General features: G+C 54.7%; 7 protein-coding genes, 1 long non-coding RNA gene and 1 pseudogene across 31 annotated transcripts; 3 read left to right on the plus strand and 6 right to left on the minus strand.

Moving 5' to 3' along the window:
* Positions 1 to 2320: 2320 nt before the first annotated feature.
* MED20 (mediator complex subunit 20) lies at positions 2321 to 7367 on the minus strand. The gene is made up of 4 exons (XM_066983071.1): positions 7283 to 7367; positions 6693 to 6847; positions 4786 to 5039; positions 2321 to 2989 (listed from the first exon to the last, which is right to left on the minus strand). The coding sequence occupies exons 1-4, from the start codon at positions 7294 to 7296 to the stop codon at positions 2774 to 2776; spliced, it is 639 nt and encodes a 212-aa protein (XP_066839172.1). The 5' UTR covers positions 7297 to 7367; the 3' UTR covers positions 2321 to 2773.
* Positions 7354 to 10981, plus strand: BYSL (bystin like). The gene is made up of 7 exons (XM_048070814.2): positions 7354 to 7776; positions 7861 to 8023; positions 8274 to 8412; positions 8978 to 9111; positions 9351 to 9511; positions 10011 to 10113; positions 10356 to 10981. The coding sequence occupies exons 1-7, from the start codon at positions 7497 to 7499 to the stop codon at positions 10702 to 10704; spliced, it is 1329 nt and encodes a 442-aa protein (XP_047926771.1). The 5' UTR covers positions 7354 to 7496; the 3' UTR covers positions 10705 to 10981.
* Positions 10982 to 12608: 1627 nt separating this feature from the next.
* Positions 12609 to 56651, minus strand: CCND3 (cyclin D3). 4 transcript variants are annotated; one of them, XM_048070818.2, is made up of 6 exons: positions 56065 to 56467; positions 44299 to 44647; positions 24946 to 25161; positions 17896 to 18055; positions 17174 to 17316; positions 12609 to 14573 (listed from the first exon to the last, which is right to left on the minus strand). In XM_048070818.2, exons 3-6 carry the CDS (start codon positions 25114 to 25116, stop codon positions 14412 to 14414), a joined length of 636 nt encoding a protein of 211 aa, XP_047926775.1. In that variant the 5' UTR covers positions 25117 to 25161; positions 44299 to 44647; positions 56065 to 56467; the 3' UTR covers positions 12609 to 14411. The 4 variants fall into 4 exon arrangements, with proteins under 4 accessions (XP_047926775.1, XP_066839167.1, XP_047926774.2 ...); XM_066983066.1 differs by lacking the exons at positions 44299 to 44647; positions 56065 to 56467 and adding an exon at positions 56628 to 56651; XM_048070817.2 differs by lacking the exon at positions 44299 to 44647.
* On the plus strand, positions 56600 to 96716 carry TAF8 (TATA-box binding protein associated factor 8). 15 transcript variants are annotated; one of them, XM_066983052.1, is made up of 15 exons: positions 56600 to 56667; positions 57994 to 58150; positions 58858 to 58956; positions 59262 to 59324; positions 59761 to 59885; positions 60183 to 60330; positions 60939 to 61081; positions 61555 to 65045; positions 78606 to 78717; positions 84643 to 84819; positions 85648 to 86177; positions 87989 to 92210; positions 93768 to 93826; positions 95028 to 95178; positions 96355 to 96716. In XM_066983052.1, exons 1-8 carry the CDS (start codon positions 56635 to 56637, stop codon positions 61696 to 61698), a joined length of 912 nt encoding a protein of 303 aa, XP_066839153.1. In that variant the 5' UTR covers positions 56600 to 56634; the 3' UTR covers positions 61699 to 65045; positions 78606 to 78717; positions 84643 to 84819; positions 85648 to 86177; positions 87989 to 92210; positions 93768 to 93826; positions 95028 to 95178; positions 96355 to 96716. The 15 variants fall into 15 exon arrangements, with proteins under 15 accessions (XP_066839153.1, XP_066839159.1, XP_066839158.1 ...); XM_066983058.1 differs by having other exon boundaries at positions 95028 to 95124; XM_066983057.1 differs by having other exon boundaries at positions 87989 to 92049.
* Positions 65073 to 68053, minus strand: CIMAP3 (ciliary microtubule associated protein 3). 7 transcript variants are annotated; one of them, XM_066983067.1, is made up of 8 exons: positions 67699 to 68045; positions 67510 to 67621; positions 67225 to 67367; positions 66792 to 66890; positions 66407 to 66532; positions 66092 to 66225; positions 65696 to 65822; positions 65073 to 65261 (listed from the first exon to the last, which is right to left on the minus strand). In XM_066983067.1, exons 1-8 carry the CDS (start codon positions 67717 to 67719, stop codon positions 65193 to 65195), a joined length of 831 nt encoding a protein of 276 aa, XP_066839168.1. In that variant the 5' UTR covers positions 67720 to 68045; the 3' UTR covers positions 65073 to 65192. The 7 variants fall into 7 exon arrangements, with proteins under 7 accessions (XP_066839168.1, XP_013052070.3, XP_013052073.3 ...); XM_013196616.3 differs by having other exon boundaries at positions 67225 to 67294; positions 67413 to 67621; XM_013196617.3 differs by having other exon boundaries at positions 65184 to 65305; positions 67225 to 67294; positions 67413 to 67621; positions 67699 to 68053.
* On the minus strand, positions 68186 to 72318 carry LOC106045865 (acidic mammalian chitinase-like). Its single transcript, XM_048071113.2, has 11 exons — positions 72206 to 72318; positions 71501 to 71530; positions 70451 to 70652; positions 70261 to 70317; positions 69996 to 70161; positions 69769 to 69893; positions 69558 to 69681; positions 69262 to 69447; positions 68994 to 69113; positions 68754 to 68895; positions 68186 to 68537 (listed from the first exon to the last, which is right to left on the minus strand). Exons 1-11 carry the CDS (start codon positions 72228 to 72230, stop codon positions 68272 to 68274), a joined length of 1443 nt encoding a protein of 480 aa, XP_047927070.2. The 5' UTR covers positions 72231 to 72318; the 3' UTR covers positions 68186 to 68271.
* Positions 74799 to 79428, minus strand: LOC136786940 (acidic mammalian chitinase-like; annotated as a pseudogene).
* Positions 96717 to 97047: 331 nt separating the features above from the next.
* Positions 97048 to 102848, minus strand: LOC125183606 (uncharacterized). The gene is made up of 2 exons (XR_007165894.2): positions 101696 to 102848; positions 97048 to 101036 (listed from the first exon to the last, which is right to left on the minus strand). It is a non-coding gene; the product is annotated as an uncharacterized lncRNA (long non-coding RNA).
* Positions 102849 to 103213: 365 nt separating this feature from the next.
* On the plus strand, positions 103214 to 107821 carry BTG2 (BTG anti-proliferation factor 2). The gene is made up of 2 exons (XM_048071182.2): positions 103214 to 103574; positions 104647 to 107821. The coding sequence occupies exons 1-2, from the start codon at positions 103412 to 103414 to the stop codon at positions 104985 to 104987; spliced, it is 504 nt and encodes a 167-aa protein (XP_047927139.1). The 5' UTR covers positions 103214 to 103411; the 3' UTR covers positions 104988 to 107821.
* The last annotated feature ends 3014 nt before the right edge of the window (positions 107822 to 110835 follow it).

Here is a 110835-nt window from a genome sequence, read left to right on the forward strand (position 1 = left end):
AGGATCCCCAGCGCAGCTCTGCGACTTGGGCTCTGTCTCTACCACTGGAGTGTCAGTGACCCCGGTAACATCACTTAGCTTTCCCCCTCCTGGCAAAGCAGAGGCTGTGTGGATGCAAGGGTGAGACCCACATCCCCAGGATCCCCGATCCCCTCCAGGTCAGGCTTCAATTGACGAAAAGCAACAGCACTGGCCGTGATTTTGAGAGGTGCAGAAGCAGAAAAAAAGGATCCACGAGGCTACGGGAACAGAGCTTGGCAGCCTCTCCCCCTAGATTTTACATTCACTGAGAAAACACTGGGGAGCAGCAGGAAAACAACCTTCCAGACCATGCCTTGACAGGCAAAATTAGGGTGGTTTTCAATTACACGGGCTCAATCCATTAATGTAACACAATTGAAAGCCCCCTGAAGACTTGTTAAGATGCAGACTAGCGTGTTCGAAGCCACGTTAACCTGCCATATTGATGCCGGGGGGGTGGGGTGGGGGGGCAGAACGAGGAGGATTACTGCGGCTAATAAGATTGGGGGGGGGGGGGGAAAAAACACACTTATTTTGTCCGTCGAGAAAGTAAAAAGCCCCAGAGTAAAAGCAGCCCCTCGTGTGGGGCAGCTGATCCCCTTGTTTACAGAATGCAGCTACAGCAACGGGCGTTTTTGCTAAGACATAAAGGGCTAAATCCTCGCCGTCCTCACACGCGTGGAAACCTGCTGACGTCAATGGCTGTAATGGTGTAATTGAAGGCAGAATGTAGCTCAAGGGGTCCCGTTTTATTACTCCAGGAACAGTACAATGTATTAATAAGAACAGAAGTCCCCGGAGATTCCAGCACACGTTTTATATTTTTAAGACCATCTTTTGGGAATTAGGAAAGCATTAGCAACGTTCAGTGTGACTAATCTGGTCATTAAAAGGATTTTTTTTTTTTAACCTTAAGATTTAAAAAGGGACACAGGGCTTAAAGAACTATCTGTAAAAAAAAAAATACCGTTTTGTTTTCCCAGCCACACTTAGCTACATGGAACGACAGCAGGTCAGGTTCTCTAACCATCCCTCGAAAATTAATAGTCCCGCTGAAGTCAGCGCACAAGTTATGAACCTGAGCGAACACTCAGAGCATTCAGCACGATGGAATTTCTCGGGTGCTTACGGTGCTTTCTGCCATTTATTACGGCTTATCAACCAGATCTTTCTGAACCCAGGGCTGATTAAATTTATTAAACGCCTACAGCACTCTAAGAGTTAATTAGGTTTACAGGTACAAGTGATAATCAAAAAGAAGCCATTTCTAAATAATTAGTTCTCCACCAGCCAGCAAATCAAGTAACAAAACAGCTTCTTTATTGCCTACTGCTTCTGAGGGAAAAGATCTATTTAGGAGAAATCTGTTTCCGTTTTACTTGCTCTTCAGGCCCACATATTGGCAAGAAACCAAAAAATGTTTTTTTGAGAGAAAGATGCCCGCTGCTTCTTCACCAGGAACCCCCTGCCCCCCTTCCTAACACAATCCTTGCACCTTCCCTACACCCTTCTCTTCCTATCCGGGACGTGGGCTGCAGCGTTGGAACCCTGCTAAGCACAGCCTCCCCAGGAACCACGAAGGAAGTTCAGCACAAAGGTTGGTTGCTGAACGAGGGTGTTTCTGCTGATTCTGAGACCGAGCAGGGGGCGGAGCAGGGGGGAGAGGGGAAAAAATCACCGCTACAAGCCAGACAGATGCTGAATATGTAAAACCGGGGGGACAGATAGCTCAAAAGGGATCTAATTTCTCCGGTTTTCCTGCTGTAAAAATAAATCACCACTGAAAAATATTCAAGTGATACCGTGTAGTTAAGCCTCACAATAAATTTTTGGCTCTTATTCCCCAAATCCTTCCTTACTCCAGTAAATCTGCTGAAGTCACCAGGATTTCTCAAGTGAGAAATGGCGTGCAGGGATGGGACATTTATTACAGACCTTTCAAACAATGAGATAAAGCAGTTGGTATTCTTTCTCAGCGCATGAGAGGGTTCCTGCCAGACTTATTTATTTATTTAGCACCGGGCTTCATTGGTAGCATCTGAGAGGTGGAAGATTTTAATACTCCCATCAGATATAAAAGATGAAGGCAAGCTAAGAACACACCCGTAATAGGAAGGCAAGAATTCCTGTAGATTTTGCCACAGGGAAATTAGTTTGCTTCAGGGGTATAAAGCTCTTGAACCAAATCAAAGATAAAACTCTGCTAAAGAATAGTCTCCACGCAACGGAAATTTTCAAAAGCTGTAAATAAACAATACAAACCAGCACAACGCTTGCTGGGCAGAAAGACTCCATCTCCTCACAAAAATACAGCTTTTTATTTCGATGAAAAAACCATGACACTTTCATGTGGATATCTTAAGAAAATAGTAATAAAAAAAACCCACCCTCTCTCATGTAGCTGTTTGCATTCAAGGAAATTCTGCCCTCGCATGCGTTTGGCTGGAATTCCTCCTTTCCCTCCCTCTGCGGACAATCTGTAATCCCCTGCATGAAACACGGTACCGAGATCCATCGCAGCCATAGGCCTGAGAACAAACACTCCCCCCCCCCCAAAAAAAAAACTACAAAGGACAACAAAAATATGCACAGCATTCAAAACCTTTGCTGTGAAACGGGGCGAAGAGATTTAGAAGGAAAAAAAAAAAAACCTTGGGTCGGCTCCAGTGCTGCTTTTTGGAGGGCCTCCTGATCCACATGGCAGGCAGAAAAGAGGACGCGGTCGCTCCGCACAGAGCTCCAGGGAGCCCTTTCATCTGATTCCTGCTACAGGCACCTGCTGCTGCTTGCGGATCTTGTTGAACAGCTCCATGTACTGAACCATTGTGTCCGCCGGGCTGTAGATGCTGTCGTGCTTGGTGCCGAACACGGACGGGACGCCAGGAGCGTGGTTCCCCATGAAGCTCTGCATGAACTCCATCAGCAGGTTCCAGCAGTCGTTGGCTATCACGCAGGGGCAGTACTCCACCTGCCGACACAAACCGCAGCCCTGAAGCGCACAGCAGGGGCAAAAACCGCACAGGAGACAACGCGCGTTCCTCTCTGCCTCGCTGTAGTGAGTTTTAAGTTGGAGACCTGTTTAGTCAAGGGTTTGAAGTCAGGGACCAGCTTCTCAGTGCTGTGGCTGCAGAGGGATACGCGCCACTTTTTTCTTCTCTGAGGACATTTAGCAAAGCAAATCAGGATGGACAAACATAAACGGACAGGATATGCCAGGAACATGCAAGCAATCCCTTCAAAAGGGAAGAGAAGGAAAGGAAAAATACACCCTGCAAGTTCATTGCTCTTACTAAATCCCCAGTGGTGGAAGCCTTGGGACGTTGGTTCGAATGTTACATTACCTTTACCCCACCCAAAAGCAAACTTCCTTCCCACGAGCTGGTAAGCCGACAGCTTGTTTGGCTGTGACATCTCTCAGGTGTGCACTGACGAAGCGCTGGGATTGAAGGGCTTGCAGCCCCAGACCAGGAGCACGTCCTAATGCAAACCCTGAACAGAAACTGCTAAACCAAAACAGAAGCAACCAGGCCACCTGGCAAATCTGGTCCTGAACTCAAGTTTCGGGTAGAACAAGCTTCTGTTTAACCCCGGGTCAACGGCAGTGCTGATGCCACTACAACATCTGTGTTTATTCCAGCGGAGAAGAAACGAGCCATTTCTCAATCCCCATCCCTGCTGGCTAGGAACACCTGCCTGGGTAGATGCGGTGTGATTATTAATTATGTAGCAGATAATAGCACTTGTGTGTTTAGAAAAACATAAGCTCAGATTCTGAAAGACCTTTAAACATCTAATTCTCAGCTATCTCAAAGACCGTCAGGCACCAATGTATGTAGATGTCTGGACTCTGACCTCCGCTGCTTTGCCCTTCCCCTGGCAGCACAGCCCAGCTCCTTGCCATAACCTGAGGTGTTTTAAAGCCCACCTGAGGCTTGTCCGCAGCTTGTGAGCCTTTCACTCACACTTACACTCGGCCAAACACCTCCCCAGATGCCTTCCTAGATCCTCCCACGACCTGAAGCATCTCCCTTTAGATTTCCAGGCTCGCTGCAGCCCAGCTCCCGCCCCGTGCAACGCCCGCCAGCCGCTGGCACGCTGCTCTGATGCTCTCGAGCCTCATCAGCAGTCACAGCGCTGCACAGAGGGAGCGGAAGCCGTTTGATGAGAGGCTTTGAGCCCACGGAGCGCCCCGCGGCGCAGCAATCCGGGTCAGCACCCCCCACGGGGCAGGACTGACGCCTGCAACGCAGAGCTCGCCGCTGAGGAGGGAGCAGCCTTACACCGCGGGAGCGGAACCGAGGGCAGGAGGGCACTGCTCTGCCCCAGGGCTGCTCGGCCCAGCCGCTGTCCGCTTGGGATTGGGAAAGGAAGCCAAACCCAAATCTGCATTAAATCAGCAGCTGAAGAGGCTGCTTTCCCCGCCTCAGCGTGTTTATTAACCTGAAGTGCTCTACCGGCGTTGCGCGTCGGGTCTTTAAGCAGCTTTTTAGTTTGATGGCATCCCTTCAGGGTTTTGTTTATTGACACTTCAGTGACAGGCTTTTCCGTAGGCACAGCTGAGCCCTAAAGTACCTGCCTGAATTAGACCTTGTTGTGGAAAGGAGATAAATGCTCTGCCTGCCACACACGTGAACGCACCTAGTACAAACCAGGAGCACAACTGAGGCACGCAAGCGGCGGGGACCCAGGATTTCCAGTCAAGCCTCCAGCGTGAGATTTCCCTACCCGTAGCTGTATTTCGTACCCTTCAGAGAGGATTCTTACCTCCACAGATATCCCGCGGGCGCTGGGACCCATGGTAACCGTGCCCACCTTCACCAAGAAGTCACAGTACTGGTAGCGGGTGCCCCGGCTCTCTATCTTGTTCGCCTTAGCATTCTGGAAGAAGCCTTTCAGCTTCACCATCAGGGTGTCGAAGTAGGCATCTGCTATGAGGCAGGGACCGTTTTCAAAGAGGGCGAAGCAGCTGAGGGGGTACTCGGAGTTGTGCATCACGTACATCAGCTTGCCTGTCTGCCCTGAAATAAGAGCAACGGTGTTTGGGCTGTAAAACCAACAGTCCTGTGCTTGTACGGGATTTAAAGAAAGAAAGAGCTGGCTTTGTCCTCCTTGCCGCCTTAATTCCACGATCTTTCTGCTACTCACACACACTTTACTTTATCCTGCAGCTCAGTGAACAGGGTGTCTTTGCTTTGTATGAATATAAAGGGGAAAAAAATCTTACACAGACGCCCCTCAGCCAAGGGGATCGCAGCACAACTCAAAGACCAGCGGGTGACTTGGCAGACCCCCAGCAGAGGGGGGTTCAGCAAAGAGCACCCCCTGACCCCGAGCAGAGAGCCGGGCACCCAAAACTCAGCCCCGCAGTAACCGAGGGCTGGGCTTTGCCTCTTCTTCTCCTCACCAGCCGGCCCTGCGGAGCTAACGGGGGAAGCACGTGCCTGGCACCCTCTGGAACGTGGATAAAAGGGACACGCCTGGCTCGTGCCGCGCTTTAAAAGTGGGAACTGATTCTCGTTTATCTGCCTGGGTTAAAAAACCCTTTCCAGACATGGCTGCGCAAGCTCCAGCTGCAGGGGAAGCGGCAAAAAGCTGCTCTCGTGGCTGCAAATGGATCCGCGTGCAGGCGCGCTGCCGAGAGGCTGCCAGGGCTCAGTGCTGACCTCTGCAGCCGCAGAGCCACCAGGGCGACGCTCACGGAGCGTTTTTAAAACCTGGGTGAAAACCCGAGTGCGCAGGAGGGACAAAGGGGGCACGACAGTCCCGAGGCGAGCAGGCCAAGCCGCTCCTCAGAGCTGCGCTTTTAAGCCCTGCTATGTCAAGAGGGAGCCTGGGGTCTTCTGAGCACGGCCCTGGAAACAAGCGGGTCACGTCCCGCCTCACGTCCCCCCAGAGCTGCTGCCCGCTGCCCTGGGAGCTCTGCCCGACGTCCTGCGGCTCGCAGGCCTGCTGCCACCCCCTGCCCTCCACCGCTCGCCCTCGGGAGGAGGGCACAGCAGCGGCCAGATGCTGCCGGCGCCCTCACCCTCCACAGTGCAAGAGGCGGCCTGCAAAACTACGCAGACGGAAGCAGCATCTTAAGGAGCTTCGGGGAAAAAAAAACACGCTGACAGCAACGATACCCGGCTGAGGTGCAAATACTCGAGCAGGGAGCCTGAGGACCGGGCTCGCCGCACAACGCAGCCGCCCCCGGGAATGGAGGCAACCGCGGGGCGTGCACGTGAAGGGAACACAGTGCCATGGGGCAGCGCCTGGCGCGCAGCTCCGGCCACCGGCACTGCCTGCAGGGATGTCCCACCTCCCAGGGGAGGCTGTCTGCGAGGACAGCACAGAACCGCAGCACGCGTTTTCCCCGGGAGAGAAAATACCTTGCGGGCGGCGAGCGAGCCAGCTGCTCGTTCCCCGCGAGAGCTCAGCGCAACGAATAAAACAACCGTGGCCGGCAGAAAAAGCCGCCGCCGCGTCCAGAACCTGCAGCAGAGCTCCGGACACAGCCACGATTTTCAAGCAGCGCAGCGGGTGCGAGCTTCAAGGGAAGACCGCGGAGCGCTGCGGGGAGAAGCCAAGCCCCCGGGGGCTGCTGCTGGGTGCCAGCAAACGCCCCCTTCCCTTTTGGGGTGACCCAGCTGGGGGCTCCCCGTCCCTCCCGGCGTCCCCCCCCCGCCGTGCACCTTGGTTGCCCATGGTGGAGGCAGCGGTGTGGTAGGTCTCGCAGTCGACGCAGAACGTGCCTTGCTTCTCGGCCCCCAGCAGCTCCAGCTTCCGCGTCAGCATCTCCACCGTCTGCTGCACGCTCTTGCCCTCAGCCACGGGCACCTGCGTCACGCTGGGTGCGTGGGGGGGGGATAAAAAGGTTTAGAGACCCCCCCCCGCAGCGCCTGGGTGGTGGGGGCACGGGTGGGCTAAGGGGGAGGGACGCGGGTGGGCGCAAGGAGGGGACACGCGTGGGTGCAGGAGGGGTCAAGCATGGGGTCGGGGGGGACGCAGGTGGGCTCAAGGGGGGTCATGCATGGGCTCGAGGGGGTGACACGGGTGGGTTCAAGGGGGTGCCACGGGTGGGCTCCCGGGGGGGGACACACACACGGGGGCTCCCCAAGGCTGTGCTGGCCACGCAGCGCGCCTCCAGCACCCCCCAGCTCAGGAGCACCCCCCCGCACCCCCTCCACGACACCCCCCCGACACCTCCCCCGCGTGACAGCCCCGTGGGGACGGGAAGGAGCACGGGGGGCGGCTGGGGACCCCCCCGGGCCCCCCCCCTCACCAGGTGACCCCCATCCCTGCCGGCCCTCCCGGCGCAGGAGGAAGCGGCGGCGGCGGAAGGGGCCGGGCGCGGCGGAAGGGGCCGGGCGCGGAGCCGCTTGGAGAGGGCGGGGGGGGGACCTCGCGTGGGGCCGCCTCGCGTGGAGCACACGGGGCTGGTGGGCCCAGCACCGACCTCAGCAGCAGCACCGGAGCCCCCCGGAGCCTCCCCCGCCATGCCCAAGGTGCGGCGGGCCCGGGGCTCCGCGGCCGGAGCCGATCGCGCGTTGCCGCTGCCCGAGCAGCTCCTGCGGGACGCGGCCCCCCGGGCACGGGCACGGCGCGGCCGGGCCGGGGAGGAGGAGGAGGAGGATGAAGAGCAGGGCTGCCAAGGCTACGTGGACGCCCGGCTCTCCCGGCGCATCCTGCAGCAGGCGAGGAGGCAGCAGGAGGAGCTGGAGGCCGAGCACGGCCCCGGAGCGCCCGCAGCCCCCCGGCACAGGAGCAGGGCGCTGGGTGAGACCCCCCCCCCCCTCCCCGGTACCCCCCCGGGATCCGAGCTCGGGGATCTGGGCTCAGGCAAGGGTTTGGTCCCCGCAGGTCCGGCGCTGAGCGGCTCTGGGTCCGAGGAGGAGGAAGAGGAGGAGGAGGATGAAGAGTGGCCCTCGCTGCAGCAGGCGGCGGCGCGGAGCGGGGAGGTGGTGGTGAACCCCGAGGATGAGAAGGCCATCGAGATGTTCATGAACAAGAACCCGCCGCTGAGGTGGGACGGGGTTGGAGGGGCCAAAGGGGACGGGGACGGAGGGGCCAAAGGGGACGGAGGGGCCAAAGGGGACGGAGGGGCCAAGGGGACGGAGGGGCCAAGGGGACGGAGGGGCCAAGGGGACGGGGATGGAGGATCCTAGGGGCTGGGGATGGCGGGGATGGAGATGGAGGAGTTGAGGGGGTCCAGGCAGTGCCCACCGTTCCCCAGCGCCCTGCCCCCTGCCCATTCCCCTCTGCTCTCGCCCCAGGCGCACGCTGGCCGACATCATCATGGAGAAGATCACGGAGAAGCAGACGGAGGTGGAGACGGCGCTCTCGGAGATATCGGGCTGCCCCATGCCCCAGCTCGACCCTCGTGTCCTGGAAGTTTACAAGGGCGTCAGAGAGGTAAAGGCCAAACAGCTCTGCCCCGTGGCTGCCGCCCCTGCTGGCCCGCAGGGAGCCTGTCCCCATCCTCGCCCTGCACAGACAGCACCGGGTCTGTGCCACGCCAGCAGGCAGCAGTCGCTGCAGGCCCCCCCCATTCCCCCGTATCTGCTGGCAGCAGGCAGAGCGATGGGGATGGCCAAGGCGAGAGGCTCAGGGGGGTAAATCAGCAAAAGTTTTCCTGACTGCACCAATTCCCCATGCTGTGAAACACCTGCGGGGGCTCATGGAGCTGCACACGGGTGGGATTCATGTGGCACAGAGCGCTCCCCTGCAGGCACTTTTCCAAAGAAACTTACTGCAGTTTGTATAGTGTCAGCCACCGAAGGGCCCACAGAGCTTGGGGTGAATTCCCTGAGCACGATGCATTGAGCGGGGACCCGGGACAGTCCTTTCTTAGTGGAGATGTGAAGGGAAGGGGCGGCTTTCTTATGGTCATAAGACAAATCCCACCAAGTCCCATAGCCCTGCTGTCAGTGCCTCTATGTTGCTGCCAGGCCTGCATCCATTTTTTTCTTTTTTTAAGGTGCTGTCCAAATACAGGAGTGGGAAACTCCCCAAGGCATTTAAAATCATTCCTGCCTTGTCCAACTGGGAGCAGATCCTCTACATTACAGATCCAGAGACATGGACGGCGGCTGCCATGTACCAAGCCACCAGGTAAGATCATCTCTGGGAACTGCCGACCTTGTTTTGTTGCTTTGTAAGTGGAACAAGACATACAAAATACCAACCTGCGTCCTGCTCTTGCTTCCCTCCTCCTGTGGAGTGGAGGGAGTCGCAGGGGATCCCAGTGCCCTGGCTCAGATGTCCTGTAAGAGTTCCCTGCAGTCACCTGCTCCCAGGACCTGGTTCCAGAGCCTCAGCTCACCCCTCACTTTGTGCTTTGATTTTCCCAGGATATTTTCATCCAACCTGAAAGAGAGGATGGCCCAGAGGTTCTACAACCTGGTGCTGTTGCCACGGGTCAGGGATGACATTGCCGAGTATAAGCGCCTCAACTTTCACCTCTACATGGCTTTGAAGAAGGCTCTGTTTAAGCCGGGAGCCTGGTTCAAAGGTAGGGACTCCCTGCAGGGCTGCGCTTCGTATGCGGGAGCCTTTTGCTGTCTGCAGCAGCTGGGAAGCTCAGCAGGGCCACGTGTTGCACACCGCTGCCTTTGCAGATTGCTCCTGTCATGGCCATGGGGGCTCAGGGAGGAGAAGGAGGGTGGAGAAGACATCAGAGAGATGCCCTGGTGGGCAAGGCAGCTTCCAAACACCCCCAGGGGGGTGTTAGCACTGTAAGGCTACGCAGGTGCCAGATATATGGGATCTTTCGGAGGTTGATGGAGGCTGTGAGCTGTCTCACACCTGACCTCTGCCTTCTCCAACAACCTGTGGGTGTTCGGAGCTGGATGCATGGCAGAGAGATGCTGCAGCCCCTGTAATAGCTGGTGGAGGAGCTGTTATTCTGTAGGGTCAGGTGTGTCCTGAGACAGAAGGGGCTGAGCCTTGTGTCCTGCAGCTCCCCTTGCTGTGGTTGAGGCCGGCAGTGCCTCACTCTTCCCCCTCCGCAGGCATCCTCATTCCCCTGTGCGAGTCGGGGACCTGCACGCTGCGGGAGGCCATCATCATCGGCAGCATCCTCACCAAGTGCTCCATCCCCGTCCTCCACTCCAGGTAACGCAGCGGGGGGCAGCGGGGCCGGGTTCCTGGGAGGGGGAACAGTTCTGCTTCGGAGACACTGGTGCAGTGCCACAGATCCATCCCTCAGCATCTCAGCGTTGGGGAGCTTTCCTCAGCTTTGTCCAGGGTTGAGATCCAAGGCCGTCTGCGGCGCCGGGTCTGCCCCTTTAGTGTCTGGGTGCCCGGTGGCTCGTGCTGGGGCTGCCCTCATCGGGGCGCTCCCTCTGACCCCGCAGCGCGGCCATGCTGAAGATCGCCGAGATGCAGTACAGCGGTGCCAACAGCATCTTCCTCCGGCTGCTCATTGACAAGAAGTACGCGCTGCCCTTCCGCGTGGTGGATGCCCTCGTCTTCCACTTCCTGGCCTTCCGCACCGACCAGCGCGTCCTGCCCGTGCTGTGGCACCAGTGCTTCCTGGCCTTCGCCCAGCGCTACAAGGAGGACCTGTCCTCGGAGCAGAAGGAGGCGTTGCTCGAGCTGCTCAAGTTCCACAGCCACCCGCAGATCTCGCCGGAGATCCGCAGGGAGCTGGTGAACTCCAAGACGCGGGACGTGGAGGGGCAGCCGCCCGCAGCCATGGAGTGAGCAGGAAAAAGCAGGGAAAAGCCGCAGCCTGACCTGCTCCTGGGGTGGGCTGGATGCAGCTGGAGCCCGCTGGGAGCGAAGCCTCCAGGAGGCGTGCAGGACCCTCCTTCCCCGAGATCCTGCTGCTCCACAGGGAGCAGGCTGTGCCCACGCAGCCAGGCTGCTCCCTACGCCGCTCGCCACGGGGCAGGGCAGCCCCGTGCCACCAGCACTGGGGACAGCAGTTGGGTTTCCCCTCTTCCTGCATTGGAAAATAAAGCCGAAGCCAGGTCCTTCAGTCCCAGGGTGGTTCTGCCCCGCAGTCGCACCTCTTGGCTCCATCCTCCTGCCCTGTCCCCTCTCTGCCTTGCCTTGTCCCCAGCAGGTGGCAGAGCAAAGCCACCAGCCCCAGGCTCCTTGTAGAGCTGCGGATCTAAGCCTGCGCTGCAGGTGCTGTCCTGCGTGAAGGGAGAGCGGGGCTGCTGAGCAGTCCCTGCACTATTGGATAAAGGTTGGGGTGTGAGCGTCTCCCTGCTGCAGGGGGAAGGGTGGGGGGCGCAGGGCTGAGCCCCCCCCCCCCCCCGATGGTTTCCAGAGCCCCAAACTGCTCTAAGGAAAAAGAAGTGCTTGATTGTTTCCTGAGCTTGGCTGTCACCAGGCAGAGGCAGGGGGCAGCACCCGACCTGGGCCACCCCAGGGACCCTGTGCAGGGCCAGAGCAGCCCAGCAGAGCCAGGAGCAGAGGGGAAAAGCCTCCAGTAAGAGCCCCTGGCCTCGCAGGGCTGCCAGCAGGCGGGGGCACGGGGCAGCCTTTGATTACCCCATTCCTGCGTCGCTCCCTTAGGCGATCCTGTGGCCCGGGCCCCCTTCGTGCCTGGTACCATCAGCACCCCCCATCCTTCCCCCAGCCCCTTCTCCAGTGAGGTCCCCAACACTTCCTGGCTGCCCCGATGGGTTTGCCTCAACTCAGCAGGGTGGGAGCAGCCCCAGCACCCCGGGGCTGCTGTCCTCGGCCAGCCAGCGAGGCCGCACACGGCAGATTGCCCACGCACACCTATCCCCTACCGATGGCAAGCCCACCGGGAGCTTTTCCTCCCGTGTCCCACGAGGCGCTGCCCCTCCCTGGGCATCATTGAGGTGCTGCAGGGCTTGTACCTCACATATATCCACCAGCCTTGCCCCTGAAAGCAGCACCGAGTCTGGCACAGCCCAGGGGGAAAAGCCCCTGTGGCAGCGTGCTGCTGTGCCGAGCTCAGCCCCCTGCCACCTTCGCTTCGCCCAGAGCTGGCACTGGCCCCGGTGACACAGCGGTGGCAGCAGCAGAAGCCACACGAAGAAGAGCGGCACGCAACGCCCGGGCCGGCTGCACACCGCAGCACGTTTTCCTTGGCTTCCTGATTATTATCGCCTTTAAAGAAGCCAGAAGCTGATGAGTGAGGGCGATACCCGGGCTCACACCACGCGCCCCGCGTGCTCCCTGCAGCGCAGCCCGAGCTGCTGCAGCACCGACCTGCAGGAAGGAGGCTTCGAAGGCGCCGGGGGCGTGAAGTCGCTGCCTCCCCTCCAGCAGCTGCAAGGCTGCTGAGCACGGGCATGGTGCCCGCAGGAAGGCTCGGTGCAGCGCTCTCCCACAGCACCTCGTCCACGTTCATCCAGCCCCGAGCCACCCCGGGGTGCTGCTCCCCATCCTGTGGCTGTGCAAAGCGGGGGGCAGGCGCCGTGGCATCGCCCCAGGCTCGCTCACCTCCATCTCCCTGCAGGGTTGGCGCCGACGGTGCCCTACCTGCACGTTCCTATGTCATCCTGCTCAGGAAACGCAGGGCTGGAGGCCTTCAGGAGCAGCCCCTCGGCTGGGGGATCCCCCCCGAGCCCAACTTGGGGCAGAGGCAGAGCTCGTTAGCGAAGGGAAAACCCTCGACACGGTCATTCTCGTTTCAAATACTTTATTGTAACATCATAGGATCCTCTGATTTTCCCAGCAGCGGGACTCTTGCGTGTGAACACCAAACCAGTTTACTCTTAAATTAAAAACTCATTTATATATAAAAAAAATTTCTTCTTGTACAGACAGGCCCTGCACGCCCCCCGCCCGTCCTGCTAGCAGGAGTCAGTGGCAGATGGCTCCTCTCAACAACTCGGGCTGGGGGAAGAACAGCAGCCCCATCTTTTTCCACCTGATAAGACTTTTTGTTTCTAGCGGCACCATAAACGGAAGATTTCCACATCCTTCCCCACATCCCCCCCAGGAGGACAACAGCCACAGATCCACGTGGCCGGCGGTCACCAAGCAGCAGCGTTCTGCCTCCCATCCCTGCAGAGTCTCTCTGGCTTCTCCTAGTTAATACAATTCTACAATGTAATAGTTCTCTTAGAAAAGCAGCATTATTTTTTTTTTAAAAAACACTTTTTTTATATAAAAACTAACAGACAGGATCAACAACAACAATGAAACAAAAATGCAATCACTTCTCAAATCAAGTGCGCAGCGAATATTCCACCCTGTGAGGATACAACGCGGACCCCCGTGAATAGATTTATTGGAAACAGCCCCCTCCCGAACATCACCCGAGATCCCTGCCTTGGAGGAGTGAAGATGCATTTCAGACTATAGCAGCACATTCATATGGGTTTCTTAAAATCTAGTCTGATGTCTGAGCTTCCTAAAAACCACCCAGCTTCCAAAGTGAGAGAGTCTCCCAGTGCTCAGGGAGCTAAGGAAGGGGACAAAGGGATAAAGGCACTTTAGGAAGGAGAGGAGACCAGCACCCAGGCCCCACAGCAAGGGACAGCAGGTCTTATTCCCTCCCCTTTTTTGAGCAGTTAACAATAAATTAAGCAGCCTCGGTGGGGCAGCAGAAAGCCAAGGTGATTTGCGAAGGTCTGCGTTTGGGCAGCGCCGTCCCCGCTCCGCACGTTGCGCCCAAACCTCGCCCAAGAGGTCGCTCCCCGGGGACGAGGACTTCTGCTGTCCACGCGGAAAAGGAGCACTTCCCCAAAGCAAGCCAAAAACCCGCAAATCCCAAATCTAATGGCGACAAGAATCAAGCCACACACACATCTCCAAGCAGAAGCAGCCACGCCAGCCCCCCAGGAGCCACAACTAACCCAGCACGAAGTGATCAGGACCCAGGGATCCACGAGCACCCTTCTCTCCTCCTGGATGCTTGCTCCTCGCCAGCCCAGCGGGCCGGCAGTGCCCCGGCCTGGGGAAGGAGGTGGGGGGCTACCAACGTTTTGGTCACGTAGGCCCAGGTACGAGGCTGGCTGTGCATGATCGATGGCCCACGCGGGGCTGGAAGTCATCATGGTCAACGTACCCGAGGAGAGAGCAGACATCGGCACCCGGGCTACGAGGAACACGAGCTGGGGAACGTTTTACAACTTCGTTTTGGATCCCGCTCCCCTCCCCGGCTACTCCTGCGCCCCACCGCCACGAGGAGGGTCGCTTCACCCCTGCCTCCTGCAGAAGCCAGCGAGCAGAGTCCAAGCAGCGGTGAGCCCCGCCAGCCCCAATGGCCATCGTCGGAGCCCCCAAACGCCTTCCTCCTGCCCCCCTCCGGCGCTTGAGGAGGGGAGATGGGTGAGCGCGGAGCCCTCGCTGTGCAGCCAGCAAGCGGAGCAAATCCTCGGCGTGCTCTGGGTGGGGAGGAGGGATGCAGCGACAGTTGGGTGTCCGGGGCCAGGTCCTGTTGTCACGGGGCTGGGCGGCTCTTGGGAAGGGGAGGCTGGTCACAGGTTGATGTCCGTGACGTCTGTGGGCGTGCTGGTGGGCTGGCTGGCCGGGTAGGCGGCAGTCTTGGCGGTGCTGTATTCCTGCTGGCTTTGGGACGCTTGCTTCAGGCTCTCGGCTAAAGCTGCCTCGATCTGCTCCTGACAGGCTTTCAGGCAGTCCTGTGGGAGAGGGAACGGGAAAAGAGGCCTCAGTTCTCTGCTGTTCACAGGTGAGGGCCCTTAGGATAGCTCTGAGCAGCTGCTGGACCATCTCCCTGCCCCCTGGAGCATCTAAGCACACAGAAGCAGCCTTTTTCCTCCAGGCATCCCCAGCTTGGCTACGCTTCATGCCCTGCCCAGGAGAAGCCCCGCACTCTGTTGCCTTCTCCCTACTCGACCACGTTCCCGTGGAGGAGACGCCGCTGCCCATCGGGGCCCTGCATAGCTCCAGCAGCAGGGCGCACAGCATGCAGCGCGCGATTTCGGCATCGCGGCACTCAGCTGCCACCGGTAACTGGAGGGGTAGAGCCCAACACCACTGGGCTGGCCGGGACCTACCCCACGACTGAATTCCCAGGTCCAAACACAGGCAAGGGTGCGCACGGAGACCTCAGAGACCCTCCTGCCTCCCCCAGGCCCTACACGCGAGGTCTCTCGGAGCTCACCGTGCATCTCCGCGGCCGCCCACCCGCCGGGAGCCTCCTGACACGGGGGGGGAGCAGCCCCACGCAGCCAGACCTGACAGCACCACACACCGCCGATGCTATGTTACAGGAGCGATGCTGCGGCCACGCGGCTTCTCCCTGGGCTCTCACCCTCCTGCTCCTCCCTCGGGAGCCTGCCTGACTCACCCGAGCCTCCCCAGGGAGCCCGGTGCCGGGGACACGCCAGCCCCACGAACAGGAAGGCGCAGGGGACTGCGAGCAGCGGTGTATCGCTTACAGTAAGGGTAAACCCCTTTCTTCTCCCCCAGGAGCTGCGACCAGATGAGGAAACTCCTCTCCCTCGAGAGGAGAGCGCTGTGACACCCCCAGGCACCCCTCGGCCCAGCTCCCACCCCGCGGCTCGGCCGTCACCGCAGGGCACGAGGTGACATTTCGCACCTCCAGGCCGGAGCCGAGCTGCCCGCCGCGGGGCCGCGCACGCTCGCTGGATATTGTCACACATCGAAATCTCTTACCAGGAATCCACCGCCGGTTCTTAGAAACTGACAGAGGATGTGGCGAGCAAAAATAGCAACGCCCACCTCCCCTTCCCCACGCTGCTTCCAGTAAGCGCGGCCTCCGGCCCGCCCGCAGCCCGGCTCGCTGCTGGGCCGGCCCCGCTCCCGCTGCGTGGGGCAGGGGGGATCCGGGGGGATCCGAGGCTCCTGAGGGGCTTCACGGGAGCTGCCACCACCTTACGGCCTCTCGGCAGGTAGGGACGGAGGCTGAGGAGCATCTCAGGAGCCGCAGCTGGGCTCTCCGTAGGTAATCGTGGCAGAGATGCCAAATTTGTGCGGCTCAGCTGCGTGCAGCCAGGCTCCTTCACCTGCGAGCGAAGCCCAGGACGCGGCTCGGCCCGACCCCGTAGGGCAGCCGAGGTGTGGGGCTGCTCCAGCTCAGGGACACGTTGGGAAGCCAGCGGGGCCCCATCCTGCTCTGCAAGGGCACAGTAGCTCCAAATCACAACCGAAGCTCCGTCAAGCCAGCGGGGAAACCGAGTCACAGCCCGGGGACGCTGCGAGGCCGGGCTCGGGGAGAAACATCAGCACCGCAGCGAGACGCGGGAGCCCGGGAGCTTCCCCGGGGAGCCCGGCGGTGCTGCAGCCGCGTCCCAGCAGCCGGGCAGGGGCTGCCCGTGCAGCACCCAGCACCTGGCTGGAGGGTAGCAGAGCTGTCCCCGGCCCTTTCGGCTCCCCTCCCTCTGCGGTGCTCTCCCTGCCTCCCACCTGTTCCCTCCAGCAGCCCTGACCCAGGGCAGGTTTCAGCTCCTGCCCCATTCACCGCAGCAGCTTGAGAGCAGCTGGCTGCACTGATTGAGTCTTCAAAAAAGGCTCCCGCAAACAAAAAAAAATTAAAAAAACAAAACAAAACCACACCAATAAAGCAAGACGTCCTCCTGCCCCATCCCCTGTGCCCACACAAAGCCTGGCTGCAGCCTCCCGCCCTCTCCCAAGCCGCGGCGCTGCCGGCGGGGGACTGAAACCAACCCGGCCCGGCTGCCAGCACCGGCGCTCGGGCAGAAGAAAAGGATCAAAAGGGGCCCTGGCAGAATAAAGGCTCCCGACTGCTTCGCTGCAGCAGGAGCAGGACACAGGGAGCCCGACGGGTCCTCCTTCCCCATTCAAAGGGCAGCAGAGGGGCAGGCGGGTGCCCCCCCGGCACCCGCATCCCAAAAGGCTCCGTGCCCCCAGCCCCCTTCCCACCCCGGGCTGGGCACCTGCAACCAGACACCGTGGAGGTGAGCAGATGCCGAGCCCGGCTTCTCCCCCTGCCCCATCCCACCCCGTCAACCCGATCCTGCCGACACCTGTCTGCGCGGGGAACAGACGCTGCCCTTTGTGCCGCTCATCAAAGGCTCCCCAGCTCGCCCTGCTCCGCACAGATGGCGCTTGGGGGCCAGGAGCCGACCACAACCACGGCCCTGACCAAGGGCACGGCGTTTGGAGCTGCTCCCTAATCCCTAGGTGCTCTTCAAGCCACGGTCAGCATCGCTACGGCCAGCTTATTTCCCCCCCCCAGGAGCCAGCTGCAGAAAGAGGAAGGGTTTCCACCGGCAGACCCCCGGCGAACACTCACCACCTCCGTGCCGGTGATGCTGGCCAGCAGCTCAGTGACGGCCTCGCCGCTGAAGTCGTTCACAGAGAGCGTCAGGCCGTGCATGGCCGCGCCGATGCTGCCCGTCGCGATCATGGAGGGCGGGTACATGACGAAAGTGTAGTCTGGAGCCAGGAGAGGGACAAAACAGCAGCTGTTAGCAAGGGTGTGTGCGAGCTGTAAGTTGTTGGGACGGTGATTTCCCTGGAAAACCAGCGAGGGCCAGGCAGAGGGGTGTCACCAGCTTAGCGGGGAGAAATAGGATCGGAGCAACGGAAAACAGATGGAGCATCGTAGCTGCAGCTTCCTTAAGCTACTTCTCTGGGTCTGTCTCACCAAAAGAAGTCCTGAAGGTGACATTGCTCTAAGGACTTTGAGCAAGGCTGACGAGGGCTCATACTGAACCCCGCCTTCACTCTGGGCACACTCCAAGGCGCCGCCTCCTGCAGCACAGCAAGAAGCAGTTTCGCTCTTCCCTGGCATCTCCCAGGCACCCACTAACAGCCCCCAGGACCTTTATCATCCTCCTTTGTCATGGACAGAAAACAAGTCTCTGAGCAGCAAAGTGCTCCGATTCGAGTGCAGGTGGGCATCCAGCGCCCCAGGGCACCCAGGGAGCCTGACTAAGCCCAGGCTGCCCCCCGGGACCACTGCCCACCCCCCCAGCACCCTAGCAGATGGCTCCAGCGGGAGCAGGCACCCACCTGTGGCACACAGGGCAATAAAGGTCTGCGCGTGTTTCTTCACCAGCTCCATCTTGTCCTTAGGAAGCGGGAGGTGGTGGAGGATGTGAGCCAGGAAATCGTTCGCTATCACCGAGACCAGGTCCCACTTTAGCTTCTCCAGGACTAAAACCTCCCAGTCCTGCACAAAGACAGAGAGCACATTGCTCAGTGGGGTTTTGAGAAACACCCACCTGAACCACGGGCAGATAAGCCCGGAGCTCGGGGAAGGGCAGTTAAACAGCACAATCCATCGGACAGGGAAGAGAAGAGGGAACAGCCCCGCTCTGCCACCATGGCACAATTCCAGCCCTGAGCTGTTGCAAAGCCTGGAGCAAAGATCAGAAGAGGAAGCGATAAGTCTGCTTTCTTCTTCCCCAGGTGCAGTCGGACCGGCCTTCTGCTCTGCAGGCACTCCTCCGGGCGCTCCTTTGCTCTGCAAGGCTGCCGCAGCAGCACATACAATAAAAAGAGCAAGGGGCAGGAGGCACACCGCTCCCTTCTTCCTGCTCCTGAAAGGAGAGCACGCGTCCAGCTCCCGGGAGCAGCCCAGCTCGGGGCTAGCAGAGGCACTGCTCCCCGCTACCCCAAAGGGAACGCAGCAGCTCACCCCTCTGCGCGCCCCGAGCTGTTCGGTGCACCAATCCCCCTCTGGATGGTGAAGGGCAGAAGGCAGGAGGGGCCCTGCAGCCAGTCCCCCGCACGCAGCTGGGAGCAAGGGAACGTGGGGGAGACACAACTGAGCTTTCAGAGCTGCATCCGGACAGCCTAAGCCCCTTTAGGTCATCAGTGGTGAGATTTTGAGTCCCTAAAGAGCTCAGGGGCCGTGACCAGGTGCTGGCCCCACACACGCCAGGCACACAGTCCACAGGCTGGGCGCTAGCACGTTGGCACAGCCTCCCCATCTGCATCCTGCCATGCTCTGAGCATCCCCGGCACCTTCCCAGGAGGAGGAGGCACAGAACAGCCATGCTGACACCCCCCCTTCCTAGGGACACGCAGCCAGTGGCACACCAGTGCTTCCCAGTTAGAAGCCAGGTGGCTGCTGACTTCTCCACCCCACGTCGCGCTGCGCTGCCTACACCTCCAGCAGGTTTCTGTGAGGACTTCCCCTCGTCTCCACGCAGTCTGCAAGCTGGGGAACAGGCAGCGGGGGGGCTCAGTGCCCCCATGGGCTTCGGCTGGAGCCCAGGCTGCTCCCTGCACCCGCTCAGGCTCCTGCAGCTCAGAAGCAGCAGCAGCATCTTCCCAGGATCATTTCCCTTCCCACCCATGCAGGAATGTCTCCGGCAGCCCACACCCAGCCACCTCGAGCCTCTCTGACGGTCCCAACTCCCCCACGAGACGTGATGGAAGCCTCTGGATCCCATGCACGTGGCCTCCCACTTCTCTCTGCCCTCATCCTCCGGGTCAGCAGCAGATCTGGGTCTGGCAAAAGGCTGCGGGTATGCCAGAAGTAGCACAGGAGATGCTCCCGTGTCCCCCCTCCCCGCTCACAGGGGGAACTGCAGCCCTGCAAGCGTGCAGGGGAAGGAAACGCTGCAGGACCCGAGCCTGCCTCGGCTCTGGGTTTGGAAGGACAGAGCTGAGCCGGGATTTGGATCAGGTGTCTCCATTTCAGGGCCGAGCCCCACCCGGCACAGCATCTATTCTTTTCCAAGCGCTCTAAGATTACAAGGTCAGCGCTGCCCACAGGACCGCCAGAACAGATGGATTTGAAGAAGTGAGATTCTTTTTCATAAAGGCCGATCTCCGTTTTCTTTTTTTTTTTTAAAACCCACTCTTCCCCTTACACAACAATACCAGTTTTGAGTTGCTCAAATGAGCAGCGTTGCTCAACCTGCTCCGAGTCCCCCGCTAGCCCAAACGTGCTATTTGCTGCTTCGCAGCCCGTGCTTTTCCAACCAGAAAGCGGTGCCTGGCTGGAACACACTCACTGGTCTCCCATATGGATGGCCAGCCTGCCAGGCTTTCTGTGTGTTTAAGCCAAATCCACAGCATAAAAGCAAGTAGGAACCTAGCGATGAGCTCCAGAGCCTCAGGACCGCAGCACAAGTCTTTTAGGGTGCCTGGTTCAACGAGGGGATGGCGGTAGAGGGGGAGAGACCAGGCTTAATGGAAGAAGAAAAGAAAGGAGAGTGCTGGTCACTGGTAAAACCGCAGCCACACAGCAAGGGGACACAAGAAAAGAGCCGTGGGAGATGGAGCGTTGCATTGTCCCTGCTGTCACTCAGCTGGAAGCCACCAAGGGCCAGCAGCCTCGCTAGGAAAGCCAACTGCTTGCCTGAGCATCAGCCCAGCCTCCCGGGGAGCCAGGACACCAGTGGCACCTCCGGGGGATCCTGCCACGAGGGTGAGAGCCGAGCAGCTCCATCCTGACCTCTGCACAAGGTGGGAGCACGGCCCTTGTGCAGACCCAGGGCTGAGGTCACAAAAAGGAGCCGGAGATCGCGGCTCACGGAGCCAGCCCCGAATGGCTCGCTGCACGAGGGGAGCCCAGCATCTCCCAGGCCCTTGCTCCTTCTGTCTCTTCCCAGAGCCGCAAGCCAGCTCCCGGCAGGGGCACGTGGCATTCACGCCGGCGTGGCAGAAAGCCCGGCCCTGCTGGGACACATTTTCTCTCCAGGAGACGATTCAGGGCGCAGATCAGCGGCGAGAGCTCACCTGGGGCACCACGCTGGCTCCTGCCACACCGGGGCTGGTCCAGCACACCAGCCCGGCCATCCGCAGCGCACAAAAGCAGCTCTTTTCCAGCTAATAAAAAGGTTTTCCAGCTTCTTGAAAACCTCGTTGGTACAAGGGGCCTGATCCTGAGGCTCAGCTGGCACTCGAGATGCCGGCTGAAGGCGACAGGCACCAAGGATTGTCACCGGCTCACAGGATTTAGGTAGGGGAAGCCGCCCTCCAGCCAAAACCCCCTGCTCCTCGCTTCTCTCCCGCTAACCCCTGGGATTTCCCACTCTCGGAGCAGCACGGCAGAATCTCTGAATCACTTTATCTGTGGAAGAAGCAAAACAAAAGGCTGCAAGAGATAGGCAAGCAGCTTTGCGACAGCAGCGCCGCTCCGCACAGCAAACATCCTTTTCCTGGCATTTTCTTTTGCACCTAATTGAATCAGTCTCTGCCTGGCTAATGAAAGAGAGGAAGAAAGTGGAAAATGTTCCTTTGTTTCTCCGGTCCAACCTCCCCGTGGAAGGGCTGCAGGCTGCCAACGCTGCCCACCGAGCATCCCATCGCCGGGACTGCACCCGGCGCCTTCCTGCAAGAGCTCCCCAGGCTCGGCCAGCGCCTGCAGGGCTGGAAACTGCCCGGCAGCTGGGCTCTGCCCCTGCAGGCTTACACCCTTCGTCTCTCCTGGCTGCATCCCACAAAAGAAAAAAAAGAAAAGAGAAGGAAGGAAAGCAGCCAGCATTGCCCATCACCTCCCCTGCTCTGACAAGATTTCGCAGTCCTGTTGCGGTGACACAGCCTCAAGCCCCTGGCTGCTGCCACTGCACCCTCGCGGAGCGGGACCTGAGAGACAAGCAGAGAGTTTTCCTCATTTGCAGCTCTGCAAACTCAGGCTGGGATGTGCCAGCCGCGCCACCTCCCCTCCCTGTTATGCAGTGAGAGCCACCCTGCAAACCAAGCTCTACCCTCACCACCACCCACACGCGGCGTGCCTGCGAGGAGTCTGCGTAAACACTGCTGGCAAGGCTGCGCAGGGAGCAGAGCCCAGCTCCTTCTCTGCTGCAGCCCTGCCTGCAGGAGAAAGGAAGTAGATTTTGTCACTCGAGTCGATAAGGTGCCATTTCTCATTATCACTGACTCGATGAGCCACCAGCAGAGCGGGAGCAGGCTGCGCTCTGATGTGCTCGCGAGCTGACTCAAAAGGAGGGTGGAAAGAGCTGTCGCTGTTGGCCACCCACCCTCCCCAACAGCTACAGAAATGAGAAGCCACGAAAAGTCCAGCTGCGAATAGGAAACGTGGGGCAAACGTTTGTTTCCATCCCCGGAGCACACCTCAAGGCTGGATGCCGAGGGTAAAGGCGCCGACTTCAGGTGCAGGAGCCGTCACATCCACTCCACCCGTGCGACAAGCAGGAGGCGGACCACAAGCCTGCGCCCTGGAAGGTCGATGCTTAGCACGAGTGAGCAACCCTTCCTGCTCAGCTGCGACCCCTTTCTCCTGTTTTCACTCATCATCTGTTGTCGCTGCTGCTTCCCTCACTGTCTGCCCGGTGGCTTGGCCCTGCCTGAGGTCTTTGCTAGGAAATACCTGGAATTTGAAGAATTGACCTCAGATCAGAGATCGCAGAGGCAAGCCAACGCAGTAGGGGCAAACCAGGCAGATGCCCCCAAGCCAAGGATGAAGGTGACCCACAGCTGCTCTCCCTGACCCTCAAGCAGCTGAGCACTCGCTTGCACAGGCCAGAAAAGTCTTTAAGAAAGAAAAAAAAAGACAAGCAAGGTAGGTTAGATAACGCCCTCGACGGAAATCCAACTTCCTCCAAATGGACAAGTCCCTTGTTGCATCATTTCCTTCTCCCTAGAATAACTTCATCAAGATTTTGTTTCAGATGTGTCCTTTCTAAACCGCTGAGCTGGTGCCAAGCATCCCTGCAAGAGAAGGAAGCAAACCTAGTGGGAAAGTGAGCCAGCTTCCTCCGAGGGCCCTGGGAGGACGGGGTGGAAGCCGAAATGGCACGGCTCCACGAGAGGAGGCCAGGATGCGCCATTGTCCAAGCCCTGATGAAGAAGCTCCCCTTCCCCTCCCCACCCTCTTCCACCCGAAAGATTGTGAAAGAGAGGCGACATCGCCACGATTAGCACACAGGAGGAAAAGAGCAGCTCGCCCTGGTTTTGTAATCAGGGCATTAACTCTTGTCAGGTCTCGGGGCGAAGCCAAGCCTCTCAGGGAGCTGCAGCCCTTGCCTCCGCTCCATCTTACAGAGAGCAAAGGGAAACCGGAGCTGGATCTGCTCCAGACAAAGCTAAGCATCTACCAAAAGCAAGCCTGGTGAAGCCACTTTTGTCCATCTTAATTGCATATTGAGCCTGGAGCACCCCGGTGAAAGATCCAGGCTGGGTGTTCAGCTGTGCCCCACGCTGCGCTGAGTGTCCCGGTAGTCTAGCGGGGGAAAGTACAGAAGAAGAGCTGCAGTACGGAGCCCTGCACGATCAGAAGGGAGCAGCAGGCAGCAGACAGCGTTTTACTCCTCCATCTCCGCCCCAGCGCTGGCTGGAGGAGGGAAGATGAATTTTGTGGCACTGCTTAGCCACAGCTTCCTGCTGACAAACCTCTGGGGGAAGGAGAAAAGGCTCCGAGGGAGGAGGCATCGGCACTGCAGCAGAGCGAAGGAAAACCTCCAGGCTGGTGCTTCTTTCTGCGTGTCAACACGTCCTCTGCCCACCACCCACCTGTTCTCTGGAGGGAGCCTGCTACAAACAAAGCTTAAATTTGACTGAAACAAGCAAACCTTCACCAAAAAGAAATCAAAGAGGAAGACACGTCTGGGATCCGTGGCCGAGGCGCACAAGGTGCCTACCCACGTCCAGCTCCTTGTGGCCCACGATCCATGCTGCAGGAACGGCTAAAATCTCTGCGATGATGTCCCTTAACCTGCAGGGCTGGTGGCAGCAGGACCGCCCTCAAGGTCTGCATCAGAGAGGAAGACAGAGGTGAAGCACGGGAGTAAGTCATTACCCCAGGGACACGAGCAACCCTCCTGTTACACGCGGGTATTAGCTTCACGTGAGGAACCCAGCGCTGGGAATATACACACAGGGAATGCACTGATCAGTGAGAAGCTGCTCCCGAGGATGAAATGTCACTGACAGCTGGACAAAACCTTTGCTCACAGGTTTTGGGGCAGCCCCAGCAGCAAGGTGCTACGGCGCGACCACAGCCCAGCATCCAGAGAAGCAACGACCACCTGCATCTCCTCTGCGTTTCCATCCCTCACCATTATTCACGGTAACGATCCACGTGCTTTTTCCACCAGGGCTATGTATGGCAACAGCCACCCACAAAAACCGACAGGGAGAGGCATGGAGGTGAGGGGATTTTCCCCAACCTTCACCGGCGCTTGGAAAAACCGCGTTCAGAGCCGAGCTCCCGTTACCAGAACTGCCTTCCAACTCACACCTGAAAGTTTTGTGGGCTCGCTCCCCACCCTGGGGACACGCTCAGATCATCTCACCCACCCCCAGCCCAGAAAAAACAGACATTTAATAAGGCGATGACTAACCCCGAGAAATTCTCATAGGCAAACCGTCTCCAGGGATGTTTGTCACTCGAGCCGAGGTGGCCGTTTCCTCCCGAGAGCTCAGAACTGACAGCACAGGAGGCCCCCGACAAAAGGGGTTCTCCGGCGTCCTTCCCCCGCTGGCAACGCTGAGCTCAGAGGTTTGGATCTTTGCTTTGAACAGCTTTTATCAGACAAAAAGAGCCTACGCAGCTGCCACCCAAGTGTCTGATGGGACAGGCAGAGCAGCCGTGCTTTAACTCGCAGCAAGCTCCCAGCATTTCCATCACCCCTTCACCTGGCAGCATCGTCAGCCTGGAAGGCACAACCCAGCTCCTAGATCACAGGAGCTCCCACCCGTTTTGCTGGAAGCTCCCCACTTAATGCTTCCCCTCCTCCTGCTCTGCGCTGTGCAGAGGCCTTTGTTCCCCAGAGTCGCCACTCGAGAGCGAAGCAGCCCAAGGAGCAAGCTCAGCGTGGCGGCTCCGCGCTGGCAGAGAGTGCTTCAGGCTCAGGGGACGTCCTCTGGAACGCGGAGGTGACAGCGGAGGTGACAATCCTGCCCCGCACAGCAGGGAGCGAGGCTCTGCCACGATGGAAAGGGCTCCACCAACAGACCCAAATCCACCGTGGCAAGGGGGTGAGGAGGTTGGCTGGGGAACATGGAGGAAGGTGGAGAAACAGGGGAAAAAAAAACAACAGGAGGAGGAGACCCAGGGGCAGGTATGGTGCCAAGCAGCAGCGTGCAGGAGATAAGGGCTGGGGAGGGGCTGGAGGGCTCTTTGAGATAGGGGCGAGTGATTACCAGGAGCTGCTGAGGCGTGATGGAGTTGTCTGTGTAAATGCAGAGTTTCTCCACCGTAAGGGGCATGGTTTCTCGCAGCTTGGAAGCCAGCAGCATGCAGACCGCCCCCAGGAGCTGCAAGTGATTTTTCCGCACGGGGACTGAGGACAGGTAGCGATCCACGTAGTTCATGGCCAAGGGGAAGACCTCTTCTTCGCATTTCTGCTCCTCGCACACCTGACAAAACCCAATCAAAAAAAAAAAAAAAAAAAAAGGAAGTTTTAATCAGCACCGGACTCTCCAGATCCTGCCTGCACCGCAGCTTCAAAGCGTCTGGTCGTGGTGGTGCTGCACGTTTATCTGCAGGGCTCTGACAGCTCCACAGGGCTAAGGAGTAAGTTAGCTACAGGTGTCAAGCCTACAGCTGCAGCGAGGTTACACTAGCAACAAATGCTGCACGGCTCCATTCACCTTCCTGTGGAAAGCAGAAGAGCTTAAGCGTAGTTAGAAAGAGCCCACAGAGACTTTAAGACCCCAAATCCTTTACTTGCAACCCCTCCACCCCCTGCCTTTTTCACTGCTCTCGGGGATGCCCGCAGCCAGCTGCCCATTTTCTGCTCTGGGAGGACTCGGGACCTCAGGGAAAATCAGCAATTCCAGCAGCCTCCAGCTGGAGACCTACCGGTGCAGGAGCCACAGCCACCCCTGGCAATTCCACCCTCAGCGGCCCAGGGGCAGGGGAAGGCTCGATGGCAGAGCCGTGCCCGGCTCCAGGAGTCTTCCTCCCTCCCCCCCCCCCAGCCACACTCGCGCCACGGCCACGAGCAGAATCCCAGAGCTCCGGATTTCAGCCCTCCGCTCTAATCTTGCGACCAACATCACAACGCTGAAAGAAGGAAGTCGGCGTGACCAACGCAGCCAGAAAAATATCGAGGTTTCTCCTCCAGCAGCAGCCAGCACCACCGTTCTCCCCCAGCAGCGGTGCCCCCCCTGCACGGGCTGCCGCCGCCGGGACGCAGCCGTGCCTGTGCCCGTGCCCGTGCCCAGCCATGACGACTGCTGAGCGTCACCCACTTTTTGACCATCCTCACAGCTCCACAGCAACAGGCTCCAGAGCAGCATTTATCTAACGAGCCTCCTCAGACAGAGCCTTGCAGCAACAGAACAATGCGAACAGGAAAAAGAAAAAAAAAAAAAAACTTTTTAAAAGCAAAGCGCTCTCTCGTTTCTTTTGACAGAAGCAGGCAGCTTCTTGCAAGGGCGGCTGCGGTGGCGAGCGGGCAGGCTGGATCCCAGCGTCACTTGTCTCTTGCTGAATGCTTTTTCTTTCTCTGCTGAGACCTTTTGCTCCGACCATCCCATAACGAGGCCCGTGAGGTCTCCCCACTGAGCTGCATCCCGCAGAGAGCCTCGTTCATTTTAATTTAGGGAAGTAAACGGTAGCAATATTATTTTCTCCCTTTAGCGAGGCATTCTCAGCCCTGTGCAGGGCGTGCAAGCCTCTTGCGGCTGCACAGGGGAGGATCTGGGGCCAGGATTTTGGGAAGCAAGGAATGAATGGGGGCCCGAGAGCAGCGTGGCAGGATACTACCGGGGGGAAAATGGGCACAGGCTGGGGGTTCGGGGGGGCTGCTCCCCCTGCATGGGGCCATCACTTCTCCCAGCTCAACCACCCCTCGCCCATGCTCTGCCCCGCCGCAGACCGCCGTGCCCACCCGCCTCCCCCTCCCTCCCTACGGGCACAGCCTCCTCCATGCCGGGGACCGGAGCTGCGGCTCGCACGGACCCCGGAGCCTTCCCCGTGCCCCGGGGCTGCTCCCGCAGCCAGCAGGAGGGAGCCGGGCGGGTGCACGGAGCGCGGCCGCTGCCTTCCCCCTTTGCCGCCAGCTCCCTCCCGGGGCGCGCACGCTTTGCAAGCACGGACGGCGGGCAAAAAAAAAACTTGGGCGTCCGGGCAAGGAGCTGGAGACGGAGGAGAGGAGGATGAGGAGGAGGAAGAGGATTTGAGGCCGTACCTCCAGCATCCAAAACGCCAGCATTTTCCGCATGTACGGCTTGATCTCCTGCTGCACGCACTGGAAGTAGGAGACGCGGGGGCTGTAGCGCTCCTCCTGGCTCAGCAGGTTCTGCAGCACCCGCCGGTCCCCCAGCAGCTGCGGGTCCCGCCCGGCGCGGGGGGCTCGGGGCACGGCTTCCACGCACAGCAGCTCCATGGGCGCTGGGCGGGCAGCGCCGGCTCCGCTGCGGCGGCCGCGGGACGCGGGGAGCGGGCGGCGCGCCGGGAGGCGGGGCCTCGGCGCGCCGGGAGGAGCGGCCCGGGGGCCCTCAGCCAATCGGAGGCGCCGCTGCCGCCGCGGCGCGCCGAAACCCGGCGGTGGACACGCCCCTCCCGGGGGCGTGGCTTGAGGCGCGCCGGCGGGCTGGCAGCACGTGGGGCGGCCGCGGGAGCCGCTGCCATGTTGGGGGGAGGCCGGCGGCGGTCGCGCCCGGCCCCGGGGAGCGGTCGGGGGGCCGGGGGCCGGGGGGGGGGGTGTAGGGGCCGGTGCCTCGTGGGGCTGCAGGGGCCACGCCGAGCTGCCCCCGCGGCCGGGCGGGCTGCAGAGGAGCAGTCCCGGAGCCCCCCGGGAATGCCCGTCAACCCCATCTTCGCAATTCCTGACAGTGCATTTTCAGCATTTAGTCCTAGCCCTTCTTTTTCCCTCCCTTTTCGATTTTTTCCCTTTTTTTTTTTCCCTTTTCGTTTTTTCCCTTTTGTTTATTCCCTCCCTTTTTGTTTATTCCCTCCCTTTTTGTTTATTCCCTCCCTTTTTGTTTATTCCCTCCTTTTTTTTTTTTTCTTTCCCTCCCTTTTTGTTTTTTCCCTCCATTTTTGTGGCCGGAGCCCTTCAAAGCTACAAAAATAATCAGCTGTGTACATACTCGGGGCCAGCCCGCGCTGAGCATGCTGTCTTCCAGAAGTTATCCTCATGTTACCACTGGTGCAGCTCCATAGCAGATAGCAACCCCAGTGTCTGCGGAGATAAGGGCTTGCCAGGCTTTGCTGGTGTTTTGTTTTGTTTTCAGAACAATTAACAATGGTTTGGAAATACCTTTGCAAATTGTACCCCGAGCAACTAGTTTAGGAATTTTCAGGGAAACGAAAGCCTTCCAAGCAAGTTTGCACCGTGCCTCCTGCAGCGTAGGGTTTGCTCTGCAGCGGTAGCTCGGTCTGCTTGCAGTTGACCCAGCAATAATTGCTTTGTGGCATGGGAAGCTGAAGGCAATGGGATACAGTTTTGGCCACATCGCTCCCTAATGTTTGTCACTGTCTACAAAAACTGAGATGTCTCGACTTCGCTGCTGCCAATGCAAAGTGCCAGGAAACTGCCTATAAAATGTACAACAGATTCTGTAGCTGGAATACCAAGGGAACAGATTGCCTTTGAGCTTGAAAATTAAAAGCTTCTCACTGAGTTGAGAGAATTCAGCTCAGGAGGTCCATTTCTATGAAAGTTTCCCATACTGGCTGTGAAGGGAGCGCGCCCGAAGGGGATGGCCTGCCCGTACAACCCTTTTCGCAACCCTTTTCACGACCGGGATGGTGCTGCAATGTGGCATTGCTGCCGCAGTTGCAGCCAAATGATTAATTACAAACCCGAATGTTAGAGGTGGGAAGCGCATTCCAGAGCACCAATGTCTCTCACTCTGCTAGACCGCTTCGTTCCCTGCCATTGCTGACTGCCTGTCGTTCTGAAACGAAGCCCCTCGGTGGTACGCTCCTGCAATGCTCCTCTGCACAGGGCTGTGTAATTCAATTTTACAGGGCAGCACTGCTGGGCTGAAGGCGTTCTGGCTGTACTGAGGAACGACAGATGGAAGAGGAGGGAAATAAGCCGAAATTCAACCCACAGCAGTAATTTATATCTGCGATCCTGGGAAGATAGCTGCTTGTGCTCAGGAGGGAACAGAGCAATGGAATTCATAGAAATCAAGGATTTTGGGGATGCGGTGTCATATAAAGAGAACTCAGCTGGAACACCTCTGACCAGTTCAGCTGGAGTTATTCCTTAGCATATACGCTTGTATGTATTTTTAGGATAAGGAGCAAAGAACTAAAGGACTTAGCAGCAGAGTGATTTGCCACAATAGCTACTCCCCCCAGCGAGTCATTTCTGTGTGCCATTTTGACACATTTAGTACTTTTTTGTATTTTCAGTCATCTAAAAAGAGTCTCTTAATGAAGAACAAACATACGAAGTTAATAAGTGTAAGTAAAACAAGACGCAAGTCTTTGTTCTCTCTGCTCAGGATTATTTTTTTTCTAACGTTGAAAATGAAAAACATCTTTTTGATCGGAGGTTTAGAGGTTCCCAATGCTCCCCATGACAGTGAACACAAAGGTCACATACATAACACACGCAGTACATTTCACACGCTGGAATCCCACTTCTGCACTTGGACAGATGGCTTTCATTTTCCGCAAGGTATCCGATACATTGCAAACTCTTAATGATGCTATCGGCATTGATTTGTTGCGACGCATGCCCGCAGAATACCACATAGCACGGCGATATGGAACTGGAGAAAAGAAAGGAAGAGCGGAGAGGCTTAGATCGATCCCATCCCTGCCTTAAAATGAGAACGAGGAATTTTTGTAGGTGAGATGAGATTCCCAAATCCCTCTCCCAGCTAAATTTCTTTTACCTTACGAATAAATCTTCTAGCGGTGTGGGCAAGAAATATTTGAAGAATCTATGGGAGAGATTTCTGTGGACCAGTCAGCTGGTTTTAATCCGGGACGACCCCCCTGCTCCACTCCCCCCCTCTTGCATTGTGAGCAGCATCCCCCACTTGTGCAGGGGAAGAGAAGGGCCCCACGTCCCACATTTTTAGTAAAAATAGACAGCCGCTATTTTCTTTAGTCAGGCAAAGGGAAACCACAGCATTGGGTTCTTGGTCCTTCTGGTTTCTGGGCTGTGCCTTTTGAAATTGAAAGTTTCGGGCCCTTTCCCAGACTTTATGGTCTTTCTCCTGGTTCCCAGCGTCTGCGGGGCGGTTCTGACGCAGCCCCTAAGGCTGGAGCCGGGCTCGGTGGCAACCGTGGGCCATCGGACACGGAGGGGGAAAATGAAGCCCGTTGCATAAGCAAGTGTTCCTTCCAGATGATGACTTGGCAAAACTGATGCCTCTGCGAGCCACATTATCAGGCTAGAAAGGCAAATTACAGGCTGCGGGCGTCCTAAAAAGCCTATTGTGTGGGTGTGCGGAGGGAAAAGAGAAAATTCCAGGAAAACCAAATTTTGGTCACTGTTGTCCATAGATAGTCAGCTTCCTGGCTTTGGCAAGAGAGCACAGCAATATTAAAAAAGGAAATTCCTTCAGAGTAAAAATTAAAAAACTGATGGCCTCCAGACTTCCAGGATCTCGAACCAGCAATGTTATTCTTTGCTGAATCATAAAGGAGGCTCATTTTTTTGGTATGCTGCTGATGAATGAAGAAGGCTGACCAGCAGCTGGGGCTTTTAAAGGAGCGATGCAGATGGAAGTCTGATTCCGATGGGCAGCTGGTGCCACACGTGGCCTCAGATCAAGGCGAAAGCAATTTTTCGGGATGGACATTCAAAAGGGTGTTTCTGAAAGCTCTTCTCTGCAGAAAACTTTCAGCTACCTGACTTTGCATCAGCAGCGGGCCCGGCCCCACGGGCTGTCAATGAACACGATCCCTTTCTTTTCCCCACTGCTTTCTGCCTTGCATTTCCCAGCTGCCTCCTTCCGATTTTGAGCTACCAAGAGCCGTGCCATCTTCGTCCTTGGGCATACTGCAACCACAGTGTCATCGGTGACATCAAAATGAAACTGCTTAGCATACACGAAGGGCTTGAAAACCAAATCCAATGAGCAAATAAGTATATCATTTGCTATAGGAAATCCCCCGAATAAAATGAAAAACAGGTACCATTTTGTACGTGTAAGAGGAAGAGCGAAGGCAGCGCTTCACCCTTTCTGGTTAGAGGATTTCAAAGCACTTCAAACACCCTGATCTGTTATATTTCCCACCCAGTTTTCCCTAAAGCAGCGAGATATCGTAAGCATTCCCAGGAAAGAGCGAGGGCTCTGGCACACAAGGGCCAGCAAATCGCCCCGTGACGGTTCGGTGTCACAGTCCCTGCTGCTTCAGCAGGAGCCAGCCCAGTCTGCGGCCCATCGTTTGCGCTTGATAGCTGCTGATAAAATGGATCGGGACCAGCGGGTCAGGCTGCGGGGCGCTCAGCTCCACCTGCTGACACGGCAGCGGGGTCAGAGCGCGGCAGGGACGCGGCACCTCGGCTCCTGCCCTGGTACACACGGAGGGGAGCCCGCAGGCGCAGGGACGGAGGCATCTTCCCAGCTCATTCAGCCGTTCCCCGGCTCAGGGGGCAGGGGAGCGGAGGATTTCCTGGTCTCGGTCCCGTGCTCAAACACAAGACAACTGGTTCCCCCCGTAGCTGGCTCTCTCTCCTTTCTCGTATCTTATTCATTCTTAACTTCAGAGAAATGCTTTCACTGAATCGAAGGGAAGCGTGCCTGAGTACAAGTTTAACATTGCAGGATTTGGCCCGCGGGACGTGTTTCCTAATATCTTTCCCATTACTGGCAACCACAGCATTCCCTTTCCTCTGACTTGGTCAGGCTTTTGAGTACAGCTAATTAGCTCAGAGTGATATCATCTGAACACTGAACCTCGGCAGCGCTTAGATACATCATCAGTTATGATATACACGAGCCTTCTGAAGAAAGCCCCATGCTTCTAAGGTCAAAATACAACTTTCTGTCAACTTAAATCCCCTTTTTAGAGTGGCCTTTGCTACAACTTGGACCAAATCTCTATTTAAACAGAAATAAAACCGCGATTGTGGGTACTGGTTGGGTTTATGCCATATCCATCACTTCTATACCCGCGCCTGCCTGTTGCTGGGGTATGTCTCAGTTTAATAACGTTATTTTCTTAAACAAGATCATTAAAGGTGAAAACAGTTGGATCTGAACCCTTTTTGCTTAAGTGGCTTCCAGAACAGGACAAAAAGGGACTGGAAGGAGTCGCAAACAGATGAAGAGACGTGTTTATACCCAAGCACTCAGCAAGCGTTCACTACATCTTTTGGCAACTCATTTAGGAGAGCATTTCCAGAAGAGGCTTCGGAGCATCTCCATTTCTGAGCAGCTGGGCTAGATTTGACTCCAGGGGAACCGGGCCAGTTTGCCCCAGCTAACTATTTAGGCCAGCAGAGCTTTAAATGCCGTTTCACCTGACTTTTTATGAAAAGCATCAGAATAAGTTGGTCTTCATCTGTCACTGCAGCAGCTGTTTTCTGCCTTAGTTCCCTTTTCCTAACGAAATCTAAAATTAAGTCACATTTTCATTGACTCAAACTCGTACCCTAGTAAGCCATCCCCAGGTGAATGTTTAGTTTTGCTCCCAAATCAGGCATTTCAGAAACCAGCCAAACTCAGCTGGTAAAGATAGAAAGAAAGAGCGCAGAAAAAAATGCAAAGCTGAAACCAATCAATTTCAGAAAGCAAGCTGGGCTTGGAAAGCCCCCAGTTGTGATATATTTAGTTCATTTCAGGGGATTATCTGTGGTAGCCAATTATGCAAATTGTTAAAAAATACTACCCTGAAATTTTACACATAAAAAAGATCTTTTTTACAACACCCTTCCTTTGTCCATCCTTCCTGCCCTTTCCTGCCCTGCCCTGATCTTGTTGTCTACGTCTCGCGTGCCCCATTCGGCAGATTTGGGTTTTGGGCGTTTGGGTTTTTCTAAGAATTTTTGGTTGCATGATATTTTTCATTTGATGTGGCGAGCCCGGTGCCTAGCGCCTCTTTGCCAACGCAAACTGCCAGGCAGAGGCAGAGGCAGCTCAAAGCTTCTTAGCAGCGCGGGCAGAAGGGGAATTTGCCACGGCAAAGAGAGAGGGGGGCTGTGCTGGAGAAAGGGTCGGTCCTGGCTGGAGGGATGAGGAGCGGGGACTGGTCCAGCTGGAGCAGAGCAGGGAGAAGGGAAAAGTCCTCGAAAGCTGAGCTCGGTGCTGCTGCAGGGAGCTGGGGCTGCTGTGCGATGGGGCTGCTTGTAGTGCCTTGAGCCTGTGTCCCGGCCGTTCCCTGCGTGGCAGCACCCAGCGGAGTTTTGCAGGACCCCAGCACAGCAAAAGAGGCAGCAGAGGCACAGCAGCAGGGCTGCAGGCAGCCGGATCTCATGGGGCAAGGCAGTACAATTAAATGGAGCAGCGGTCTGGCAGTCAGGAGGGCTGGATTTTAACCTTGGCTTGGCTGGGTGGAAAATGAGGACAGAGACAGGGCAGGTCATGGGTCAGGACATGAGTCAGGAGGGTGTGCCCTGTTCCCTGTTAGAGGAGCAGAGAGGATCCCACGCAGGGAAGGTGGGCTCACAGGGAAGGTGGGCTCACAAGGGCTCCCCCACCGCTGGTGCTGCACTGGAGACGTGGATGTGCCCGCGTTGGGGCAGGGATGTTGTCAGATCAGCAGGGTCCGAGCTAGAGCTGGTTCCTGGGAGGGAGGACAATGCCGTGTGTATGTGCCCGTGAGTGTTTTTGGGGAAGAAAGAAAAGGATCGATACCCCCCCGACTTCCCCCACTCGGGATGCAGCTGCCTTGCTGCTCCCTTCCAGCATGGGCCGAGCGTGTGCTACGGGAGCTCTGAGCTGGAGGCAGACCTTGCAGCCGAGAAGCCTTCACCACGAGCCTGCTGGGCACACTGGGCTCAGCCTTGGTGTAACTGAAAGGAAACGTCTTGCACCAACACTGCCTCAGCCCGAAATGCCTCCAGAGCCAGCGGGCGCCGAGCTGAGCCGCCCTCCCGCCCAGCACAGCAGCTGCATCTGTGCGTGGCAGCCCCCTGCCCCGAAAAAAGCCCCAAAGCCCCCCAGCTTTGCTGCCAACCTGCCTCACCACACTGAGCCAGCGTGTGCAAAGGGTTCGTGTGCTCCCCACCCCGGCAGGAAGGAACACGCTCATCCTGCCAGGTCCAATTTAACCAAAGGAGGAAAATTTTGAGGACTCACGAGCCACAGTGATTAATTTCAGGCAAAGGCAAATGTCCCATCCCCGTGTTAATAAATGGAAATAAACCACAATCCACGCAGCAGCACGAGGCATCGTTCAGAAGACAACCTGCAGCCTCGCAGACAAGTCTCCCTCTCTGGGTGTCACGCCGTGCTCCCACAACACCCGTCCCAGGAGGCACAGACGTCACCGTGCTTCGTGTGACAGCCAGGTACCTCCGCACGTCGCAACAGATCGAAAACTGAGATGCTGATACCCATAGTAACAGGCGGGTGCATTTCTCCCAGCGCTTCTGGTAGCCGTACATTATCTACGTATGCTCCTGCACTCACAGCATCAATAATTACTGACATTAACAACGTGCTAATGAGACGCGCTCTGTGAGTGCGCGCACATCACTGAGCAAGCCGCATTCCCGCTGTACTCAGGCAGATCCCTGGTGGAGGGATTCCAGCAGTAGCCCGACACATCAACTGTTTCTTCCAACGCTAACCTGCTGCTTTGCGTTTGCTCTGAGCCTTGCAGCACAGCACTCGCAGCTCCTGCCTGCGCTCCCTGCCCTCTCCTAGCAGGGAAAAAGATACTTTTGCCTCCTGAGCCACCTAGGCTGAAATCCGTAGTGGTTTCTATGGCTGTGCTGAGCTGGAAAAATTGGTACGGTGTCCTATTCAGCTAGTCCTACAGCCGCCCAGCTAGCCTAAAATAAGTCAGCAGCTTGCAGCCATGCCCTCACAGTCCGTGTGAGCAGAAACAGAGGCACCTTCGGGTCAGTCCAAGAGCCCAGGCAGAAGGGAATCGGATGTACCGCAGCGCAGCACCAGCACCAGGCTCCTACCGGGATCCTGTCTGCAGCAATTAAAAGATGAACTTCCTTCCCACTGCGAACTGACAAACAAATCGGTTCCTGCAATCAGGCATGAGCGCTTCTGAGGTTATTTCTGTAGCTCTTCGCCGTTATTTAGAAGGCGAGCTGGCAGAGCATGGCCCCAAAACAAGCGCTAACGCCTGGCCGGCGAGCTGCCCGCTGCTGGGGCCAGAGCTGCCCCAGGAGTGGAGGAGCTGAAGGCAGGCTGGGCACGCTCCGGCACGGGGATCGGTCCCTGGTACCTCACTGAAGAACCCACGATTGCCGCCAGTATTTTGAAACTGCACAACAGCAGCGGCTGGGGAAGGGGGGATGAAGATGAGGGGATGCTTAGACCTCCAGAGGAATGCGGGAGCGTCCCCACCTACCGACGAGGAAATCGGGGCATGGGGAGCTGCAAGGCTTTGCCGTTCCCAGCAGACACACACCAGACCCAGACGGGCAGCCTGCGATCCCCGCGGCCCAGCCCAGTGCTCCCTCGGCCCAAGCCAGGGCTTGGAGCTCTCCCCACCGCAATCAGCTCGGTCGAAGACACACCACCGGCCCCGCGTCCTGCTCAGACACGTTCCTGCGTGCTCGGTGTTGGTGACAGCCCTCTTCCCCCGGGCGCTGATCCGCATGGCACTCGTTTGCACATATTTTCCACTGCTCTGTGACGTAGGGCTGCAAACTCCTCTCTGGGTGATTTCCCATAGCCCAGCAAACAAGGGGACCTTGCAGCTGCTCTTGGCTCCTCTTCACCTTTTGGCGGGCGAGACTCCCTGCCCCAGGGCTGCCGTGCCAGGCCCGATCCAGGCTCAGAGCAACGATAAGTGCAGAACCGCTGCCCAGCCCCATCCTCGGAGCCACCCCCCGGTTATCTGCACAGCTCGGGACAGGCAGCAAGGAGTGCGGGGCTTGCCAGGCCTACCAGGGACTGTCAGTACCATAAAAACGTCTCCTTCTTCCTCGCGTACTTGAGCCAAAGCCCGCTGGAAGCAGCAGAAAGATGCTGGCCCAGCAGCTTTAGAGCAGCTGGAGGTGCTGCTTTGGAGCCGGGAGGTGTCGCAGAGCCAGGTAAGTGGCTGTCACGGGGCTGCAGGGGTGATGGAGCAGTGCCAGGGGACGTCACCCCTCCAGGAAGCAATGCTCCGCCTGCTAGAAACCTGGGAGAGAGTCAGAGGAGCATGCGGCCTGGACAAACACACGAGGAACGCGGGGACAAGGACACGCGGGTCGTCACAGCCCGGCGGGTGCAGCGGCGTGCGAGCTTTGCTGTTCCCTGACCTGGAACGGCCCTGCCTTTGTTCTGCGAGCGTGACTTCGGAACGGCGATCTCTGGAGTCTCTCATCCGGCTCCTCCTCGTGCGTTTTGGAGCAGCCTGCTCCCCTGGCCAACCTGAACTTGTTAGCGTGACACTAGAGAGAAGAAAAGGAGAGACACCCCTCTGCCACCCGGCACGGCAGGGCAGGCAGGAGGGAACCGAGCGGGTCGAGAGCGGCGAGCAGCAAGCGGAAGAAGCACACGGAGAGGCGGGCGAAGCGAGGCAGATGAACGGCATCGCTCCGCTTGTCTGCAGAGGCTCAGCTGGCAAGGGGACAGGAGGAAAGGGCCCCACCGGACCCAGCCAAGGAGCTTTCGTTTCCCAGGCTGAGTTCCGAGTGGCACGCGTGATGGAAAGCAGTGACTCGCTTCTCCTCCCACCTGAGCTCCAGGGGTTTCTTGCATTCAGAAAAGGCAGACGTCAAACTGGCACGAGATTGGGACTCCTCAGCAGAGACAGAAGCTGGGACGATGCATGCACGCTAGGAGAGCCAGGAAGGGAAAGAAAAGGGAGGACGAGGAGAGAAAAATAAAAGCTAGATCAAGGGCTGAGTTTTCAAAGGCACTCAGCAGCCAGCAAGTCTTTTTGTTCTCAAAGGCAGTGGTGGAAGAACAGGGTCTGGATTATCCTTGGAGACAGCTGAGCTTTATTAGAAACCTGCCCCCTCCCATCCCACATCTGAGCTGAAGATTTCACAGAGACGAGAGCCGTTTGATTTAAAGGTGTGATCCCGTGGTCATCGCTGCAGCGAGCAGCGCCGGCTGTCTGAGCAGATGCTTTGAGAGAATCGCTGCCGCCCTTAAAAGCAGCCATCTGGGGATGCGTGCCAGGCCCGGAGTGCTCTGAAATGACTTGGCCAACACTTTCTGCAGGATCCAGCCTCTCGGTTACGTGCTGTGGTGGTCCAGTGATGTGCTGTGGTGGTCCAGTGACGTGCTGTGGTGGTCCTGCCCTGTTTGGCAGCTGACAGTCCTCGTAGCGCAGAACGGAAGGAGAAAGACACCGGGGGTGGCCGAGCCAGCCTCCCACCAGTGGTCTGAAAGCTCAGGAGAAAGTCAGGCAGGGCGCATCAGCCGATCCCTGGGTGGTGACTGAGGAGTTCAGCTCCCGTCCTGACCCCAGCGAGGCTGGGGAGCGCAGTCGGTCTGCAGCCGCCTCTGAGAGTTACCAAAAGAGCCCAGGTCAGCTGGGAACTGGACAAACTCTTAATTGCTACAGGGGAGGGAAGAACAGGAGGCCCTGGAGGAATAAAAGCAGTTGGAAGTGGTGGGAGATGACAGTTAGAGAGACCTCACTGCTACTTAGATCTCTTGCGTACCCTGTAATTCAAGGGCCTTGGCCAAGGGAACTGGAGTGGCTCCAGGTCCTTTGAGTCCCTTGGAGAAAACAGCTCCAAAAAAGAGAGGATTCACCTCCCTGCCTGATGCTGGGAGCAGCCGGGGTTGCTCCCTGGGGCACGAGAGAAGGGAAAGCAAGACCTTCCTCCAGCACCCGCTTAGGAAGGGCGTTTCATCGGCTCTGCCTGTGCCCGGCAAACACCCAAGCAGCAGGGAGGCCCCGGGAGCCCCCCCAGCCCCTGCTGCCACCTCTGCCACCGAGGCCGAAGGCTCCCCCCAGAATCCGTTGGCTCGCCTGGCGCTGCTGAAGGGCCCCAGAGCATCGCCTGCTATTTCGGACGGAGCCCCTTTCCTGTGGTCACGCTCCAGGGCAGAAGGGCCGCGCGCACGCCTGCAGTTACCGCCCGGCTCCAGACGCAGCTGTGGGGTCACCCCGGGGGAATCGGTGGATCCCCGGCCGCGCAGGCAGGGCCGGTGGGCAGCTCCCTCGTGCCCACGCCAGGATCGGGCGCTGTGTTAGCGCAGAAAGAATAGCTGAATACGGAAGGGCTTAAATTTGGAACAAAAACTGCGACCGGCTCCGGCGGAGCCAGGAGCAGATTCTACTCGGGGAAAAAAAAAAAAAAAACCACCCTTTTTGCTGGCAACTGTAGTGAAAGAAATGAGATCTGGGGCTTCTCAGTGAACTGCTGGGTATGGGAGTGCTTGAAAGGTTTCCTAGAGACAACAGTGCAGCGCATGGAAATGCTTTCCATCTGCACCAGCACTCCCACCTCGTTCCTCTCAGTGCCCCAACCTAAGCGTGACCTTTTGGGGTTTGACAGCGAACAACCAGTCCTGGCTCCTGCCACTTCCTTCTGAGCCTACAATGCCAACTCCTGGCGATTCCTGAGCAAGATCACAAGCAAGAAAGGGCTCGGATACTCTTTGGATATCAAGACTGTCTTGTATTACAAAAAGAATGACAGGAGATGCTAAGCCACATGCTTCAGAGTCAACACCAGTAACAGTTCTAGCAAATTATCCCTACTCTTTTTACAGGGGATCTTCTGTCTTGCTCTGAGTCTCGGAGAGACGGGACTGCTAAATGAGCCTCAGCTCTCAGCAGCACAGCAATTTCTATTTTCTAGTATCTCAATTTTCCCAGAGAGAACAGGGAACATTATCCCTCTCACCGAGTCAATACGATATACAATGAAAAAGTAATAAATGCTCACGGTAAAGAGAAAAAGTACGTATTGGAAAGAGCCTGGAAGCGTCAGGGCTCTGGGGTTGTTTTCCCAGCTCTTTCCTGCCTTGCTCGTTAGCGTGGACAGACCATTTAGTCGCTTCATGCCTCAGTTTCCCTTCGGCCAAACGAGACAACGCAGGTCCAGCACTCCCCGCTGGATTCGGAGGAGCTGCTGCCAGCTGCTCCAAAGCACACGTGTCAAAGCGGAGCTCGGGCAAATGCATTTATTCTGTGCTTACCTGGCACTAAGCCTACTCCATTCATATTTAGGTGATTAATCATTAATGATGTTCATTCATTAACGGCGCTAAAGGCCTTCAGGATGGAAAAAAATAGAAAATTCCCAGGCTAAAGATGCTACAAGGCTACGTCTTCAAAGCAGCTCCATAAACATTTAAGCAAAGGGTTTAATTCTCCCTGAAAATGACATCGTGCAATGGGATGACTTGTATCAGACTCTTGGAAAGGGACCTAGTAATTAACTTGGTGTAAATTAATCAGCTTCAGTCAGGATTTAGAGACTTTAATTGCCAAGTGCTAGCTTTTGTAGTGACAACTCCCAGAAAGCACTTTGAAGTGGCCTGCCTGCTTGAAGTGCTGCAAGCGCGCGGATTCGGGAACCAGCAGCTATTATTTGCCTTACAATGGTACAAAAGCCCCCCGCCCCCAGATCCCAGCCTTCTGCGCCCAGCGCGCTCGAGGGGACACCGAGGAGGTGCCAATCCAGCGAGATAAGGCAGAGAAAGGAGCCCCATGAGAAACTGGCTGCCGAGGGGCAGCGAGGACAATTCGGGCTCTGGTTTCCTGGGTGAAGCCCCGAAGCCCAGGCTGCTGCCCAAAGGAGCTGAGCTCCCCTTCCTGCTGCCAGTCTGCGTCCCATCCTCGAGCCCAGCCGTCCGCTCTGCTCCCACGGGAGATTTCCGACAGACCAGGGACAGGATCCGGCCTCCTGCAAAGCGCCCTCGCCGTCGGTGCCCCCCTAAGGGAGCGGGAGAGCGCGGATGGGAAAGCCGCGCAGGGACGGACTTCATCGGCTTCGTCTCGGAGCCAGGAGGGCTTCCCCCTTCCCTCCACCCGGAGAAAATCTTTACTCATTTCAAAATCTCTGCTCATTTCACCGTGCAAAGAATATTACGGTGGCCGAATCATTTAACTCGACTGAAATTAGCATACAGGTAAAACCTTGTGAATGTAAAAGCACCTCGTGTCGGTGTGACCAGATTTAAGGGCTTCTGCTGCTCTAAGGATGCCGGCAGATAAAGGTCCCACAGCTCGGGAACTATTTATGTTGAAGCAGGGACCAGGGCTGCACCTTCTGAGCCCCAGCAGCAGGCAGATACGTGTAAGTGACAGCAGCGATAAAGGAAATGCTCGTTACTGCGCGAAACGCAGAAACCAAGACTACTGCGATTAATTAAAAAAGGAAATCAGAGCTGGGTCACTGGAGCCTAAACATAGAAGAAGGGGGGGGGGGAAAACAAGCTGAGGAAAAAATAACAATATTCTCAAGGCCCCAGGAAGATAAGTATCATGGGCTACACCCCAGCTGGCCCCAGTCACCCCGGTACGGGGCTACTGAAAGCGCAACTCCTCGCGGCAGGGTGGGGCCGCGAGCATCGGCACCGGGGATGCGTCCCGCCGCAGCTGGAAACGGCTCTGAGAGGCCTCAGCAAAACAAGAGGCTTCAGAGGATGTTGTTCTGCAGAGAGGCTAGGAAGGTGTTTGATTTCCTACCTGAGAATAAACATACTGGCATTTATTCTGTGCTTTCTGCCTGGTTATTCCCTTTTCTCCTTGCTCACCTCGTGCTGTCCTTCGTGGGGTGGAAGAGGCAGGCTTTGGCTGCGATGGCAGAAAGGGGAATTTTTCCTGAGGCTGCTGGACATAAACACACCCTGTGGTCCTGTCTGTCTGTCCAGGCCCCGCCGCTGCAGCCCAGGCTTACCGCACTGGGTCTCCCTGCACTGCGGCACGGACCGGAGCTGGGCAGGAAACATTTTTCCCATCCCACAAAAATCTTCCTGTCCTGCAGCAGGATGAACCCGAGCCCTCGCCGAGCTTCTGGTCTTGTTTTCTAAAGAAACAGGCCGTATGCAATCCTGCTGTGCGTGTCTGTCCTTCCTTTCCCATAAATTCTTAATCCTTTCGGCCAATTTCAGCCGCGTCGGACAGACGTGGCCCAGTAACGGCACCAACGCTGCTACGTTCCCACAAGCTCCACACAAGCAGGCAGCTCGGGAGAAACGAGCCCCAAAACACGCTTCTGCTAAGAAAAAGCACTCCTTAGCAGGCACCAAAAAAAGCTTCGGTCCTGTTGGAAGCCAGCTCTTAGACACCAGGAGCTTCAGTTCTGCTGGAAACCGGCAGAGCCTGGCTTTGCTGCTCAGGGCAATAGGGTCTGGAGGGCTCTTAGGCACCGTGGCGTGACCTAGGACACGGAGCACAAAGCCCAGATCCAGGACTTGCTTCCTCCAGGCCACAGTTCTCGACCTGTGCCCAAGGCGGGTGGCCTCTCACCACCTCTTTGCAGACAGGACTTCATTTTTCTCCCTTCGCAGCCACCTCGCAGGTTTTTACCAGACCTTTGCAGATGGCATCTCAGGGCCTCAATCCCTAATCACGCATCCCAGCTTTTGCATTATCTGGGCCCTGGAGGCACATCCCTGCCAGAAAGGTCAGAGATAAGCAAAAGGTCCCTTTGTGCTCCCTCTCTGGGTTTCCTGGAAGCTAGCTGCCCTCAAAAGAACAAAAAACAACTGCACATTAGCCCCTGGCACTCTGCTAATGCCCAGGTGAGAGGGAGAGGTTGCCCTAAGGTGTTAGCAGGTTGAAATTCCTACCCACGGAGAAGGCTGAGGGCAGCAGGGCGGCAGAAGAGCTGGCTGCGCTCTCAGAGGTAGCTCTGCAATCAAAATTGCAGGCCAAGGAGGCGATCAGCCTGCACAGGGAAGTTATACACGGGCACAAGGGAATGCACTCGTGGCCTGGGAGAGGTAGAGATGCATTGCGCTGGTGCACGTAAACTGCTGCAGGCTGGCAGGAAAGTCTATGAAGAAAAAGAGTATTTAGAGAGGGAGCTGAGAGCCACACAAAGCCCCAGGCTTACCTCCGGACTCCAGGCTGAGGCTGGGGATGGGGAAGAGGGACAAGCTCTGCCCAAGGAGGGACTCCAAGCACCCAGCTAGTGCCTACGCTAAGGCACGGAGAAAAACCCATCACACTTTATCAGCCCTGAGCTTAGGAGGGGCAGTTATTGAGGACACAGCACCGGAGGGAGTCTGTGAACCGGTTACTGAGCTGGGTGAAAACAGCCTGCCTTTAATCAGCCACAAATTCGAAGGTACCTTGATGACGGCGCGTGGAGAAGTAAGATCATACGTCCTGAATCACATTTCCCCGGGCCCATGCGCTTTACAGTGTACTTAACTTCATTTCCATCACAGCTGCTGCAGCTGAGGCCGATAATGACAGCCCTGGAAAATCCCATCACTGCCGTTTAACACCGAGGATTGGTTAATACCTGAAAAGTGCTTCGACAACGCACGTTTGTCCAGCCGGCAGTACAAGTACTGTGCTGCTTCTGGGCGAAAAACACAGAAGGAACACATATTTAGCTGCGAAGTGGAACAAAACGAAGGTGTCCCTGCCAGCCGGACTGCCTGAGCTCTTCGTCCCTCACCCAGAGGGGAGGTGAGGAGCGGGACCGGCCAAGAGCAGCTGCATCGGTTTGAGTTCAGCACTCCAGGACGGGGCACACACACACACACACACACCCCTTCCCTGCACGGCCCTCAGCAAACAGACCCCACGCACAATGCCCCAGCTTCCCCTTCAGAGGTGGGCTGAGGCTGATGGAAAGAGACTTTCACAGAATTCAGCACTTTCATAACTGATGCGTTTTCTTGTTTTGTTGGGTTTTTTCTTAATTATTGATTGGGCATATAAATTCCGGCCGCCCAAGGCTATGGCACAGAAAGTCGAAGGTGTGTGTCATTGATTTATGAGGCCTCCATTCAGTCCAGCTTGCCTCCCCCTGTAGTTCCCATGGGAAAAGTTGCTCTTCACTTCCCATCCAAAATCTCCTGTACGGTATGGCTGGGAGCTCTTAGACAACCTCCTCTTTTCGCCCTTGCTACAATTTTCTCAGCGGCATGAGCTGAACACGCCGCTTCGCCCTTCTGCTGTGCCGAATTTGGTGATGAAGGAAAGGTGCCAGGTTAGCAGGGAACACAGGCACTGCTTTTGCTTGAGGTGCTGAGCAGGTTAAAAATCTCGCTTATCCAAAATAATGCACAACGAAGAGGAGGAAATCTGCGCTTTTTTTCAGCATCTGAAAAACACTGGTGGAAAACATCCCACCTGCGGAGCACCCCTGCTGCTGTAGATACGTGACTTACACCACCTACAGAAACCAAGATATCCAGTCCCCTTCTGCCCCCAGGAAAAGGGCTGGTGCCAAAGCCAGGACTCAGAAGAGCCCATTCAAGCCCCGAAGCCTGTGTAAATTGCCAAACCTCTGCCTCAATCTTTTTGCTTTAAAATGGGCACGCTACCTTTCCCTTTGGCTCCCTACATTCCCCCAGTAAACGCGTTCTGCCTTACATCTGCACGTAGAGTCCTTTGGAGAACCACACTGGTGGGGCCTACGGCTGTTGCACCAAATAAGTCACTCGTAATAAACTCCAATATTAATATTCACACGGTTTTGTTTCCACAGGGTAAAGTTGTGGTTTTTTTTTTTTTTTTTTCTCCAGAGACTCCTCAGCCTCCTGCCAGGGCAGCTCCCTTCAGCTCCAGCCACGCTCTCCTCTGCCTCACCATCCCTCACTACCGGGTTGTTATGCAGCGATGCCAAGTGTCTGCATGAGCTGTTTCAGGACAGAGATTATGATGCATCTGAAAGGGGAGAGACACATTCATCTAAGTGTCAGCTATTACTGTGAACAATCAACCAGAGACACCAGAAACTAACTGCATGCCCTGGAAACTCCTGCTTGGGTCAGGAGATTTACTCCGCTCCAGATACGAACGCCATGTCCACGGACGCTGGGGATCTTCCATTTTCAAGCGTCTACTGCATGAGATTGCAGTTGGTCCTAATTAGCTAATAAACGGTAGACCAGGGACTCTGCATTTGTACTTGGGAACCTGGCAGGGCTCTGGGCTTTGGAGACGCTGCCAAATAAAGCCCAGACTCCCGTCTTTGCAGTTATAACCATCAAACCCTGGATGATTCCTTCACTGACGTGAGCAAGCTCAGTCCCCGCATGCCCCAGAGCAGAAAGGTCAGCCCGTGACTAACGCCGGCAGAGCTGCAGGGCACCGCTCTGCGTGCCAGCAGCAGAGATGGCGAGATAAAAAAAGGCTTGGACAAGGCTGACGCTTGCCATCGGTTTTATACCCTTGAGACCCCACCGATTTCAACGGGCTCCCACGTGCAGACCCGAGCCCATTCAGCCCCACAATATGCAAACTCATTTTTTTTACCACCATTTAGCTGACAAATACGTTAAAAGCATGCCTAAGTGTTTATTTACTTCCTGCACGGCGTAAGTTGGGGAGAAAATAGATGCTCAGCAACGATCTCTGCTCACCTGCAGAGGTTGATGGTTGGATGCACAGCTGAAAGCTGCCCCGGTGCCCTGAGGGCCGGCCACTTTCCAGTCCCCGTCTCCTGCCGCTTCTTGCACCTGCAGATCTGCCTCGGCCAAGCCCCCGCAGGCCCAGCGAGGTGCTCAGGGAAGATGAGTCTGGGTGCGCACGTGGACGCTTCGTTGAGCTCAACCTGCAAACCACCGCTTTGGAGGCGCTAAGCTAAAATAGCGCTTTGACAGCAGAGATGGTGCTGGCAGTCCTCAGCCATCAAAGGAGCTTGCTGCGCTGGGGCCCACTCCGTGTCCTGCCTTTAACCCTTCAGCTGTGCAGGCTGACAGTTTCAAAGAGCTGTAACAGTTGCATCGCAGTTAAAAAAAAAAAAAAAACAAAAACAGATGCAAGTGAGGCAGAAAACAAATGTGGCACAGGAGCTTTGAAGACAGACAGTAGCATCTACACTACACAAAGTATCTCAGCAGTTGTTTCCCTGACAGTGCTGTCACAACCCTGAGCACCCCAGACCTTTCCAGTTGTGCTGCTGCCTTTACTGGTCCCACACACCAGTACGGGTGCTGGCAGCACCAAGACACTGGGCAGAACTGGGACTCCCCTCTGCTGAGCTCCACGCTCTGACGGTGTTCGAGATTTGGGGCATCATAAACCCCCAAGTCATTATTTAATTTAATCATAAATTAGGGTTGCATCCTTCCCTGCACTGATCAAGCCACGTAACGCAGAGCAAGCGACCTACATATGCCCGTACCCTACCAGGAGAGGTGACCCAAGCAGCCGCCGCTGGCTGGCTCTCAGCAAGACGACAGAAAAATGCTGAGATGGTTTTTGGCTAAAGATGAGAAGTGTCGTGCCCCCCAGCTGAAGAATTTGGGGAAATCTCTGCAAAATCTGAGACTTTTTGGGGTATTTCCAATGGAGAGGCTGACCCAGGCTCTGGTTGTTAATGAAATTAAATACATCAGGCAAAAAGAGACGACCTCCCATCTTTATTTATTTCTTTCTTTTCTGGCTCCGGATAGAAATTTAAACAGGGCTGGTTTGAAAGGTACTTTCCATGGGCCTGGAGTCCATCTGTGCTCGCCCAGGCCCAGCTCCTGCGTACAACACGCGCGTATAGAAACCGAGCCCTCCCAAAGACAGCAAATCCCCAAAAACTTCAGCTTAGGACAGGCTCTTTTCAAGTGGAAAGTCCTTGCAAGAAAAAGCCCCAGCTGCATATGCAAAGGGCCACCGAGAAGCAGGTTTGTGCAAATGACTCCCGGGTTAGAGCAAGCGGATTTGGGTACATCTGCATGAGGCGGGGGACCTGCTCTGCCTTCCTCGTGCTGCCAAAACGCCCCTCAGGGACAACCCTGCGGTGGCTGCGAAGAGGGGCGCAGGATGGAGCCCCGGGCACCTCGCCTCCCGTGGGGGCGGTGGGCTACAAGCCCACAAAGCTGAAGGGCCTCAGCTGATTTGGGAGTTTCTGGGGCACCGGGGAGGTCTCAGCACTTGGGCTTCCATCCGCGGCAGGCAGAGGCGCACGCGGCTTTTGCTGCTTCGTGCGGGGAGCTTCCACGCAAGAGCCACGGCCGGACGAGGCCGGCACGTAGGCGAGATGAGCCCGGCGAGGAGCACGTCCCACGTGCAGCACGGCTGCCTGGGCTCCGCTGGAGGGAACCCACGGGGGGCACCCACCGAGCTGCGGGGCTGCTCCCTCCCCTCCGTCCCCCCGTAGCACCCCGGCTGCCCCCACCAAACGCGAGGGCATGGGGCAGGAGGACGCGAGCCAGCACCCCTGCACCAGCCTTCCTGCGCCGGCTCTGACTTCTGCTCTCGGATAGGAAGTTGATCAAAACCTCACCGGGTTGCAGAAAGAAAAATCAGATTTCAAAACCCCTGCCAGAAGGCCTCCGAAGCCTAGCGGCGGTCCTGGCGTTAACCCTTTGCAGAGGGCAGGCCCCTTCCCGGCTGCACCTGGAGCTGACGCCAGATACCCCGGCTGCGCCTCGCCAGCTCTTTGGGGGCTCTCTTTTTTTTTTTTTCCCCCCTCCCGAGCTGTTGCTCACACTCTCTCGTAACGTTGCTTTTATCTGGGGATCTATCGCATGTGAAATCTCCTTTCATCGATAACCAGGTTGGGGGGTGGAGCGGAGGGAAGAAAGGGGGGGGGTTAGGGAAAAACTGCTGTCTCAGTTAACGTGCAAACCCGCTGCCAGAGAGGAGTGGGGCAGGGGGGAGAAGAAACCCAGCGCCAGGTTGGACGGCAAAGCCTCCATCTTCGCCAAACCCTCGGCTCCCAGCTCCTCGGTGATCTCACAGCCTTCCCCAGCTCTGGGCTCCGGCTCCAAAATCCCAGTTCCAAGGGATTTCTCGTACAAGAGCCGAGCTTTACCTCTGCTGGGCCTTGTGTTTTCCACCCAGGAGGCCAGTTCCCACCTGCCAGCCACTTCCAGAGCTGGTAAAAGCAACGCCGTTCAGCAGGGGAACCCACTGCTCCGTGCTCAGGATGCCACTAACACCCAGAGCATCCCAGAGATCCTCGTGCGTGCTCAGCGGATCAGCACTGCCATGGCTCCCTGTAGACTGTACAAAGGAGATTTGGCCTAGGCTTGGGTTTGAGAAGTCAGTTCTTCCTGCTGGGTACGGAACACGACACTGGAAGAAGGTTTTCAGCTGTTTTTCCCCCCCCATCTCCTGCCCTGGCATTGAAAGATGGGCTTGCCCTGACCCCGGGGGTACAGCAAAGCAGCCTGAGTGCAGCAGCTGGGACACGACAGGTCCACGGGGTGCCCTTCCCTATGCCCTGCTTCAGCGAGTGAAGGCAATCCCTAATGGACACTTAGGGAACAACCTGCTCCCAGGGAGAAGGGATTTCTCGTTTCCCAGGAATCGTCAGATTTGCCTCAGCTCTGCACACGCATCGCACCGCTGCAGAAGCTGCTCTGGAAGCCGGCTGCTGCGCGCTGAATCCTCCCAAGCCCTCCTGACCCTGGCCCCTTTGCAACGTCCCTGTCCTGCTTCCACCCTGCCCCTGCTGGAACTTGCCAAAAACCTTTGCAAAAGGTCCCGAGCACCTTCCCCCAGGACCCAGGCCCTTCACTTTCCCCCGCACACTCTCCACGGGCTGTGCGTTTCCCGACCCTCCCACATGCGCAGCACGACCCAGCCCGGGGCAAGCAGGTGCTGGGTGCTTCTCATCCCTCTTCCCCTCTCCTTTCTCTCGGCGCCCTGTATCAGCCTACGATTACATCAAGCCTGTTTAACCGCCGCAGCCAGATGCGGGGACCCCATTCATTTGTTAGAGAAGAAAAAAGAAAGAAGAAGAAAAAAATGGCATGTGGTGACAGCTGTCTGCACGTGAAACAAGGCCTACAGCCCTCCGTGTGCTCTGAAGCCACAGGACCTTTGCTTGAGGTGTGGGAACTCGATTGACTATGCCCTCAAAGACTCAGTCTTCGGTATTTACCCCAAAATAGACCCTGCTGTAGGTGAGGCTGAGGAAGTGCATGCTCCGAGACCGTGCGGAGGGGGTGCAGGTCTCAGCCCTCCTTGCCCAAGGAGCCCCTCCCAGCTCAGCCCCAGCGTTCCCCAGCTCCAGGGGCCAACGCAACTCTTGCTACCCTCAGCCTCACGGACGCCCGTCCCTCCAGCTGAACCAGGCAGTACCACAGCCCCTGAAAACGTGTTCCACGTCTACCCCCGGAGCAGTGCTCCTTGCTCCTTGTCACCCTGAGCTCCAGCAAGTGCCCTCCCCACCACACATCTGTAGGTGACCTACTGCCAGTTGTTGTCCGGGATCACCAGTTTCTAACCACATTTTTTCCACTATTTTTCCCCCCTCTTTGTCCTAGGATATGGAAATTCAAAGCCCTCCGGGATTCCCCAGCCCACTGTCACTAAGCCAGGAGCCCTGAGGGGACCAGAGGGTCCTGAGGGATGTGCACGGCCACAGGTCAGCGAGCAGAGCCCAGCCAGAAACGCTGCCAGGGCAAGCTGACGGGGGTTACGGAGGGAGCTTCATGCTCGGAGAGGAAGAGACGGAGACGGGAGGGAGGAAGGGAGGGAGGAGGAAGGAAGGGAGATGATGTCCGTCCCCGTGCCCAGAGCAGGGAGGTGAGCAGACAGGAGGAGCCGCGGGGCCTATCGTTGCCTCCCAGCTGGTGCCGATCCCCAGAGGCAGGCTGGGGGTCGCAGCCCGTTGAGAGCAGGGCCGTCCTCGGTGCGAGGCTTTATCAGCGGCTGTTTCTTCTTTCTTTCTGTCTTGCTCCAAGCTCTCGATTTCCAAAAAGGGTGGGAGACGTCCCGGAATCAGCAACACATCCTGAACAGCTGCTGCCACCCTCTATCTCTGCCTCACCCCTTGTCTCTGCCGCTTCTGGAGCCCCAGAGGAACAAGCTGCCGTGCCCGGCTAACAGAGGGGCTGAGGGTGGCGTTACACCGTGAGCCCAGAGGGCTGCAGATGTCTGCTGGGGGGCAGTCTGGGGTTCCCAGCAGGTCTGGCTGCTTCAGGACTTCAGGGGATTAACGGCCTTTGGAGCAGGCTCTTGGGGAAAGAGTTAACTGGAAAAAAAAGGAAGTTTCCCCAGCTTAAGCTTACTCCAGGACGCGATCTGGAGCCTTTTACATCTCAAGGAGATGGAGCAGGCAGCGTGCAGGTGGCCTGGCCCCAGCTCCCGGTGGGGCAAGGGCATTCTGCCATGGCCCCAGGGACAGGACGATGCAGGCAGACGCTGGCCGAGGCCGGACGGGTCCCTCCCCACACCCATTTGCACAGGGACGCTCAGCACACGATTCTGCTACGGGAAAAGAAGCTCCTTGAAGGGCATGTATGATTTTGAGAGCCACTACCTCACTCAAGTTTTGTTCTTGGGAGAACCTCGTATCAGCTTTGTGCCTGATAATGACAATTCTAATTTCATCTGAAATGGGGACGGGGAGCTGGACTTGATCTGACAAGGACGAGTCCAAACCCAAGCTCTAAACTCAGCTTGAGCCTGCTGAGAAGGTCCGACACGTACACAGCAGCTCCCCCATTTCACCCGTTGCTACTGCTTCTGTATTGCCAGGACCCCACTGGGAAAAAAAAGAGCAACTCTCATCAGACTCCAAGCTCAAATTTACCGATAGAGACGTTTCCTTCAAGTGCTTTGCTAAGGACTGCCAGTATTCTTAAAACAAGACGTAACAGGCATTTAAGGTGACAGAAATCCCTCTCAGCCCCATGGACGTCACCCACTCTAACAGTACGCAGCTGCCCAGCTTTGCGACTCTTCCAGCCAAATCACTGATGGTTCTTCAGCTATTTTTCCCTCCATTTTAAAGAAACACAGAAAGGGAAGTGCCTTGCTGTATAAAGCGAGACCAACAGCACAGCCAGAGCAGTGCTGAGTCCCTGCACCAAGCAGCACACAGAACACCCATCACTGGGGGAGGCAACTCCAAAAAGCAGCAACGCCTCAGTCCAACGCAGGACAGTTTCAGCAGCCTCCACGCCCGAGACCTCGTTGAGGCACGTGGGCTCTCGAGAACCCATCCGAACAGCTTCTCTGTCCTGCTGCAGAAACGCAGGCTTCAAAGGACGGACCCCGAGCCCAGCACGGACAAATTCACGCAACCACAGGAGAATTTTCCAAACTTTCGCCTTCTTCCTGCTCCGAAGCAGCCAGCTCAGCCCACGACCCGCTGCAGGAATTACTCATGCTGGCCCTGCACGCTCCCTGCCCGAGGAGGGGCACGGGCAGCTTCGCCCCGCGCCGCTGGAGGAGACACCCAGAGCCCGACGGGGAGAGCAGGGGCATCCCAGCACCCCGGCTGGATCCCTGCGCCCCTGCGGGGTTGGGGGGGGAGAGCAGGATTCCTTCCCCCACCCCTGCCCTGAAAGGGCAACACCCACCGTGTGGTTTCCTGACCCGACAGAGATATTTGTCAAAGGCAGCAGTAATAAACCCGGCTGCGGTAAGCGGCCTCTTCGGAGCCGAGCTGCAGGGTAAGGCTGTCACCCCGCGGGGCCGGCAGCAGCACCTCGCTCGCTGCAAGAAAAAAAAATAATCAAAAGGCACACGAGATGCAGCTCTGGCTCACAGCAGAGATGGCTTCCTCTGGCAGGCTGTTAGCCACAGAGGGAAGCATGCAAAGAAAACACGCAGGAGACGTTGTCCTGGCCTAGCTTCAGCGCTGACATCTGCTCTGCCAGAGTCGGTGCCCACCCTGCCACACAGCCCTTACTCAGGCAGTCCAAAAGCCCGCTCCTCGGGGAAGATGTGGCGAGCCAGGCAGGTACTCGAGGTGGGGAGCAGGCTCAAGCCCCAAGGCGAGTAGTGGCTCTATCAGACATGCCCCATCCACTGCTGGGGATTCACTGCTGGGGGTTTGCTGATTTACAGCATTCCCCATGGCTCCGCGTTCGCTGCAGCCAGCACCCGGCACGTCCAAGGCAGCTGCAGGCAGCTCGCCCAGAGCGAGGACGGGGAGGCAGAACCACCACGGGCAGCCAGTGCCGGGCACACAACTTATCCCCCCCGAGCAGGACCAGCTGCGTCGGCTGTAAGAATCCGGGCTGGAGAACGTCCCCCAGAGCTGGCTCCGTTCCTCCGCCCGTTCTCAGCACACCCTGAGGTCTGCCGTTCCTCGGAAGCCAGCTCAGCCCATCTCCTCGTCACCTCTGGACCCTAAAGCTTCAGGCAGGCAGGAGGAATAAAACGGAGAGCATCCCCTGAGTCAGCGACGAGGCAGGACAAGCTGACCGGAGATCTGCAACAGTTCTTGGCAGCAGAAGCTCCGGACAGCCCGGAGGTGTGGGCTTACATGCTTGGTGGATTAGACGTGGCACTGACTCAAACACAGCTATGTGCTGCTAGAAAGGGAAGGAACAGTTTTTACATCAGCTGAGTAGTGTTGAAAGAGAAGGCCCAGCAAAAAGCAGCCACCCCAGGCCCACTTTAACCAGTAACGCCGCTCCGACATTCCAGTTTGGCCAAACAGAGCTCCTGGGACCTCCTCGCTGGGGCAGACCCATCCTTCCGGAGCGCAACACGGAGAAAGAGACCCCGGACACTTGGCCTCTGCCGTCCTGACGGAAAGGGTGGGGTGGCAGGGGAGGAGAGCCAGGGACCCCACAGGGCCGCCATACAGCACAACCCCTGCAGGGACACCAGCACCTCGCCTGCTTAGGAGCTGGCTGTGAAAAAACAAACAACAAAAACCTCATCTCTATGTCTAGCTCAGCAGCCTGCAGCCGAGCTGCAGCACTATCTCCTAGGCAGAGTCGGTCTTGATGCGGAGCCTCAAAGTGTTTGGGAGCGCACTGCACCCTGGAGAAGCCCGATTGCCTTCTCCTGCAGGGAGACAATCCTATTTCCTGCATTAACTCCGCTGACCTGCGCTTCCAGCACCTGGATCGCGTTACGAGTCTGTGAGATCAAAGAGCCCTCCGCCACCAGACACCTTCTCCCCTGGTGGCTATTTATAGGTTTGACGAACCTAAGAAACCCCGTGGCTGGAACACCTAACTCACGGTGAGACGTCTTGTTGCGTTCCGGAAACTCTTCTCCCCCTTCTGTGCAAGCAGCAGCTTTTTGCAAGGTAAATTCCAGGTGTGGCCCTGCAGAGGGCTCGTCCCGTCCCCACGCCTCCCCCACCAGACGAAGCTGGCAGGAAACCTGCAAGGGTATCGCTCCAAGCTGCTTTAATTAACACCCGAGTGCACTGCCAACACCAACGCCACCGCTGTTTTAGAGAGGAGGGTAATAACACCACCGAGCAGATAACGTTTGTCAGAGGAGTAAATAATAAAATAACGAAAACCAGCAGCGAAGTGGCCATAAGCTCTCTGCATCTTGGTCTATTTCTGCAAGGCACGAGCCAAAAAATGCGCCGTTTATCCCTTCCCAGCCCAGCAGCAGCTTCCTCTGTACCACAAGTGTTTGCCACCGTCACACCACAGGACAGAAACCCTCAGGCAGCATCAGGCAAGGAACTTGGGGGCTTCACAGGAAGCTTTTCGGCAGGGAAGATGCTGGTGGCATGCTGACAGCTCGTGGCCGCAGGAGCCTAAACGAGCTGAGTGCTGGCAATTTGGGGCTCTGAAATGAGCCTCTGGGGCCCGAGGGCAGGCTGGTGGCGACGTGCCCTCTGGTGGCAGCGGTGCCGGGGCAGGGCTGGGGCACAGCAGCACTGTGCAGGGAGGCAAGGTGCAAGTTTTGGAGGCCTCGGACATCTCCAGGCACCGGCAGCGCTCCGAAAGACCCAGGGGAAGAAGCCGCTTCCTTCCAGGGGCAGCAGCTCCATCGCTCCTCCAGGCCTGCCCCCAGGACGCATCTCCTCTGCGGGGAGCCAGACACAATGAAATTTCCGAGCACAAAGGGACGCTCGAGCCCACGGCCTGGCTTCCTGTCTACCGCACGCTGCGAAATCTCACCCCTGCCTCGAGCTCAGTCATTTCCAGCTGACTAACTAAGCGGCTCTCAGCCGGGGCTTCCGAACACCGGGGTCACACACAGCCAGCGGGCTGCTGCAGGGAGCACCTCCCAGCTCAGAAGTGACACAGCCTTTGGGCTTTCCCTGCCCGATGGGTCCGGAGTCATCGGTTCCTGTTATTCTTTTCAAAGATGAATTTCAGCGAGCTTTACAGCTCCCCCCTCTGGGACTGTAAGTATTAGAATAACCGCTCAGCAGGAGCTTGATGAGGTTAGTATGCTCTTGTCTGGGGTCACACGGCTGTTTAGGACCTGGGAATCCGAGCTCCTCCATCATCTTTGAAATAATCTGCATGTGACTCAGTAAAAACACGTGAGCTCCTTTCCTCTCTCAGTTTGACACCAATCTGAAAGTGGGTTTTGTTGGTGCTAAAAGGGGAAGCGAGAGGAAACGTCCCAACCTTTGGGAAAACGCACCGCGCGCAGGAAGACAGGCTCTGGCCATCCTGCGTTTTCTCGTCCTGCTGCCAGATGACCGAGTTCACAGAACTCCGGAGGAAACTGGCACCAGAAACTGGCACTTTTTTTTCCCAGGGGCGATGTCTTTTCCCACTCCGCATGGGCTCCAAACTAAGGATGCCGCCCTCCACCTACCGACACCGACTGCCAGCGTGGTTCTGCCTGCTTCCAAATTCCTTCCCTTTCGCACTGGATCCCTGGCAACATCCTTTAGCACGGCACTGAAGCGTTCCTTTCTTCACTGAGTCCCCTCTTGGCTGGCCAGTCTCCTCTAGTGGCTGCGAGCAGCTACTTCAGAGACACGCAATAAATAAATAAATATATCACTGAGTATCTGGACCTTCATGGAAGTCTGCTTTTTCAACCCTCTCCTCACCAGACAGAGCGAAGCTCTGCATAACAGAAGAATTGCGCATCCGTGCCATAAAGAGGGATTTTGTAGCACTAATTTCAGGGCCTTCAGCAAACATTTAGAGCGGTGGCTTTCTGCCAGGCACTGGATATTCTGCTTGTGACCGAGCCCAGCATGGGCTGCGCTGCTCTGGGGAAGAGCCTTCCAAGGCCTCAAGCCTGTGCCATCAATGAGTATTTTAATGTCAGATGGGGCTTTTTGGCATCCCTGGAGGCATCCCCCAAGGCATGCCAGGACTTACAGACGGGAAAGCGAAACGCAGAGGAGCAAAGGGACTTGCCTAGGGTCACTCGGCAGGCTGGTGGGCTGCAGAGCCAGGACTAGAGCCCAGAATACCCCAGGGCGCTGCCCCCGTAACTGCAGCACCCAACCTCCCCCGCACCCCTCGCTGCAGAACCTCCCCTGCCATCCCCTGCCCAACCCAAAAGCCCTGGGAGTGCAACGAGCTGGGACGGTTTTATTTATAAAGTTTGCCTATAACGTTTTGAAAAGGGGAATAAAGAATATTCAAGAGTGAAAAACCAAGCGGCACGGGGCCGTGAAGTGCTGTTATTTACACAACAGCTCCCACACGTGAACAAACCAAGTAATGCAGCACACACAGGGAAAAGAGACAGCAAAACATTCTGAGGGGTACACACAAGCCAGGCCAAAAGGCTCATCCAGAAAACAGATGTTTAGGCTGGAATTTCAGCAGCCTCACCTGCAGCAACCTGGGAAGAGAGCTCCCGAGGGGAGCGCCGAGTTGTGGCTGCTCGGACAAGGAGGCACCCCAGGGAGGAGCGGTGGCACCCGCCTGGTGCCCATGCCTGTGTGACAGTGTGACAATCCACGCTAGGATTAGGCGAAACTCCCTCAGCAAGACCCGAATTAGCTAGCTGGGAACTGATGACAGACGTGGGGGGCTGAGACCATGCTGGGCTCCCTCTTCCCTACAAACACTGAAGGAAGAAAGATGGTGCCCGTGTTCTCCGTAACTGCTCAGCCCCTCCACTTTCTACCTCCCAGAAAAATGACCCCAGGCTGCTCAGGAAGGCAGCGGATGCCCTCCATCCGTACAGAGGAAGAAAAGCACCGCACAGAAAAGACAAGAGCCAGCTGGGGCAGGGAGATTCAGCAGTTAGGTCTCCGGAGTGGGAGAGAGGTGCTGGGTCTTGTTCCACATTCTTCAGGATTGTTTGAGCGTTACGGAAGTTCGATGCAGAAACACTTGGAGACAAGAAACGAAAATCGGGATTGTTTCTTTCCAGGCGTATGATGTAAACAACACTGACAAGTGGCGTAACAAAGTACTGGAGACAAGAGATCAAGAAGAGACTGCCCTCGTGCAGTAAAAAAACCCAGGAGTTACAGATCAATTACGTACTGTATTTATAATGCACCCGTCACCATCTCCGTGAGATAACACAGCTAAACAATTCCCTCAGCCCCCCACGGTATAGACAGGGAAGCAAGGGACATTTAGCAGGTAAGTTACCGGATAAGAACAGCAGGCCGAGGTCCTGACCTGCACGCGTCCCAGACACCCACGTTCTACCCCCGCACTCCGCAACGGGGCCCTACCTGATCTCTCTTCTGCCCGAAATATTTCAGGGTCTAGCTCCACGTCACTAACCACAGTTTGTTTTCCTTTTTTCTTCTGCTGAGTTTGACGGCTGGCATATTATACGATGAGGAGAAAGTTCGTCCCCCAGCGCTCTGATACACGCAACATCCAGCAAACAAAAGCACCTGGCCACGCTTGCACGTCCCCCGGATCTGCTGCAATAGTCAGTAACCGCACGTTTGTTGGACTAACCCGACGGCAAGCTGAGCCTGAGGGGCTTCATTCTCCCCGGGGGTACCACACATGGCACCAAGCAGCCTGAGACCCCCCCGATGCTCCCACCGACGGCTCCGGCTCAGCTCCAGCCGTTTTTTCAGCAGCGTCACTGCGCTGACGTTTTCAGCCCAGACCTGCCGGAGCTCACACCCCTCCCACCCAAACAACGCGGGTCAGGTGCTTCTCGAGGTTTAACAAGTAAATTAACCAGGAAATTATGATTTACCAGCGTTACGCTGTCGCGTTTCCCCCCTCTTTTGGCTTCACGTGCCGCGTCAGTTCATCCTGGAGCACCCAGACCTCCAGGAGCCCCTCAGCTGGAAGCCCCAAGGGGCTCAGCACCTCCGAGCGCTCCGTCGGGCACAGGGCCTGCCCTGCTACGAACGAGGCGTGCAGGGAGCGCTGCCGGTGCCGAGGAACCCCGAGGGGAGCGGATCGGCGGGCCCCCAAACCCCGGGGATCCACAGCACCAAACCGCAGCCGGAGCCCGGCCAGCTCCGGCCCCTTCGGGGCACCCCCGGCGCCGTCAGAGAGCCGCAGCCTCGTGCCGGGGGCTCCGCCTGCCCCCGAGGACGTGAGGGGCCCTCGGCTCGCCCTTACCTCGCGTTTCCAGCCGCGGAGGCGGTGCCGCTCCTGCCCTCACGCCCAGGACGGCGGCTGCGGCAGCCCCCGGGAGGACGGTGCCCGGACCGCTGGCCAAGAGCTGGCTCCCGCGGGCAGGCTCGCTTCCAACAACCCAGCCTCCTCCTCGCTCCCCTCATTCCGCCGTTATTTGCCTCATTCCGCCGTTATTTCCGTCATTCCGCCGTTATTTCCCTCGTTTCGCCGCCGTCCCGCTGTCACAGCCCCCCTTTTCGCCGCTCTTCCCCCAGCAGGCGGACGCTGCGCAGCCCCAAGGCGCTCGGGGCGCCCGGGCGGGGGCAGGCCGGCAGCAGGCGGCGTGGCAGCCCTGTTTACACCTCACGCCCCCGGCAGCCCCGTTCGCACCTCACGCCCCAGCCGCCACCCCCCCCTTCCCCTCCCCTCCCGGGTCCCTGCCCGGCCCCCCCCCCCCGTGCCTCCCCCTAGGGGGCTGCCCCGCCGCACTACAACTCCCACAATGCCCCGCGCGCCCCCCCGCGCCGCCGCCCCGCCCCTTCGCGCACGCGCACAGCGCCGCCTACCTGCAAGATGGCCGACGCGGCGCCCGGAGGTTCCGGCACGGTAACGGCGGGGCCCGGTTGAGCCGTGCCGGTGTCCGGGGGGGGGAACCCGGGGGAACGGCAGCGGCCCGGGCTGCTCGCGGGGCCGCAGGGGCTGCGGCCTGCGCCGGGGGCTTTGGGGTGGGGGGGGTGGGGGTGAAGGGAGCGGGGCGCTGATTGGATGGAGGGAGGCAGGGGGCGGGGCTAGGCAGCGCGGCGGTGATTGGCCCGAGGTCGTGCGCTCTGATTGGGCGGGGGAGGGGGAGGCGGGGCTGTGGTTGCGGGGGGGCGGGTTTTTTAAAGGGGCCGCGCGCAGGTGGGAGATGGGGGGGCAGGTGGGGACTGAAGCACCATATATATATATGTGTGTATATGTGTATATATGTGTGTATATAGGTGTACATACGTGCACGTCTACATGTGTATGCACGTGTACATGTCTAGTGTGTATGTCCTCGTGCATACATACGGGTGTGTGTCATGGACCCGTAGTGTATCGCCGTGTATGTCTGAGTATGTCTATAGGTGTGTATGTATATGCACGTCTATATGTGTCTGTGTGCATATCTGCGTGCGTAGTGTGAATATATGCATATACATATAGATGTGCGTGTGTATGCATGTCTGTATGTGTATGTATATATGTAGTGTGTACGTATGTATACATGTATAGATGTGTATGTATGTCTATATGTGTACGTGTATGTATATATGTAGTGTGTACATGTGTATGTATAGATGTATATGCATGTCTATATGTGCATGCGTGTGTATATATGTAGTGTGTACGTATGTATAGATGTGTATGCATGTCTATATGTGTATACGCGTATGTACATGTGTAGTGTATATGTATGTGTATACGTGTAGACGTGTATGTGTGCATGTCTATGTGTGTGCATGCATACGTACATGTGTAGTGTGTATATACACGTGTATATGTGTAGATGTGTATGTGCATGTCTATAGGTGTGTATATGCGCACGTACATGTGTAGCATGTGTATATATGCACGTCTATATATGTGTGTACGCACCCATAGGTGCGTAGTGCGTATACCTGTGCGTGCCCCTGTGCAGTGGGGGACCTCTGGGCCCATGGCGAGCGCTGGCAGTGTGCAGGCGGCCGTGCCTGGGGGCGCCGGGCAGGCTCAGTGCCCTCTGCCCCGCGTGTGGGTGCCTGCGGCGCTGGTTTCACCGGCATGGTTCGGGGAGCAGCTCTGGGCAGGGCTGGGGCTGGGCAAGCAGGGCTGCTGGCAGGGTGCTGGCAGGGTGCTGGCAGGGCGCTGCCTGTAACGGGGCCTCGTTTCTCGGAGCTCTCGGCTCAAGGTGTGGGTCTGTGTCCGCAGAGGTCGGGCAGCAAGCACGCAACCACGCCGGCGGATAACTATTACCTGGCTCGGAGGAGGACTCTGCAGGTGGTGGTCAGCTCCCTGCTCACCGAAGCCGGCTTTGAGAGCGCTGAAAAGGCCGCGGTGGAGACGCTGACGGAGATGTTACAGAGCTGTGAGCATCCCGGGGGGGGCGACTTGGGGCAAAATCACCTTGGCCCCCTGAAGCTCCTTGTTTCCTGGTTTCCAGATTTGCCTTTGCTCTTTCAGACTTTTTGCTTTGTTGCATTTTTGTTTTGTTTTCATTTCTCTTATGTTAATCATGTTATCGAAAGCAGAAGGCCAGACCGGTGGCTAGAGCACAGCCACGGAGTCACTGACTTCTTTGACCGTGAGCAGTTTGTCTGAAGTGCCTATCATACTCAGAGGGCCTTAGGTATCCTAATTAGCTCCGCATATTGAGGTGCTGCCAGAATAAATAGAGAAGCACCAAAGTTCCAGACGTTTGGTGAGTGGTAGGCTGCAGTAGTAGCGCTGTGCTTGGCAGCTCTGCTCTTACTTCTGTGGGTGATGTGCCTCGATGTCAGGTCACACCACGTTCTGAAATCGAGGTGCTTAGGTTTTGTACTTCTCATTCTTGTGCTGCAGATTTGCCTTTTGCACTTGTGGAAGACATCTGACTTTCCGATCATCGGTGTCTCTGTACTTTGGCTCTCCTTTACTTTTAAATATTCATGCTGGAAGATGCTAGATTCTGGCAGCTATTCCTCATCCCTTGCTAGATTTGCTAAAAATTCAGATTTTGGGCTGACTGCCAGGGTTGGGTGACACACGTGTGGGCTCTGCCTGCACTGAATACGTACTGTGTTTCCTTTCCCCCAGATATTTCTGAAATTGGAAGGAGCGCCAAGTCTTACTGTGAACACACAGCCAGAACCCAGCCTACGCTCTCCGATATAGTGGTTACTTTAGTGGAAATGGGTGAGTAGTTGCCTCGTCCCACTGATTCCAGCTGCGAGCATTGCAGGAGATTTGGGTGTGCTGTGCTGGCAGGAAAATCTGTTCCAGAAGTTTCTGGTGCTCGCATGATGCCCGCTCTTCTAGGCCTCGCGCAGGTGCTCGGATGCTGCTGTTGTTGATGCAGCATGAATGCATCCAGAGCACATGATTTTCTTTCTCATGTACTTCAGAGCCTTTGGTAAAATTCTGGAGAAGCCTAGGAGAAGGGGTTTTTGTCGGGATAAACCCTTGGTATGATTTCTGTTTCCTCTTCTTCTGTATTTCAGGGTTCAATGTTGAAACGCTTCCTGCCTATGCAAAGCGCTCCCAGAGGATGGTCATCACTGCCCGTACGTGAGGAATCCTTTCTTTTCTTCTGCAGGAAATCATTTGGCATTTCTGGCTGCTGGCGTCCAGAGAGTTTCTGCTTTTCTGATGGACGATGCAGCCCAGTGCTCCTGGGCACGCAGTTTGCGTTACGGATCCTGTAACAACCATGTAATAGGTGAAGGACGGGTGTTTCTGCCAGATCAGTTGCCTTTGCTCCAGCATCCTCACTTCACGTGAGGTTTTGTTCTCCTTGGGTAGGAGAGAGGGGTCAAGGAATTCTTCTGGGATGCTAAACGCATCCTGAAACTATTGCTCATGGGATATGCTATATCCCTGCTGTAGGACCTGGAGACCTGGGTCGCAGCACGGTACAGGCTGGCACTTCTGTGTGCCTACCACTTGGCAGAATGCTGCTGGCTGATCTGTGTGTGTTTTTTTTTTTTTTTTTAACTGTAGCTCCTGTGACAAACCAGCCCGTGACTCCCAAAGCCCTGACGGCTGGACAGAACAAGCCGCATCCATCCCACATCCCTGGCCACTTTCCTGAGTTTCCAGATCCTCACACCTACATCAAGACACCAGTGAGTGACAAAGGTCTTCTGTGCCATTTAGGGTCTGTCTGAAGTCAATGACACCGGGAAAGGACACCTCGTTGGTTCAGAATGTTGTTTCTTCTGGCTCGATACCTCGCTTGTTGTTTGCGAGTTGTCCTTGCTGTAGATTTCTGGCTGGCTGACATCTGTAGCTCTCTGAAAATCTGTACATGTTGAAACTCAATGCTTGTGTGTAGCACCTGCATCCTAGCAGTAGTGTCTTGAACTTCAGCTGTCTGCACTGCATCTAGTAACTGTGGGGTTTTTTTCCTCCCTGCTCCCCAGACATACCGAGAGCCGGTATCTGATTACCAAGTCCTACGGGAAAAGGCAGCATCTCAAAGGCGTGATGTGGAAAGAGCTCTCACACGCTTCATGGCCAAGACAGGAGAAACACAGAGTCTCTTCAAAGATGACGTTAGCACGTTCCCCTGTGAGTTATCTCGGAAACGTTGTGCTGTAAATGACAGTTGTCTAACAGAGCATACACGCCAGTAGAATTCTTGTTACTGCAGGGGGTGAGCGCTGAAGGATTACATTGTGTTTAGCCTTCTGAGGCACTGAAAGGGAGGGAAATGACAGATTTTCTATTTTAAACAGGGATAAAAACCGTGGGTTCATAATAAAACCAAGTGGTAGGCTTCCACTCTGAACAAAGACTCCCTTTCTTCTGATGGTGGAGACCTTGGCTGATAGCTCCTCTCACGTGTTTATCCCAGTCCTGTCCGACCCTCTGTAACTTGCACTAGTCATTTCTTCTCTTACACATTTCTGTGCAAGGCAGTGGAGGTTGTCGCATTTCTCTGCCTGCAAAGCAGTGATAAGGATTCTCACCTTCCCAAGCCTGAGAGCACAGATGCCGGTGTTATCTTAAGGGGGACTGAGTGATGCCTATGAGTCGATTGAACTTTTATAGCCTGTGACTCTTCTGTTTAAAACCAGAACCAATGAAAGTGTTTATTGTCAATGTAACTGGTTAGCTTTGTGATCTCTGAGTTGAGGAGCCTGCTCCCACCCTGCTGACTGTGTCCTTTTCCCCAGTGATTGCTGCCAGGCCTTTCACTGTACCCTACCTGACAGCTCTTCTCCCCTCTGAGCTGGAAATGCAGCAAATGGAAGAAACAGATTCATCTGAACAAGACGACCAGACAGACACAGAGAACCTTCCCCTGCATATGAGCACGGTACGCCCGCCTTCAGAGATTGAGGTCTCTCGGGCCTGACTTTCGTAAACATATGAAACCTCGTTCTTTGTCTGTCTTCCTTGCAGCTGGGCAGAGTGGGTGGAAAATGGTAAAGCGGGTTGTGTTTTACCGGATGTAAATGACTAACATTGCCATGGTTCTTTGACTTTTTGCAGGGTGCAATGTATAATGAGGTTATCTAATGTTGGGTAATGAGCTTTCAGTGCAACTTCATTTTTGTGTTAGAGCAGAGAGATTGCCCCAAGATCCTGTGCTGTTCTCAAAGGGGATCTGTTTGTATTAAAAATCAGGAGGCCTCCCTCACCTTTAATGCAGCTCTTTGAGTGCTGCTTTTTATCTTGACAATCTTTTATGTTTTGCCCATAGGTTGTGTGGTTTGAACTTCTAAGCCATGTTTAGCCTAACTTTGGTTGTTTATGCCTTTTTTTTTCTTTTTTTTTCCAATGTGCCAGGATGATTCAGGACCTGAAAAAGAGAACGCTTCAGTGTTACAGCAGAACACCTCCCTGTCTGGCAGCCGGAATGGGGAAGAGAACATGATAGACAACCCTTACCTCCGGCCAGTAAAAAAGCCCAAGATCCGCAGAAAGAAGTGAAACGTAGTCAGCTGGCTGCTAAAAGAAAGAGGAGCCCAGTTCTCTGACTGTTCTGGGGGTCACCTCTGCTGCTGCGGGTGAGAGGCACCATGGAGCAAGACAGAAGAGGCAATCCCACGGAGTGGCAGAAGCAGAGGAACGATCTCTGTCTGCCTAGCGAACTACACTCTCATCATGGTTTGCAGTGCTCCCTCTTTCCCCTCCGCTGACTTGGAATGGTCAATGGTCAATTCCCTTAAAAGCGGTGAAGGCCACCAGGTTACAGATGGGAATGGTCTCGTTTACTTTGCTTTCTTCTCACTGTCGGAGAGATTTGCTCTCTGAAGAGGCGAGGGACACAAAGGTTTTTGCAGCGCAGTGCTTCCCAGCAGGCTCTGCAGAACACAAAGGCATAATTCATTTCTGGCTGTCTCGCAGGCTAGAAGAGAAACTCCTGCAATCAGCCCTGTCTGGCCTTATAATCTAAGGAGCATGAATTAAGAGACAGAAAAATCCCAGAGAGGTTTCTTTCTTTGGGTTGTTGGCAGGTAAAAGCAAACAGACTTTTCTTTTATAAACTAAAGGCATCTGATGTGCTGGTAAGAGGGTGAAGTGTAAATACAGAGCTAAGATGGCATTTTATTCTCACTTTTCTGACTGCAGCTGCACTTCTAACTTAAAAGCGCTAAGTGTGGTGTTTACCCTGCTCTGCTTTGAGATTATTTTCTAGCAGTATGAATAGCAAGATTTAACAGCTGCTTCGGGCTATTTTTCAGTTCTATTGTTAGTTTCAACACAGCACAAGTCCTTTGAGAGTTCACGCCTCCACCAGCTGTTTTGAAAGATGCTTGCTGAAAAACTTGGAATATGGAATAAAGCTGTATTGATTACAGTCTGCAGGGCCATGCTATTGATCACACGTTTTAATTGTGTCACTTCTCGGATATGAGCTTTTATCAACAGAAGTTGCTCTTTTTTTTTTTTTTTTTTTTTCCTTTTTTCTTTCCCCAGAGAAGAGCCTTTATTGCAGAAGTGAAAATAACTGCTGGTGGGAGTGTTGTAATTGTTATCCACTTCTGGAGGCCTTTCTTTTAATTTTCATTCAGCCTTTACTTAGGGAAAATATGGGTTGAATTCCTTTGACAAAAGACTTCTGTTATTTCGTCCAGTCTCCCAAGCATGATGAAATCATGTGGATTCTGTAGTCCATACTATCCATCAGCTTTTTCTCCTTCATGCAAGTCCGTTCTGAAGGGAAGATTGCTTTAAGCAGTAGTCAAGATTGCACTTCTGGATGAAAATGTGGCGCTGAGAGAGGCAGTAAAGACTGGCTGCTACAGATTACCAGACAGTTTATTGCTTCCTGGAGTAGTATCTGAGTGCAGGGAGTCTGTTGCAGTCACTGGGAAGATCAGAGTTGTGTTGTGTGTATATGTTCACCTCCGTTCAGTGAAGACATCCCTCTTCCCCCATCACCCAGGGAGGAGGAAGACAAGGAGGAGTTCTTTCAGTGAGAATAGAAGTGTTCCTGCTAAACAGTCTGAAATAGTATCTCTAGCAAAAAAAGTCCTGCATGTGCCACTGCCACTTTTGCTGGTGCCTTGGTTGTACAGAATAAAAAATGTACAAAGACATTGTATATATATATATGTATATATAAAAATTTATATCTTTTTTTACTTGGATTAGGCGTTTTTCATAATGACAAAATCCCTCGCTGGGTAGGGGAAAATGCAGAATGATAATAGTAATTTTATGATCACAATAAAAGAAATTTTATCTTCTACAATTAAAACTGACGGAGCCCTTAATGTTTCAGAAAGAGTGGAAAAACACCTGAGTGGAGCCTGAGTCTGTGTTCACTGGGGTCTACTGGTATTCTCACTAGGTGGCAGGTCTTGTTCTTTCCTCTATATCTCTTCCTTTCTCTACAATAACACTTGATTACTGAGAAGTTTGGGAATTTTCCAACAAAAACTCTGGTTCGTTACAAATATGTTCAGTGAGGACAAGGTATCTTTTGAAATACCATCAGTTTTGCAAAAGTTTTATGAGAAGGTTTCCCCAGCTGCAGGTGGAACGTGGTTGAAAAAGACCACAGAATCATAGGTACTTTTTAGTTGCTTTTACATCTCTTACACATGTATTTTTCTCCTGATTATAAAATAAAGTTAGATGGAGGTGAAGTATGCAGTATCAGCCATGAATACGATGGTGGAGCTGGAAACAGAGACGTAAAATACTGGTCCTAGGACAGTACAATTTCCAGTGAGTTGCAACCCCTCCTTCGAAAGATTGCACCAAAAAGGGCAATTGAGAATCGACAACAACATCCCATTTTGTCAGCTGCAACTACAAAGCATCCTCTTGTGGTTGTGAGGGAAGGGGCCAATGTGCATCGAGAAGAAAGGCCTTGAGCAGCTGTTGCACTGTGTATGCAAGAGCACTTGAAGACCGAAAGTGGGAAATTGGAAGAATATGTTTTGTTTTTACAGTCAAAATTGGACTACAGGTGAAATTGCTGCAGGCACAGCTAAACAGACCCAGAAAATTCGAAAGCCTGCATTGTGATTGGTAGTCATATCGAGTACAAATATTGCGAGTTCTCAGTTTTCCCCTGAGATTGAATCGAGTCTGATCAGTGTGTGTGTGAAGGTAGGTTGCAAATATTTATAGAAATCCCTTCAGCCGGAGTTGTACATTACCGAGACACCTGAGGGTAAACACGAGGACCTTTCTGTTTCAGACTATATTTATTTTTGTGGCCAGATTCTTGACAAGCAGCATGTTGGTTGCTCGAGAACAGCTTCTTCTGTCCGTAGGGATGATGCTGGTCACGCACAAGTACCTCTCACAGGCCACCTGGTCTGGCTGTTCTCAGCACAGCACTCTGTACCCAGGATGTTTACTGTCTGCTAGTTTAATACGGTTGCTGGCTGTGCACAAAGCCATTCTACTGTTGTCCAACGTACCCGACGGCAGCACAGTAGCGGTGGCTGTACCGTGTACGACCCCACGTTTCTCAGCTCTTCAGGCTGTGGCAATTTGTTCTGATCCACGGATGGGAAACCCCTCCGCACAGCCTGGAGAGGAGGAGGGGGTGGCGAGGAGGCTGGGGAAGGCAGGTGGCAGCTGAGAGAAGTTAATTTTGTTCCTTTCTGGTGCCAGCAAGGGCTGGATTTGGGGGTAAAAGCCCTTTGTGGCAGGGGAGGCCATGTTAGGGCAGGTGGCTCCATTGCGGCCTGCAGAAGATGGCTGCCGCCCCGCCTGGGCCAAAGGCTGAGGGAAGCGGGGCCAAGGGATGCTGAGCACCAGCATCGCCAGTACCAAACACCCTCAGGGGCAGGAGAGACCAGGCACCACACCAAGTAAGCACAATTAGCAACAAGAAATGCCTCTTTTTGAGCAGGTTTTATTAGGGAGGCAGGGTAGTGCAGGTGAACATCTCCACGAGCAGGTTGGGAGCTCGGAGCAGGCTGAGGGCCCTGCTGGATGTAACATGGCTGCTCCTCAGCTCAGCTCTCATACAAACTCAGGTAGGCCACGCGGTTCCGATGCTTGATGAATTCTCTGTCCACCATCAGCTGAAAGAAAACTAGTAGCTGTTAGATATTCGCCATGACGATTCCTGCAGAAAAGGAAGAAGTGAGGTGGTGCTGAGAACTGCAAGCTGGTTTTCCAGGCACTTTTCCTTTCCCTTAGCCAATGTTTTCACACTGGAAATGTTTGCTTTTCAGCAGAGCTGTGCAGAGAAGTCTGTCCTCTGATTCTCTCACTTTGTGGTTGGAAACTAAACTTCTAAAGCAAACTACGTAGTGTAGCTCTTTTTTTTGCAAACTGGCATTTTCTGACAGAAAAACCCTTTCTATCTCATTTCCCTGGCTAGTTCAGCTACATACCCAGCAGGCCAGAAAGGAAAGGATGACAAGAGATAGTGCAAATGTGTTTAAGTAATCATCTGATTTCCTTTGTTGGAAGCACTGAGCTGGGAATAACATCCCCTCATCCCCGTCCGTACCTTCTGTACCTCTGTTTTTAGCATCCTCTTTGCTGGCATTGGCACTAAAGACCAGTCTGGAGACCCAAACTTCATCGGCCAAGTGATCTTCTTGTGTAACTGCTTGTCTGTGTTATAAGTTCCAGGTCTAAAGAAAATAGGGACATAGTATCTCATTTCTGGACCTGTATGATGTCTGTAATATGGAAAATTACCAGCCCTGCTTTGACCCAAGGGAGAAATGCCTGTTGTGGTCTTGTAGTCTTCATGCTAGGTTAAAGACTAAAGCAAAGGAGATTTTGAAGATAAAAAAACATTATTGGGAACTCAGTTACCTATTTCCCATTTGTGTCTTAGTATTTTTCTCCTCTAGTCTTTCTGATTATTATTAGAAGTGTAAAAAATGAGTTATATTACCCAGGGAAAAGTTCTTTATTTGAAGGCTTATCTGGAAATCGTGATGTCTTAGAGGAAAATGGAGCATGGGAAGGCTGGCATTTTTGGTCTTTGTTCCAGAATGACTGGTACGTTCCTGGGCCGGGAGTCACAGTCTGCAAGAGAAAGAAATTACAATATAGAAGATTTTGTTCTGCAAGCTATTCCTAAATGCTCCGAGCAGCATTTAAAGCCAGCCAGCTGGGCATTGCAGACCTGCTGTTCAATGCATGCCTTGGCTACTCTGATAGCATAAAGAAATCAGAACAGTTCAAATCTGCATTCTCTAATAATTACCCAGTATATTCTGTGACATCTCGCCTGATATGTTGTTATTCTACAGAAGCCGGGCCAGAAAACATATTGGGTTTGTTGAGGTAGTACAGCTGAGTTCCATCCCTGATTTTGCCTCAATATGTACACCTATGTGTGTGTGACAGATACAAAGGAACGTGTACGTACAAATCCATAGGTCAGTGTTGCCAGAGCTTCAGCGATTGGTGATCAGCCTCCAGGCTCAACACTTGCCACTAGGCTATCTGTAGGGAGATCTATGACTACCATTATTTTAAGCTGGAGGCAACCCCAGCACACATGATCACAACTGATGGTCTGTGGTAGGATCAGCCTAAAACGTCTTGTAAAGCTGCAGCTCTGCCTCTTTGAAATGTGCTTTTCTTACCTGTGGCTCTGATATGAATCGCTGGGCTGTTCTTGCTCCTATCACGTAGCCTTTTGTGCTCAGTGTTTTTTTTCCCCACGAGTATCTGAGGCTGCTTGCCTGTGGTTCAAAAGTAAAAATATCTTACTAACATTTTTAAGACACCGTTTGGATCAGGGGAATGGGAGAAGTACCTGAGCGGCAGATGTCATTCTTCTAATTTCTCGCTAATGTAGAGTGCTAGGACAGCTGGAGCTTTGAGGACTGGTACATTTGGAAGGTAACTTTTCCAGAAGGGGAATTTATTTTTCAAGGAATATGTGCAAACCTTATACAATGGATTTGCAGGGCAGGCATGGGGTACTCTGTGTCTGGCTGGCTATAGTGCTAGTTTTCTTATAATGTGTGTCTTCTGTGAAGGAAAAGCTCTGAGAATAAAAGTCAAACAACTTACCTCTTGACTCTGGTAACAGCCTGGCCCAAGGAAGGGGTTTCCCTTGATGGCTCCTAGCTGGATCCCCAACCTGTCTGGGGCATGGTGGAGAGGAAATGTTTTCCGCTCTTGACAGGACCCAAACGAGATTCTCTTCTGTGCATCTGTGAGACCAGGAGAGGGAAATGCCAGCGGTGTGATTCACCCACCTGGAGACGACCACCTGCTGCTTTTCTTCCTTCTCAGGTATCCGCTGCTCCCTGAGGCCAGCTGTCCCCTTATCTCTCAGCTGGGAGTTTTCCCCACCTCTGGATATCTGCGAGGGGCCTGCCCTTTGGATGTTCCCTGCTGCCACAAAGGCTTCTTTTTCCCCAGCCTGAGCAAAGAGGTGCCTAGCAGCAGGTTGTGGAGAAGATTGCTGGAGAAGCCTGGTGCCGCCAGAGAGACAAAGCCCTCGTGCCACAGACCCTCATGCCTGCATCTCGCAGGGCTCACCTCTGGGCTCCCTCTGTGCATCCATGCCAGCAGTCAGACGGGTAAGGATGTCTGTGTACTGCAGTTGCTATAGACACGGGGAGGCCTGCTGGAGGGAGCGCAGGCAATGGCAGCACCTGAAGGATGCATGAAAAAGAGGAGGTTTGATAAAAGCCTGGCGGGTTGCACTGTGTTGGCTCCTGCTCCCAGGAGCTGCTGTTTGCACGAAGTCAGTGGGGGAAGCAGTGTGTACGTAGGTTGTGCTGTCAGGACCCTCCTCTCCGTGTTCTCTCATGGAACAGCCTGATCTGCCCTTTTGTCTGCTCCCTGTCTTTTTCCCTGTGCCTGTCTGTCATGGTAAAACAGCAAGAAACTCCTGGAAAAAGTCATACAGGAATTAAGTCCACCTTGTGTAATCAGGCCTTCGAGGAACACAAGTGTAAATACAGAGAGAATCAGGGAGCATCAAAATATTAAGAGCGAGACGAGTTCAAGCAGTGCAGATTGCTCCTTTTGCAAAACACTTTATTTAATCACTGTTATTCCATAGAATTAGATGAGAGGGGTCTGTCTGCTGTGATGGACCTGGAGTCTTCATGCCCAGCTGCAGCAGGAGCAGCTGGGATCAAAGACCAGACCGGCCTGGCAGCTCTGCTCATAGGTTTCACCGTTGTTGCAGTTGTAGAACTTGCTCTTGTTGGTCGGATCTGCATAGATGCCACTGGCCTTGCCAGCACAGAATCCGCTCCCACCAGTGCCACCAGTATTGCTACCTGAGCTCCCGCTCCCGCTGCCACTTCCACTTCCAGTGTTAGGAGCTGAAGTGATGGGAGGAGTGGGTTGAGCCGGGGGCACGTAGCCTGAAATAAAAGCAGGACAGGGTTTATCTTTGTGTTGTGGGTCTCTCAGCACTCCCCTTCCGCCACAGTCCCTTTTGGGGCGGTATCAGCAGAACAGCCATTAACCTTTGTTCCCCCAAGTCCCTAGAAATAAAGGTTCTCAGGCTGCTGAAGACCTGCATCAGCTGTGAGCTATGGGGTCCCCTTCCAGAAGACCACACGTCTCCAGTTACTCACTGCTGCTTTGCTGACCAAGAGCGTTCTTCAGGGTGGTAATCAGGGGATATTTGCCCTGTTTGCAGAATGTGCCGGTGAAGTCATCCAGATCAAGAGACCAAACCATAGCACCTCCATAGTTGTTCTTCTTCAGCCAGTCAATCTGTGTAGTGCCGGGACAGAAATCCCAATTAGTCCAAGAGCTGCTGTTGCAGAAGGGCTCCTGGAGTGTGATTAGTACAGCCGCACTCCCCACCGTACCTTGATGTTGAAGCTCTTGATGTTGTCGTAGCCAACCCATTCGTTGCCCTTGTAGGCATAGGGCACGTCCTGGGGGGCATCCCAAGCCTGGGTGGCTCCAGAGTCCAGGAACGTGCAGATCTAGGAAAAAAGGGCAGAGAGTGGGAATTAAACAGGTGTCCTACAAAAAAGGGTAGTTGGAATGGATCCCCAGGATAAAAATTCCTTGCCAGGTAGTTTGAAGGGTGTGTGTGTTCTTGTCTGCCTAGGTGTGAGGGAACACACATACCTCGTAGTAAGCCAGCAGCCCAGCCTGTCTTGTGTAAGGTCCAGCAGGCCCAGGTCCCGATGTTGGTGCCCCAACAGCAGTGTCAGAGGGGTTCTGGAGGATGAAGTTATGTCCATAGGTGGGGAATCCAACAAGGAGCTTCTCAGCTGGGGCACCATTGCTCTTCCAGTAGTTCATAGCGTAATCCTATAAAAGTATGTCACAGTTCAAGCCTGTGCCAGGATTTGTAGGCATGACGGTGAATTCTTAAAATTCTCATCAGTGATCTGTGAGAAAGAGTCACAAAGAGTACTTACAACGTTGAAGTAGATGAGGTCACCAGTGTCAACAGGACTTTTGTACAGCGGGCTGTTCTCCCCAGTCTTTCCATCCCAGGAGCCATGGAAGTCATAAGTCATCACATGGAAGTAGTCCAAGTACCTGACAGTTAATGGCACAGTTTCCCTTAATCGTTGGAAGGAAGAGTACATAAGTCACAGAAGGTGTACCTGGGGGCTTGCTACTCACTTGCCGAGCTCAGCGATCTCGTAGCCAGACTGAATGTTGGAAAGTCCTGCAGCAACAGCAGCGGTGATCATGAGACGGGGTTTGCTAACCTGCTTGGCTTCCTGCTCAAAGGCGGCCAGCATTTCCTGGGGGATGCCAAGGAACAGGGCTCAGCGTGGGCCCTCGGAGCCCCCTGGACCTCCTCCAGCCTGAGCTGTGCAGAGCAGAGGCCTTGAGCAACCCCTTACCTTCACCAGGACGGTGAAGAGACCCTTGTCCTGAGCCGGGCTGCCCCTGGAGCCAGGGTACTCCCAGTCAAGGTCCAGCCCATCAAACTGGTACTGGCGCAGGAATTTGATGACGGAATTGATGAAGGTCTGGCGGTTCTCTGGAGTGGAAACCATTGTGGAGAACCTAGGGAGCAGAGGAGGGCAGGGCTGGGGCTTGGTCGGGGCCTCTTTCCACCTCCGCTTTCCAGTTTGCTGTTGTGGGATGGAGGTGGTTTGAACTTACTTGGCTGTTCCAAAATTCCATCCTCCAATTGCCAGGAGGGTCTTCAGATTTTCATTCCTGCAAAGATAATGAAACGAACATGTTTTGCTACAAAACACACTGTTGAATTGCTATTTCTGACTCTGCCTCTTCTCCTCAGCACCCTTCGCCCCGAAGGTTGCACTTCCATCACAGAAGGAACAGCACGTACTTGTTTTTCAGGCCGTTGAAGGATCTGTAGAGGGTCTCATCATTCCATTCAATGGTCGTGATCTCATTGTTGGACATCCCAGCAAAGGCGTAGATCAGATGGTCACACAGCCATGGGTCGATGTTGTCTGGCATATATTTTCCCAGGCCAGGCCTGTACTGGGCCCAGTTGGTGAAGTAGCACGACAGCACATAGGCAGTGCCTGCAGAGACACGGAGGAGATGGGGCAGGGATGGAGGAGAGCAGAGGGCACGTGTCTGGGCAGTGCAGATGGCCTCCTGTGCCTGCTGGCCAGGTAGCTAGCTGCACGAGGCTGCATTATTTCCTGTAACCATCCCTCAGTGCACACAGTAAAGGCAACAGTTCCCGGGGCTGCTCTTAGGTGCAAATTATGACCTAAGTGAAATGTGATCAGAAAAGATTGGGCAATGCTCCCTTGCAGGGTGAGGAGTTAGGGAAGTAGGACGGGGAAGTAGGCACCAGGCCTACTGTTTGTTTGGAAACTGGCTCTCCGTGGATCGTAATGCATTTCTTTCCTTCCTCCTTTGTTCCAGTAAATGAGCCCTCCTTGGAGCCTCTTGCACCCTGAACCTGATGAACTGGGGTGGTTGTGGCTGCCGAGTCTCCTCCCCAGACTGGATTTTTCCCCTTTAATGCCAGTAAGGCAGAGCAGAAGCAGAAGTGGACTCTGGTGAAGTGCCCAGAGGGAGGAAGCCTCTTTGTGTGCCTGCTGCCGCCTGCTCAACCTGCCTCTGAAAGCTTCTGCCCAGCCCAAGCTGGCGGCTGTGTCCATGCTTCATTCAAGCTGAGCAGGACAGGGCTGCTAAGGGGAAACCTGCACAAAAGCAAGCGGCGTATTTGCCCTTTAGGCTGAGCGTGCCATGCTTCATAAAGCTTTTGTCCTCAAAGACACCCTCGCTGCGTGCTACCAGCTTCTGCTTCCTTCCCCCCTCTTGCAGAAGAGTTAGCTGATGAGCCTGCTCCAGGGGCCTCTGCATGCCGATGGTGCCAAAGGTTTGGTAGGGTTGTTTTGGGGTGGGGAGCACATACCTATCTGGGCGTTCAGCAGGAGGGCCAGACCTTTGAAGAAAGAAGCGTGGGATTAGTCTTTGAGGAGCAAGGTAATGCCTGAACTAGCAGAAACCCTTTGGTAGATAGATACACGGCAACGCAGACATTAAAGCTGCTTCTAACTCTGGGCCAAGTTTTGTTTCTCTTCATAAGGATCTTTTTGAGCCCAACATTTCCTCTGCCTCAGGTCAAGATTCATTCTGAGGGAAGCGAACACGCTGAAAAGCTTATGGTCATTAATGGCTCAGTATGCTGCTGCTTTGATCAGCTGTGATTAGGCAACAGGTGATTTAAGGAGTTGTGGTGCCCCTGAGCATGGCTGAAACAGCAGAAACCGACAGGCATACACAGACAGTAATAGCTCGTCTGTTAGCATGACAGAAGATGACAGCAGGGCAGTTTTGTTCCTCGTACTGTCATTTTTTTTGGCCCAATATCACGTTTCGATTAAATAAAGCAACTAAATAAAAAAATGCATATCTAAGGAAGGAGAAGAAATCAAGTTTAAAGTCGCGACGCATTTAAAAGTCCTGAAAATATGGTATTCCTTTTTCTTTGAGAAAAAAAAGAGAATGCTACATCTTTAACCCTAAAGGACCCCTTTTCTAACCCCCAGTATAACACCGAGAGAGCCACAAATACTTGTCACGAAGGTAAAGAAGTAAGTTGGGAAGCAGGACTTACCGGTAAGCAGAGTGAGCTTGGCCATCTTTGACCAGAACTGATCCGGGGCTGGCTGCTTCCCACTTTTATACACTTCTCTAATTTTGTACAAGTCTTGTGTCAACAATGATGCCCAACCATTACAGAAGTTGATAAAGTTAAAGACGTATCAAAGAAAATGATACCAATACAATGGCCTTAACACTCTAGCAGAAAATATCAAGATTATCAGGCTGTACCGTTTTCTGGTGCTGCCAGAGTAGTTGAAGAACAAGATTAGATGGCTTTTCTTCTTCAAAATCGTGTTTGCAACGAGAGGCTTTGTGTTAATATTGGCAATCACGCAGGAATAGATGTCTGAAGTGTTCAACCTTGCGTTGTCATTGTGTCTGCGCGGAGGCAACAGGCGGTGCAAAACCAAAGGTGTTTTGCAAGGGTTTTGTCTCCTTGGCTGGGGCAGTCAGCGAGGTGGGGCTGAGCAGGGCTTGGGCTCACAGCCGTGGGCTTTTTGGGGGCACAGGGACGGGGCTCACTTGGCGTAGCAAGCCGTCGTCCGGACGCTGGGGGCTTTGTGGTCTGTGTTGTCTCTTGCCCATGCTACTTAAGCTTGCTGTCAGTGCAGGGAAGTGGATGGGCTTCGTGGTGTCCCAGCAGTAAAGCAAACCAAGTCGGCCCCTGCTGAGCACTTCTCCCACTTGCTGCTGGGCCCGTTGGTGTGGGCAAGTGAGCAAGGGCAGGCGAGAAGCCTTGCCTTGGCTTTCTGTGGAGCTCCTTAAGGTGAAACGGCCAGAACCTCTTACATTCGGCATGAGCTTGTCAGCAGTCATTGGCTGTTTTCTATGCCCCGAGACATTACATAATCCCTGTTTTATGATGTGAAGGTGAATTTCCAGGCAGTCATACAGACTTGGTGGAACGGGAGCCTGGAAAACACCCACAGGCTTGTCCTTATCACATGCTGCTGCTGGAGCCACTGACCTGCAGATTAAAATGCTTTAGAGCAACCCATCAGGTTTTTTGCTTGTACTGGATGAGATATGGTGGATAATTAAAAAGACGACCATCCTCAAGGATTATTTTTCCAGTGTGTTTCTGAGCTGATAAGGTAACACAGTACAAACTCAATAAGAATAGATTTGTAATATTGCACCCTCAGTGACCTTTGGAGCCTTGCAGGTGAAGGTCGCTTATCTGCAGAAGTATGTTCCAGTGTGAAGAGGAAGGCACCTGCGGGTGGATCAAAGAAGGTAATTTGTCTGCATATGGTGATAACAAACGTCAGTTGGGCAAATCTTGGAAATTTTCTTTAGGAATTTTTCTGCCTTTTCTCCGTCATAAGAAAAGTAACATGCCATTGGTCCTGTGGGAGTGGTAGCAGGCCTTGAGGAAGGGCAGAATTGGTCCCTGCCAGAGGGACTTTGCAGTCACAGTAAAAGTGTGGACTATTCAGACAGAGACCTTGCATATTATTCCTGTAGCTGAAGTGTTGGGTTCCAGAGAGATCCAGAAATCTGGACTGTTTCTGCTTTAGTTTCAGTTCATACACTAATGACAATTGTCATTATGGTCGTTCTGTGACTACGCTAGGATTAAGTCTGTCTGCCCTTCAACTGTCTGGACTCTTTTCTCCTGAATGATGGAAAAGAGACAAGGATTTTCATGTTTTCTCCCCCTGAACAATGCCCAGGTGTCCCCATCCTGCTGTTCAGCTCCAGGTTCTTTACTCTTTCTTCCCTTTTCAGGCCCAGAGGTTTGCAGGGTTGGGCACAGCACTTGCACAGTCTTGTATCCATCTGCTGTGAGATGCTTCTGGAAAGTGACTCTCAGCAAACTCTCTAACACCTGCAGTATTCCAGGAAGATCTTAACCATCCCGGCCTTGTGTACAAGGGGCACTGCTTTAGAGATGTTGTTTTGTTCCACCTGCCCTTGCCAGTGAGATTAGGCAGGTCAGTGGGGAAGGCTTAAGCGGGGAGAAAAGTAAAGGTCAGCGGAATGGCACCGTGGATTTAGGTAAATATGCCCTGTCCTAATCCTTATCTGGACACAGAGGTGTGGATATCAACCCCCTGATACAGGGAGGTTGGAGACGACAGCCCATACAGGCATTTGTGCCCATGGAAATATTTCGCTGGGCAAGTGTGGTGTCAGCAGGGCATGGCCTGGGTGGCTTGCCATGCAAAGTGGGGTTGCTTTAGGTCACCTTTGCTAGGCAAAGATGCTGTTGAGCAAGTATAAATGCATTCTGGACTTATTTCTTGGACGTGAGAAGCCATATAATATTGCCAGTGAAAATTTGGGCATAGTTCTGCCTGCTTTCAGCTGCTGCTCTGAATTTCCTCCCTGCAGGCAGACAGCTCAGTTTTCCAGCTCTCTCTCTGCTTCTCAGAGTCTGCTTTTAAAAAATCCCTCATGACCAGTGAAGGTAAGGGCAAAAAGCTGGTGTAGCCGACATGCACAAGGCATGGAAGGGTTTTGAGGTACTTTTCTGCATCTCTGCACATCGGAGGGAGCTGTAATGAAAGCCAAACGTGCTGAAATGCAGCGGGGGCTGATGTGCCCTTGGGCAGAAGGTCCCACAGGGCTGCTGCAGTGTTTCAGTTCTGCTTCTCACAGGGAGCTGAAGTGATGTGGGCAGCTGAAGTGCCACGCATGAGTGAACTGCAGCCCTGGCACATGTGAACGAAAGGTGTCTGTGGTGGGAACAGCCTATGAACGCTTGCAGGGCTCTGGCTCTGCTATTTTGAAGCATGTTCTCCTGACCAGTGACCCAGTATGAAACAGCAGGCTGCTCTTGCTCCTGTTGCATAGCCTTTTTTGCTCTTTAATTTGTTTTCAAGAGTTTCTGAGACTCCTTCCCTGCATCTAAGAGCAAAAACCTCTTACTGACATTTTTAAGGCACTATTTGCATCGTGGAAGGGCAGTAAGTTCCTGAGCAGCAGAAGAGGTTTGTCTTGGGGCACAAGGCTCCTTGTGCCTCGGGCCATACAGTGGATTTTTGGGGCTCAAAGACACATCAGGACTCTGTGGGAGCTGGTACGTGCCCATTCCTGCAGTAGGAGGGGAATTGCTGCAGCTGTCTCAAGGCCAGAGCACTAGGGCTGTGAGACCCTTGAAAGCCATTTCCTTTGCAGGGTGACTTTTCCAGGAGGAGAATGCTTTTTTCCTAGACAGCAGCAAAGGCTTTGCACAAGGGCTCTTGGAGAGGTGGGCTCCTGGCAGTGTTACTGCCACCTTTGTGCGGGTGCTCCCTGGTGGCACAGCCTGGTCTGCCCTGCCCTCTCTGCTTTCCTCCCCTCTGACTGACTGCCCTGCTGGGAAAGCAAGAAAGCCCTGGAAAACGCCTGCCTAGGGCTCTTCAAATGTCCCTTGGGGATTCAGGCCCTTCCCTGAGCATGGATGTACATATTGGGAGAGAGTCAGGGAGCATCAAAATATGAAGAGCAAGATGAGTCAATACAGCGTGGATTGTAGCTTTTGCAGAATACTTTATTTAATCATTGTTATCCCGTAGAATTAGATCAGAGGGGTCTGTCTGCTGTGACAGAACCAGAGTCTTCATGCCCAGTTGCAGCAGGAACAGATGGTATTATTCACAAGGTCCGCCTCGAAATTTTGCAAATTACTTTTTTGATGTTCAAACATTGGTACAAGCTGCTCTTATCGGATAGGTCTGGATGGCTTTACCAGCAGAGAAGCCACTCACACCACAGCCATTGGAATTGCTTCTCCAGCTCGTGCTTGCACCCGTTTCAACTTCCAGTGTTAGGAGCTGCAGGGACTTGAGGACTGGACTGTTAATAAGCTGTGCAGCCTGAAATGAAAGCAAGAAGGAGGTTTCCTTTTTGAATGTATTATATTTCTGTTGGTATTCTCTCCCTTGCCTCCTTTCATTGTCCCACAGTGCTATGAGCACACTACCTTGTGTTGCTTAAATAATTTCCATGAACCCCACACTACCCAAGTTACTCACTGCTGCTTTGTAGACCAAGAGCATTCTTCAGAGTGTTGATCAGGGGATATTTGCCCTGTTTGCAGAAAGATCCAGTGAAGTCATCCAGATCAATGGTCCAAACCATAGCACCTCCATAGTTGTTGCTCTTCAGCCAGTTAGCCTGTGTAGTGCCGGGACAGAAATCCCAATTAGTCCAAGAGCTGCTATTGCAGAAGGGCTCCTGGAGTGTGATTAGTACAGCCGCACTCCCCACCGTACCTTGATGTTGAAGCTCTTGATGTTGTCGTAGCCAACCCTTCCGTTGCCCTTGTAGGCATAGGGCACGTCCTGGGGGCCATCCCAAGCCTGGGTGGCTCCAGAGTCCAGGAACGTGCAGATCTAGGAAAAAAGGGCAGAGTGTGGGAATTAAACAGGTGTCCTACAAAAAAGGGCAGTTGGAATGGATCCCCAGGATAAAAATTCCTTGCCAGGTAGTTTGAAGGGTGTGTGTGTTCTTGTCTGCCTAGGTGTGAGGGAACACACGTACCTCGTAGTAAGCCAGCAGCCCAGCCTGCCTTGTGTAAGGTCCAGCAGGCCCAGGTCCCGATGTCGGTGCCCCGAGAGCTGTGTCAGAGGGGTTCTGGAGGATGAAGTTATGTCCATAGGTGGGGAATCCAACAAGGAGCTTCTCAGCTGGGGCACCATTGCTCTTCCAGTAGTTCATAGTCCTGTAAAAGAATATCACAGTTCAAGCCTGTGCCAGGCTTCCTAGGATGGTTGGTGGATTCTTAAAACTCTCCTCAGTGGTTCACTATGTTCACAGTGATCTGTGGGATAGCCTCCCAAACTGTACTTACGACACTAAGGTAGGCATTGCCATCACTGTACGGCGGGCTGTTCTCCCCAGTCTTTCCATCCCAGGAGCTATAGAAGTCATAAGTCATCACATGGAAGTAGTCCAGGTACCTGTGAACGTTGCATGCGTTGGTGTCCTGGCCAGCTCACTCACCCAGACCGGGAGGTTCCTTTAGTCCTGGTCACTGATCCCCCAACATCCCTGGCTGTGCCCCCACTTTCTGCAGATCACGTTTCTCCAAGGCCTCTTTGGAGCAAGCCTTCTAAGGGTGGGGACGAGTCTCTCCTCCAGAGGAGATCTCACCCTGCATAAAGTGTGGGGGCTCTGCAGGCAGTGGGGTTGGTTTCTGCCAGCTAATGGCAGTGTCCCTTAATTGCTGGAAGGGAGAGCACTAGAAGGAATGGCCTGAAGGAGGTCACAGAAGGTGTACTTGGGGGCTTGCTACTCACTTGTCGAGCTCAGCGATCTCGTAGCCAGACTGAATGTTGGAAAGTCCTGCAGAAACAGCAGCAGTGATCATGAGACGGGGCTTGTTCACTTGCCTGGCTTCCTGCTCAAAGGCGGCCAGCATTTCCTGAGGGATGCCAAGGAACAGGGCTCAGCATGGGCTCTCGGAGCCCCCTGGACCTCCTCTGGTCTGAGCTGTGCAGAGCAGAGGCCTTGAGCAACCCCTTTGTCTCCCCTTACCTTCACCAGGACAGTGAAGAGACCCTTGTCCTGAGCTGGGCTGCCCCTGGAGCCAGGGTACTCCCAGTCAAGGTCCAGCCCATCAAACTGGTACTGGCGTAGGAATTTGATGACGGAATTGATGAAGGTCTGGCGGTGCTCTGGAGTGGAAACCATTGCAGAGAACCTAGGGAGCAGAGGAGGGCAGGGTTGGGGCTTGGGCCTCTTTCCACCTCCACTTTCCAGTTTGCTGTTGTGGGACGGAGGTGGTTTGAACTTACTTGGCTGTTCCAAAATTCCATCCTCCAATTGCCAGGAGGGTCTTCAGATTTTCATTCCTGCAAAGATAAGGACACAAACATGTTTTGCTACAAAACACACTGTTGAATTGCTATTTCTGACTCTGCCTCTTCTCCTCAGCACCCTTCGCCCCGCAGGTTGCACTTCCATCACAGAAGGAACAGCACATACTGGTTTTTCAGGCCGTTGAAGGATCTGTAGAGGGTCTCATCGTTCCATTCAATGGTCGTGATCTCATTGTTGGACATCCCAGCAAAGGCGTAGATCAGATGGTCACACAGGCATGGGTCGATGTTGTCAACCGTGAAGCGCCCCAGGCCGGGCCTGTACTGGGCCCAGTTGGTGAAGTAGCACGACAGCACATAGGCAGTGCCTGCAGAGACACGGAGGAGATGGGGCAGGTCTGGGCTGCACTGCAGAAAAGCTAGTAACTTAAAACAAATTATTGTAACTAGATCTCGTTAGAAATGATTGGGCAATGCTCCCTTGCAGGGTGAGGAGTTTGGAGAAAGTGAAGTAGGTCTGGTTATCCTTCTGGGGACTGCCTCCCTAATAATAATTATGTATTTTTTTTCTTCCTCACTTGTACCCTGAAACTCATGAATTGGGGTGGTTGTAGCCATCGAGTTTCTTCCCCAAACTGTGTCTTTCTCCTTTGCTGCCAGATAAGGAAGAGCAGAAGCAGAAGGGATGCTGCCAGAAGGAAGAAAGCTTTTGGCGTTTCTGCTGTACTTTCTGCTTGACCTGCCCGTGTATGCCCATGCCGAAATGAATTTGGTGAGTTGTTTTGGGGAAAAAAGCACATACCTATCTGGGCGTTCAGCAGCAGGGCCAGACCTCTGAGAAAGAGAAAAAAGAAAAAAAGTGATTAGTGTTTGTTTTTGGAAATACAAAGCTCTTGGGCAGGACTGGACTGTCCTGCAGGTTGCTGCTATGTCTTTTCATTTGAAAGGAGTGGTCAGAGACTTGAATTCCAAAGAACTTCTTTTCTAAACGCCAGTATAACACCGAGAGAGCCACAAATACTTGTCACGAAGGTAAAAAAGTAAGTTGGGAAGCAGGACTTACCGATAAGCAGAGTGAGCTTGGCCATCTTTGACCAGAACTGATCCAGGGCAGGCTGCTTCCCACTTTTATACCCTTCTCTAATTTCGTACAAGTCTTGTGTCAACAAAAATGCCCAACCATTACCCGAGTTGATAAACGTATCACAAAAATGATACCAATACCTTAAGGCTCCATCAGGAGGCACGAGGATTATCAGGCTGTACCGTTTTCTGGTGCTGCCAGAGTAGTTGAAGAACAAGATTAGATGGCTTTTCTTCTTCAAAATCGTGTTTGCAACGAGAGGCTTTGTGTTAATATTGGCAATCACGCAGGAATAGATGTCTGAAGTGTTCAACCTTGTGTTGTCATTGTGTCTGCGTGGAGGCAACAGGCGGTGCAAAACCAAAGGTGTTTTGCAAGGGTTTTGTCTCCTTGGCTGGGGCAGTCAGCGAGGTGGGGCTGAGTGGGGCTTGGGCTCACAGCCGTGGGCTTTTTGGGGGCACAGGGACGGGGCTCACTTGGCATAGCAAGCCGTCGTCCGGACGCTGGGGGCTTTGTGGTCTGTGTTGTCTCTTGCCCATGCTACTTAAGCTTGCTGTCAGTGCAGGGAAGTGGATGGGCTTCGTGGTGTCCCAGCAGTAAAGCAAACCAAGTCGGCCTCTGCTGAGCACTTCTCCCACTTGCTGCTGGGCCCGTTGGTGTGGGCAAGTGAGCAAGGGCAGGTGAGAAGGATGCTTTAACAAAGTGCCTCCACGGTTCATGTACTGCTGGCTCAAAAGTGAATGTTTAGCACCCTGATGAGCAAACACAGCAGTGTCTTGCCAAGATCATTTTCTTCAGGACGAAGCGTTATTTCTTGGAGGTCAAGCACTAGGAGAGAGAGCCCAGGGACAGAACATTTTTCAGGGCATATTAATACAACTTTACCTGTATCATAGAGGACTTCAGATTACCATAGAAGCAAGTATAGGCATTGCTAACTTCTGTGTTCAGACTTTTTTCTCTTTAACTCCGGATAGGTTCCTAGCAGTGGAGTATTTTCTCTCTCATCTCTTTTTATAGTTTTTTAATACGAATAATAGGAAGCTTTTCAGAATAGCAAATAGCCACTTGAAGCTAGTTTGCTGAAAGTGTCTGATGAAGAAAAGGACAATGTGAGGAGGGAAAACAGAGCTTAGCTCTTCCAGCCTGCTTGCCAAATTTTTCCTCTGTTTCTTTGGAGAGTCATTTAATCCTATGCATAAATTCTCTTTAATGGGCTGGAAACAAAAAAAGTAGCGTATGAAGGAAATAGTGATGATTAGTTTTTTAGTGTGAAGCACTTTGAGGGTGTTAGAAATGATCTGCTGCTATGGTAAAATACAATAAATGTTTTCTTTGAAACCTGTGCTCTGTACTTGGCTGGTTAGTACTTTCTGATATGCTCCGCAAGCTCTGTATGGGAACCTCATTTCCTTATGAACTATAAGCTTTGACTCTCCTGAGAAATCATCCCACTCTCTCACTTAGCATACCGTACACTCTTCTCTGATAATAGCAGCATTACTTATCAGCTCTTTCATTTTTATCAGCTAGCTTCATGAAAAGCTCTCACTGCCAAAGGATTACCTAATTCCATGAACTAAACAAAGGAAGAAATTGAGCTAAAGGAAGAGGTTTCCCTTCATATGCAGATGCTCAGTTTGCAATTAAGTGCACCCTGAAAGCACTGCAGGAGCAATAAAAGCATAAAAGCAAACTAAAAGAATCATCATGTAGTTTTAACTAAGGAGAGTATCTTCTTCCGGAAGAAATCTTAGACAAGAATCTTGGAAAGTCAGTGGTTTGGTACTATCAGCAATTAAAATATCCAACAGTAGGTGTCAATGTTGCTTGCTTTTCCTAGTCATGCAGATGGAGTGCTTTTCTAGCAGTCTTCTGATAACATTTCAAGAAGAAATGTGCTTGCAGGCCAAAAGGTTAGTTGCTGCTTCTCTTTGTTTCATCATGAATAGAGATCTGAGATCAACAATAGAGGTCTCAGATCGACATAAAATTGGAGTGCTTCCTTCTCTGTATAGAAAAGTAACAAGGATAAAGGCAAGTTTTTTTTCAGTTCATTTCTCCAGAACTGTATAACCTCCATAAGACATGACTGTCTTATGTGAAAGAGTGAAATAGGAACTATTAAACACATCTATCCAAACTAGCCTAAGCTTGAGACGTGTCAGGATGTCTTTTAAGATACCAGTCATTGTGTTGGTATGTCCATTAATCTTATGCCCATGGGCTCAGCAGGGTACTGATAAATCTATATTTTTGGCTATCTCACCTGTTTAAATCACCTGCTTATATCTCTAACAAATAATTTAGGCTCACTTTCTGTCTCTTCTGCCTTTCCCTACCAACACAGTAAATATTTACTGCGGGGGAAACTGGGCCTGACCGGTCAGATTAAAGACTGAAATTCTGTGTTCCCTGATTCCATGTTATGTGTGTGCAGTCTTTACAACATGTCTAGATTTATTCAAGTGGCTTTGGGTGAAACCGGTCTAAATTGTGTGTGGCCTTGGCACATGTCCCTTATTAACTGCTACAATAAGAAGATTTCAAACCATCTTTGATGTGTTTATGGTTCCCAAGCCTTTCCTTTCTATTGGACACTTTTTTTTTTTTGCTGTGGAGCAACCCCTGGTTTTCACACTGGCAAAACATGAGACAAAGCAGTCGCACTGGATTATTCACTTCGGTGATAAATATTACATCCTGACAGCAGTTCAGCAGGTTCTCCTAACAACCGCCTGGTTTTGCTCAAAGCTCTATATACTTGATAAGCATTCTATCATGAAGATCAGAGCAATCTTATCTACTTCTTCCTGGCTGACTACATCTAAGTACAGCCATCTCCTTCCTGGACATAGTAAGCCGCTTCAGACTCCTGCCCGATGCTTGATCCATTTGGTGTTCAGCTCGTGCTTCGGGGCCTGTAAGGAGGAATGTGCTTCCTGATGCCAGCACATGTCAATGGCCTATGCCGTGGCCCTGCCTAAACTGCACTGTGTCAGATAGCAAACCTTTGGGAGTGGCAAAAAGCAAGCAGAATAAAATCAACAACCCTTATGTGCATAAACGTCTGCGATAAGACGTAACCCTTTATTTTCATTTTGCTGAAAGGGAGAGAGGTTTTGTGCCACGATCAGGACAGCTTGACTCAATGCGGGTTTTATTTCTTACAGGGTCTTAGCTTTTACCTCACCATCTTGGCAAAAGTCTGTCTCCCTGCTTGATTTGGCTTAAAGTCTCAGGGAGGGGAATGTCAGTGAATCACTGACTACTGCTTAGCGTTGGGTTGCTTCCAATGCCCAGTACAGTAGGAGTTAGGAGATTCCTGTTCTCCCGTTCTTCCTTTGGTTTCTGCTTTAGATGGAGGAATGGTGGAGTTTCTTCCTTGCAAAAGCAGGGTGAAAAGTATCAGGAGCCTGATCATCTTGGACCCTAGTGGAACGACTGGGAACATTCTTACCTCAACTTCTGCACATCCTGAGGTTGGCGTAGTGCTGGAGGTAGGGGAAAAAGCAGACTCTGCATGCTGAAACACAAATAGAGGTGCATGGAGCGTGTTTAAAGAGACCTGTCTGTCTTCTCTCAAGAGCTTTAGTGATACTTCGGGTGTCTCAATGGCTTAACAGCTTTTTATAGCCGAGCTCTTCTTGCAGGGCACTGACCTCCTTAGAAAAACTATCCCCCTCTCTTCAGGAGTCTGACAGAGAATTAAGAAAATAGAGCCACAATATCAATGACCAACCGTGTGAAATCTGGCCCCACATTCAGATAAGTATGCATACACTTGCTTAAGTTACTGCCACTATAATCCCATGCCTGTAAATGGAGTCACGGAAAAGAATCTCTCCTACCTCCAAGTCACGTAACCCTTGGACGTGTCCTTCACTGTGCAGCCTGCTGAGCTGCTGGTGGCTGGTGCAACGGTACCTCTGCGCAACGAGAAGGTAGCTGGAGCGCCTGCGGGTCTGGCATCTGCTCAGTTCCCTGACTGAGGAGTTTTGAAAGTGATTTGGGAGCTGCCTTGGTCCAAACCTCTTTCTGTTCTTCTAACGAGATTATTTGGTGCAGCTGAAGGACTCATTGCTGGTGCCATAAGAACTATTCCGTGGGAAGCCCAGGCTGAAGAGCCAGCAACGCTACCTGCAGTGTGACGTGGTCTGTCCAGGAGCGCAGGATGCACAAGAAATGTCTGGCAGCTGTTCTTGTTCAGATTCATGGCAAGAAATTAGGAGCTTTTATTTCTGAAGATCTTTAGATCCTCAAATTCCCTCCTCCAAAAGATAATCACAGCATGGAGGCCTTGGGCAGGGACTTTGCACAGACAGGATTTCGGGGCACTTTGCCTGTATAGGGCAGCCAGGAGAGTGTCAGAGCTCTTTGATACTTATGACACCAGTTCATTTGTTTAAAGATCTCTATTTTTAAGCCTGGTTTCCCCAGTACTAACTCTTGATACGAGGACTGAGTCTGTTCTGTTTCATGCCATCTTTCTCTGGCGTTTGATAGCCCTTCTCTCTTCAGCTCATTGACTGGAACTAAAGAACTGCTGATTTTCAGATACCAACCATTCCCTGCCTCCCGGGGGAAATTCTTGCCTTCTGCATGTACGTTCCCAGAAATACATCTCTGACTCAGTCTGATTACGAAATGCTGCAGCCATTTCCCCAGCTACTTCTACAGAGTGTCATCATTTATTCACATTCAGTCCCCACGTAAATTTTATTAGGACCTTGAGAGGTCCTTTTCATGAGGAATTTGGTGCAGTATTGCAATCGTGCATAGCATATTCTTTCCTTACAGCACATCTTTCATCTTTCCTGATTCTCTGTTGGCACTAAACTGCTATAATTAGGTGCTGTAAACAAATCCTTAGCTTCTCTGATGTTGTGAAACACTCAAACTTGATTTCTGACTATCCTGTTCCTCAAATAAACCTTGGCTCTCTACTAAAGGCATCTTACTAACGTTCTCGGGTGATCAGGATCGAGGCAATGAGTTCACCAGCTCTCAGTGGTGGTGGTTAACCCCAGCGAACAGGGTGCTCTCTGCAGAGCTGGATCCTGCCACTTATCCTTGTATCCAAGCATTAGTCCCAACAACAATTTTCCTCGTCTGCCAGCAAGTGAGAACAGGCCTTCAAAAGTGGGTATATCTGCATGTGATACAGATTCACAAATTGCTCACTTGCACGTAAATATCTGTGCCCAAATGCAGGTGTGTGCAGGTGAGCAAAACGTACTGCAAAAGATTATATATATGCATGAATGAATATGCACATGGGTGTTATTTTAGCTAAGGGAATAGCACATGAGAACGCTTTGTGCCAGCTTCTCTGGATTTTTCTTTCTCTGTTTTTATGCAATTTATGTTACATGCTTTTTTTTAGTGTGATCTTTTAAAGCTTGAATTTACTAAAGTATATAATCTTGAAAAATCCACTTAAGATAGACAATACATATTAGAGTCTAAACTATTGCTGTTTATTATTAAAAATAAAAATAAAAATAACCAAGCTTGCAGATCTTGAACTTCTTACGGTCAGGATTCAATGTGGAAGGTTCAATCAGGCTGCTCCACGTAACGTGACCTCTTTTCCCCATCCATCTCACCCAGTCAGTGCCCGTTATCTGCAAGGGAAGAAGCAGATGCCCTGGCCTGTGAGCTGAGACTAGCTGAGAGTACTGGGTGCTAATCCCCCACCGAACGCTGCAGCCGTCATCAAGCAGAGCTCTGAAGTGTGGGCAGCATCTTGCATTTGCATCCCACGTTCATGAGGTCTAGTCCTTACAGGTAATTTATAGAAAAGCTCCAGGAAGATCCTTTTGGGCTTGTCCTTTTTGCTCCGAATCCTTCAGAGGTGGCTTCGCCCCCTCACCAGCATCCCAGCTCATCTAATTACTTACATATTAAGCTCTTTTTCTGGTTAGCTGACATCTGCCCATTTCCAATTAATCCTTGCACACAAGCTCAATAACCTGAGCCATCTGTATAGGTAAGAGAGATAAGCTTCCCATTAAACATTTACAGGACATAACAACAGAGCGTTGAAGCAACTGTTGCTGAGACAACCCAGGCAGGCAGGAGGGTGTCTGCGTGCAGGGGAGTAGCTGACCCCGCGCCTCTGACTGCCACACTGCAGCCAAACGAGAAAAATGTGTGCACGTCTGAGCCCAGGGTATGTGGACCTTCACGCACCACCAGCACCAGGGTGTTTGCTCCTCTCCCACCACCAGCACCAGGGTGTTTGCTCCTCTCCCGTTCCTGAGTGTCCTTGCTACATTAGCATGACAAAGGCTTTTAAAATAATGCAACAGCGTTCGGGGGCCCTAGAAATTCTAGCAAGCAAACAGCCTTTAAATAAAACATCCACTACTTACGCAGCAGCTCTAAATGACCTTTAACCTAAAATGCTTAAAATAGCGCAGAAGTCAGTCTGACCCCTTTGTTCGGCTTTCCTGAACAGGGTGAAACATGTCCTTAATTCTAGACAGAGGCATTATCTTTGTCCCTGCACTTCATCAGATACTGGCCTTGTTTTGAAAGAACAGTTTTGTTTCAAAATACTGCCGGGATGGGGTTTTATCTTGCTCTGCGTCTTCGTTCTTTTTCCCATTCAAGGTTTCCATCTCCGGGGCAGCACAGAGGACATCTTTAGCTGGTATATCGCATTCCCTGAACAGTGACTAATGCCAACGGAGGGTAAAGTTTTGCCTAAAAACCTTCGTGACCTACGGGGTCATGTAACTAAGGGGCTTACCACCACTCCGCCCATTTTCTCAGGAATGAAGCCAAGGTGTTTACAACTTTTTAAGAAATCGCAAGATGTGAGATCTCAAGGGTTGGCAGCTAATTGCTTTTAAGGGTGTGAAGAGTACAAGGGGCCACGAACGGGGAGGCAGTCCCTCCTCTGCTCCCTCAGAGCCAAGACAAAGTACAAGCAACCAAGGCAGAAAGTTTCTGAGCTGTGAGCGAACTTGGCCAGGACGTTAGAGCCCCAGATAGGCACGGTGACACGAGCACAGCGCTCAGCAGTTCCCAAGCACATGGACACACACTCAGCTCCACCAAATGGAAGCGAGCCAAACGCAGACACGGCCCTGGCGGTGTCTTCAGCTCCAGCATGGGAGATGATCCAGAGACCGCCCGAGGTCAGCTCAGAATTTTGTCCTAATAATGTGTTTGGTGCAAGGCGTTACGGGGAGAGGCCGTGCAGCCCCTGACCCCGGTCAGACCCATGCTGGAGACGGCTCCAGCTGCTTCCCGGGAGAGTGGGCAGGAACAACCCCAGGTATCTCCCACAGCAGCGGCCCTGTACCCAGCTGGGTTCTCAGAGCCAGGGCTGAGGGGTGGATGCCTGGGTGCCGTGCCATGGGGCGATGCCGCAGGGCCTGCCACGGGCTGTGACGCACCCTGGGGGCACAGGGAGCAGCCAGCATGGCCCTCGGCCGAGCCAAGCTGCAATCGGATCTGCGCTTTGCAAGCTGATCCTTGCTGCCGGCTGGCCTGACGCAAAATCGAGGGCACGCAGCACAGCGGGGGCATGCAGCACATGGAGGGCATGTGGCACATGGAGGGCATGCAGTGCATCGAGGGCATGCAGCGCATCGAGGGCATGGGGCACATCGAGGGCATGCGGCACATCGAGGGCCTGCAGCACACTGAGGGCAGGCAGCACACTGAGGGCAGGCAGCACCCAGAACATCAAGGACACACAGTGCCCAGCACATCAGGGACACGCAGCACCCAGCACATCAGGGACATGCAGCACCCGGCACATCAAGGGCACGCAGCACCCAGAACATCGAGGGCACGCACAGCGTGGGCTTAAGCCTGGGTCTGCACTGGTGGCCGGGGGCCTGTGTGCTGCTGGCTGGCGAGTTGCTGCTTGCATAAAGTCAGTTTGGAGCTAGCTCTGGAGGGAAGGATGATGATCAGCCTCTGCCTCCTCCGCACGGAGTCCGAGCTGCTGGCATGCTAAACCCACAGGCACCTCTGAAAGCTCGCTTGTTTCTGTTCGCTAATTGCTACGGGAGGCTTCTGCACTGCAGAACCAGCGCAGACCAGTCCAGATCTCTTCCAGCATACATTTGCATCAGTAGCTTTTTCCCACTGATGGTGTAGGCTGTCAGCATGATTATCTCAGCTGCTCTAAGCTGGGGCTTCCATTGCAAGGGAATGTGGCTGAGCTACCAGCTCTGCTGTGCAAAGCTTCCTGCTCTGTGGCTGTGCTGCTGCTCTGCACTTTGGACTGTGGTGCTACGAAGCAGAGGGCTGGCACGGCTCGTGGTGTCGCTGGGTCACTGTCAGCACCTTGTGGGAGAATCCGTGTGGCCTGGGGACAGGAGACTGGGTGCTTCATCATGGTAGGAACCGAAACACCTAGTGCAGCCAGCTGGCTGCCCGATTATATCTAAAGACAGCTTGCATTCACAAGCCCCAGTCTGCTAACTAGTGTCACTCCGAGTGTATTCAGCAAATAATTGTGAATATTGCAGACATAAGAGAAAAACCAGGCAGGCTGAGGACTGTGGCTAACTTGAAAGCAGTAAAAGTGAAATTCATCAAAGAGACTACCAATTACCTACGTTACTCAGGGCCACGCTGCAGGGAAGGAAGCACCAGGTTTCTAGCGTGTGAACGCATTTCTGCTCAACGCCTGCATGCTGGCCGGCCTCTGCAGCGGGGCGTGGGAGTGGAAGAAGCTGGGGTAGGGAGGGCACTGGCCTGGGTTTAATCTCCTGTTCCTGCCTTCCACTTCGGGGGCTCTCCTGTGGCTGCTCCACTGCAGAGGGAGCCTTGAAAGGCTGCCAGGTCTTTCAGGGGGTGGAGGAGGAAGTGGAAGTAGAAGCATCTGTCTTAAAATACTCTTCAAACAGCAGTCGTTTCTGCTCACTGATCAAACAGAGGGGTGTGTGAAGGGGCTTCCTTTTCATTTGCTGACCCTTTGTTTTCCCCGCAGGGAAACGCACACACCCTTGTCCCGTCCGAAGCAGGGACGCACCAACCCCTTCGCAGACCCAAGCTGGTATCTGTGCTGCTTTTCCCTTCCTTCCTAACTCACGAGCTGTTTGCGGTCACCCCTTCAGGCACCCAGGCACCCTGAACATGCTTCCCACAGGTACCCCTTTGTTCCTGCGCCTATCTCTAGCAAATCTTCAAAACCTGCCAGCGCCACCACACCGCCACGAGCCCTGGCACTCCCGGCAGCGACGCGGCAGGCTCGGCAGGCTGTTGCTGTGCCTGTGTTGCCACGGGAAGAGGCGTGCAGGCTCTCCTTCTTTGGAAGCATGGCTCTGCTCCACATCCCCGCGCTGCTCTGCCCTCCGCGCGGAGGGTTGAACCGAGCTGCGTGGCCGTGTCCTACGTCACTTGTTTTTAAGAAGCTCTTGCCAGCTTCCTGCTGGGGAGCCGATCCTGCTGACGTGTGCGGCCAGGCCACGTCAGGCGCAGCCGGGAAGGGAAATACGGTCCTTTTTTGGGCTCCGGCTAGAGCGAAATCTATTGGCCTGAGCAGAGAGGAGGGCTGAGATTCGGGAACAGCTGGGCTCTGTCACTAATTTAGCACTAAGAGCTTAAACAATGCCCAGGATAAACACACGCCAGCACTGGCAGATCTCCCTCTTTTTCTCAGCTCAGCACAATATTTTCCCTTTCTTTTTTAAAAATGTTATTTCACTGCTGATAATTAATTCGAGTGGAATGCTCTTCCACGGTTATATTTAGATTTTCTTCTCCGATGGCACTCCCCCGTTCCAACTTGTGTGATGCAGCTGTATCGCTGTGGGTTTTGAAATGGAAACAATCAGTCCACTTCTACAAAACTTAGCAGTTTCATGTCCCGAGGCAGCACCTGAACTGCGGCACTTTTGGGGATTCAAAAAGGCTGCACATTGCGGGGGAGAACCAGCACAGCAGAACCAAAACACTTCGACCTGCAGCTTGGGCTGGGGGCTTTCAGGTGCCTGAAAAAGGGGGAAGAAACCAGTTCTGGATCAGAGCACACTGAAAGCGGTGTGTTATTTGGAGTTGGTTATTCATGTGCATGCACATTTGGACATCTGGACACTTTACAGCAAGTCTCTAAGATAGTTTTACGTCAAATCTCCACCTGACAGCTCCTCGGCTTCGGGGAATACCCCAAGCTAGGCTCAGAATCCATAGGAAGGCCCCCAGAGCATGCGTCCTACCTGCCTGGCAAGGCTTTGCTCCAGCTCTGCCTGGCAAGGCTTTGCTCTCTGCCCTCCCTCCAGCTCTGACACGGCTGTAGGCTGCAAAGTTCCTCCTTTCACGTGGGTGGCTGCTCGATAAGACGGCTCTGCTCCGTGCCTATGTGGCGTAGTTAAAAAAATAAATAAATAAATCAGGCTACCAAGGTTACAGAGCTGTGAGGAGGAGACAGTTAATCAGCGAACAGCTTTCTACCCTTGCATCAACAGCCCCAAATGAAGGACAATTACGGTGCTGCTGTTGTGGGATACACATCCCGGCTGGAAAGTCCCTTTCCAACCCCAGGCCAGCCGGAGCCCAGGGCCTCCCAGCGGCTCCGCCAGCTTCAGTGCCGTGCTGCCATAAGGGACGGTCACACCCCGGTCCCTAATCTTATCGCAGCACCGTGGAAACTTGTTCAGCAGGGTCACGGGGCGAGATGCAAAGTGGGTCCGTGAGGAATCCTTCTGCTTTTCTCATGTTGGTCAACGCTTGGTCAGAATCTTTTCTCTCCCATGTGCAATTCCTTTCTTTGCTTAGTTCAAGCTGCATCGAGTGTAATTAGGCAGCCCCGTATAATTAAGACAATTATGTAAGGTAAGCACCCCACAGAGTAATTGTGGGCAATTTTTAGCATACCCAGGGGCGGTTATAGGGCCCAAGGTGGCCCTTCAAATGATTTACCTGCTCACATGTCTCTAAAGCACTCATCTTAGGTGTGTCTTAGGTGGCATCTTTGAAGTGGACATTATTGTTCTGCTCCTGCTGAGAAACAGCTGGCTGGAGAAGTGCTCTTTTTTTTTTTTTTTTTAATTCCGCCTTGCAAAAAGGGAGTTTCATATCGTGTTTCTATTCTGACGGGCTGAAACTGAGACCCGAGATGCGAGTGACCCAGATTCAGATGTGACCTGCCAGAAGTGGGGCTTGACTCGGAGAGCTCTCCCTCCACAGGTGGAGCGTGGGTTGCTCTAGGCACAGGCTTGCTTGCTCATTGTTCTCCTTTCTCTTTTTGATGAGAAATTCCACCCAGGGTCTGGAAATCTTCCCAAGAAAATGGTGCTGACACGAACAGACTTCCTTGAAGTGTTTTGTTTGTAGTGGAAGGCACGTCAGTTCTGCTGCAAACACCACAAGGCTCCTCCTTTAGGTCCTGTACTTTTGAGAATAAAGGCAACCCTCTGCTCTCTGCTAGCCCTCTGCCGTGTTCCTTGAAGCCATTTTATCCCTTCCCTGCCTGAAGATTGACCTCTGCTCAATCAGCAAAATGCCTGAGGCACGCCAGATCCTAATCTGCATCTCAGCTCTGAATCTGAAGTCACTCTGCTCTCATCCAGGGAAATGTGAGCCCGGACCTGGCTGCGATAACTGAACGCCAGCACCAGTCCTGATACGGCCCAACTAGGAAGGACGGTATTACGATTCAGAGGCTGTAGGAAATGGTAGGTTGGAAAAAACTGCCTCATTTCCCACCCCCACTTTGCAGGCAGAGCCCTTCTCACTGTGTCTGTGCTTCGAGGAGGGGGCGTCATGAGCACGAAGGATTTTTGTCCCCGAGGCAGCAGAGATGCCCACAGGGCACGGGTTTGCTCTTGGGCTTGTCCAGATCCTCCTCTAACTTGCCAGCAGCATGTACCTGTACATCTGGGGTGTTTTCCAATGCACGTGTTCCAGTCTACGCAGAGCTGAGACCTTCCCTTTGTGAAAGGAAAGCTGAGAGGGCTCTGAACTCGTTCTGGGACAGCGCGGGGTGTGGGGAAAGGCTGAGGTATCAGCGTGTGGTGTTACGATGTCTGCTCCCTCCACCTCACCAGGCCTAGTGTTCTGCAATGCTAGCATCTGCCCAAGGGAGCGCCAGGGATGTCAGTTAACTTAATGATTTTGGTCATTTCTAAGGGGTTTAGGATCACACTGGGTCATCTCCCCTCTCCCCTCCCCAAGACACACATCGTCCTCCAGAACTGACGTCTGATTTTATGCTTTATTCTTTTTTCTCTGCTCATTTCAGCTGACTCCTATGGTTCAGCCCTTCACATGGATGCACCAAGCTAGTTCGTGTTTTCAGTTTTCTTCTTAGCAACAACCTTTTTTTAATTAAACGCTCACCCCTCGCAGGAGGGGAAGAAAAGCATCCAACCCGAGGAGACTTGTGATGAGATCTCAAGCACTGGCAATTCTGAGCTGGAATTTCTGATGGTGGAACGGAACAGTTCGGGCACAATGTGGCCTTGCTAAAAAGAGGGAAAACAACCATTTATGGCAGACAAACGGGTGCAATCGCCAAGCAAGGGCTCTCCTGGGCTCTGGAGCAGGCAGGGTGAAGGGTGCACGGGTTATTATTAGCTGCTTTGTATCGTAAAGAGGGCCTTCGGTTGCCTGGTCTCTGCAAAAGCTGCTTCACTCAGGAGTACTCTTGAGAACGAGGGAGTGGAAAGCAGGAATTTCAGCCCCTTTTAAGGTCTGTTTACTTTTCCAGCCTCCACAGATTTCAAGGGCATTGTATACGAAGCAAATCTGACATGGTTATCACGGTGAGAGCTGGAGGCGCAGGAGGGACTGGCGATCCCTGGGGCCCTGTCAGCCAGGAGTTAAGGGCTACGTGGAGATGTTTTCCTGCTCCACGGGGCCATTTCCGTACCGAGTGTCCGGGATCTGGGTTGAGAACGGCCCGTGGCTCCGCAGGGATCATAACAAAACAGTCCTGTGCCTTGTGTTCGCAGGGCTTGTTGCTGCTGGCAAACTGGAAGGTGACTTTCCCCTCTCTTCCCTCCTGCACAGCGTTTTCTGTAAGGACACCACAGCATCCATCTATAAAAGGTGATGGTCTCATCGCTGCATTCCCAGCTCCTTCACTAGAGGTACAGCTTTTCAGGCACAGAAGTCTCCAGGTGCTTTCATAATCAGAGGCAAGCGTCCACGTGTGTCAGGAAACTGAGGCACAGAGTGAGCAGAGAGTTGCTTTTGCAAACACACAGCAGGTGGGTGCCAGCAGCAGGACCAACCCCGCTGTGCTTGTTCAGCTGCTTCTCAGGCCAGCTGGGAGGCACGCCACCCCAAACACACACCGCAGAGCTGGGCAGTAAGGGATTGCAGCCCCACTTCACTCCTTACAGTGGGTACCAGGGATGTAGTTAGCTCTCGAACCCTGGGAACCTCCAACAAATGCCTTGATAGATGTACAGGGTCCAGTACTGGAGGCCGCAGAAGTGTGAGCTGCAGCTACGAGTGGCCATCACCTTGTGTGGTGGGACAGGCTGCAGCTCACGGTGCTGCCCTGGCTGCTGTCTGAGCAGCCCAGCTATCTCGGTGAGTAAGAAAACCTGGTTGGATACTGTCAGCACTCATCTTCCTGCCTTTTTCTAGCAGCATTGTGGTGATAACTCACTCACCTTCTTCTGAGCGAGCTGCAAGAGCCGCCCCAGCGCGTGTGCTACTGGGGGCACCCAGCCTGTAAGCAGCAGAGCGTGGGGACAGCAGGGATGAGCGTGCGCCAGGATTAGGAGAAGCCGAGGAGCTCCCCTAGCGCAGCAGTGTTGCTGGGGGGCAGAAATGACTTCGTGACCTGCAACTCCTGTTTTACACAGCCATGACATCCCCAGTGCTGAGATCCAGGTTCCCCAAACGCTGGTGATCTGTTTTGGGGCAGCTCTTACAGCACGAACATTACATTTCAAATCTTGGGTTACCAAACAAGACTTCACATCCAGACTTGAGTACAGTCAGGGAGAGCAGATGGCTGGAACGGCAGGCAAAAGATCTTAGCTGCAGATGTGCTGTGCCTCCGTGAGGCTCTCACATCTCACATCGGGCTCATCTTGTCCCGGAGCCGCTGGGAACAATGCAAACGGAAAGGGGATGACCTGGGGGCAAGGAGCCTGAGCTTTGGGGGGACATCCCCGCTGAGCTCCTGGCTCCATCACAAACCGCTGGCCTGCCCCAGGCATGCCATTTTGCTTTCCTGTGACTCAGTTTACCTTCTGGGAAATAGAGGGGAAGGGAAAAATAGCACCTTACCTTGTCAACTAATTTTGCAGGATACTATATTAAGGGCACTTTAATGGGGCAGTTGAGGACCCTGTTATAATGAAAATTAATAAATCTGCTGAACTCTGACTAGAGTTCCCAGGTCTGTGCCCCAGCCAGCTGCAGTTTTCTCTCCCAGTTCAACATAGCCAGGTTTTGCTGCAAGTGCTGGCAGACCTGGCCCTCCAGTCTTGTAGTCCTTGGGGTACCCCGGGAAGGTGGGCACATCGCTGAGATGAGGGGCCCGGGGTGCCCAGGCTGTGCAGGGAAGCTGCAGGATGCATCCTGCTCTATCAGAGGGGCTCCGATCTCTGCCTGGCCCCTCTGTCCCCCATCCCTGGCCCATGCTGATGTCTTGGCTGCTGGCAGATTGGATTGCACGTTCCCAGCTGGGAGGGAGGTTTCCTGACAGAGCTCCACGTATAATTCACTCAGCATGGCCTCAGCCAAGACTCAGTATAGGGAGGGGAAAATGGCTTATTGTTTTTCCAAACCTCCTTTTGTTTCCTAAGGAATGTGACTGCAAAGCCCTGCTGCTGCCAGAGCCTCTCTCAAGAGCCCTGCTCCAAAGGTAGGTCTTCCATGGGACTGCTGTGCCCAGCGGGGGATGCCAGCAGGTGAACTTGTTGTTTCTTTTGCAACCCAGCAGCTGTTCCCCCTGTGACACAGCTCGCCCCGCTCTCCATCCTCCCAGGCACCGTGGCTCTCGGGGTTTCCTCTGCACAGCCTTTTCCTCTGTCACCTCGCGGGGACCGGTGCCCACGTGCTGCGTTTCCAGCCGTTGTTCTTGGCCTGTCTTAGCCACCCCGTTTGGTTTTCAGTGCCTGCTCGAATTCCAGAGGTGCTGAGAGATCCCGGACAGCTTCGCTGACCTCCCTGTGGGAGACGGGAACATAGCTGCCTAGGGTGGGAGTGGGACCGTCCCTGCCATTACTGCTGGGTGGGGTGGGGCAGGGCTGCAGGGTAACCGGGCTCCCAAAGCGTTAATTATAGCCTGAGCTGGTGATGAGCATGACGAGGACAATCGTTTCAAGGAGCTCTGGGGAATGCTGGTCAGCACGCGCAGGACTGAAGTGGCCTGGTCCCAGCTCTGGCAGAGTCCTCGAGGCCAGCTCTTTGACCGTCACAGCCCTGCCATGCCTCAGGGGCAGCCTCCTGGAGGCCATTTCCAGGACGTCGATGTTATGTTTAGCTTAAGCGGGTTAAAATGTGCCAGTTTCATTCCAAACCTAGCTCCTACGTGAAGCTCCTGGGTTTTTGTAAAGGGAGACCGAAGTCCTGCGCAGGAATTGAGCAATAGGGCAAGGCCTTGGACAGGCACCAAGGTCTGACCTGAAAATGGCTCAGGAATCCAGACCCCACCTCCTCTCCTCAAATGTACACAGATAAAATCACGACTGCTTTAATTCCTTTAAATATAAGTGGAAAAATGCCCCCAGAGACTCTGCTGAAGCCTCGGTTGTTGCTGAAATGCAGAAATACGAAGAGAGAGCTTATGTGCTGCTTGTGTGAGTAATAGATGTGGCTCTAACCTGAAACCTGGGAACCAAACCCAGATGAACTCTGTGTACAATCCAAAGCCATGCCTAAACCCAGATTTTTAAGTAAATGACCCCTACTTTACTAACTAGCCAACTCCCTCCTTCCCTCCCTGGTTGCACACACCCTGGCAGCGCAGGGCGAGTTCCAGCTCCCAGGCCAGGCATCTGGTCGAGTCCGGCCTCTCTGACCTTCCGTGAATAACAAAACTTTCTGTGGGACTTCTGCAACAGGTCGAATGAAGAAAACCACATCGGCTTCCCCCCCTGAAGCCTGCGAGGCAGCAGTAAAAGAAGTCAGCGAGCCGAAGCGAGGAGGGCATTCGCCCAGGTCCGTAGGATTTGGGGAGCAAAGGGCTGCTCTTCAGGACTGCTGCGTGCCGTGGTGAGGAAGTCATCTAGCACGGAAGGGACCAGCATCACCTCAGCCCTGCTGCGTTCTCCTTCCTTCCAAACCCTCCCGAGGGAGCCGCTAGCTCCGTCTCTGCTCTGGTGCTGAGCTGCCTTTTGTTGCAGGCACAGAGGAGCCGCGTGCTGCTCAGGGAGAGCCGGGGCGTGCGGCATCGTGGCTAGAGGGGAGGTTTGGGAAGCACCCGAGGGTGGCTGCATGCGGTACACCCTGCGCCTGCCTCCCCCTGCGCAGGTGCAGCACCCACCAAAAACCAATTAGCCGGCTTTGCCGGGGAGGGCTGGGAATCCTTGGGAACAGCCTAGAGCGGTCCTGCAGAGTCCACCTGCTACTCGGGAGGTATCTCTCCACGCGGGGATCAGCCTGCCTCTTGGGAAAGGGCACCACCCAGATCTAAGCTCTGCTAGGGTGTTGCCCTGCTTTATCTGGGCTGTCTTTGTGCGCTAATTGATGTTTGCAGGGCTTGGGAGGTTTGCTGGGCTCTGGGAAGCACGGGCTTCTTTCATATTTGTGGGTGTAGCCTGAGAAGAACCCCAAGGACCTTCTCCCAGTGTCCCGTCTCTCCCACGCTGCAGCCTGGACCATCTGCGCGCTGCAGCTCCTGATGGCTGTGAGACACAAGTCCCTGGGGATTTGCAGTCTGGGCACATAAAGGCCACGGGGAGATGGATGGATCGGGCAGAGCTTCGTCAGTGGAGCAGCTATAGATAAAACCTGACATAATCCATGCCGTGGAGTCGAGCTGGGGACCAAGACGAGGACTGGTGGGGAGGGAGAGAAGGGCAGCCAGACCCATAGCTTGTGATGGCCAGGAGATTCTGGAGTTAGCCACGGCCAGGTCAGGTTGACATAAATGAATTGACTGGTTGTAACAGTGCTGGTGTAGGCCAAAATCTGGAAGTTTTGGACCTGCTTGTCTTCTCCTGTTAGCAGCACCAGCCACGCTAACGCTTTGAAGTCTGCATGGGACAGGCTTGATCTCTTCAGCCTTGTGGGAAAACACAGATCTTCCCAGAAAGATCCCATTTCTCTTTGACACTGTATGTCCTACGGAACCCTTCAGCAAAGGTCCGAGTGGTGGTACCTCAGGTCCCTGATGCTGCAATAGAAATCACTTTAATCTGTAACCGTCTCCTTCTCTTCTCCTCTCAGGTGTGGGTAAACCAGCTGCTCTTCGTAGGCTTTCAGAAAACAGCCCCAAGCCCCGCAGAGACTCCCCGCCCGGTGCCGAGACGTCAGGCGGCTCCGAACAGGGACGGTAAATTCACTTAGCGGCTGCTACAGCAACGGTGCCTTCGGTGCTCCTGCCCTTGTTTTGCTGCCGACGATTGGGGTTGCTATGGCGCCGCGAGGCACGTTATCCTGCATTAATGCTTTATAAGCAATAAACGCAGATTTCGGCAACGTGCTGCTCTGGCAGCTCGTCGCAGCGTAGCTCCCCGGCCGAGCCGGAGTTTGGCAGACGAGCCGCGTTCTCACCACTTAAAAAATCCCGTCTCGTGGTTTCAGCCAGAGGGTTTTTCTGAACTTCTCATTTCTAAGAAAAGAAAAATCCCTTTTTCGTAGCACGGCTACGTTGGAGTGAAGTGTGAAAGCCCTATATATAGCCCTCTGGCCTGCCCTAGAAGGAGGGGTGTGAGATAGGCCCCAGCAGGGAGCTTTGCCTGGAAAGCCCTGGGGAATGCAGGCGCTGCAGCACCGGGGCCTGCAGCTCGCAGGAGGGGCCCCGTGCCTCGCCTTTGTGGCTTTGAGCAAGACCCAGCATCTCTTAGGGCTCCGTTTCCAGCCCTCACAGCTGCCTACCCTTCCTTAGAGCCTAAATCCCAGCTCGTGTGGCCGTGCTGAGGAGGATTTGGCTCCTGCGTCCCGTGGCATTGGTGGGTTCGCCACCGGTTGCTGGTGTATTTACCTATCCCCAGCTACGGGGAGGAAAATCATGTTTTGACTGGAGCTAGTATGTGTTCGGGGACTTTCTGGGGCAGACACACCCCGGGGTGCTGCAATAAGGGCACTGTGCACACACCCGCGTCTCACACGAGCTGTTCACCTTGCTGCGCTGCGGGGACGTGGCAGCGCCAAGGGCTGCTGGAGGGCAGAGGGGTGGAGCGGGACGCTGCCTTCCTCCCGGAGCCCCACTGATCCTTGCTCCATTTCTGAGAGCAAGCCAGGGCTCTGAACTCAATTTTATCTCGGGAGCTAACAAGCCCGTTCCAGGCTTTACAGCTGGAGACTTTCTCTGGACCTGCCCGTGCAAAGTCCTCCATCCCCACCCCGCTCTGGGCCCGCCGCCGCGCTGAGCGCCCTGCCGGACCTCTTCTCTTGCCCCCTTCAACCCCCTCCAGCTTTGTTCGACAGGAACAGAGGTAGGCGGAGGCAGTGGCATCCTGCAAAGAGGATGTGGAAAAAAACAATAACCAAATGCAGAGAACAGGAAACCATCTGTGAAATCAGCGTGAGGTCATCGACATACCTTCCCCGACATGGCAGCTTCGAGAGGAACTATTGTCTGAGGCTTCTCCCCCAGCCAGTAAGGTCGGGCTTTGAGCAAATGTCTCCTTACACAAGGCTCTGTCAACATGGGTTCAGCGAGAAGCTAGTAAGGCCAAGGAGAAAACCTCCAGAGTGCACTTAAGGCAGCTGGAGCCAGCGAGTGCTCAGCACCGCTGGAAAACTAGGCCCAAAGTCCTCCGAAATTCGAAGAAAAAGCAATTACTGTGGTTGCAGCTCCCTCGAGTGCAGCAATATTTGCTTCCTAAAATACTCCCGAACAGATGTGACATTCGCAGCAGGTCAGATAGGTTGTTTTCCATGAGGAAACAACGGCCTGCAATAAAGAAGGAGGCTCAGAGGGAGGTTGTTCCGAGGAAGGCGTCTCCTGGGTCGCTGCGGGCAGTCGCTGAAGCCCCGGGCTCGTGCTACAAAAGCTGCTGTGCTCAAACGCTGGAGGGCATCCAGCCCTCAGCCCCCGTACCCTCTGCGGATGGGGCAGAGGGGAATATTTGGCGTCCTGAGAGCCTGCAAACGGAGCTGCCCCGACATGCCCGAGGCGTGTCTCTGCATGTCCCATCCACGCTGCGGGTGCTGGTGGAGGGAGGGCGGCTGGTTACAGGCGGCACAGGCAGGCCCAGCACAGGACCCGGCTGCCAAAACGCATTCAGGCCCCAAAATAGGTGGCAGGGGGCACGGCACAGCGCACGCCGTGGAGGCACGAGGGCTGGTGAGCTTCCAGGAGCTCGGCCTGGCGAGAAGATGCTCAGCACTTCTCCTGGCTGGGCTCTGGGCTGCCGGGAACCCGTGCGTGCTGCAAAACCAGGGGCCAACCCAGGGAGCTAACAGGTTAAAGAGGCTTTGTTGGCTGCCCCTATCCTTCCCCCTTTCCGATGCGTTTCACACGGTTCGCTCAGTCTTATTTCACAACCGCGTGTTTTGAAAGGACTTATTAGCTCTAAGTGTAGGCTGGGCATCAGACTCTTGCTTTATTGTTTACCCTGCCTGCTAGGCCTGTTTCTGGGGTCAGACCCGGGTTACCAATTACAGCCATGATTAAACACACCAGCCCTGCTTACCCCTGGGCTTTTTTTCCCCTTGGATTCCCAGTGACTGCGCTTACCCGGTGCTAGCAACCAGGTGGCTGCTGGCAGCACGATCCCGATGTCTGCGCCTTCTCCGGCAGAGCCAGATAATGAGATTTGAACGGGGCCAGTCCATCTATTATTTTTACAGTTCAGAAGAGAGACCTTTTTTTTTTTTTTTTTCCCCTTAACATAAAGCCAGCCAGCCCTCGCCTTCCCAAATCCACACGGCTAACCTTAAAATCCTTCTCAAACGCTAGGGTAATTGGGAGGGACCCAACCGGGAGAAGTGACAGCTAATTTAGCAAGCCGTGGGACACGTCTAATCGGGAGGATTTAAAACGTTAATTCCGCGTGTAACTATTTCGCTGCTGATAACTGGGGGGCTTCGTGACTCTATGACTGGCGGCTGACCCGAAGGATATTCAGAAGCCGGGTTTTGTGTCGGATGCCTCAGGAACTTCAGCCCACCGTGGTGAGAAAGGTGCCCCCTCCAAAAACTACCAGCTCAAAGCGGAGCGTGGGAACAGCTGCCTTTTAGGTGTACACAAACACCCGGAGCTGCTGACTCCTGCAAAGCCCAAGTCCCCGTGAGCAGCTCGGTCTGGCCGTGCCGAGTTTTAACCCTTGATTGAAAGCCAAACGCTCCCCTTTTATTGTAAAGCTTCCAGCTCGACTGGTTTCGAACCTCCTTTGGATAAACAGAGCGTTTGGAAGCCTATCTGAACGCCTCATTCCTGCCCAACCAGTCCCAAAGCTGGTCTGGCCGATCGCTATGGCGAGGTTTATTGTTTTGGTGTGTTTTTCTTTTTTTTTTTTTAAATTGAAATCTAAATGCTCTCAGCCATTTCCAGCTAAACACAGGGCGGAAACTAATCTAGCCAGAATGACATTAAAGCAGCTCTGACTTCGCTTTTTAAAATGAATTTTATTTTCTAATTGTTTGTTTACTCTCCGGCTCCTCAAAGCAGTTGGAAGGCGTGCATTAGGTCTCCTGCCCCGTCTTTAAGCCTGCCCGTCTCGTTGTAACAGGGCCAGAAGTTATGGGCACGTAACCCGCTTAGAGGCCCTTGAGCTCCACAGGAAATCTCTTATTGGAAGGGCTTAACGAAGACAATCTGATTTGGGGGAGCTGGGCCTGTGTCAGCCCCTAGGAACACGCGAGACAAAGGCCCTAAGCTGCGAGGAGAGCCCTGGTCATTAGGGACAAATGGAGGACCTGAATTCGGAGGATGGTGCCACGCTTACTTCATCCACTTGCGGAGCAGGGGGGACCAGGGGAACCTGCTGGCCGAGGCCAGGGCAGCGCTGGGCGAGCTCTGCTAGCCCTACTGGCGAGCACACCGCGCCTGCTCTCAGCGCTATTCTCGGCAGGCTGGAGGACAGGACACCTCTTGCTGCCGTTGTCGTCCGGTGACTCAGGTCTGGGCGATGCCATCCAAGTGCTTTTTAACGTGATCCTTCTGCTGGCCGGGGGCACGGCCCCTTCTCCCTGCTCCCTGCTCGCTCAGTTGGGCTGCCAGCTCTGCTCGGGCCTCCTGGGCTTTGCCACGGCAGAAAAGTCGCGGGTTTGGTCTCACTTCTCCCGGTGTATTTACATGAAGGTGTCTTCTGCGCTGATGGCTTTGTTTGCTTCCTAATTTTACGCCGGCGATGACCGTGCCCACACGCTCCGAGGGCGTTTGCTGGCTGGCAGCACAGGTGTGTTCGAAGCAATAAAGCTCTGCGCGGACGGGCTCGCGCTGTGTGTTTATGCAGCCTCTTCCAGGGGCCCCCGGCTGCTGCTGCAGCACAAATCACCTCCCCCCGCATTGTGCCGTGCTCCGGGCTTCGCATGGACCCGTGCGCTCTTTCATGTGTGTTGCTGACTTAAAAAAAAAAAAAAAAAAAAAAAGTCCTTAGACTTTAATCCTCGGGTTTATTTCAAAGCTTACAAAGACAAATCTGGTTTATAGCAAGAGATTTGCCAGGTTCCTTGTGCTTTGCGGATGAATGGAGCGGCAGATGGAGCGGGGAGGGAGGACCCGGGGACCCCTTGGCTCTATCTTCTTGCTGGCTTGACCCTACTTCTGTGCTGCTGCCTTTCTTCTGAGCCGTGCACAACAAGAAATGGGGTCAGACCTCTGCTTGGCACTACCTTTTATATCGACGTCTTCTATGATTTCAAAAGCTATTTTCCTACTCTTTTCTCCTGTTTATGGGCTACACACTGCTACGTCGCCATCCCCTTGTGCTTCAGGTGTGAAGTCCCAAGCACAGCGCCTGCACGGAGGAAAGACAGAGGTGTGAATAAAATGAGCTGCAGACCCTGGAAGCAAAAAGCCTCAAAAAATCCAGTTGGAGTCATGGAAAACAATTGGGGCTTGGAGACCTGCTGTGCTAAGAGGTGCCCCACAAACTCCCCTCTGTTGACTGCTCTTGGACGGCTCTTGCCAAAAGCGGGGTGCCCAGGTGGGCCAGGACCCCGTGGGGTCCCACGGCAGCCACGATGGGGTGGGGGCAGGCGGTGTGCCTGGGGACATGCGTTCCTCCTGCACCTTCTGGGGAGCGAACGCAGTGCCAGGATGGGAGCAGCATTTGGGAACCGCTGTGCCTTGGCTCGCAGGGCATCAGCTCCTCGGGCAGGAGCAAAGCTGTGTGAGCTGATGCCCTGTCCTGCCGTCTCCAGCTGCACCCGCTGCCTTTGGAGGTGCCAGATGAGGCCCTGGCCATCGAACCCCTTCCCACTGGGGGCTGCACCAGAGCTGAACCCTCAGATCCTCCCCCGGAGCACAGGGAGAGGTGCGGGGCTGCCAGACGATGGCTCACAACAACCCCGGCTCTCTGCCAGGGAACGTTCGTTCAGAAAACCCATCCTGTTTTGATACCGACTCTCTCAGGGCTGATCAAAGCGGAGGCAAGAACAGAGCCTGGCCTCCTACCGCTGCCGTAGCTTCGGGCCAGTTTCAGCAGAGGCTGGGCCGCCTTCATCCTGGGCAGCGGGGCCGGCAGCGGGGCCAGCCGCTGTAGCTCCCCGTTTCGTAGTGGCTTTCGGGTGCTGCTCGCGTCTTGCTGAGCGGCAGGGCCATGCTCTGCTCGCACCGGTTCTCCTCTCCCTTCCTGCTGGGCTGGATGCAGGCACCCGAGGACGCCTGCTTCAGCTCCCTGCCTGCCTCGGCTTGCTCGCCCCGCTCCGTGACGGGACACGTCCTGGCGCTGCAGCCACCTCCTCCTGCTCTCCTGGGGCCCTCGCTCCTCGCCTCGAATGCTCCCTGGGCAGGAGGACAAAGGCGGGTGTTGTAGTGTCCCCCTCGCCCCCCGGGGTGATGCTGAGTTCTCCCTGCCTGTTTTGGGGATCTCCGGAAAGGCTTTGGCCTTGCCCAGAGCTGGTGATGAGGGCACAAGGACCCACGATGCGTCTCGGGGGACTTTGGGCGATGGAAACCTGCCTGCGCGCCCCTGGGGAGGTGCAGTGCCCCGTGGCGGGTGGCACCCCCGACCTGACTGAGGGCAAGGGGGCAGAGGGGACAGAGGTGGGGACTGTCACAGCTGGCAGAGCCGTGGTGACCCAGCCCAGAAGTGGCACCAAGAGAGCCCCGGTGCTGAGCCAGGGTCCTGGGGACCACCAGGACCCCTCATGCCAGCCCCGTCCCGTGGTGCCACTGGGCTCCGGGGATCCCTTTGTGGGGGTGACCTGTGCCTGGGGGTCTGTGTCCATGTCCACGAAGGCACCTGATGGTGGGCAGGGGAGGAAGCCTGGCACCGGTGGTCCCACTCCCCCAGGCTGTGGGGCCGGGGTCCCGCACAGCACCCAGCACCCCCGCTCCATGGGGTGCACAGCACCCAAGGGCGCCTGGCACCCAAGGGGAGCTTGGCACCACCTCCCCCAGCACCACGAAGGACACCAGGACCCGGGGTGCCCTCCACCGCTAGGGACAGCCCGGGGGGGGCCCTGCCCGACCCCTTTCTCCCAAGGGACCCCCCAAAAAAACCCTCCTGGTGCCCCGGGGCTGGGAGGGGAGGGGGGCTCTGCTTGGGGCGGGGGGGGGGCGGCGGGGCCCGATCCCGGTCCTGATCCTGATCCCGATCCCGGTCCTGGTCTCGATGGTCCAGATCCCGGTCCTGGTCTTGATCCAGATCCAGATCCAGATCCCGGTCCTGATCCCGATCCCGGTCCCGATCCCGGTCCTGGTCTCGATCCAGATCCAGATCCAGATCCTGGTCTTGATCCAGATCCAGATCCAGATCCCGATCCCGGTCCCGATCCCGGTCCCTTCCCCCCCCCCCCCCCCCCCCCCCCGCTGACTGCCCCCCCCCCCCCCCCCCCCCGTGCTGACGTCACTCCTTCCAGGGCGCTGAGCTCAGGCGCTATTTGCATACCGCCGCCCGCCCCGGCCAATGGCAGCCGCCGCGCCGGTGACGCCTCCCCGCGCCGCTCGCTATAAGCGCGGCGCCGAGCCCGCGGCCCCCGGGAACCGAACCGGGACGAGCGGGGCCGGGACGGGCCGGGAGCAGCCGGGACCCCCGGGCCGAGCCGAGCCGAGCCGGGACCCTCCGAACCGGGGCCGGGCTGAGCAGAGCGGAACCGAGCCGGGACCCCCAAGCCGGGCTGATCTGAGCCGAACCGGGACACCGGACTGCCCCCCCACCGGACAGCCATGAGCCCCCGGCGCTGCCCCCCTCGGCCCGAGATGCGGCCCGAGATGCTGCCCGAGATCGCCGCCGCCGTCGGGTTCGTCTCCGGCCTCCTGCGGACGCGGGGCTGCGTCAGCGAGCAGCAGCTGCAGGTCTTCGGCGGGGCGCTGCGGGAGGCGCTGGCAGGTGAGAGCCCCCCCCGGGGCGATCCGAGCCCCCCCCGGGGCGATCCGAGCCCCCCTCCGGGGCTCTTCTCTTCGGCAGGACCCGGAGCCCCCTCGGGGGTCTTGCCCCGCGGCCGTCGTGTTGCTGCCCCGACCCGGTGTCCTCTCTCCGGGGACGTGTAGGGGCCGGCACCCACCCGTGTTCCTTTGGCTCCCAGCCGTGTGCCCCGTGGTGCTGGGTGCCTGTTTGTGCCCTGCATGGTGCCCGTCCCTGTCCCTTTGGGGGCTGGCACCCATCCATGTACCTTTCCCAGCACCCACCTGTGCCCCCTTGGGTGCTGGGTGTTGTTTGTGCCTTGCCTGGGTGCCCACCCGTGACCCCCTGGGGCTGGCACCCACCCACGTCCCCCACCCGTGTCACTGTGGGGTCCTGGGTGAGCAGCTGCTGCTTCCCCAGAAGTGAGGAGCTGGACCCCAGCTGAGGGTTTGTGTCTCTTCCCCAGGTTGCACCCCATAGCCTTGACTGGGGTGGCCCCAGGCTGGTTTCTGTGCCTTATCCCTATGAGCGGTGCCCCAGCCCTGTGTCGGTGGGGTTTCGGTGCCCCCCACGCCCCCATCCGGTGCCCAGCACTAGCTGGGTGGTGCGGGCGTCCCCTCCCAGCCTAACACAGCCTTTGTGTTATCAGCCCCGAGACGGGATGGTTTGTTCGGTGAGATAAGGGGCAGCGACCTGCCCCTGGAGTCGCAGACAGACCTGGAGGCTGCTCCCTGACCGTGGTGGGGTGGTGCCGCTGATATTGTATATCTCCCCCCCCCACCCCAAGTGGCTGGGGTGAGGTTTTGGGGTCCTGTCTGCAGCCCCCGTGGCACTGTCCTGCTGGGGGTTTTAGGACCTGAAGAGCAACATCCCCGTGCCTGGGAGCAAGCAGCAGCCAACCAGCCAAACTCTGCCCTGGCGTCCCTGATGGAGGCAGCCGAAGGAGGACTCGCTTCCCTCTGCCTTTGTGGGACCCCCATTGGGACTGCAGCGGGACACGGACCTCGCGGCGGCTGCACGCCCGCTCACCGCTCTCCCCCTCTCGCTTCCCTTGCAGAGCACTACAAACACCACTGGTTTCCCGAGAAACCCTTCAAAGGCTCCGGCTACCGCTGCATCCGCATCAACCACAAAATGGACCCCATTATCAGCAAGGCAGCTAGCCAGATCGGACTCAGCCTCCCGCAGCTCTACCAGCTCCTGCCCAGCGAGCTCACGCTCTGGGTGGACCCCTACGAGGTCTCTTACCGCATCGGGGAGGACGGCTCCATCTGTGTCTTGTACGAAGCGACCGCCACGAAACCCGGGAGCTCCTACGGGATGCTCACCTGCAAGAACCAGATGATGTTAGGTCGCACCAGCCCTTCCAAAAACTACATCATGACTGTCTCCAGCTAAATACTCCTCACGTCCTTACACTGCCAAGACCCGGGCTACTGTATACCTCATCTGAGGATCTATTTTTAAAATGAAGAGCTATTTATATTTTTTAAGAAAATCCAAGAAAATCCAAAATTAAAATATTGGGCACTGCTTCAGACAGGAGCAGTGTTTTCGGTGCCTTTTTTAAAGCTGTTGCAAGCTTATGAGTTTTTATTATGAAGCCGATATCTACCTAATTAGTGTTGGATGGCAATTTCAGTGGGCTGGCTCGCTCACTTGGGCACCTTGGAATGGAGGAAGAGGGGGAAGAGGTAGGCTGGGAAGTGTGGCTGGTGGGGGGCGATGTCACCTCCTCCCTGTCCTGGTCCCTAGCAGTGTTGTCACCAAGTGTTGCGATACTGCTGGGGAAGGGACAAGGGACATCTTTGCTTCACCAGTTTTACTTCCCAGCTCATCTGATCTCTGTGGCCTGGATAAATCATACAGGGGAACCTTGCCCTAAGGGCTGGGTGATGCTGGGGGCCCTGGGACCTCTCCTGCTTTTGCTTTTCTGGACCCACCGACTGAGCGCTGCAGCTCTGGGCTGCCCCCCTGGAGCACAAAGCAAGGGGCAGTGCATGGCCGGTCTCCTCTCCAACCCCTCCATCTCCTGCCTGCTGCTGGGCTGAGGGGCCCTGGGGGTGTCCTCGCCATGTGAAACACCCGAGGCAGAGATGTGGTGGCTGGGGAGCACCAGGCTGCGCCATGGCGGTCCCCAGGATGAATACTGCAGATGCTGTGGTGGCACTGGAGTGCTCTTTGTTCCTGGTGCTCCCCAGTACCTGGCTGTCACCACAGCTTTCTGCACGCTGGCAGGGTGCTCCAGACCCTGAAATCAGCTCTGAATTACAAGCCTGCCTGCTCTGGAGGGCTCGGACATCCTGCCCGTGGCCTCTTGCATGTAAAAAATTGCCTAATCTGGTGCTGACGACCTGCTGCGTCACTTCTCTGGAAGAGCTGAAGCAACTTGCCTTGTGCCCTAGAGGTTGGTGTCAGATCCTCTCTTGCCTTCTCTCCTAAAATCCTGAAGTATTGGGGATCTCTGCCCCCCTGTGCTTGCTGCAGTCCTGAGGCTGGGGTGCTCAGGTGCTTTGGGGTCAGTGTTGCTTTTAAATTCCCACCTCTTCCCTCTCTTCCTCCTCTGGGTGCTCAGCAAGAGGCTGACCCTGGGAGCTGGCTCAGCTGAGACCTTGTTGGGGGCACCACCTGGTTCCTATTTCTTGGTACACAACTGTTTTGCACAATTAATGCCTGGTCCTGTGCTTTGCCCATTCAAGCAGAACTCGTGGAGTCCCTGCGGTACTTGTATTCAGGGAGACTTGCCTGAGCGTCGCTCAGGATTTGGCCCTTAAACTGCTCTGGCTACTACAGGTTGGGTGGGAACCAGCAGTGCTGCCCCAAGAACTTTTAACTACCTGCTGGGGAATGAGCCTTTGCCGGGATGTTGTATGTCCGTTGCCTTTTTCCTAACCAGCTGGTGCTCCTGCAGTGATCCTGGGAGGAGTGATTGAAAAACCAGGGCATTGACGTGGTTTGTTCTAATGAAACTTTCCCCGAGCTGTTTCGCAGCACGCTCTTACCTTCCTCTTTTCTTGACCCAGCAGCTGACTGGCATAACCAGAGTTGTTCTTTCCCAGCCTTTGATGAATCAAGTTCTCAGACAATTGTGCAATATATTTCAAAACCCTGAACGCTCTGGGAGAGGAAGGAAGCCTCCTGTCTGCCACACTTCTTAGCTTTGTCTTTAATATTAAAAATAGCATAGCTTCCCCAACTTGGACTGCTTTTCAGGTGGAAAAGTAAGTTCAGATTTCTGTAGCAGTTTCAAATCACGATTTCCTGAACTGGAAAACCAGCCTCGATTGGTAACTCACCACTTGACATTTTAACAGGATCTGTTTGTCCCTGAGCAGTAATAGACGGCAGCTCTGAAGTTGCATCACTTCCCTCTGCATCACTCGAATCTCTCACATCTCCAAAGCAGAAGCTGAAAGCAGCACCGGGGCTTTTCCCTCGGTGACCTTGTGCAATAGGTGACATCACCGAGAGGGGAGTGCCCGGGAACTTCCAAAAAGCAAGCTCCTTTTTCAAGGAAAAGGGGTCTGAGTTCAAGTCATCACTTAAAAATCTGCTTATGTGGGAAGCTGCCGAGGAGAGCTGCGACGTGTCCGGGACGAGCGCTGTGTGCTCTGCTGGGCTCCTGGCTGGGTGGGGAGTTTTCCTGGAGGCTGGCACTCGGGTTGTAATTTGTCACGATCGGTGCGGTTTTAAGGTTTTACCCCTCTATTACCCTGTTCCCTCCCTCTTACCAGAAAAGAGCTCGTGAGGAACGGCAGCCCACACCAAAGGAACACACTAATCTTAGCCTGCCCCCGCTCACAAAACAAAAATAGCCGAGTTCTCTGTCCCCGGTGTGGAGGAGTCTGGTGTTAAAGGTGTCTTGTTAGCTTCAAAGCCACCCGGATCTGGGTGCGATCCATTTCTCTTGTAGCTGGTTCCATGTAAAAGCTGTGAATTAGTGTGCTCTTGCCTTTTTTTTGCCTACAAGCCTGATACTCACTTTTAGAGCCGGATGGTGTGTGTTTTAGGAGCGTGTCTGGGGGGGGGGGGTTGCTCTCCCCGGTTAAACAAGCTGGACTGTTGAGCGGGACCTGCTTTTTGTGTCTGGTGAAAATGGTAGAGAGTTTGTAAGCTACGCTCGGAGGAGGGAGTGGATGGTTACTAATTGTATAGTAGTGTTTTTATATACGGAATGTACAGATCCTTTGACAGACGTATGCTTTTGTTACTTTAATAAAAATGTAGCAGTACCAGCGAGCCTCGTCTTCTTCCTGGGAGCTGTTGTGTGCTTACAAAGAGGGTTGGGATCACAGCCGAAATCCCACAAGTGCCGTGGGCTCGGGTAACGCGTGGCTGGCTGCTGACACCCAGCTGTGAGGAGGAGGAAGAAAGCTGCTTACTCAAGGTGCTGACTCGAAGCCTGACCCTCCAGCCCCACGGAGGGAGGGCTGGGAATGTCAGTGACTAACACAGGGCCGCGGGTGTCCTGCCACAGCTCCTTCCCATGCTGACTTGGCTTTTCCGGGCCGGGCATTGGGGGCTCAGTGCAGCTTCTGGAAATCCCATCTCCGGCCAGGGCACCAAGGTGCTAGAGCTGACTGCCAGCTCCTTCCCAACACTAAACACCAAAAAAAAATCTCGGAAGCTGGTGATTCATGGCACAGAGGTGGCTCCTGGTTGCCCCCAGCGGAGCTGACCCCGTGGGGTGCCCCAAAGTCCTATTGCTGAGCCTTCCCTGCCGCCCTTCCAGGCCCAGCTGAGTCAGCAGGCCCCACGGGGCAGGAAGGGCGCGAGATCAGAGGATCGAAATGTTGGGGCTGGCGGAGGATGCTCGGGGACGGTCATGGCAAAGGCAGCTGGGGCTGATTCAGGACAGATCCTGTTTTGGCTGTGTTGAGGCTGGTGACTGCAGCAGGGAGCTGTGACGGGGGCGGCCACCTCGTGTCCTTACCCCCACCTCCGTGCTCAGCTTCAGGCCTTCAGGCTGACCTTATATAAGTAAATTCACCAAATCAGCTCACGTGGGTGCTTGCTTTGGTCCCAAACCTGCCCAAACCTTTCTGTGAAGTCCAGGAGGGCTTGAATTGCAGCCTGCAGGGTCCTGGTCCCCCACCCCAGCTGCTCCCAGGGCTGAGGACTTTCTGGAGAGCCGCTGCCGAGGGTGGGCACCGGCCCGGCCCCACTCAGCGGGCCCAAAATCACCTCCTCCCCTCCTGCTTTTATCACGCCGGGCCTCCTCGAGGAGGAGGAAAGCAATTTGCGGGCTGATGTTGGTGCTGTGTCAAAGCCACTCCTTTTTGAACTCATCCCTTCATTAGTTTCAATAAACACGCCCAAATTGCTGCTGCTTGTGAAACGAGGCTGTTAGGGAGGAATGGGCGTCCCGCTTGGCCGCTGATTAGCTCGGCAGTCACGCAGGTTCAAAGGCTTCCTGCAGTCAGCTGATGGTGGCCAGACCCTGTCTGGCTTGCCCGGGCCAGCGTGCCACGGTCCCTGTTTGGGCCGGCACAGTCCTTGCCCCAACCCGTGCACCCCAGCCCGTTTTTGGGGCCGTAACCGCGGAGCCTGGGCCAGCACGAGCAGAGCTGAGATCCTCGAAAATCCGAGTCGCCGGTAGCCAAGATAAAAATACAGCTCTTACGCAGGGCGGCGTTTAGCGAGGAGTCAGCTCCGTGGCACAGCAACCAGACCCCCCCCCCCGCCAGCCTTTTAAGAGGTGACTCATCTGCTATTTTTACTTTGTTTGTCGCGTTTCTTCTGGTAGGATCGCGATACCTGGCGTTGAACGCTGCGTTACACCAGGGGGGCGTCTTTATCATCCCCCTGAGCCCTTCCCAGGCCTTTCGAGGCTGGGTCTTAGCCCTCAGCCTGCTTTCCCATCATGAGGTTGCCGAGCACGTCCCAGGACCAGCTCTGGAGCACGGGGAGGCCGAGCAGAGGCACGGCTGCGTTACACCCCAGGTACCCAAGTGCTCCCTGCGTGCCTGGAGCAGCTGCAGAAAAAATGGAAAATAAATAAAAATGCGCCCACCTCTGCCCACCTCCCACCTGTTACCTGTTACACCTGGGGCTCTTTTTCTGCCCTGCTTTTTGTTGGATTTCTGCTGGGATTATTATTATTTTTTTTTTCATTTGGGTGTTTCTGGGAGGACAGGGAAGTGCCTGGCTCAAGGAACCCGGGTCAGATAATGTCCCTGTAATCAGAGATCGGCATGATGTATAAACGAGCACGCATCCCTGACGTGTCCTCGGCGAGATCACAGCCCTTTGGCCCTGCCTGCACCGCCACACACCTCCTGCGTCCTGCAGCCAGGGGGAAGGATGAGTCCCCATGAGGTGACACCCACCTGGAAATGAGTTTCCCCCACAAAACCCCTCCATGGGCAGTGCTGGGTCGAGCTTTTGATGCCTACGGGGAGTAAAAAGGGCTTTAATGTCCTGTCCCCAGCGCTGTGCTGTTCCTGCTCGCCATGCCAGGCTGCCCAGGCGTCTGTGTGTGCAGCTGCAGCGCCGTCTGTCCGTCCTCCTGGGAGCTGGGGGTGCTTGGGGCTGTCTGTTGGAGGAACACGCTTGGTGCGAAGCCCAGATCAGCCTCGGGAAATGCCCTGACCCGAACGCAGTGACCACCACAGGACAGGATCTCCGCAGGTCCACGCGGAGATTTCGCTCGATTTGCATCAAAATATCATTGGATTTGTGCGTGTGCATTTGTTTGGCTCTTTCCCGGGGCCACTCCAGCAGCAGTTGGGCATTTCCCAGCTGTGGGTTATCAGAAAAGCAACATCAGCAGAAATGAAACCGGGCGCCGCTGAGCCTCCTCCCGCGGTTCACGCAGGGCTTGGCCTCCGCCAGGTGCTTCCTGCCCTTTGTTTGCCAGCGGGGCGAAGGCACCGGGACGGGACGGGACCGGCTATTTCGGCTCAGCCGAGGCCAATCAGGCACTCGTGTGGGTGCAGCCGCGCTCGCCTGTATCTGGGGCGAAGCAGCCAGCAGCGGCTCTCGCCGCCCTGCCCCAGCCTCAGGGTTGGGAGGGGAAGGCGCAAGCTCCGGGGCACACCGGTGCCTGCGGTGGTGCGCAGCCCAAATGATCTTCCCAGGATCTGCCGGAGCTGTAGAAAGTTTGCAACCACGTGGCCCGGCAACGGGAAGGTGGTTTGTGGGCTTTGGAGGGGTTGGTGCTGCGCCAAGCCCACGGCGCTCTGGGTGGCAGCCGGGCGGCAGGGCTGCGGCATCGCCACCCTTTGCAAGCTCAGGGCGCAGGCAG

This window comes from Anser cygnoides, chromosome 25 (genome assembly GCF_040182565.1).
Source record: "Anser cygnoides isolate HZ-2024a breed goose chromosome 25, Taihu_goose_T2T_genome, whole genome shotgun sequence".
Taxonomy (NCBI): Eukaryota; Metazoa; Chordata; class Aves; order Anseriformes; family Anatidae; genus Anser; species Anser cygnoides.

Bases quoted from the DNA above. Each gene is read 5' to 3' on its own strand.
- MED20 (XM_066983071.1), bottom strand. The intron at 5,040-6,692 runs GTGCACGGCGGG...CTCTTATTTCAG, and splicing joins CTCCACCATGGGCAACCAAG to GGCAGACAGGCAAGCTGATG. The intron at 2,990-4,785 runs GTAAGAATCCTC...TTGTGTCGGCAG, and splicing joins CCCGCGGGATATCTGTGGAG to GTGGAGTACTGCCCCTGCGT.
- BYSL (XM_048070814.2), top strand. From the start codon at position 7,497: ATGCCCAAGGTGCGGCGGGCCCGGGGCTCCGCGGCCGGAGCCGATCGC. The intron at 7,777-7,860 runs GTGAGACCCCCC...TGGTCCCCGCAG, and splicing joins GCACAGGAGCAGGGCGCTGG to GTCCGGCGCTGAGCGGCTCT. The intron at 9,512-10,010 runs GTAGGGACTCCC...CCCCCTCCGCAG, and splicing joins GCCGGGAGCCTGGTTCAAAG to GCATCCTCATTCCCCTGTGC.
- CCND3 (XM_048070816.2), bottom strand. From the start codon at position 27,137: ATGGAGCTGCTGTGCGTGGAAGCCGTGCCCCGAGCCCCCCGCGCCGGG. The intron at 18,056-24,945 runs GTAATCACTCGC...GTCTTTGTGCAG, and splicing joins TCACGCCTCAGCAGCTCCTG to GACTGGGAGGTTTTAGTCCT. The intron at 17,317-17,895 runs GTGGGTGCCTGC...TCCTGGCTCCAG, and splicing joins TATTGCCCTGTGTGCCACAG to ACTACACTTTCGTCATGTAC.
- TAF8 (XM_066983051.1), top strand. From the start codon at position 56,635: ATGGCCGACGCGGCGCCCGGAGGTTCCGGCACG. The intron at 59,325-59,760 runs GTACGTGAGGAA...TTTTAACTGTAG, and splicing joins GAGGATGGTCATCACTGCCC to CTCCTGTGACAAACCAGCCC. The intron at 60,331-60,938 runs GTGAGTTATCTC...CCTTTTCCCCAG, and splicing joins TGACGTTAGCACGTTCCCCT to TGATTGCTGCCAGGCCTTTC.
- CIMAP3 (XM_013196616.3), bottom strand. From the start codon at position 67,719: ATGCACAGAGGGAGCCCAGAG. The intron at 66,891-67,224 runs GTAAGTTGTTTG...TTTGAACCACAG, and splicing joins GCTGTTACCAGAGTCAAGAG to GCAAGCAGCCTCAGATACTC. The intron at 65,262-65,695 runs GTACGGACGGGG...GTTTTCTTTCAG, and splicing joins TAAAAACAGAGGTACAGAAG to CTGATGGTGGACAGAGAATT.
- LOC106045865 (XM_048071113.2), bottom strand. From the start codon at position 72,230: ATGGCCAAGCTCACTCTGCTTACCG. The intron at 69,448-69,557 runs GTAAGTACTCTT...ATACTTTTATAG, and splicing joins ACCTCATCTACTTCAACGTT to GATTACGCTATGAACTACTG. The intron at 68,538-68,753 runs GTGAGTAACTGG...CTTTTATTTCAG, and splicing joins TCTTGGTCAGCAAAGCAGCA to GCTACGTGCCCCCGGCTCAA.
- BTG2 (XM_048071182.2), top strand. From the start codon at position 103,412: ATGAGCCCCCGGCGCTGCCCCCCTCGGCCCGAGATGCGGCCCGAGATG. The intron at 103,575-104,646 runs GTGAGAGCCCCC...CTTCCCTTGCAG, and splicing joins GCTGCGGGAGGCGCTGGCAG to AGCACTACAAACACCACTGG.